This window comes from Bos grunniens, chromosome 4 (genome assembly GCF_055505025.1).
Source record: "Bos grunniens cultivar Pamir isolate PY7600 chromosome 4, Bosgru_T2T1.0, whole genome shotgun sequence".
Classification (NCBI taxonomy): domain Eukaryota; kingdom Metazoa; phylum Chordata; class Mammalia; order Artiodactyla; family Bovidae; genus Bos; species Bos grunniens.
The window spans coordinates 67,943,319-68,087,497 of NC_141168.1; the positions used below are offsets into that span (position 1 = coordinate 67,943,319).

The following is a 144,179-nucleotide window of genomic DNA, read 5'->3' on the forward strand; positions in this document are numbered from 1 at the left end:
AGCATCAGAGTCTTTTCCAATGAGTCAACTCTTCGCATGAGGTGGCCAAAGTACTGGAGTTTCAGCTTCAGCATCATTCCTTCCAAAGAAATCCCAGGGCTGATCTCCTTCAGAATGGACTGGTTGGATCTCCTTGCAGTCCAAGGGACTCTCAAGAGTCTTCTCCAACACCACAGTTCAAAAGCATCAATTCTTCGGCGCTCAGCTTTCTTCACAGTCCAACTCTCACATCCATACATGACCACTTTTTAAGGCCATGCAAATCTACTCAGAGTGTATTTAGAAGCTCTTGTGATGGTCTGCATCAACAGAATAACTGAAACTGGTTAGGAGGCTACTCATAAATTCACTTTCCCAGGAAATAACCTGTATGCCAATATACAAAAAAAATTTTTTGAACAAATTTGGTTTACAGTAATGAATTTTATTTTGATGCCTTCGGGTATTTTATAAGTATTTTTCATTTTAAAATATCATGAATAAAAATAGCTCAGTTAAAACCTATTATATGCCTAGTCAGTACACCTATTAGAAAAATGCCACACACTACTATTAAATGTAAAACTGCTACAAAACAAGGATAATTTGTAGTTTGAAAGATAATCCATCTTCTGTGGTCAAAATTCCATCTTTATATTTCACTAATGTATTTATTGATGTTCAAGCTGGTTTTAGAAAAGGCAGAGGAACCAGAGATCAAATTGCCAACATCCGCTGGATCATTGAAAAAGCAAGAGAGTTCTAGAAAAACATCTATTTCTGCTTTATTGACTATGCCAAAGCCTTTGACTGTGTGGATCACAATAAAATGTGGAAAATTCTGAAAGAGACGGGAATATCAGACCACCTGATCTGCCTCTTGAGAAATTTGTATGCAGGTCAGGAAGCAACAGTTAGAACTGGACATGGAACAGACTGGTTCCAAATAGGAAAGGGAGTACGTCAAGGCTGTATATTGTCATCCTGTTTATTTAACTTATATGCAGAGTACATCATGAGAAACGCTGGACTGGAAGAAACACAAGCTGGAATCAAGATTGCCGGGAGAAATATCAATAAACTCAGATATGCAGATGACACCACCCTTATGGCAGAAAGTGAAAAGGAACTAAAAAGCCTCTTGATCAAAGTGAAAGAGGAGAGTGAAAAAGTTGGCTTAAAGCTCAACATTCAGAAAACGAAGATCATGGTATCCGGTCCCATCACTTCATGGGAAATAGATGGGGAAACAGTGGAAACAGTGTCAGACTTTATTTTTCTGGGCTCCAAAATCACTACAGATGGTGACTGCAGCCATGAAATTAAAAGACGCTTACTCCTTGGAAGGAAAGTTATGACCAACCTAGATAGTATATTCAAAAGCAAAGACATTACTTTGCCAACAAAGGTTCATCTAGTCAAGGCTATGGTTTTTCCTGTGGTCATGTATGGATGTGAGAGTTGGACTGTGAGGAAAGCTGAGCACCGAAGAATTGATGCTTTTGAACTGTGGTGTTGGAGAAGACTCTTGAGAGTCCCTTGGACTGCAAGGAGATCCAACCAGTCCATTCTAAAGGAGATCAGCCCTGGGATTTCTTTGGAAGGAATGATGCTAAAGCTGAAACTCCAGTACTTTGGCCACCTCATGCGAAGAGTTGACTCATTGGAAAAGACTCTGATGCTGGGAGGGATTGGGGGCAGGAGGAGAAGGGGACGCCAGAGGATGAGATGGCTGGATGGCATCACTGACTCGATGGACATGGGTCTGGGTGAACTCCGGGAGTTGGTGATGGACAGGGAGGCCTGGCGTGTGTGGTTCATGGGGTGGCAAAGAGTCGGACATGACTCAGTGACTGATCTGATCTGATCTGATCTGAATGTATTTATAAGTAAAGTACTATTGTTGTTGTTTAGTTGCTAGTTCAGTTCAGTCGTTCAGTCATGTCCGACTCTTTGCGACCCCATGAATTGCAGCATGCCAGGCCTCCCGGTCTATCACCAACTCCCGGAGTTCACTCAAACTCACGTCCATCGAGTCGGTGATGCCATCCAGCCATCTCATCCTCTGTCATCCCCTTCTCCTCCTGTCCCCAATCCCTCCCAGCATCAGAGTCTTTTCCAATGAGTCAACTCTTCGCATCAGGTGGCCAAAGTACTGGAGTTTCAGCTTTAGCATCATTCCTTCCAAAGAACACCCAGGGCTGATCTCCTTTAGAATGGACTGGTTGGATCTCCTTGCAGTCCAAGGGACTCTCAAGAGTCTTCTCCAACATCACAGTTCAAAAGCATCAATTCTTCGGTGCTCAGCTTTCTTCACAGTCCAACTCTCACATCCATACATGACCACTGGAAAAACCATAGCCTTGACTAGACGAACCTTTGTTGGCAAAGTAATGTCTCTGCTTTTGAATATGAGTAAGCGTCTTTTAATTTCATGGCTGCAATCGCCATCTGCAGTGATTTTGGAGCCCAAAAAATAAAGTCTGACACTGTTTCCACTGTTTCCCCATCTATTTGCCGTGAAGAGATGGGACCAGATGCCATGATCTTTGTTTTCTGAATGTTGAGCTTTAAGCCAACTTTTTCACTCTCCTCTTTCACTTTTATCAAGAGGCTTTTGAGTTTCTCTTCACTTCCTGCCATAAGGGTGGTGTCATCTGCATATCTGAGGTTACCGATATTTCTCCTGGCAATCTTGATTCCAGCTTGTGCTTCTTCCAGCCCAGTGTTTCTCATGATGCACTCTGCATAGAAGTTAAATAAGCAGGGTGACAATATACAGCCTTGATGTACTCCTTTTCCTATTTGGAACCAGATTGTTGTTCCATGTCCAGTTCTAACTGTTGCTTCCCAACCTGCGTATAGGTTTCTCAAGAGGCAGGTCAGGTGGTCTGGTATTCCCATCTCTTTCAGAATTTCCCACAGTTTATTGTGATCCACACAGTCAAAGGTTTTGGCGTAGTCAACAAAGCAGAAGTAGATGTTTTTCTGGAACTCTCTTGCTTTTTCGATGATCCAGCAGATGTTGGCAATTTGATCTCTGGTTCCTCTGCCTTTTCTAAAACCAGCTTGCACATCTGGAATTTCACGGTTCATGTATTGCTGAAGCCTGGCTTGGAGAATTTTGAGCATTACTTTACTAGCGTGTGAGATGAAGACATGTCCAAATCTTTAACCACGCCATGGACTGTAGCCCATCAGGCTCCTCTGTCCATGGAATACTGGATACTGAATGGGTTGCCATTTCTGCCTCCAGAGGTTCTTCCCGACCCAGGGATCAAACTCACATCTCGCTCATATAAAGACATATTGCCTATATATTTTTAAAATTTTATTTTAAAAATAACAAAAAAGTATATTTTGGAGGTCCTATTAAATATTTAACCTCATTTGAGTCTCACAGGAAGCCTGTGAGGGAAAGATTCCTAGGGCAATTATATGAGGCATCAGGAGTGTGACTCATGGATATCATAAATATCATTCCTATCTTGTATCTGAGAGAGACAAACTGTGAGAAACAGAAGAATATGACTTATAAAAGACTACCTTAATTGGAACTTGAAAAATGGGACTAGCCACTTGGGAGGGGAATAAAAACCGAGAAAGTATCAAAATATTTTTGGGAACTTCTTGGCCAAGAAGATTCCCTTCTCTTTACTGGACTCTTAATTAATTAGTTTTTTATTTTATTTTATTTTATTTTTTGGTAGGATAGTGTGAAGAAAGTTCTAGAGCTCTAAGAGAGAAATATCAGTTAAAAGGGTTTGCTTATTTGTTTTCAACAAAATCTTACTTATTTTCTATTTTGATCGTAAGGGTCTATTTTGTTTCAGTTATAGGAAATTAAAAGCACCCCACCTCCCACCTCCCCACCCCACCTCACTCACTACTGGTTTTAAGAAAGGCAGACAAAAAGGAGAGATTCATCTTTTATGCTATAGAGAAGCAAGCATAAACTTTTTTTTTACCACGCAAAATAAGATTTAAAGATTTGATAAAATATCCCTTAATTTTGTTTTATCTATTAATCAAACTTAAATAAGTTATTTTTTGTGATTTGAATTGCCCCGGTGTTACAGAACTATATTAAAATAAAATTTTAAAAAACTATTGAATTTTTTCCCTGGGATTAACTAAATCCTACAGCAATGTGTGTAGGTATGAGTCATTTTTTTTCTTATATTCTGTTTTGAACTCTGTTTGATCTTTCTCCATACTTGTTTCTTTCTTCTTCTAATTTTAAATGTTTTCTTTTACGTCTTTGGTAATTTTCTTCCTGCCATATCTCTTCTTTGTTATAGGACTTCCATCATATACTGGGCCTGTTGGGTTTACCCTTTATATCTCACTTTTTCCTCTCTCATTTTTTACACAAATATCTTTCCAAAGAGTTTACTCCATGTCTCTTCAATAGCTAGTGATTATGCTGTTTCCCCTGCACATTTCAAAAGGCCCTGGGAAACTCCACTGTCAGCCACCCTGTGGACACTGGCTGGCACTTCCCAGTGCCATCTGGGATCCTGGAGCAGGGTCCCAACAGGCTGACACTCTTTCCAGTTTGGATCCTGAAAGACCATTCCCCTTACCCTTCATAAGAATTCACAGTACATCAGCCAAATATGAATGGCTGCTTCACTGGCAATCAGAGCAAGCTCAGAAAGAAATTACAAATTTAAATTCTAATAGCTTCCCTTAAATGTCACAAAGAAAGGATTTCCTACGGGTGCCCTGACTCCAACTTCTGACCAAGGTCACCTACCTTCAAGTTTGTAACCATGCGGGGAAAATGCAAAAGTAGACATACTTTAAAAGACAAACTGCTATTGTGCTAGGATGACAGGAATATGGAGGATTGTACTTAGTTTTTCCCCATCTTCCGGTATTTGGGTAAAGTATGCATATTAATTTTAAAATAAATAACAAATTCAAAGTAAATCTTATCAGTATGAAAAGCATATCAGTATTCATTGCTTGATAGTCAAATATTCATGACTTTGTATGTGCTCCTTGTTTTTTATGCATCAAATTCGGTGTCCTTTTACCATATTCCCTATTTTAAAGAGAAGATATCATTGCAAAGTATAGCAAAGCATGTAGAATATTGATGCTTTATGGTATTCCTCAGCTCCCGTAACTTTCCAGTTCTTGATGTAAGACTCATATGAGGCCCAAGAGCACCTCTTGTCCTTGGACCCTATGGTATTCCTGTACTCTCTATCATTTCTTCATGTTTAGAACAAATTAACCTACATGATTTCAGTTAATTAGAATGGAAAGTTCCCTTAGAAAGACACAGGGCAAAAACCTCCAGTGATGAAAAGCCACCACCTAGCTAATATGAAGGCTTTAAAAAATGTAATAGAGATATCTGCCACGTCTTAAACGGACAGTTTGGAAAGGCATTGCCAAAAGCCATTGCAACTGTGTCCTTGATTTGAGTTATAGGAGGAGAAATCAATTAGCAATAATTTTAGTTAGGAAGACAGCTAACTTTGGAAGTCTATTATTAAGAAGTTCACACTTCTTTTTTTCCCCCTATAAATAGCTCTTGGTTTACTTCTTTAAAGTAAAGCACATACCTTAAGGTTCAGAGTGGCAAGCAGTACTCTTCAAGTATAAAAGTTAATCAAAACAATTCATTTCTCAAATGCTGATATTTACTTTTTTTTAAAATACAGTTGACCCTTGAACAAAACAGGTATGAACTATGTGAGTCCATTTATACGAAATTTTTTTTTGTTCAGTATTAACTACTTCAGAACTACACCATCAGCACTTGGTTGAATCCACAGATGCAGAACTGGGGATGAAAAGAAGCCTTGTATATGATGTGTACGTGTGCTCAGTCGCTCAGTGGGCTACCAGGGCTTTCCAAGTGGCGCGAATGATAAAGAATCCATCTGCCAATGCAGGAGACACAAGAAGCATGAGTTCAATCCCTGGGTCAGGAAGATTCTCTGGAGGAAGAAATGGCAACCCACTCCAGTATTCTTGCTGGGGAAAATCCCACGGACAGAGGAGCCTGGCAGGCTACAGGCCATGGAGTCACAAAAGAGCCGGACGCAACTGTGCTACTGAACACCCACACGCCACAAAGGTCACATATATGGAAGACTGACTATAAATTATATGGTGGGAATAGGGACTCCTTGAGGGTTGGTGCCCCTAACCCCCATGTTGTGCAAAGGTCAACTGTAGATACTATTACCGACTTTTTACAAATGGGGAGATTGAAGCTCAGAGAGCTAACTATTTTGCTTGAGATTTCAAACCCAGTAAGTGCGAAAGCTACCCATAAAATCCTGATTCTAAGTCTATTGGGCTTCCCATCTTTCCAGAGCCACTATTTTTTACAATAAGACTATTAAAAAAAAGACTACTTTTTACAAAAATACAGTAAGACTATACAGGACATTGATCTCAATGGAAACCAGCCTTATGAATAATACAATCAGCTAAAGAATGTGTTGAGAAACCGTGAGCAAAATCCCCTTCTCCAAAGTATTTCACTCACTACCTAACAGATTTCCTCATCCTGGCACCCAGGTCAGGAGGAATTTACCTGAGATGAAAGCAGTAAGACCTCTGCCCTTACCAGTTAGTAATGGATATCAAAATAATATTGGTAGCCTTTTCATTGTACAGTACTTATTCCTAGAACCCTCTATCTCCTTCTCCCAAATCTGTATTTGGTGTGGGTAGGGACTAGCACATATGTATAATGACAATCCAGGGGATTCTCAGTTCAGTTCAGTCGCTCAGTCGTGTCCGACTCTTTGCCACCCCATGATCTGCAGCACACCATACCTCCCTGTCCAACACCAATTCACAGAGCCCACCCAAACTCATGTCCATTGAGTTGGTGATGCCATCTAACGATCTCATCCTCTGTCGTTCCCTTCTCCTCCTGCCCTCAATCTTTCCCAGCATCAGGGTCTTTTCAAATGATTCAGCTCTTCGCATCAGGTGGCCAAAGTATTGAAGTTTCAGCTTCAACATCAGTCCTTCCAATGAACACCCAGGACTGATCTCCTTTAGGATGGACTGATTAGATCTCCTTGCAGTCCAAGGGACTCTCAAGAGTCTTCTCCAACACCACAGTTCAAAAGCATCAATTCTTCGGTGCTCAGCCTTCTTCACAGTCCAACTCTCACATCCATACATGACCACAGGAAAAACCATAGCCTTGATTAGACGGACCTTTTTTGGCAAAGTAATGTCTCTGCTTTTGAATATGCTATCTAGGTTGGTCATAACTTTCCTTCCAAGGAGTAGGTGTCTTTTAATTTCATGGCTGCAGTCACCATCTGCAGTGATTTTGGAGCCCCAAAAAATAAAGTCTCTCACTGTTTTTGCTGTTTCCCCATCTATTTGCCATGAAGAGATGGGACCAGATGCCATCTGGGACCAGATGCTTAGTTTTCTGAATGTTGAGTTTTAAGCCAACTTTTTCACTCTCCTCTCTCACTTTCATCAAGAGGCTCTTTAGTTCTTCACTTTCTGCCATAAGGGTGGTGTCATCTGCATATCTGAGGTTATTGAGATTTCTCCCGGCAATCTTGATTCCAGCTTGTGCTTCTTCCAGTCCAGCGTTTCTCATGATGTACTCTGCATAGAAGTTAAATAAGCAGGGTGACAATATACAGCATTGACGTACTCCTTTTCCTATTGGAACCAGTCTGTTGTTCCATGTCCAGTTCTAACTGTTGCTTCCTGACCTACATACAGGTTTCTCAAGAGGCAGGTCAGGTGATTTGGTATTTCCATCTCTTTCAGAATTGTCCACAGTTTATTGTGATCCACACAGTCAAAGGCTTTGGCATAGTCAATAAAGCAGAAATAGATGTTTTCCTGGGACTCTCTTGCTTTTTTGATGATCCAACGGATGTTGGCAATTTGATCTCTGGTTCCTCTGCCTTTTCTAAAACCAGGGGATTCTAAAATACTCTAATTTAATAACTGTCTTATCGGGATTTGTTGATAGATGGCAGTGAGTAAACTAGTTTTCTTTTGTTGAGGTGGTTGTTGTTTAGTCACTGAGTCAAGTCAGACTCTTTTGTGATTCCATGGACTGCAGCCTTCCAGGTTCCTCTGTCCATGGGATTTTCCCAGGCAAGGACACTGGAGTGGGTTGCCATGCCCTCCCTCCATGGGCTTTTTGCAACCCAGAAATTGAACCTGCATGTCTGATGTCTCCTACTTTGGCAGGCAGGTTCTTCACCACTAGCACCACCTGGGAAGCTCCACACTGTTCTTCCATCTGTGTCCAAATTTCCTCTTTTTATAAGGACATGTCATATTGGATTGCTGCTATGTCACTTCAGTTGTGTCTGACTCTGTGTGACCCCAAAGACAGCAGCCCACCAGGCTCCCCCGTCTCTGGGATTCTCCAGGCAAGAACACTGGAGTGGGTTGCCATTTCCTTCTCCAGTGTATGAAAGTGAAAAGTGAAAGTGAAGTCATCAGTCATGTCCAACCCTCAGCGACCCCATTGACTGCAGCCTACCAGGCTCCTCCATCCATGGGATTTTCCAGGCAAGAGTACTGGAGTGGGGTGCCATTGCCTTCTCTGCATATTGGATTAGGGTCACCCTAATAACCTCATTTTAGCTTAATTATCTCTTTGAAGACTCTGTCTCCAAATATAATCACATTCTGAAGTACTGGAGGTTAGGACTTCACTTTGGGGCAGCAGGGAACAAAATTCAGCCCATAATACAAATTCTTACTGGGTACAATATATAGCTTGCTAGTAATTTCTTTAAGGAATCCTTCATCTTGATTCTGTTCATCTCAGGCTGGGTTAGGTTTCTTTCCTCGGAACTCCCAAAGCAGGATATACATTCCTCTATCACACGAAAGGGTCTGTTTTTTTTCACTCCACTCTAAGATATGTTTTTATTTTCTTCATTCCAGCACTTAACCCTGTTCTTGGAAGATGGCAAGTGTGCAAGACTCTTTGTATTTATTTGCTTTATTGAAGTATTAAGCCTTCTTGCTCGGCTGTATTATGACAGCATTTCTTGAAATAGGAAATATAGGATTAGCAAGTTTGCCCAAGGAGCTTTCTTTTGTATGCTGAGTTTAAGCTCTATCTATGGGAAATTCTTAAAGAGTTGGGAATACCAGACCACCTTACCCATCTCCCAAGAAACCTGTATGCACGTCAAGAAGCAACAATTAGAACCAGACATGGAACAACTGACTGGTTCAAAGCTGGGAAAGGAGTAGGACAAACCTTAGATATGCAGATGATACCACTCTAATGGCAGAAAGTGACAAGGAACTAAAGAGCCTCTTGATGAGGGTGAAAGAGGAGAGTGAAAAGGCTGCCCTAAAACTAAACATTAAAAACACTAAGATCATGGCCTCTGGTTCCATAACTTCATGGCAAATAGAAGGGGAAAAAGTGGACTGTGACAGATTTTATTTTCTTGGACTCCAAAATCACTGTGGATGGTGACTGCAGCCACAAAATTAAAAGACACTTACTTGCTCCTTGGAAGCAAAGTTAGACAAATGTAGACAGCATATTAAAAACCAGAGAAATCACTTTGCCATAAAGTTCTGTATAGACAAAGCTATGGTTTCTCCAACAGTCATGTATGGACATGAAAGCTGTCCCATAAAGAAGGCTGAGTGCCAAAGAATTGATGCTTTTGAAATGTGGTGCTAGAGGACTCTTGAGGATTCCTTTGACTGCAAGAAGATCAAACCTGTTAATCTCAAAGGAAATCAACGCTAAATATTCATTGGAAGGACTGATGTTGAAGCTGAAGCTCGAATACTTTGGCCACCTGATGCGAACAACCAACTCATCGGAAAAGACTTGATGAGAGAAAGATTGAAGGCAAGAGGAGAAGGGGGCAGCAGAGAATGCGATGGTTAGATAGCATCTCCAACTCAATGAATTCGAGCGAACTTTGGGAGATAGTGAAGGACAGGGAAGCCTGGAGTGCTGCAGTCCATGGGGTCGCACAGAGTTGAACGTGACTTAGCGACTGAACAGCAACAACAAAGCAGGGAGTAGGAAGTATGAGCACAAGCTCAACATTTGCTGAATGGGGTGTGATCATTTAGTGAGAATATAAAAATGAGAAGAGAGGCATGAAAAAAGCCTTTAAATAATGACAAAATTTTAAAGAGTGGGAAGAACAAAAATTAAATGGAAAGGTCAGAGACGTAAATGAGACTTAAAGAAGGTGATTTCAAATTGCATTTACTCTAATTTCCAAACTAGAATCTGGAGTTTTTTGGTGAGCTGTTTTCCCTTTATGTTGCCACCAGGGGTCTCCAGTAACCCCTGCAATATCTGTTAGGGGAGCCCTCAACAAGTATCCTTTTAATTCAGTTTAGTTCAGTCGATCAGTCGTGTCTGACTTTTTGCAGCCCCATGGACTGCAGCATGCCAGGCCTCCCTGTCCATCACCAGCTCCCAGAGCCTACTCAAATTCAGGTCCAAGGAGTTGGTGATGCCATCCAACCATCTCATCCTCTGTCATTCCCTTCTCCTCCTGCCTTCAATCTTTCCCAGCATCAGAGTCTTTTCAAATTAGTCAGTTCTTCACATCAGGTGGCCAAAGTATTGGAGTTTCAGCTTCAACATCAGTCCTTCCAATGAATATTCAGGACTGATTTCCTTTAGAATGGACTGATTGTGTCTCCTTGCAGTCCAAGGGACTCTCCAGGGTCTTCTCCAACACTGCAGTTCAAAAGCATCAATTTTTTGGCATTCAGTTCAACTCTCACATCCATGCATGACTACTGGAAAAACCATAGCTTTGACTAGATGGACCTTTGTTGGCAAAGTGATGTCTCTGATTTTTAATATGCTATCTAGTTTGGTCATAACTTTTCTTCCAAGAAGCAAGTGTCTTTTAATTTCATGGCTGCAGTCACCATCTGCAGTGATTTTGGAGCTCCAAAAAATAGTCTCTCACTGTTTCCATTATTTCCCTGTCTGTTTTCCCTGAAGTGATGGGACCCGATGCCATGATCTTTGTTTTTGAATGCTGAGTTTTAAGCCAACTTTTTCACTCTCCTCTCTCACCTTCATAAAGAGGCTCTTTAGTTATTCTTCACTTTCTGCCATAACGGTCCTCTCATCCACATATCTGAGGTTATTGATATTTCTCCCAGCAATCTTGATTCTAGTTTGTGCTTCATCCAGTCCAGCATTTCTCATGATGCACTCTGCATAGAAGTTAAATAAGCAGGGTGACAATATACAGCTTAGATGTACTCCTTTCCCAATTTGGAACCAGACTATTGTTTCATGTCCAGTTTTTTTTTTTTTTTCCATGTCCAGTTTTAACTGTTGCTTCCTGACCTGCATACAGATTTCTCAGGAAACAGGTCAGGTGGTCTGGGATTTCCATCTCTTGAAGAATTTTCCACAGTTTGTGGTGATCCACACAGTCAAAGGCTTTGGCATAGTCAATAAAGCAGAAGTAGATTTTTTTTTTTGGAACTCTCTTGCTTTCTCAATGATCCAATGGAAGTTGGCAATTTGATCTCTGGTTCCTCTGCCTTTTCTAAATCCAGCTTGAACATCTGGAAGTTCATGGCTCACGTACTGTTGAAGCCTGGCTTGGAGAATTTTGATCATTAATTTGCTAGCATGTGAGATGAGTGCAAATGTGCGATAGTTTGAGCATTCTTTGGTATTGCCTTTCTTTGGGATTGGAATAAAAACTGACCTTTTCCAGTCCTGTAGCCACTGCTGAGTTTTCCAAATTTGCTGGCATATTGAGTGCAGCACTTTCACAGCATCATCTTTTAGGATTGGTGGCTCAGGGGTAAAGAATCTGCCTGCAAATGCAGGAGACACAGGAGATGTGAGTTCAATCCCTGTGCTGAAAAGATTCCCTGGAGAAGGAAATGACAATCCACTCCATGAACAACTGAGCATAAACGTGGCATTAAGAAGAGGGCTTTTCCAGCTGTGTCATCCACACATCAAGAAGTCCAGGTACCTCACAACAGTAACAGTTTATTGGATGCCTGATACTCTTGACTGAAGTAAAGTTAGATGAGTCATTCAAGTGATCCATTGGTCTGTGGTCTATTGACTTCCCTGTAGTCACTTGTATTGGCAGTTTTATCACATGATAAATGAATGAAACATATTTTCCCATTTCAGAACTGGACTGATTATCTGCCTAGGACACACTAGTGCCCAACATACAGATTGTATAAGGTTTGGTGAGACCTCTAAGCATACTGGAAAAAAAAAAAAAAAACCTGATGTTCTAAAAAAAAATTCATCATGTTATAGTAACTCTAGAAAATATTTTTCTTTCTTTTAAAAAAAAAAAGATGAGAAGAAAAATAGGTCTGTCTCCTGGAATGATGAGAAAAGTGAAACTAGATAAAGCTGCCGCTGCTGCTGCTGCTAAGTCACTTCAGTCGTGTCCGACTCTGTGTGACCCCATAGACGGCAGCCCACCAGGCTCCCCCGTCCCTGGGATTCTCCAGGCAAGAACACTGGAGTGGGTTGCCATTTCCTTCTCCAATGCAAGAAAGTGAAAGGGAAGTCGCTTAGTCATGTCCGACTCTTCGAGACCCCATGGACTGCAGCCCACCAAGCTTCTCTGTCCATGGGATTTTCCAGGCAAGAGTACTGGAGTGGCGTGCCATTACGTTCTCTGAGATACAGCTGACAAGTGTTTATTTCTAAACTTTTCCCTTTTTCTCATTATTCCTACAGATGACACTATTTCTGTAATGACAACATCATTATCTCCAACAGGTTATAATGCAATTAAGTTATGTGCATATATACTTTTATATTGGATATTTAAAGTTTTACTAACATGAAGATGTTTATTAATACAGAAAAGTAGAAAAGTAAAATATCACCTAGAAATGTCCTATATCACTAACACTTTGCCATATTTGTTTGTTCTATATGTTTTTTCTCTTGAACCCTTATAAAATAAATTATATTCTGATGCTTCAACCTAACTGCTTTAGCATGCATTTTTAGAAAAATAAGAGCATTCTCCCAGCTATTGACAGTACTGTGCACGTGTGTGTGTGCTAAGTTACTTCAATCATATCTGACTCTGTGTGACCCTATGGACTGCAGCCCTCCAGGCTCCTCTGTCCATGGGATTCTCCAGGCAAGAATACTGGAGTGGATTGCCATGCCCTCCTCCAGGGGAGTCTTCCTGACCCAGGGATTGAACCTGTGTCTCTTACATGTCCTGCATTGGCAGGTAGCTTCTTTACCACTAGCGCCCCCTGGGCAGCCTGACAGTACAGTAATCACATCTAGTAAATTTGGAAAACATCTTAATGTCACCTATTTCCCAGTTTGTATTTAAATATTGTTACCTCTTTCCAAAGCACATTGTATAGCTTTTTACTTTCAAACCAAGAGCTAATCAAGAACCATGCATTGTCTTTAGTTGGTTTGTCTCGCTGAATCTAAAACAATTACAATTCCCTCTTCCTTTTTCCACTACAATACAGACTTGAGATAAGACAGACTGTCTTGCAAAATATCCCATATCCTTGATTTGTCTATTTCCTTGTCGTATCCTTTAAATTGGGCTTTCCTAGGAGAAGGCAATGGCAACCCGCTCCAGTACTCTTGCCTGGAAAATCCCATGGATGGAAGAGCCTGGTAGGCTGCAGTCCATGGGGTTGCACAGAGTCGGACACAACTGAAGTGACTTAACAGCAGCAGCAGCAGCAGCAGTGGCTCAGACCTGGAGGAGGAAATGGTAACCCATCCCAGTATTCTTGCCTGGAGAATCCTATGGACTGAGGAGCCTGGCATGCCACAATCCATAGGGTCGCAGAGTCTGACATGACTGAAGTGACTTAGCTAGCTAGCTAGTGGCTCAGACAGTAAAGAATCTGCCTGCAATGCAGGAGACCTGGGTTCAGTCTCTGGGTCAGGAAGATCCCCTGGAGAATTCCATGGATGGAGGAGCCTGGCAGGCTGCAGTCCATGCAGTTGCAAAGAGTCGGACATGACTGAGTGACTCACAAACACACACACACACACACACACATCCTTTAATCCTCTAGCTCCTATATTTCCTATATACTGGAGGTTAAAACTGGGCCTCCTGAATTATGTTCAAGTTTAAATTCTTAACAGGAATTCTTCCTAAGTGATACTGTGAACAACATTGTACATCACACTGAAAGGCACTGGCAGTGTGTCCCTGTCATGTCTGATGTCCCACTATTAGTGACAGTAAATGTGATTACTGGATTAAAGGCGACGAGCTAATCTCTTGGTTTTAAAATTAAGTTATTTTCCTTTGAGAGCTACATATAATCTGCATTCCCCATCAACCATTTACTTACTGGTTTTAGAATTCATTAACTTCCCCTACTGTGACAGGCACAATAAATCCCTCAAAGATGTTCATGTCATAGTCCCCAGAACCTATGAATATGTTACCTTACAAGAAACAAAGAAGTTTCAGGTGTGATTAAAGTCAAGGACCTTGAAATGGGAAAATACACTGGAATATTGAGATGAGTCCAATCTAATCACTTCTCCAAGTAGAGCAGAGAATCTTTTCCACATGTAGTCAGAGAAAGTGATATGATGATGAAGCAGGGTCAGAGAGATACTAAGTTGCTGGCTCTGGAGATGGAATAAGGGATCCATGAGTCAAGGAATTCAGGCAGCCTCTAGGAAGTGGAAGAGGCAAAGAAACAAATTCTCCCCTAGATCTTCCAGAATGGAGCACATCATGCTGACATCTTTTCAGTCCAGGGGGAACCCTCTAGGACTTCCAACCTACAGAATTGTAAAATAATACATTTGAATTTTTAAATAATATTTATTTATTTATTATTTCTGGTGGTGCTGGATCTTCTTTGCTGCAAGGGCTTTTCTCTAGTTGCTGTGAGTGAGGGCTATTTTCTCGTTGTGCTGTTAGGGCTTCTCATTTCGATGGCTTCTCTTGTTGGGAACACGGGCTGTAGGGCACACAGATTTCCGTAGTTGTGGCACATGGGCTGGGTGGTCATAGCTCCTGGCTCTAGAGCACAGGCTCGCTAGTTATGGCATATGGGCTTAGTTGCTCCATGGAATGTGGGATCTTCTCAGATCAGGGATAGAACTTGCGTCTCCTGCACTGGCAGGCAGATTCTTTACCACTGAGCCATCAAGGAAGCCTTATATATTTGTACTTTTTTAAGTCACTAAATCTGTGGTAATTTGTTATAGCAGCAATAGAAAACTAATGCAGATCTTCAACTTACAATGGGGTTGCTGCTGCTGTTGCTAAGTCACTTCCGTCGTGTCTGACTCTGTGCGACCCCACAGACGGCAGCCCACCAGGCTCCCCTGTCCCTGGGATTCTGGGTTACAACCCAGTAAATCCATCATGGGTTGAAAATATGATTAAGTCAAAAATACACTTAATACGCCAAACCTCCTGAACGTCATAGCCCAGCCTACCTTAAACATGCTCAGAACACTAACATTAACCTGCAGTTGGGAAAATCATCTAACACAAAGCCAATTTTATAAGAAAGTGTTGAATGTCTCAAGTAATTGTTGAATACTATGCTGAAAGTAAAAAACAGAATGGTTGTATGGATACAGAATACTTATAAGTGTACTGATTGTTTACTCTTGTGATTGCAAGGCTGACTGGAAGCCGCAGCGTGCCACTGCCCAGCATTTCAAGAGAAGATCAAATGTATGTCACTAACCAGGGAAAAGATGAAAATGCAAGATTCAAAGTATGGTTTGAAATGCATATCATTTTCATGCCATCATAAAGTTGAAAATCATAAGTTAATTGTAAGTCAGGGTCATACCTACATCAATTATTTATTGAGGGATATGAGTGAAAGTGTGTACACATTTTCTACATCAGTCATATTCCAAATCACGTGTTCCTCAAGGCTGTACCTGGTCTATTATGTTGAACTACAAACATAATCATGGCCCATCGGTATTTAAGTAGTTATGCAATTGAATGATTTTTACTAATTTTCATGTCATAGAATGAGATTTTTCTAGTTTTCAAATACTCTATACCTTCTCTATCAAAACTTAGGACTTTATTATATAGCAACAACATGGAGGCAAGCCAGAAAGTATCCATTCTTGGAAAGCATTATCATCATCAGTTAAAGAATACTGCTTATATGGGAATTTTCTTGCATAGTTCAGGAAGTTTTAGAAGCTTTATAAACATTAGTTTCCTCCTCTTCCTGTACACGACTTTGTCCCAGAAGACAAATGCCAACAGTAACTAAAAAGAGCTGGAGTACCTGTTACTATTGTCAGACAAAATGAACTTAAAAATAAGAACTGTTACTAGGACAAAAAGGGCATTTTATAATGGTAAAAAGGATCGTTTCATTAAGAAGGTAAAACAATGATAATATGTATGCACCTAAAAACAGAGCTCCAAAATGCATGAAGCATAAACTGACAGAATTAAAGGGGTAAATAGACAATAACAATAATTGTTGGACACTTCATAATCCTATTTTCAATAATGGATATAACAACTAGAGACATCAACAAGGAAATAAAAACTTGATCAAATTATAAACATAGCAACAGACAAAGAACATCTATAAAACACTCCCCCAATATCAGAATATATATTCTTTTCAAATGCACATGGACCCTTCTCCAGAAGAGATCATATATTAGGTCATAAAAACATGTCTCAAACTTAAAAGAATCAAAATCTTACAAAGTGTGTTCTCCAACTTCAATGGAATGAAGTTAGAAAATCACAATAAAATGACGGATGGAAATTTGAAAATTTCACAAACATACAGAAGTTAACCAACATACTCCTAAATAATCAATAGCTCTACCTGGCTCGGCAGCTGGATTGGGAGATGTTAGTACTGCAGTCCATGGGGTCGCTAAGAGACGGACACCTGAGCAACTTCACTTTCACTTTTCATTTTCACGCATTGGAGAAGGAAATGGCAACCCACTCCAGTGTTCTTGCCTGGAGAATCCCAGGGACGGGGGAGCCTGGTGAGCTGCGGTCTATGGGGTCACACAGAGTCGGACCCGACTGAAGCGACTTAGCAGCAGTACTATAGAAGATTGTGGTAAGCCTTAAGGCTTAAATCAATGTTGCTGCTGCTGCTGCTGCTAAGTCGCTTCAGTCGTGTCCGACTCTGTGCGACCGCACAGACGGCAGCCCACCAGGCTCCCCGGTCCCTGGGATTCTCCAGGCAAGAACACTGGGGTGGGTTGCCATTTCCTTCTCCAATGCATGAAAGTGAAAAGTGAAAGTGAAAGTGAAGTCGCTCAGTCGTGTCCGACTCTTCACGACCCCATGGACTTCAGCCCACCAGGCTCCTCCATCCATGGGATTTTCCAGGCAAGAGTACTGGAGTAGGGTGCCATCGCCTTCTCCAAAATCAATGTTAGGTAGGGCCTAAGGAGCACTGTTGTGTTCAACTCTCAAATATTTCTTGGATCTGTCTTTGTCTATAAGCAAACATACATTTAATGGCTTCTCAGATAAGCTCCCAATCCCATTTATAATCAAACTAATCTATTAAACTATTGCTCATTACTGCCAATTCAACTGCCCAGCTAGATTAATCCCTCAGGGTTTTGTAACTCAAGGAGCCTTCACATCCTCTGTGCCTTAGCTGTACTACTGAATGCCTGCTCTCCTCTCTGCTTCAGTATGACTCTCGATATGACATTGTGCTGTGTGCTGTGCTGTGCTTAGTCACTCAGTTGTGTCCAACTCTTTGTGACCCCATGGACTATAGCCTGCCAGGTTCCTCTGTCCCTGGGGATTCTCCAGGCAAGAATACTAGAGTGGGTTTCCATGCCCTCCTCCAGGGGATCTTCCCAACCCAGGGATTGAACCCAGGTCTCCCGAATTGCAGGCAGATTCTTTACCAGCTGAGCTACCAGGGAAGCCCCAATATGACATTATGTGTATGCATTGTTGTGTAAACTAGAACAATACATTGATGTAAACTACATTTACTTGCATTCACATCCTTCAAGAACCAGTTAAATTTCCTCTTCTTCCAAGAATCTTACTAACTCCTAGAGTCCTCATTGATCTCTTATTTCTTTTTCTTTTTTAGATTTTCCTCTCTCCCTTTCTTCCTTCCTTCTTTCCTTCCTTCCTATTTTCCTTCTAAAACTGTATTTTCCTTCTTCTATACCTCTATCCCCCACACACCTAGTAAAAATTATTTTGAATTGTGTATTTATTATTTCCTGGTTTATTTCACAGAATTTATCATTCATGTGTATTCCCTGAAATAAAACATTGCTACATTTTGTCTTTTTTAACTTCACATAAAAGCAATTATAATGTATTTGTTCTTCTGTACTTTGTTCCTTTTTATCATCATGGGTCTGTCAGTTAACTTGAGTAGGAATTATATACAAGGTTCAGACAGCAAAGCAACACAATACAAAATACTGAATAGCCTTACTCCACCCTCCCCCTCTCCGCGTTGCCGCCAACCTATGTCTCCCTCTACCTTCTTCCTATGCTTCTATTGAATCTTTCCAGGGTAAGCAAACACAACTGTATTCTTATCCCACCCTACCTTTTCAATTTAAAAAGGAGTTAACATCATGTATAAATCTTTTCATATAAATTTACACAGAGAACTTTCTTTTTTTTTTATAATATGCATCTGCCATAGTTTCATAACTAGTCTTCTTTAATGGACTCTTGGATACTCTCTAATCTTTTACTAATACAATGTTGCAGATAACAACATATTCCATTTTCTTCTATGTTCATGTATTTCTGTAGAATAAATTCCTATGCGTAGGACTCCTGGATGGAAGGGGAAAATACATTTATAATTTTGACAGGCATTACCAAATTGCCCTTCAGAAAAAGTGTGCTATTTTATACTTGTCCAACAATATGTGCCTGTTTTCCCTCTGTCTCATTAACCTTAGATTTTTGCTAATCTAATAGGTGAAAAATTCATCTACTGGATTTTAAGTTGTGTGTATTTTCTTATTTTTAAGACTATTTGTCTATCTTTTCTATGAGCTAACTTTTCATGTCTTTGGTACAGTTTTCTCTTAGATTACTGATACTTTTTTCAAATTAATTCCTAGCATGTCAATTCCTAGAATTACAGGAATGACAACTTTTTCTGATTTTTTATCTTTTACTTTGTGTATTATAGTTTTGCCACAAAGAAATTTTTATAAATGTTAGTTTTGTCTGTTTTAAAATAGCTCTGGGTTTTTAATCAAAGGTAGAAAGTGCATTCCTAATTTAATTTTGTCAAGATATTCTTCAATGTTTTCTTCTAGTACTTACGTGATTTTATTTAAATCTTTGAGTTTATATCCATGTAGAGTACAAGGACTGGCTCTGACTGTATCTTTTCCTAAGTGGAGTTACCTAGTGCTCCACCCCAACATCATGTATAAGATTCACCAGTGTTGATGCATATAGCTACTGCTCATTCATTCATTCTACATATTGAATTTCATTGTCTAAATATGAACAACTTATTTATTTTCTCCAGCAATCCAGTGATGTTGGTTATTTCCAAAATTTTGCAATTATAAGCAGAGCTTTGTAAATGTGCTTATAGTATCTTATTTCTAAAGTCTGTAGCACTTACTGTCTATCATGTATAACTTGCATTAACTGGATAAATGAATTGATATTTAACTATTTCCTATTATTTATTCACTCTTTTCACACTAGGACTTGAGAAAAAGAAGACAGTAATCTTACATCTTCTCCACTGACTAGAAGAGAGATGAGCTCTCAGTAGTAAATGAATTGAATTGAATTAAACTGAATAGAATTAGTAGCCTGCTATAGGCAGTGAAATGTAACATTATTTCCTGTTATTCACCAAAAGCAGAAGCAACAGGATAAAATTAACTGCACACATATTTTGAATATATATAGCTGTTTATTTTTTAAGGTTACAGAGAACATGAATCTTAACGAGAAGCCCATTGTTATTGTTCAGTCACTAAGTCATTTCTGAGTCTTCTGTGACCCCATGGACTATAACTCACCAGACTCATCTGTATATGAGATTTCCCAGGCAAGAATGCAACAGTGGACTGTCATTTTCTTATCCAGGGGATCTTCCAGACCCAGGGATCAAATCCACGTCTTCTGCATTAGCAGGTGGTTCTTCACAACTTCGGAGAAGGCAATGGCACCCCACTCTAGTACTCTTGCCTGGAAAATCCCGTGGACGCAGAAGCCTGGTAGGCTGCAGTCCATGGGGTGGCTAAGAGTTCGACACGACTGAGCGACTTCACTTTCACTCTTCACTTAGCCACATTGTTAGTCCACTCAATTAATTCATTCACCTTTGATGCTCTTGGAATATTTCATGTGCATATGAATACTGATATAGATTCTGTGTGTGCTGTGCTTAATTGCTCAGTCGTGTCTGACTCTGCAATACCATGGACTGTAGTCTGCCAGCTTCCTCTGTCCATGGGGATTTTCTAGGCAGGAATACCAGAGTGGATTGCCATGCCCTTCTCCAGGGGATCTTCCCTACCCAGGGACTGAACCCAGGTCTCCTGCATTGCAGGTGGATTCTTTACTGTCTGAGCCACCAGGGAAGGCCTTTTATGACCTATCAAAAACAGATGAGAAATGAGAAATGGTGGAAATTTTATTGCAGTTTCCTTTTCATGCATTCAAAAAGAACATGTTGGCCTTATTTGGTGTTATCTCTCACATCACTTTTGACTAATCCTTTTGTTTAAATGATAGGCGTCTAGGAGTGCCTACATCCTCTTATGGTAGAAGCAAATGCCTTTTAGAATTCATTCCAGGCTAGGTTTTTGCCCAGGGATTAGAAGTCTGAGTTTTAAGTGAACAAAATCTACATCTCTTTCAGAACTGTAATTGATTTTCCTCCTTACCCTGCTATTACTGCAAGTACTGCACTAAAATAGTCACCAATAAGCTGGAGTCATCCCTTTTTAGGACTGATTAAACTTATGAAAAATAAATTAATATCTTATGTTCACACTGAGGCTTACCAGAGGCTCATATTTATACTACAGTTAAGAGACAATCTTAAAAGTACATTTCCATTAGCAATAACATATTGAGCTCTCAGGAAATGTTTAAAAAATGAGATCTATGTACATTCTTAAGGTAAGAAAATTTATTAAACGACAATATAATAGATAGAAGGATGCTTTTCTATAAGGCAAAATCATGATTTTACTATTAAGTGATAATAGTCCATTAAGGCAAGGTGTTGTGTTATAATTTAAATATTGATAGAATTAAAATGCCTGTGAGCTTTGAGCCATTTAGGAATCGCACATAGTACTGTCTGACATACAAGCCAATTTGTCTTTTTCTGTGCTTAAACACTTTTCTAGAAAAGCTATAATTACATTATTTAGGAAATAAACTGCTAAAATAGTTAGAAAAATGTAAGACAATAGTATTTGTTTAATTTTTCGTGATACTTGTCTTAAAAAATACCATAACTTGGTGGCTTATACAGCACGTATTTATTTCTCATAGTTCCAGAGGCTGGGAAATTCAAGACCAAGGTACTAGCAGATTAGGTGTCTGGTGAGAACCTACTCCTCCCTGTGTCCTCACATTGCTCAAGGGCAAAGGAGCTCCCTTGGGTCTCTTCTATAACGAGTGTGTACTCAGTTATGTCCAACTCTTCGCGACCCTGTTAGCCTGCCAGGCTCTTCTGTCCATGGAATTTCCCAGGCAAGAATACTGGAGCGGGTTGCCATTTCCTCCTCCAGGGGCTCTTCTGACCCAGAGATCAAACCCGTGTTGCCTTTCTCTCTTGCACTGGCAGGCAGATTCTTTACCACTGTCATTTGAGAAACCCTCTTTTATAAGGACATTAATCCCATTTATGAGAGTTCTACCATCATGACCTAATCACTTCCCAAAGGTCCCACCTCTTACTATTACCACATTGGAGGTTAGATTTCAACATGAATTTTGGGGGGATGCAAGCATTTAGTCTATGGCAGTGCTCATGGTTTTTTGTTCCTGCTGATGAGCAAAACTTTAAAAAGCCCTCAGTACTTATTCCTAAAAGGTATCATTCTACCCAGGGAACATGCTGCCATAGACAATAATTCCACAAATACCAGTCAGTCCTCACTGCATTTGCCCACAAGGAAATATTTATTCTAAAAATGATGTAAAATTCTCCATTGCAAGAAACACAGGGATTCCTAGCCAATGACTTCAATAAACTCCAATGCTCTAATGTCTCATGCTTTTATTTTACACCCCTATCTTTTACATCACATTTTCCTTTTTTGCCTAGGAAAGTAGTGAGCATTTAGCATTATTATTAATGTTTAACACTGACTTGTGGAAGAAACAGATAATAGCTTTGCTTTCTGCTTTTTACATCATGTCTAAATTCATCCAGCAATTCAAGAGGGATTACTCAATGCTCTAGGTTTAGGTTAAAAGTAAATCTTACTAAATTTTGGTGAAATAGGGATGGAGTTCTTGCTATCAAAACAACAAAAAGAAAGAAAAAATTCCCTAGAATTGAAAAATGATTGTGCCAGTATTTCCCTTAAGATTATAAGGGACTTAAATAGATAATAACATCTTGTGACTCCTTAGTTTAATAAGAAAAAAAAAACTTGATTGGCCATAGATCATTTCCAGAATTTTTCAAAATTAAACTTGTAAAGAAGAGTCTTATTTTACTTGGTTATGAAAGATGTGAACTGGAATTATCTGTTGCTTTGTCACTGGTAACATGAAGAAGCTTTGTAAGCGACATTGAAGTCGCTCAGTCATGTCTGACTGTTTGCGACCCCATGGACTGTAGCCTACCAGGCTCCTCCATCCATGGAATTTTCCAGGCAAGAGTACTGGAGTGGGTTGCCATTTGTAAGGGAATGAATTTGAAATACTACAAGGGAGAGAAAGAATTCTAATGAAGTCAATAAACCCAATTGGGTTAAACTAGTTCAAATTATGTTTCTGTCCTATGCTACCTAGACAATGGCAAGACATTGAGAAACTACTATCTGGAAAATGGGGTATTGCAAAGGAAAGGCCTTAATATATGATTCTATTGGTGAAGGGAGACAATGGTGAGATACAATCCATTGAAAATGATATTAAGAAAGTTAGTTAAATTTCTTTCCAGTTTTCTATTAGGACACAGGCCATGCACACCAAGGCTGTTACTTAAAAGAATTCCAAAACAAATGTCAGGGTATTGGAGGGTGTGGGTGACATCTTGCAGTCTACATAAACTACAAGACAGAGATAAGCTAGGATCCAAAGCTGGAGCATCAGAAAGAAGAAAGGATCCCTTGGTACCAACCAACAGTGTCAGTGTTGTTAAGAGAAGTACTTTCTACCTGTTGCCAAAAATCCAAAGCAGCAGGTCAAAAAAGCACATATTCTGCTCATACAAAGATGAACACTCTGTCTCATACTGAACGTAGTGTGTTGGCTTAGAGAGGTGCTTTCAGGAGGAATCAGAGAAATGGGGAAGATTTTATCCCACGTGACTCACCAAATGATCTGTGTCCTCGCTGTTAGGCTCCTCTCCAAAAGCCTCATTTCAAGATGCAGTAACCTGGAATCAGTCCTGTGGCAAGCTGAAGCTTTCTATTATCTCTGGCTGTTTGAGGATAGTGGCCTAGAGCAGGCAATTAAATTGAGGTTAGAGGGGTAGACAGAAAACCAAACTTGTTGCTCAGAGATCAAATCTATGGCTTAAGGCTAGAGATGGAAAGATTTCACTTGAAAAGGGGGGCAGATTGTATCCAAAGATGACCATAATAATATTTTCCATGCCACATTCTTACTGTGTGATATTTACATCTTTCCTATTGCACAGTAAAGTCTATGACACCATGATCTTGAGGGGACCTTTGTAACTACATTGATCAACAGAATTTAGTGAAATTGATGCCATGAGACTTATGAGGCTAGTTTAGAAAAAATGTTAATCACTTCCACCTTGATCTTTTGGGATGTTTATTCTTGGAACCCAGCTACCACATGTGAAGAAGTTCAAATTAACCTATGCTGAAAGAACACATGGAGAGATCATTTGTAGATGTTTTTGCTGATAATCCTAATCACCAGCCATCATCAACTAGACAGTGAAGCACCTTCAGGTTATTCTAACCCTAACCATTGAGACAACCCCAGGTTTCAAGTCTTTCAGCAAAGAAGCCTTTCCTATGTGTGTGGTCCCCAAGACCACTCTCAGGTTCAATGATTTAGTAGAAAGACTCACGTAACTCAGAAAAACTGTTAAACTCATGTATGATTCATTACAGTGAAAAGATATAGATTAATTTCAGCAAAGGAAAAAGACACACAGGGCAGAATCCAGGAGAGACATGAGTTTCTAGTTTTCTTCTTTCAGTGGAGTTACAAGGACAGCACTTAATTCTCCCAGTAATGATGTGTGACAATATTCAGGAAATATTTCTAGCCAGAGAAACTCACCTGAACCTTGGTGTCTACTGTTCTACATAGGCATGGGTGTCTGTGTGACTGACCTTGGTTACTCAGTCTATAGCCACCCAAGAGGTCAAACTGATACAGCACAGCCCATGAGTCACATTTTTAAACTATCTAGTACATCTTAAGTCTCCAGATAGATAAATGCATTTTTCTGAGGCAGGATACTCCAAAAGTTTAGAGGTTATCTCCTAGGTGACAATTAAAGCCAATTTTATATTTGGAATTTGCAGGGTTTGAACAACTGATATCCATTGAGTTAACCCTCTACTGAGCGTGAGGCTAGTTCAGAAAGATGCCCAGCACTTCCACCTTGCTCTCGGGGACCTTGGAATTCAGCTACCATGCTGTAAGGAAGTTCAAACTAACCCAGGCCAAAAAAAAAAAAAGAAAGAAAGAAATCATAGAGAGGCCATATTCAGATGTTCTTGCTCTTAGTGCTGGTCAATATCTATCATTAATCATACATGTGAAGACATCTCCAGAGAATTTTGTTCCCCAAATGTTTTGTCATCCTTAGCTTTTAAGACTTCCAGCTTAAGTCCCAGAAATCATGGAACAAGACTTCCCCACTATGCTCTCTCCAAATTCTTGATCCACATAGTTTCTAACCCTACTAAAATGGCTTTTTTAGGCAGCCGACTTCAGGCACTGGAAGTAGGGTCCTGCCTCCTTCCCTGCCCTACCCCTCACACAAAAAAAAATCTAAAACATCTTACACTGGCTTTGGGAAGAAGTGAGAAGAAACTCAAGGGCCTAAGTATACTATTTGAAAGTCTAAAGGGATTCCAGGCAACAGTTATCTAAAGCTAAAGAAGGCCGTCAGTGAGTTTTTAAAGGAAAGTATGAAAGTGTTAATAGAAACTGGAGGAAAGAAAGCAGTTGTTACGTAGTGGTAGAAAATTTGCCAAGACTGTTGTCTCTAGTAATGTATAAAACAGAAAACAGCTAGAACTGGATAACTGGAGAATATTGAAAGTGCCACTTGGCTTCTTTTTACTCTCTATGGTAAAATGTGAGAAGAGAGATGAACTAAAGAATGAAATGCATTGTTAAATAAAAAAGGGACTGGTACTTTCTGGGTTCAAAAGTAAAACTGTTTCACATAACCAACATTTCCATATGTCTAACAATTTTTAAATTAAGTATTGAGAAATGGCTTCTTGGTAAATACCAAACCTGGGGTGGTATATAACAGTCTTTGTTAAGACAGCAAAGAGATTTAATAGATTGACTCATATATAGTCTTTAGACAGATGGAGGGCCCCCTGAGGTTCTTAAGGGTGTGCCTCAGATATCATCTGCATTTTAAAGTGTTTCTAAGAATACTAAATATAATATCTCATGGAAATTTCACACTGGAAGGACAAGATAAAGAAATGATACTATCAGAGAAGTCTGTGGATGTGGCTTTGGCTTAACAGAATATATTACACATTGGCACATAAGAAACACAAATGGTTTTTCAAATAATTATAAAAGCTTGAACTGAAAGGGAAAAGTCAGTACAAAATGCTAAAAGGCCTTTGGACTCCTATTTTTTGCATTCAGGAAGCAGGTTGAGAAAATGATTCGAATGCAAACATGATGTGCTCTTGGTAGAAAAAGAAGAATGCATCAGAAAGCAAAGCCAAGATTCCAGAGTGGAGTCAAGATCCATGAAGAACAATTGCCAAGGAACAGAAATGAGTGCCAATCAAGGAAGTCACAACATGGTCCTGGCCAGATTTCAGAATTGCTATGGAACAGTGGTTGTTATGTGCCGCCTGTTTTACACATTATTGAAGGGGGTCGTCTACAGCAGGTATTCCAGGACTCTCCCACTATACACTAAGTATGTGTGAGGCACAGGTATCTTGTTTCTTTAGTTCAGAGTTTTTCAGATCAAGAGGAATTGTACTCAAGGAGCTGTAACCAAATAGCTGCACTTGAGGAGTATCATCCACATCTGGACTTGGTGTGGATGACAGAGACCAGACTTTGTACTAAGGAGACCTGAAGATCTGAGAGAACGACATAGTTATATTTGGCATGTGAAGGAAGGTGAGTTTTTGTGACAAAGGGTAGATGGTAGAAGATTATATTTTCCAAAGAAGATTGCAACTATATCTCCTACTTTATATACTCTTCTTAAATTGTGATTTTTATACTCTTCTCATCAAGGTGGGGTCTATGTCTCTTTCCCTTAAAACTGAGAAGATGTTTATTATTATCTCAAACAACAGAGCATGATAGAAGTGGTACTACTATTATGACTTCCATAGCCAGAACATAAAAAAATGCCATGAATTCTGCCTAACTCTCTTGGAACACTTGCTTTTGAAACCCAGCCACCAAGCTGTAAAGAAGCCCAAGCAGCTCATAGAAGCCCTAGCTGGAGAGGAACCGAGGCCTTCCCCCACCCACAAACATCACTGAGGTCCCAGCTGAGAGCCAGCACTAACGTGCCTGTTGTGTAAAGCCATCTTGCAGCATGTCATGTAGCATTCAGTCATCTCAGCTGATCGTGCATGCGGTGGAGACGGGGGACTCTGGCCTTTCCTGCTCAAACTGCAGATTTGTGAGCAAAATAAAGTTGTTGTTCTTGTTGTTTAAAGCTATTAAGTTTTAGGGTGGTTTGTTACCCAAAAATAGATAGTAGACTTCTGGAATCTTTTAAAGCTGAGTGGTTCTTAACTGGGGATAATTTTGCTCCACAGAACACATCTGACAATGTCTGGAGATATTTTTGGTTGTCACAAGTGGGGAGGGATGCCACTGGCATCTAGTGGGTTAAAGCCAGGAATGGTATTTAACATTCTATAATACACAGGACAGCCCCCTGCAACAAGTAATTATCTGGCTCAAAATGTCATTGGTCTCATGGTTGAGAGACAGTCAGACATAACTAGCACTTTGACTTTTCTTAGCACACAGTACCTGAGACATGAAGTCTTCTCAATCTTCTTTCATCACAGGCCAACCTTCTGAAAGCCATCAACTGGAATTTATTTGGGTTTCCCAGGTGGCACTAGTGGTAAAGAAACTGTCTGCCAATGCAAGAGACACAGGAGGCTGGGGTTTGATCCTTGGGTCAGGAAAATCCCCTGGAGGAAGGCATGGCAATCCACTCCAGTATTCTTGCCTGGAGAATCCCATGGACTGAAGAGCCTGGCAGGCTACAGTCCGTAGGGTCACAGAGAGTCGGACACAACTGAAGCAACTTAGCACACACATAAAATGTCATTGGTTTAATGGTTGAGAGATGCCGATTTAAAGTTTCCCTGAAATAAAAATGGCAGGCATATTCTTAAGTCTCAAGCTTGGCAAAAGGTGTTGTTTTATCCCAAACATCTCAGTCCTCCAAAACTCTGCTCTTATGCTAGCACAGCTTTCCAGAAGGAAATCCTCAATCAATGCCTTTCTAGAATTCATTTTAGGGAACAATGGATAAGGAAGAGTTTTCCAGAAGTAATAATCCAGTGCCTCTAAAGTAGAAGACAAAGGAACTAACGCCACTGACAGTAAATTTAGTGCTTATATTCTCAATTCTGCAAGATATAGTGTTGAGTGTGGAAGAAAGGCCACTGATTGCTTCTGCTTTTTCCTAGTAACAGTTTTATTGTGACTATGTTGCTTTTGTTCTCCTACTGTAATGGGTTATATCATGTCCCCCCCCCAAAAAAAAATTCATATCCACCCAGAACCTCAGAATATAAACTTATTTGGAAATAGAGTTTTTAATAGACATAATTCATTAAGATGAAGTCATATCAGATTAGTGTGCATGCTAAGTTGCTTCAGTTGTGGCCAACTCTTTGCCATCCCATGGACTATAGCCCGCCAGGCTCCTCTGCTTATGGGATTTTCCAGGGAGGAATACTGGAGTGAGTTGCCATGCCCTCCTCCAGGGGATTTTCCCGACCCAGGGACCAAACCCACGTCTCTTAAGCCTCCTGCATTGGCAGGTGGGTTCTTTATCACTAGTGCCACCTGGGAAACCCCATACCTCATTGGGGTTGGCCTTAAATCCAACGACTGGCATCTTCATGAGAGAGAGATGAGAGATTTAGACAGAGATACAGAGAAAACAGCCAAGTGAAGATTCTTCAGGAAGGGCTCATAAGAACTGTATTTCCTAAATTCTATGTTTATAAAAGTCTTTGCCCTTTAACTTGAAAGTTACTTCATATAAAATCCTTGGTTTACATTGTCTTTCTTGAATAGCTTAAAATGTTACTCTATCCTCTTCTGATCTAGAGAATTGCTAAAGCAAAAGCGCACTGTTAATACAATTGTCTTCCCCTTTTAAGTCACATCCCTTCCTAAAGCTGAATACCCAAAGGATTTTCTTTCCTATTCTTCAAAGTCCAGTAACTTTACTAGACTATGTTTTGTGTTGGTTATTTTGAGTCAATATATTCTCAGGTAAGCAATATGATCTTTCAATATCTAGTTTCATATCATTTTTGTAATTTCAGAAAGTTTTCTTGAGTCACCATTTTTCAGCGTTTGTTCCTTTGGTTTTCATCTTCAGAGACTTCTATCATCCATGTACTTGATCTCATCACCTTTTTAATATTTGATACTTTCTCTAGAATACTTTATATTTGTCTTCATTACTTTTTAAATTTTTTATTTATGTTTAATTGAAGGATAATTGCTTTACAATATCGTTTTGGTTTTTCCCACACATCAGCATGAATCAGCATAGGTATACATATGTCATCACTTTTCGATTTTTTAGAAAGAAGAATTTTTACTATCCGTTGTTTGTAGGCATTATCGGTTTTTTGCCATAGTATCCTTTTTAGTTTAGCCTTCATCTATGTAATATTATTTTCTTCATTTCTAATTCTTTCCTGAATTCTATTACCTCAGTTATGAGTTTTTCTAATTCTGATTTGTATGATCCTTTCATGACATGCATTAACTTTTTGATGTCTTTAATTTGTTTTCAAGTAACACACTTTTGCTCTGTTTTGTGGACACATCTTTCTGTAGGGAAGTTATTCTGCTCCGTTTGCTCTCTTTTCTTATAAGTTTGTATTGGATTTGACCTTAATAACTTACTGTTACCCATTATTATGTGACATTAATTTTCCTAAACTTATACGATGATGCAGAGTTTAGAAAATTGTGTCCAACTTCAGAGAGCTCCATCCTCCCTTGTTTTTATGAAGCGCTAACAAATACAACAAGATTTTGGAGATTTCCTGACTCCATTTCCCTTTCCGGCTGTTGAGCACTTGAAATATGGCTAGTATGACTGAGAAGTCAAATTTTAAGTTTTAATGGATTTTAGTTAACCTAATTAATTAAATTTTAAATAACTACATGTGGTTACTGGCTACTACATTGGAGAGAGCTCCTCTAGCCTTTCACTTTCCACTGTCTCTTCTGCCCCAACCTACTTATTCTGATTTCCCTTGACAAAGTTTCTTATTGTGGGACCCTGTCTTAGAAAGAAGTCCTAGTGGGTGAGTCATGAGATATCACGGGGTGAGATTAATTCAGCTCCTTCAGTCACATTTCACTGTTTCAGCTGCTGTTTGAAATTTGGCCTGAAGTGTTTTAAAATGGATATCTGGAGGAGAACATCTTGAATTTTCCTGGTGTCTGTCAGACACCAACTTATTGCTTCTCTCCCTCCCCTGACAGAATTTTTTATACATGCATGTCTTGTGGCTTTTGTTGGCTTGTCCTTATCTGTTGTGTTTTTGGATTTATGGAGATACCTTGCCAATTTTATTGTAAAGGCTGTCCATGGCTTTTGGTTTTGCTAACCAGTTGATCAGTTTTTTGTTTTTTTTCTTTTTAATGTAGATTTTTCAGGCAGGTTGAAAAATTATACTGCCGCTGCCCCATCTTCCTAAAATGCTTTGAATAATATATTTTTAGATAAGGTTTTTCCATTAAGAAATATGCCATGATCATCATGGAATATTTTTTAAAGGAAAGAAGGAATCCCCATGGACCTATCAATCAGAGACAAACCTCTGCTAACATTTTATGAATTTTCCTCATGTTTCTTTTCTGTGCATGATATTTTTGCACAGTTGTGAGCACAATCTATATACCATTCTATTTTCTATTTTGTTCCTATAACATTGATTGTTTACTGTTAGAAAAAAATAATATAAACTTATCATGTGAATCATTCATTATTTCCCTAGCCAAACACCAGTGTTTGGTCAACTAAAAAAATTTTTACAGGTAATAATTTGCTCTGAAAAAATGTTTGTCTCCCCATAGAACAATGTGTAATCCATACAAGCTGCTAATGAGCAATAATAGCTAAGTCAGTAGCACAGGAGTTCCTCTAACAAGTGTTAATAAATTATGAACATTTGCTAAAGAGGCCACCTGGGACTACATTAATAATTGAGGAGACAGGTACAGTCATCTTTATCTTGGAAATTTACCTTACCTGGTGTAGAAAACTTTCCTATTGGTGTTTCATTTTCCTAGTGTTCTGGTATGCTGAGTGTGTGTGTGTTTATACGTACATGTGTATATGTAGATGTTTGTGCCTGTGTATTTATAACCAGTCATCTGTATCTCCATCCCAGATGTCTCTTTTGACTGCCAAACTCAGATCCAATTGGCCTTGCAAAATCATTACATACAAACGAAACTCATCTTAAGGTGGGAAAGGAGAGATTTACAGCCACCGTACAAGTCACCAAATTAGATCCCTAAGAGTGACTCCTAGGAATGCTCATCCTTCCTCCCTTCAAGTCAATCACTCAATTCCAGTATTTTCTACTTCCTTAAAATCACTGGTTACTCCTTTAACTCTCTACGTTGCTGCCTCAGTTTGTCCTATAGCCTATTTGACATGGGATACAGCTTTTACTCCCCAAGTTTACTTTCTGTTAAATTCAATGAGAATTTGACCCTTTTCTATAGCTGGACATTGTTGATGAATTCCTTCTTGAATTTCTTCTCTTAAGAGTTTGTTGGGAACTCTAATTTTTTTTTTCCTTACTAACTAACCTTTATTTCCTTTCTGTGCTTTTCTTGCTCAACTTTGCTCAATTGAGGTCATTGATATGCTCTCTTATTTTGCTATATCCCATGCTGATCATTTCCATCCATGGCTTTCAATTATTTATCTATGTAAGATATTGACACTTAATCACCATTCCACCCCAGTTCTCATCTCCAAGATTAATATTTGGATACTTCAGTATCCCAACCTCAAACCTAATGAATTAAAAACTGTACCCTTTGTCCTCATCCCACTCCCAGGAAAACACAACTAAACATAGCCTATATTTTCCTTTTTCCAGAACCACCTACAAAAATAAGCAAGCCAGCAACATGTGTGTTATCTTCTACTCATTTTTCTGTCATCAATTACATCTTGTCATCAAACAGTGCCAGTTCTAATTCCTTAGTATCTCTTTAACGTAACACTTGAACAGCTAATAAGAAATCGGAATCTAATCCTCCTAACCTAAAACTTATCTACCTCAATGTTACCTTGTATATAATTGGCACAGTAATGTTTCCAGGTAGATATCACTTAATTTCAACTAGCAAATGATACACAAAGTGATGCTAGAAGGTTTGGGAGGGAAGAGAGAGAGAAGGGCAGAATATGATGCTAAAAAATGTTTCCAAAGTGTTCTTGCCTGGAGAAACGCAGGGACGGGGGAGTCTGGTGGGCTGGGGTCACACAGAGACGGACACGACTGAAGCGACTTAGCAGCAGCAGCAGCAGCAGATATTTTCTTTAGTATTTGTTTCTCAAATTTCACAAAATAAGCCCAAAATTTATGTTACAACATTGTTTGATGCCTTATTTAAACTGTTTCACTGGACATTTTCCATCTGTTAAGCTCCCTGAAAGAGACCAAATTGCCTTGTCATAACTAAACCTCATATTCACTGGAGTTTACATTGGGTAAACTTTGCAGGAGCCCAAACATTGTAGCATGGTTTGGGAAAATGGCTTGGAAAAGTTTTAATTAAACTGAGTGAGAAGAAAAATTCATGACCATCTTGGTCATTCCATTTTTAGTTTATTAATAGAATAAGAAAAACATCACATCATAAATCAGTGCTCCGTTTGTTACTGAACTGAATTTGGGTCTGCCCATCCAATATGAGACAAAGCTAAGCTGCTGACACCAGGCTGTGGTGAAGCAAACTGTAGTGTTTATTGTGAAGGCATCAAGCAAGGAGGACAAGCAACTAATGCTCAAAACACTAAAACTCCCCAATGGTTTTTAGGGGAGGGTTTTTAAAGGCAGCATTTGGGGTATGGGTTGTAGGATGCCTGACCAGCTTGTGCACAATTCTCTGACTTGTCGGTGGTGAAGTAACAGCATGCTATTTCAGGAATCCCAATCATCAACCTTCTTAATTGCAACTGGTCTGGGGCCTACATGTTGGTGGTTCATCTGGTTGGGGTGGGGGCTGGTTTCTATAAAACCAGTACAAGGATATGGCTCAGGATACTATCTATAGCACTGAAGGAAGAAACTAAAGGCCCCTGGCTTTACTTTACAGCCAAACTATTATTATTTAGTTTCATTTGACTGTTTTCCTTTGTTTTTGCAATTTCTCATATAACTGATTAAATTTGCTTTTGGGGACTTGGAAAAAGCCTAGGAAGTTAATGTTCTTCTACAAACAAAAGGCAGGGGACACCAGGGGACTGTCCAGGGGAAGGTCCTAAGGGTTCAAAACGTTAGCTAAAATGAATTTGGGTTTTTTACAGTTACCATATTTCAAAAGGTAAAGGGGATAGAGGACTTCCCTTGTAGCTTGGTTGGTAAAGAATCTGCCTGCAGTGCAGGAAACCTGGGTTCGATTCCTGGGTCGCGAAGATCCTCTGGAGAAGGAAATGGCAACCCCCTCCAGTATTCTTACCTGGAGAATCCCATGGACAGAGGAGCCTGGCAGGCTACAGTCCATGGGGTTGCAAGAATCAAACATGACTGAGAGACTAAACCACCACCACCACCACCACCAAAGGGGAGAGAAATGTGAACCTAAATAGCTATATGATTTGGGACTTTTTCCCTTTTAAAAGTAGATGCAGATTAGGTGGTCACTTGCTATCTAATCATTATAATTTTCTATCATTACCATGAACAGAGGGGAAAAAAAAGACTCCTCTCTTTTAATTAGTCAAAAGGTTGTTTTTTTCCATCCCAAACAAGCTGAAGACACTGTTTAAAGACTCATGAGCTTTAGCTCTGTTCCCAAGAGACTAAGAAATTGGGCAGGTCCCTATACCTCTGGGGTCCTCAGTTTCCTGCAAAATGAGAAAGTTATACTCAATAATCCCTAGAATTCCTTTCAGGTCCACCAAGGCAATAGTATTCATTGCAGTTGCTCCTGAAGGAGGCCATGATATGGATCCAAATCTAGAGCTGAAGCGCTGCTTGTTATGCCTATGATACTGCTTCATCTAAGCATGAGCACATGAGGAGCCTCACATCTTTTCACACAACAGGGACAACGGGCAAGCCTCTTCTTCCAAAGGAATGGTGTAAGTTATCTCTTTAGTGGTTCACATTATCCTCATTTTTGAACTATCAAATCCTCAGACAACCCATATAACCATCTTCATTGGCTGTCTGAGATAAGGTTTCCTGCCAGTGCTTGGGATATTGGAGAAAAGTATTTAGCCAAGTGCCTTTTCCACAACTCAACAGTGAAATTATAGAGTGCAATTATAGAGTGCAATGCCCATCACGAAGATCCCTAACAATCCCCACAACTTGTCTTTTTCTTTGCTCTGAATTCATATTTAAAGTCCCAAGCAAAACAGGTACAAGCTGACTGAATGGAAAAGGCTCTTCCTCATTTCAGCTGGAGGCAGCCTGGGCTCCAATTCTTTGGGAGGAGGTAGTGAGGACGCCCAGCGGAGCCTCAGAGACGAACTCCCGGCTACCCAATTGAGCTCCGCAGGGTACCGCCCCGAACGCGGCCCCGCCCCTCACCTTGCTGGCGCTGCGCTCGGCAGCGAAGGTGCGTGCGGCGCTCAGTGATTGGCGGCTGCCCGGAGGGGCCCGGCTGTCATTGGCTGCTTGGCCCTCTTTGTTCCCGGTCCCCGCCGCAGGCCGGCTGCAGCCGACTGGGCGGCGGAAGTTTGACCGTGCCGGGCAAGTGGCTGCGGCGGTGGTGCCGGTGTCCCGGCACATCTCCTCCAGTACCCGCAGCGGTGCCAGACGCCAGGCGATCCTGGGCGTGATATCCCCGCCAGGAGGAGAAACCCCCTCTGACACATAGACATGGATTTGGAGGCCAAAGTGAAGAAGGTAGGGTGGCTGGCAGCAGCCGCTTCACCTGCGCGGGGCGCCGCCCCCTGGCTATCAGTGGCTGGTGGGGCGCAAGGGCCGTCAGGCTCGAGCGGTGTCGGGATCTCCGGCGCCCGGGGCCCCAGTACCCGGTCCTTCGGGTAGAGGGGTGTCCGCTGGCCCTACTAACTCCTGAAACCCAGGAGCGACTGAGAGTCGCGCGCGAGGGCGGGCGCGGGACATTTCTCCCTGTCTAATCAAGTCCAACGGTTGGAGGTGTTTGAAACTTTTTCTTAAGATGTTTTGGCTGGGCCTGTGCCTCCCTAGAAGAAAAGGATGAGCTTAGGGCGAGTTCGGGCGAAACCATGACACTACTTCTTCCTGTCTCAGGAAGCTGAACTTTATTAAGCCTTTGTGGTTTGGGGTCACTGATGAGACTTTTGACAGCTCAGACCTCCTCCCTTCCCAGCTTGGCAGTCAAGAGGCTGTCTAGAGTGAGCGTTGATTTAACGTCCTTCCTTCGCAGCAGCGGCTGGTGATGGCGTGAAAGGTGAAGTTTTGGGTTGGTTTTTTTTTTTTTTTGGTCTCTCTTTGGTCATTCATTACTTGACTTCCAAAGCACTGCATTCGTCTTCCAAAGAAAATGTTCTCCTTCTTTGGCAACTAGTCCCAAAGGACGATTGTCAGCGGTGGTTTAGCTCCAGGAGACGTTTCCTGACTGGCTGCCCTCCGGGCTTCAGGACCCATGGCCCTACCTGAGCCGCTCCGTGAGTTTAGGAGACTCAGGTTTCCTGGGAGAAAAGGGTGGGGACCAGACTGTGACTCAGAGGGAATGCTGATGTCACATTCCAGTGTAACGTTCTGTGTGAAAGGTCGTCTCATTCCAGGGAATTGATTAAGCTAGTTGCTCCTTGGAGAAGGAAATGTTGCTCCTTATCAAATAAGGAAGGAAGTTCTGCTGAGAGTAAAGGGGGGAAAAATAGAGAACCTAATTTTCTTCTCTTGCTCATTGTGGGTTATCAGCATTGCCATTACTTCATCTTCTAAAGACAAGGTTTCTGGCCTAAGCATGAGTTCTGTTTCATGCCCACAGTTGGATTTTTGAAAATATATGCAAGTGCAAAATATTAGGTTAGGTTAGGAGGCTGTTGAAAAATAAAAAGCCTGCAGTGGGGGAAAAAAAAATGTTTGCCCTTTGTGACTAGACTCAGCATCCAAAAGGGAATTCAAGAACAGGAAAACGTAAATTCTGAGAGTACAGTGATTGAATTCTGTTGTCTTATAGTTTGGTTTCTTATTCTTTTCTTTGCTTTTAGATGACACTAAAAGCAAATTGATTTTTTGTTAATCTTGCTTGCTACTAGGAAAGCATTTTGTTTGCCCCTTAATTAGCCTTCTGTTGATGAACGCTTTGCTTATTTTGTTTTTCTTGTGGGAAACAGTGGGTAATTTAGTACTTGTCTAAAATTTTTTGTGGGGGGATCTTGTCTATGATTAAACACAGTGCTTCAAAAAGGACTTTTTAAATGCCCAGATTCTTTGGAAAGGAGGGATGAGTGGGTGAAACCATTCTGTGTTACTGTAATTGTGAATACCTGTCATATATTTGTCAAAACCCACAGAATAAACACAAAGAGTGCACCCTAAAATAAACTATGGACTTTGGGGGATGATGATGTGCCAGTGTAAATTCATCAATTGTAGCAAATGTACCACTTTGATGTGGGATATTGATAAAGCGGTGGGGGTGGGGGGGTGGTCTGAAAGGGGATAGGAGATATATGGGAATGCTGTATCTTCTGCTAAATTTTGCTGTGAACCTAAAACTGCTCCAGGAAAAAAACAAAACAAAACACCCTCTATTTAAAAGGAGGAAAAAAAAAACACACACACAAGTAACATTCAAAAGTGATTTTGAAATTATTTGGGACGAGAAGTAATTCTGAGGGAGAAAGTCCAGAGTTAAGAATTATATGTGCTAGCAAGGGAAAAATCCAGACATTATTTATACACAGTTTCCTTAGTTTCAGAATGTGGATTATCGTAAATAATCATCTTGATATATGGATGCATCTTCCCTTTACTTTAAAAGGTTATCTTTTCAACCGAGAATCTTATCCTTCTCTCTAATCCTCCTCCCCCCCTCCCCCCACCCGAAGAAAAAGGATTCCATAAATTTAAAACTTTTACAGACAATACCATGACAGTAACAAATCCTGTTTCACTACCTTGTCATCACTGGTGATTCTCAGGGCAAAGTCCTCAACTAGTAAATTGGAAAGTAAAAGATCCCAAAGATGTCCAATCTGATTGCCAACATACCCTCTCTGTGTCTAGGTAGGATCCTTGACAGATTAATGTTCTGTGTATTTGACAGAGTGTTTCCCAGTACAAATAATTTAGAGGTCCCAGGAATACATTTCATAATTTCAAAAAGAAACTTGCATTCCCTTTAGAAATTGTTTTCTAACACATGAGAAGGAAACATTACAATATCATCTTTGATCTTATGAGTCTTCTTACCCTGTTTTGGTATCTAGGATACTTTTCAGGTCTCCCTTCTTTTTGACTTGGATATGCAAGAAAACTGATGGTTTGAATATACCTTTTAAAAATCATAGCTGAAAGTTGAAATAAAGGCACAGCCATTTAAGTAAAACTAAATTCGACTTCTGTTTTAAGATGCATGGCATTTTTTTCCTTTTAAAACCTTTTTACTGTTGTTTTCATAAGAAATTTTCTCCAGGCAGATGACAAATGTTACTTTCCCATTAACATTTCATGTAAAAAGAATTAGAGGGTTGTCTTCATTTCACATCCACCTAGGTGGATGATGTTATTATAAGATTCTTTGTTTTTAAAAGGAGAACTTGGGTGTCTATCATTGGCATAAATTTGGATTAATTACCGGTTAAAATACACCATCAGAAAGGCAAGGAATTTTTATAACTAGATTTTACTATATTGTATTTTGTTTGAGATAAGTGAGCTGTTGCTAGGAAGTGAGAGCTAGTTTGGTTATACAGAGTTTTGTTTTAATAATATTTTAGAGTAGAATTTGATTTTTACATCTTTGCCCTTTCTTTGGAGTTACTTGTCTAGATCTCTTCCTTATGTCTTGTGTCTCTTTATTATAATTGACTTCATGTAAGTAGAGCCTGTGTCTGCTTGGAAAAAACAATGACCTTTGAGAAACAGAAACAGAGTCTCATTTTATGGTGAATGCTAAATCATGGCCCACAGCCAGATGTTTTCCTCTTTCCTTTCTGTGTTACTCTCCCCTGAGAGGAGAAGGAAATGGCAACCCACTCCAGTGTTCTTGCCTGGAGAATCCCAGGGATGGGGGAGCCTGGTGGGCTGCCATCTATGGGATCGCACAGTTGGACACGACTAAAGGAACTTAGCAGCAGCTCCCCTGAGAATCACTTTTTTCTCTTTAAAAACATACCAGAGAGAAAGAGAACTATAGTAATTTCCCTTAGGCTGCCTGGAATTGCAAAAGAGCTTTTAATATTACACTTTATTCATTGTTTGCCTCCTTTCTAACCTCCATCTTTTGATCCTTCCTGATGTCTTGTGTATTTTTTCTGTAGGACCCTTTTCTTTGTTTCTTTAATTTTAAAAAGATGAGATTTTAAAGATTACAAAGTCACTAAAACATCTTGTTTCTCAGCATCCAAACATGTTCTGAAAGCTTCTGTCATTGCTGAAAAATCAAAGTGAAACCATGTGATTGCAGTTGGAAAGATAACTGAACCACAAAGATTATTTCCATTAGAAATTAGAATGAACCTTTTCTCTTAGGGTGGTCCCTGACTGAAGTGGAAAAGACAAGTAAATGGTGACCTGGAGGTTCAAATCTACACTTGAATTCTCTGCTTGAAGCCATTCTTGCCTGAGAATCATTGGCAAGACTTGGGGTAATGGGAGGGCTTCCAGGGCTTTACCTTAGAGGCAGTTACTCTCTCAGAACAAGTATAGAATAAAGTGTTCCTTAGCAGGGCTTTTATCTCTTTTAAGCCATAGTGTGAGTCATTACATTAATTAGATATGAAAAGTCACTTTTTCTAACTTGCTTTGAATATTGGTTTGAATAGAACTGTAGTAGGTTTTCTGTTGATTTTCTTCCTTAGTCCTGTCCTGTGAAGTTGAATTAGGGGTTTATGTCTCCACTGGCTGTCAAGCTGTGTACCATCACCTTTCTCCTTGACTTTGCTAGCTCACCTTCAATAATACTAAATATTACTAATCCAAGACACACTCCTCACCCTACATGCCCCCTTTTTCCCCCAACACACACATCACCCTCCTTTTTTTTTTTTTGAAACAAAATAATTTTTATTTCCTAACCATAGCAAACATATACATCCAATGTGTACTTCTTCTTGTTACCAGCTAGATGGAAAATCTCTTTCTTCTATATTCCCAAAGCATCTTATCATAACTCTTAGCAAACTCATTACTTTCTCCCTCTAGATTATAGTCTTTCTCTTAACTAGATTGCAAGCTTCTTGAGGGAAATTCATATCCTATTTATACTTGTATAGTTATTTTGTTTTCTGTTCAAAGCAATTTATGAAGCAGACTAGCTTCATTTTAAGGATAAGAAAACTCAGGCTTAGATAGGTTGATCTGAAACTGGCAGAACGTAACTGTGATCTTGCACCATGGTCTTCATAATCCACGTGACTTCCATTATGTCACCTAGCCTGAGTCCTCTGATACTTTTGCTCTGATCACTGCATATATGTTGAATGAAGTACCCTAATAGAAAAAAACCTAAGATGCATTTAAGCATTTTTATTTGTTTAAAGGAATTATATTGGAGAAATGGTTTCTGTTCCAATAAAATTACCACTCTACTGGTTTCCTGTAGTTAGTTTATACTTTACCCATGGTCATATGTATGCCTTTAGTGTAAGTTGCCTTTGACATTTTTTGCATGGAAACAAAGTCTAAATAAGTACAAATATCATGAAAAGTAACTTCTGGGAGATTTTACAGTCAAAGAAATTCCATAAGTTCCAATAACGTTCTGGACCATATCTTCTAGAATTCCCAGGTTTTGTTGGGAGCAGTTATAGTGCTGCCTTCTAGCTACTTAATATGGTTCTGAACAATAGCAACCCTGCTTTTGGCTCTTTGTCTTTCAACTAGTGACATCTGGAATTGTATACAGGTACTCATGGTTGGCCTGTAGAACAATCTGTTCTACCTGCTGAACCCCAGAGTTGATAGTACGCCTTACACATAACATGGTAGGCTACACCTCTTTTTCTCCTAGGCACAAAGTACTCTAAGTGCCACTGGAATGGCAGATCATGCAGCTTAGAATAGAGCAGTTAAAAACAAAAAGTTCAATGTTAGGAGAATTGTTCATACAATAAGATCTATTGAGAAGCAGTAGGAAACACCAAAATGAACTATTTAACGAGGCACTCACTGAACTCCAGTAGGGTACCAGTCTTGTGAGCCTGGAATTAACATCATGGACCACAGAATTAGTCTGAGGGGTCTATTTAGTAGAAAGAAAATGATAAATTGATGAAAGAGTATTACTTCCTATGTTCTTTTTCTGAAAGCCAGAAGTAGGGATATAGTTTGCCCCATGCTAATTTGAATATGTTTTTTTACACACCAAATCACTACAGTGTGTTCAGAAATTAGAAAAGATCAATAAGTACCCAGTATAGGTAAAGCGCAGTAGTATACAGAAAGATCTTCTGTGGTATATTAGCTTTCTCATGTCTGTTTATCAGTATGATGTTTTAAATTCGCTCTGGGCTGAGAATTAGCAGATCTGGGTCCACTGTAGTCTTTGTGATCTTGGCCACTCTGGATATCAATTTCCTTATCTATAAAAATCAATAGGGGAGCCAAGTGATTTCTAAGATTTCTTCAAACCCAGTTACTCTTTTTGACTTTGGAAAAATATCAGTAGTTTACCAAATATAATAATGTTCCACAGTGCTTAAAAATCATACAAGCCAAGAATATATAAATATATATGATTTTCAGTGAAATGGCCTGTATATAAATGTTATATATTCTTATGGAGTCCATGAGAAAATGAAAATTTTTTTCATAGATCTTAGCTGTTTTTTCAGCTTGTTTTTACTTAATTAGTTTGCCTTTTAAATATTTGTGGGGTATTTGAAAACATTAAGTTTAATTCATTTAACTCTTTAGTTTACAGCTTCAAAGGCATATAAATTGCTTTATTAGCATGAGGCAAATAAGCCTAGTCATGATGTATATCACTCTCGATGGTACTTAATTACAGGAAAATGAAAAATAATGGAGCTTTTATTGTCTTTAAAAGTTATCTCTCCTAAAATAAGATGATTCATTTAAAAACTATGTGAGTAGTTTATGTGCAAAACATTTTTCTAAACCCTGGGGGTATAGTATGAACAAAAAGACAAGATACCTTGTATTACAGAACTTACACTATTGAGAGAAAGGATAGAGAAAAAAAAAATGACAAAATAAATGATAGAAAGTAAGTACAAATGGGATTATATCCCTTAGTGAACTCTTTACAGGTCAAGAGTACACTAGATTTGTAACACAATGTCCTATTTTAGTGGTGATTCTTGGCATTTGTTCCTGGCTTTGCAAGCTTTGTACTTAGGAGTGATTATTTGTCTTAAGTAATGTCAAATGAAAAATGAGAAAGCAGCTTATATGTATTAGAATGTGAAGAAGCTTATAATCAGATAAAGCTAAAATATTTACAGTGTTACACCTATAGATACACAAACTGTCTTTTTCCTGATTACAAATGCGCTTCAAGGGTCATTCCTGTATTGCATTTCCTGTTTACAATCATTACTAATTTTTGTTTGGTAACTACTGTCATGGTACCTGAAAGAAGGACTTTTAAAAATCCATTTATTAGATCATTGATATATAATACATACAGGAAATTATTTTGCTTTTTACAAAGTAGTGATGTTTAGAGATTATTATATGAATTATGAAATAACTTTTTTAATGATAAGAAAATAGAGAAAAGACTAACCAAATTGAAAATGAGTTTTAGAACCTCAAATTTTCAAGATTTTAAGGAAAAATTAATTTGAAAATTGATAAATTTGTATTTGATCTTTGAGTAAAATCCGTGGATTAAAATGTGCCTTAAGCACTGTTATTAGAGGATTAAATTTAGAGGTTATGTTTTTCAGCTATCCAGCTCCAGTCTTTGATTCTCCTATAAAAAAGCTGTGGTCATATTTAAAATAGTTTCACTTATTTTTTTTCCAAGTACCTGATCTACCTAACTCCCTACTTAAATAATAGGAAATTAGAAGAATTAATATGCATGACTATAATTTTCTAATGCAAGTTCAAGCTGTGATTCTAAAATGACTTTTTAACTATTTTTCTTTCTTTTTTCTTCTCAACCATTATAATCACTGTTCATTGCCAGTTACAAAAACTATAAGAAAGAACAGAAGGTGATAGAAGAAAGAACCTACCTAAAGAAACTCACTAGGTATAATCTGGGGACTGCTATGGAAGTATTTCATGTTTCTGTAGTATTTAGCTATAAAAATTGGTTGATTGTAGGTATCACTGCTTTTATTTTGGTCATATTCAACAAAGGAGAAAAGCATTGTTTAGGATTGCCGGTTTCTCTTATCCTTGGCTAGTCAACAATGTTGGACTGCTTGGGTTTGAGTATGGCTTGAGGGAGGGACTGTAGGAGAAGCCAGGCAGTTTGAGGACTGCCAAGAGCACATCTGCCAAGCAACAGCCAGGCTACCACTATGTAAATATAATTAAACTCTGGATGAGGCCGGATCATCCTCAAATCACCTGTGCTTCAGTCTGTCTTTATTACAGTGACATTCTGACCACCATACAAATTTTAAGAAGGGGTTTCAGGGCATCTGTTGGTTACATAGCTTCGTATCTAAAACAGTGAGCCTAGCAAAAAAAGAGGCTGAAAGCCTAGCACAGATCCTTGGTGCTGAGTCCGTTAATGTCTATTGCCACCATGAACTTATTACCCCTGTTTTGTTTAAAGATAAAGTGATATCATGTTTCATTGCAAAATGACAATGCAAATATTAGGTGTATTTTTCTTTTTATGAGTGTAATATCATGGAAGTCTTGATAAAATGAGTCACAAAGTGAAGGTAAAGAATATATTTCCATTATGGGATACTGGCATACAATACAAATAATTGAGGGTTAAACAAAACAAAGTCACCATTTGTTTTTCATAGAGGATATTAAAATTTCAATTTAGATGTAAAACTACAGAATCTAAATTCCTTTTCTATCAGTATCATCTGTTGAGCTTGTATCCCCCAAAATTCCATGATGTCATCTGTGGTGGATCAAAGAAGGAAGGTAGGCAGGCTAGCTAGTGGGCAAGATGTGAATTAACTACAGTGCTGGATAGAATGACATCAGTGCTATAATGCAGTGTTGCTCAAAATATCTGTGTTGAGGAACCATTTTTTCAAAACTCCGAATCTGTCCCAGGCCAATACTTTTTAAAACACAATAAAAACGAGTTACTAAAAGAAAAAAAAAAGATAAAAATGAGGCCAGTTTAAGAAATATACTAGACATACTGTCAAAGTGCTTAACAATTCTAATTTCTTTCAGTTTCTTTGTATGTTCCATCACAAACTGGTAACCAAAAGTTTGCAGACTGCACACTTTGTAGCACTGCAATAGGAATACAGACAACTACGACTACCATTCTCTACCCTTATCAGTGGAGAATATGTTCCAAGACCCCCAGTGGATGCCTGAAACCCCAGATAGTACCAAACCCTATATATACGGTTTTTTCCTATATACACATGCCTATCACAATAAACTGGAAAATTCTGAAAGAGATGGGAATACCAGACCACCTGACCTGCCGCTTGAAAAACATTTATGCAGGTCAGGAAGCAACATTAGAACTGGACATGGAACAACAGAATGATTCCAAATAGGAAAAGGAGTAAATCAAGGCTGTATGTTGTCACCCTGCTTATTTAACTTCTATGCAGAGTACATCATGAGAAACATTGGGCTGGAAGAAGCACAAGCTGGAATCAAGATTGCCGGGAGAAATATCAATAACCTCAGATATGCAGACGACACCACCCTTATGGCAGAAAGTGAAGAGGAACTCAAAAGCCTCTTGATGAAAGTGAAAGAGGAGAGTGAAAAAGTTGGCTTAAAACTCAACATTCAGAAAACGAAGATCATGGCATCTGGTCCCATCACTTCATGGGAAATAGATGGGGAAACAGTGGAAACAGTGTCAGATTTTATTTTTCTGGGCTCCAAAATCACTGCAGATGGTGACTGCAGCCATGAAATTAAAAGACACTTACTCCTTGGAAGGAAAGTTATGACCAACCTAGATAGCATATTCAAAAGCAGAGACATTACTTTGCCAACAAAGGTCCGTCTAGTCAAGGCTATGGCTTTTCCTGTGGTCATGTATGGATGTGAGAGTTGGTCTATGAAGAAGGCTGAGCGCCGAAGAATTGATGCTTTGGAACCGTGGTGTTGGAGAAGACTCTTGAGAGTCCCTTGGACTGCAAGGAGATCCAAGCAGTCCATTCTGAAGGAGATCAGCCCTGGGATTTCTTTGGAAGGAATGATGCTAAAGCTGAAACTCCAGTACTCTGGCCACCTCATGCAAAGAGTTGACTCATTGGAAAAGAATCTGATGCTGGGAGGGATTGGGGGCAGGAGGAGAAGGGGACAACAGAGAATGAGATGGCTGGATGGCATCACTGACTCGATGGACGTGAGTTTGGGTAAACTCCTGGAGTTGGTGATGGACAGGGAGGCCTGGCGTGCTGCAATTCATGGGGTCACAAAGAGTCGGACATGACTGAGTGACTGAACTGAACTGATGATGAAATTTAATTTATAAATTAGGCACAGTAAGAGATTAACAACAAGAACTAAAAATAGAAAAATCATAACTATATACTATAGTAAAAGTTTTGTTGATATGATTTCTCTCCTTAATTAACTTCCTCATTGCTACCAGAAATGGAGCTGTGGCTTATTCAATGGCATACCCAGTCTCTGCAGTAATTTTTATATTTTTCTGTCCAAACCTATTCCCAAATATTTGTAACCATCCTTTGCATGTGTGCTTGCTAAGTTGCTTCAGTCGTATCCGACTCTTTGCAACCCTATGGACTGTAGGCTGCCAGGCTCCTCTGTCCATGGGATTCTCCACGCAAGAATACTGGAGTGGGTTGCCATGTCCTTCTTCAGGGGATCTTCCTGTCTCAGGGATCAAACCCGTGTCTCTTTGTCTCCTGCAGTGGCATGCAGGTTGTTTACCACTAGTGCCACCTGGGAAGCACTAAATGGTATAAGTCATTTTAGGGGATCCCTTGCTGAAGTCTTCATGTGGGCTTCATGTTTTCTGGTGCCACATGTTACCACCAACTAGAATATGTTTCTGCTTATGTCTCCCACCCATGAGTTTAATGCCTTTTCCATCTTAACTAGGCAATTAGCACGTACTGTGTGGCTATAATTTCTGCAGTTTGAGGTGCAACAGCAACACTAACATGAATTTGTTTTTCCTTCTTTACAATTTCATGAATAGAAGATTTCTTCCTACCATAGATCTTAGTAGCATCAGCATATAATTTTTTGCTGCTAAGTGGAGAAATATCCTTTCCTTTCACTTAAAGGAATGACCTTTCCTTTCACTTAAAGGAATCACTTTAAGTTTTCTCTTTGGCATATCTGAATTGCCAGCATCACTATTTCTGCAGTTTGGAGCCATTATTAAGTAAAAATAAGGGTTATTTGGAATGCAAGCACTGCAATGATACTGTAACAATCAGTCTGGTAATGAAATTGGCTACTAAGTGACTAACTAGCTGAATAAACTGGTCAAAGGATGATTTGTAACTAAAAGCAGGACAGAGCAGACTCCAGATTTCATCACACTACTCAGAATGCAGTTAAAATTTAGGAATTGTTTACTTCTGAAATTTTCCATTTAATATTTTTGGATCATAGTTAACCATAAGTAACTGAAACTGCAGAAAGCACAAGTGTGGATAAGGGGCAACTACTGTATTATGAGGTTTCAGAAGCAGAAGCAATATAATTGGGTGGATTGGGAACAACGTTATGGAGGAAACATCAGTCAAACTAACTCCTGTAGGATAAGTAGGCAAAGAAGGATTTCCAGGAAGAATAGATAATCTGAACTAAAGAAACATGGCTGCAAAACGTCAGTAAACCCTTGGCATTCTCACCATTAACATTTTCAGCATTGACTCTTCTAGAATAAAGCTAAGGTATATGATTTGTGATTTTCCTAGATTACACGTTTGAATTTTGAAGTGTGCCACTGAGCTTGTACGGGAACCTAATCTACTGCTGAGGATCTATGTCTCTCGCCTAATCATGATTCTTATTTAATGTCATCTCTTGACTTAGAGGAGAAAACATCACACTGGAGTCTAGCTGAGGTAGTCTGGGCTTGGCTGCAAGCTGTGGGTTAGACTATCCTGCTTTGAAGTAAAACTTTACTTTTGCTCTAAATACACCTGAATGCCAATCCTGGGCAAAGTGGAAAATAAAAAGATGGTCTTTTGACACCTTTTACCCCAGATTTTCTGTGCCTTCTCCTCATCGGGCTTTTCCTCTCCAGATTCCCTTGGATGCTTGTCCTTGCCTGGGCAGCGTGCTCTAACAGCTCTTTCAAGCCAGTGCCACAGGCCTTTCCCTTCATTCTGTCTCTGAGAACATGCCTGTACTGTTCTCTTTTCTGCATGTGCTCTGATTAGGTAGACAGTCAATGTCAAGACATCACTTAATTGTATAGTCATCCTTACTCCTCAATTATACTCCTAAAGAAATACTGTAGCCCTTAAGCCTGGTAAAAAATGATGGCAATATTCAAGTTTAGGTATGTGCAGTCTTTAAAAAGGCTTCTCAATAAATAGCAATATATGTGGAATCCACTCTTTGAGCCAGCTGTGGAGTTAGTGACACAAGACCAAATTAGAATTGTTTGTCATGATCTAGATTCTTTTAGGAGACTCTTACAGACGCCTTTTGGAATCACATTTTAAAAATACCTTTTATAGCTGATAATTGGGAGTTTCTGAGGCCTGTGTATAAAAGCACATGCATTACAAAGTCTTTCCACTGAGCCAGAGCTCAGCCAATCCTAATTAAAAAATCATTTCATCGGCAGCTGTAGCCTGTGACACTTTTATAGTCTGCATTGTCTTTCTCAAAGTAACAGAGTTAGGAGGAGGCTCTTTTTGAATAGAATTCACAGAAGAGAATTGGTGAACAGCTCAGGTGACTGCCTTTACATAAGAGTTTAGAAATAATTTGATAGTAGTCAATTTGAAAAATGTTTATAAGGAACCAGCTAAACTGAACAGATGCAATACATTTCTTTTTATAATTTACTTACCTAAAATAAGTGCAGTCTTAAAAAAAAAACAACTAAATTATTTTGTCTCCAATAATATTGTGAGGATATATTAGGTTTTGAATAAGTATACAGTACTGAAAAGTTAGTTATGAACTGCTGCCTATAAATATACCTAATTTGAATCAAGTAATTTACATTCTGATATCACAAAGAAGTACTATATATTTTTTCCTTTTCATCACCAGAAAAGTTATATAATAAAATAAGGTTTATATCAATCTTTTTCCAGTTTTATCCTCTGTTCATTAAGGAGGACTTTGACATATTATAAAAATTGTGAAATTTTTCTTTTGAATGTATTTCTAGAAATTTCTTGCTAGTCAAACCTGATCGTTTGTATTCTGGTTTGTGACTGTGTTCTAAAACATGTATGTATGTGTGTACACAAGTGTGTATATATGTTGAGATGGCTAGAGAATAAGATGAGAGACAAAATCATTATACTGTGTCTTCTGAAAGATTGTTCCCTGATCTTGACTGAGTGAACAGTTAAACTGAGGGGAATAAAATGAGAGCATTTATAAGGAAAGAGCAAAGTTTTGTTTACTCTGCCCATTGGGGTGGATAGAGACTTAAATATTTGAAGTGGAAAAAAATAAAGGCAAGGGTGGTAGATAAGCACATTTATATCCCCTCCCTTTGTAAAGTCTGTCATTACAGATCACTTAGTCTTAGCATTTAAAATCAAAACAGAATAGAGGCTGTCAAGATGGCCCCCGTTGATCCCACCTCCTAGAATTCATAATCCTTTGTGTTCCCCTTCCCTTGAGTGTGGGCTGGTCCTGGTCAGTAGCTGCCAAGGAATGTAACATGGCAGATGTGATGGTACATCCCTTCGAAGATTAAAGACTTCAGCCTCTATCTTGGGTACACTCACTCTCTGTGGTTTGCTTGGCCTGGGGAAAACTTGCTGCCATGTCATAGGTGCCAGTGTGAGAGAGCTTAAAAGTGGATCTTCCCCAGTCAAGCCTTGAGTGACTACAGCCTTGGTTGACCCCTGACTGCAACCTTGCAAGAGTCTCTGAGCCAGCCCACCTAGATAAGCCACTCCCACCTGCCTGACCCATAGAAAGCTATAAGATGATAAATGTTTGTTATTTCCAGCCCCCAAATTTTAGAGTAATTTGAAAGTAATACAGAGGTTTTCCACTAGGAATCTAGGAATTTAGTGATTTGGAAAAAAAAAAAAAAGAATTATTGCAGTTTTTGCTTCATTATATTACCCCTGGACACTGCATAAATATATGGAATCTTCTATATAATATAGTTAATAATTTTCAGTACTAGTGATAAACCTACTTGTTTTGAATAAAGATCTTTCTACTTTGAGAATTAACTTGTTCATTTGCATTTCGTTGTTTCTTTTAAAACATTTTTTTTCCTCTTCCTGAAACATTGTAAGAGAACTATTTTACATCAGGACCCTGGATGTTTCCTTGACTTATGCCCCATGCTTTTGAGGGTCCTCTTGTATGTGTGAATGATCACCTCAGGGCTTTCTGTGTAGTGCAGGTGGTTAGCAGACACTCGGGTTTTTATAATCAGTCTCAGGTTTGTCTAGGAAGGAGGAATTCCTGGCTGGTAACAAATAGACAGTCTTTCAGATGAAAATCTATTGTTCTACAGAAGTTACAGATGAGGAATATGACTCATTTAAATTATTACTTATCTTCAGAGTCTCATTTTAGAGGAAAAAATAGTGATTTTGTAGTTAAGCTCAGGATTTGGAGTTAGAAAGGCCAAGATTCAAATCAGCTCTGTCAGCTTTTGGCAGATTGCCCACAAGATAGTCTTAGACAAATTACTTAATCTCTCCAAGTCTCAGTGTCTTTATTTGTGAAATAGGAGTAATAACACTTTCCCATCAGTTGTCTTGAAAATTCAATCAGGTGATGTATGTATTGTGCTTGGTAAGTATTCGTGTCTTAACAAATGGTGTGCGTGCATACTAAGTCGCTTTAGTTGTGTCTGACTCTATTTTTGTGACCCTATGGACTTGTAGCCCACCAGGCTCCTCTGTCCATGGGATTCTCCAGGCAAGAATACTGGAGTGGGTTTCCATGTCCTACTCCAGGGGATCTTCCCGACCCAGGACTTGAACCTGGGTTCCTGTACTGCAGGCAGATGTCTTACCAGCTGAGCTACCAGGAAAGCCCCTAACAAATAGTAGTTGAGGTGTTTTTATTACCACTTCCACCTTCACAACTACCAGTGGTCATTAAGAAAAAGCATAATTAGAATTGCTTTAAGGTACCCTAACAAAACTACAATTCATTATTGTTTCCTAGAAAAAAGCAGCAGGATCTACTTCTGGTCTTCGTCAAAAATGTTACTGTATTTATTGAGGTTGTGTAGATGTTTTAAGTAACTTACGATTTGATTATATCCCAGACCAAAGTAGAGAAATTGCCTTGGTTACAGTCCTTATATCACTTAACCTAAGACTGGTACTGCCTTAAAGAATGTAGGGAAAGACTGAGTGGGAGTTATCTATTTAATTTGTTAAAGTTCCAGGAAGATTGACCCAGTACCTCCAGAACAGAATTTATTATGAACTGTTTAGACTGAAAGATCACTTGTTTTCTTTTCCTTCTTATCACAGTGATTTGTTAGTGATGATTTACTACTATATGTGAACAAAAAAGTGTCAGTTCATTTGTCTCACAGTGGATTTTGTGATATAGTTTCACGAAGGGCTCTGCCTTTGTACTTCATGCACTGAAAAGCTGAAAGGATGTGAAAATGAATTCTAGAATCTGTTATGAAGAGTTTTATTTCCACTTGCTTCTGAATAAGTGGTCCTGACAACTAAAGATCCTTACTTGATTATTTTATTCTTGGTATAATATTTTGATCTCAAATTAAAATTTATATTTCTTTCTATTTAAAAAGGATTAATATATTAAATATTTATCTGACCCGAGGTCTCTGCATGTTCCTGATCTGTGCGTAGGCACTAGTGGTTAAGAACAGGCATTCTGCGGTGCAGCTGACCTTAGACCTGTCAGCAGTTTTCTGCTTTAGTTTCTTCACCTGGATGAAAATGCAGAAATAATTAACAGGTTTCATAGCATTGTTATGAGTATAAAATGAGTATAAAATGAGATGACCCAAGTGAAAATTTACGGCCATGCCTGACAATATAATGGCTCAATAACTATTTGCCATTGCAGTTATTATCACCACCACCCCTGCCGGAGCCCTTTTAAAATCTTTATTTATTTTTTGTGAAAAGTAATGGAAATTCCTTGGTGCTATGTCATAAATGATTTGATTAAATTAAAGCAAGTATTAAAAAAGTAGATAATACTTTCTGGCATTTCTACAAATCTCAGGCTCTGCAGCAGGCATCAGGAATTCAAATATGAACTAGAAACTCAGTCCAGTGGAGTAAATGAGTATCATAGTATAGAAAAAAAGGGCTAAATAATAGAATTTGAACTAAGACCAGTGGAATTCAGAAGAACTCTGCTGAGGATGGTTCAGGAAGGATACAGAGTAACTGCTGTTTGAATTGGGTATATACAGATGAAGGAGAAGAGGAATGAGATCCAGGCAAGGGAAAAGCTCATCTAGAAGCAGAGCATGGCTGGAGGGAGAGGGCTTCGAGGAAGGGAGTTGTAGGATCGAGGGTGGTGCCAAGTTGAAAGGCCTTTCTCTGCCAGGCTACGACACGTGGAATTCATTGAACTCACTGAAAGTATCTAACAAGGGTAATATTACCATCACCTTTGGGTTTTATTAAAATAATTTGGGGAGCAGCGCTATGACCTTACATGAAGGGAGTGATCAGTTTGGAGAGTGTGAGCCCAGGTTGATGTGATAGAAATTTGGACATGAACAGGAAAGTGGAGATGTAAGAGCAAAGTGTAGTTTTTAACAGAACTTGGACATTAAAAGCCTGACTTTGACAAGGATAAAGAGGCCTGCATGCCCAAGTTTGGATAACTAGGTAAGTGTAATGACTTCTTCTTCATTCTTCTTCTCTTGTATTTCGGAATTAAGTGAGAGATGGAAAGTTTTTGTTCTTCTGAGCAAAGCAAAAAATAACCGCAATTTTACTAGGAATGATTAATCATACCTCTTAATCACAATAAGTTACTTCTTTGTATTCCCACCTAAAAAACTTGACAAACTATATGAAAGTTGAAGTCTTTATGTTTAAGTCTGGTTTTCTGTGTAATCTGACCTTTTTTTTTTTTTTGGTGGTGGGTGGTCACTGAGAATCTTAGTAGATATTGGGAAACAGGCATTGAGCTAAAAAACTAAAACAGTTTAAACTCTTATGTTAGATATTAATGAAAACATACCAATTTGAAGTTGGGTTGAGGGGAAACTTCAAAGATTATACCAGGTTTCTAGAAGAGCCATATGCTGAGAATTATTTATTTAGAAATTTAATTCCTTTGTCTGGAATATTCACTTCTGTGAACAAGATCTAAAATACCTGGGTGTAATATGAATATATGTGTGTATACATATATATATGTGGATGAATAGATGTGTACATGTACAGAGAAAGAACATATATGTATTTCATATAATCTACCTTGGTCAGCTTCATTCCAAGGTGATTAAAGAATTCTTAGTAACACTTGTGTGTTTAGTAACCACATAAGATTTTTTGCTCCAGAGGGAAATTTGGTTATGAAAACAGCATGAATCAGATGATCTCACTATGAATACTGAATAATATCTTCCAGACGTAAATTGTATCCAAATCAAGTCAGACTGTATTCAAAATACCAGATGTTCCCTACTTTGCTTTTTCTTTAAAGTATCTGATATGTAATACCCTTTCCTGGGTCAGAAGGGTCACCTGAAATATTGCCAACCTATGTGGTTGCCTGAAATTATAAATATGGAGAAATTGATCCCATTCTCATTTCTCTCTCTGAAATAAGCAGGAGATGAGGGATATTTTAGGCACAGATCACAGTGCTATATGTTCAGTATCTGGATCCTGTAGTTAAGGATATTTAAAAAGCTTATTTGTCTATGACTAGTATTTCAGGATAAATATTATACAGTCATTTTTATTTTTTCAAAGGACCTAGATAATTATTCCTAAAGCATTACTGTAGTTTTTCCAAATATAGTCAATCCAAAGGACCTGTTTTCTTGGACACTGAAGAAGAAAAATTAATCTGTCATGTCCTTGTATTGATGCTGGCCAGAATATGTTACTAAAATTATATGAAGTAGACAACTTTTGGACTTGTGTGCTTATGAAAAACACGTGTTTTCAGGCACCAAGTGTTGACTCTGCAGGGACTACTACATCCCATTTGCTGCTGAAATAATTATGTATAATAGAACTGCGTCTTACCCTCAGAACTTAAATTTTGTGTTTCCTATGTAGTTTTTAAACTACTCTTCCAAGCTGAATTCCAGATGATTCTGACCTGTTAGAGCCAATAATACATTAGCTTTCTCAAATAATTATTTGCTATTTAGTATTTAAATGTTAAGCTGGTGACCATGCTGAATAGCAACTGAGATGAAGTTAATCTGAAACACAATTTTCAGCCATAATTTTAGAATTGAAAAGTGTCTTAGAATTGATCTAGTTCAATTCCTTCATTACCTAGATGAAGCCTAGAGAAGAAGAGTAACCTCTAAAATCAATGGACTTGGTCGTAATTCCTTAGGACCACATCACAGTTTTCCTGACTCTCTTCCAGTGCTCTTTCTACATTTTCACCATTTAGTCATGTAATTCTTGATCATTAATACCTGATATAGTTAATTCTCATCCATATTACATGTAAGCACATATAAGCACATATGTATAAGCACATACATAAAACACCAACATGTATGACCTTCCTGTTCTAAACAGCCAGGCTGCCTTAGGTGAGGAACTAATACTTCCTCTACCATCCCCTCCCACACACTGTGGATATCATTAAATAACTTCCTTGTTCTCATCACTCACCAAAAATTCTCCAGCCCAGAAACCTGGGCAGAAACTAACCTATAAGATCTGAATGTCTAAGAGTAGTAGCCATAACTCTTGAGGAAAGGAGAAGGACCCTGACTGACCAAAGAACGCAGTCTGTACTGTGGGTAAAGGGAAGCATGAGGTATAGAGAGAAGAATTCTGGGTCCTGGACTTAAGGGAATCCTGAACACTAAGGAGGAAGAGAAGTTGGTTGAGCCCTTAGAACAGATGGTATTCCAGACCCGCAAACTGAGACTAAGAAAAGTTGGAGAATCCAAGCTCCTATGACCTCTGCCCAAAAGAGTCTTGGAATAGGTCTTGAGAATGTTCCTGGGGAAGCTCTGGCTCTGAAATTCATTTTACTACAAAGTAGACTTAGTACATTTTACTTCATTTTATATGTTTAACTTGTTAAAGGGAGAATAGCAGATGCCTAAATTGGTGCGGGAACAAAAGCAGAAGGAAGTTACCTCATACCAGTAGAGATATGTCTGCTGGGGTGCAATTTTATCATATAAATTGGGTTGAACAGGATTAGAGAACACATTATACTCTGGATTATTACTTAATCTGGAAGTAGGCAATCTATAAAACACTGTTTTCCACAGATCTTTGTTGTTTGAGTATGATACAGAGTTTGTGCTTTTGTATCCTAACAGAGTTTGATAAAGAGGGTAAGATTATGGAAGAAGTTCCCATCCCAGTAAGTGGCATAAGTTAGAGATCTTCAGTGCTGGGTGTTAAGGAGGTTGAGTTTATAGCTTCATTTATATCTATAAAATTTATCTTAATGAAATTCCTCTAAAGAAAGTAAGTTTATTGCCAGTCTGAAACTCTGATCACTTTAGCTGCTAAAATGGTTTTGAAACCTAGGTCCTTTTTTTCACTTGTGTGTTGTTTTTTAATTAGAAACATTGGGTTGTAACAGGAGAGTTTGTGTATCATATTGCTGTGACCTCATTCCGCTCTCTTTCATTTACTTGTCTCTTTGTGATATTTTGAGAGTCTCCTCACTCCTTATGTATGGACCCCAGGGGAAGAGGAATGTGTGTGTGTTTGGGAAGGTGGGAAGGGACACATTCTTCAGGTGGACACAAACCCAAACTGCAGGAAAGAAGATGAAGTTGATCTTCCAGGCAGGCCAGCGGGAGTAGAACAACACTGGAGCAGTGCTTTCTGAGCTTTCCAGGGCAGACTGCAGAACTGTTTTCTCAAATTACTGCTTCTCTCAGAGTTAGGTCTCCTAGTCTCCCTGAGGGTCTTCCTGAGGTTTGGCCAGCAGAACTTAAGAGGGGCTCTTGCTCCCCAATTCCCCATCCCACCCTATGCCTGCATGCCTTTTCTCTAGGACCGTCCTCTGTAGAGTCTCATCTTCTCTCGGGGATGTCTTCTTTTTTAAACCTGGTAACCTAAGACATGGTGCCAGATGCTTCAGGAGATTTATTTGTCCCTCAGGAAAAGAAAAAAAAGGATAGAAAGCCCCACTTGGCCGCTACAAGCCTGGCCTTATCACCTCTCATGTTCTCTAAGAGTTCCTCAACTCTAACCATCCTTCTTCTGTCACGGGCTTCAAATACGGTGTCCCTTCTGCTTTGAATGTACTTCCTCCTTCTCTTTACTGAGTTAGATGTTCATCCTTTCCAGCTTATTTCATGGATCACTTGTTCAAAAGATCTTTCCCATCCTCCCTGCCTGATTCATGGTGTCTCTTTATATAGGTTTCAAAGTCATCTCCCTTGAGAGGCATTGCAGGAGGCTTGGGGCTTGTAGTCCTTTTCCTTGAAGCAGAAATGAGCTAGGGAATCTCTTTGGAAAATGGAAGGGCTCCCACTGGACACCCTACAGAGTCTGCCCCAGCAGCACTGCTGCTGCTGCTGCTGCAAAGTCGCTTCAGTCGTGTCCGACTCTGTGCGACCCCAGAGACGGCAGCCCACCAGGCTCCCCCGTCCCTGGGATTCTCCAGGCAAGAACACTGGAGTGGGTTGCCATTTCCTTCTCCAGTGCATGAAAGTGAAAAGTGAAAGTGAAGACACTCAGTCTTATCCGACTCTTAGCAACCCCATGGACTGCAGCCCACCAGGCTCCTCCATCCATGGGACTCTCCAGGCAAGAGTACTGGAGTGGGGTGCCATTGTCTTCTCCGGCCCCAGCAGCACAGTAGAGCACAAGTCAGACACTGGGTTTTAGGTTAGTTTGCTGTTGACTGGCTGTGTAACCAGCAGCAAATCATCTCCTCTAAATTTTGGTTTCCTGATTTCTTATATCAAGGGAATGTCTAGGCTTCTCCAGCATGAAAAATATGTGGGCACTTTAAAAGAGTAGATGTTCATGGAACACCACCAGTTCTAATAGCTCTCATGAATAAATGGATAACAATTTTAAGAATATTAAAAAGCAGGTAGGAAAGAAACAAATTGCCCCTTTCCAAGGCTGACATCCCCAAGAAAAAGAAATGCAAAAAGGCCTTACAAATAGCTGAGAAAAGAAGAGAAGCTAAAGGCAAAGGAGAAAAGGAAAGATATACCGATTTCAGTGCAGAGTTCCAAAGAATAGCAAGGAGAGATAAGAAAGCCTTCCACAGCAATCAGTGCAAAGAAATAGAGGAAAACAATAGAATGGGAAAGTCTAGAGATCTATCTCCTCAAGAAAATTAGAGATACCAAGGGAACATTTCATGTAAAGATGAGCACAATAAAGGACAGAAATGGTATGGACCTAACAGAGCAGAAGCTATTAAGAGGTGGCAAGAATACACAGAAGAACTATACAAAAAAGATCTTCATGACCCAGATAACCATGATGGTGCGATCACTCACCTAGAGCCAGGTATTCTGGAATGCAAAGTCAAGTGAGCCTTAGGAAGCATCACTATGAACAAAACTAGTGGAGGTGATGGAATTCCAGTTGAACTATTTCAGATCCTTAAAGATGATGCTGTGAAAGTGCTGCACTCAATATGCCAGCAAATCTGGAAAGCTCAGCAGTGGCCACAGGACTGGAAAAGGTCAGTTTTCATTCCAGTCCCAAAGAAAGGCAATGCCAAAGAATGTTCAAACTACCACACAGTTGTACTTATCTCACATGCTAGTAAAGTAATGCTCAAAATTTTCCAAGCCAGGCTTCAGCAGTACGTGAACCGTGAACTCCCAGATGTTCAAGCTGGTTTTCGAAAAGGCAGAGGAACCAGAGATCAAATTGCCAACTTCCATTGGATCATCAAAAAAGCAAAAGAGTTCCAGAAAAACATCTACTTCTGCTTCATTGACTATGCCAAAGTCTTTGACTGGGTGGATCACCATAAACTGTGGAAAATTCGTTAAGAGATGGAAATACCAGACCACCTTACCTGCTTCCTGAGAAATCTGTATGCAAGTCAAGAAGCAACACTTAAAACTGGACATGGAACAATAGACTGGTTTCAAATTAGGAAAGGAGTATGTCAAGGCTACATATTGTCACCCTGCTTATTTAACTTAAATGCAGAGTACATCACGAGAAATGCTGGACTGGATGACGCTCAAGCTGGAATCGAGATTGCCAGGAGAAATACCAATACCCTCAGATATGCAGATGACACCACCCTTATGGCAGAAAGCAAAGAAGAACTAAAGAGCCTCTTAATGAAGGTGAAAGAGGTGAAAAAGTTGGCTTAAAACTCAACATTCAGTAACAACGATCATGGCATCCGGTCCCATCATTTCATGGCAAACAGATGGGGAAACAATGGAAACAGTGACAGACTTTATTTTGGGGGGCTCCAAAATTACTGCAGATGGTGACTGCAGCCATGAAATTAAAAGACACTTGGTCCTTGGAAGAAAAACTGTGACCACCTAGACAGCATATTAAAAAGCAGAGACATTAATTGACCAACACAGGTCTCCTTCTAGTCAAAGCTTTGGTTTTTCCAGTACTTATGTATGGATGTGTGAGTTGGACTATAAAGAAAGCTGAACGCTGAAGAATTGATGCTTTTGAACTGTGGTGTTGGAGAAGATTCTTGAGAGTCCCTTGGACTGCAAGGAGATACAACCAGGCTATCCTAAAGGAAATCAATCTGAATATTCATTGGAAGGACTGATGCTGAAGCTGAAACTCCAATATTTTGGCCACTTGATGCAAAGAACCAACTCATTTGAAAAGACCCTGATGGCGGGAAAGATTGAAGGTGGAAGGAGAAGGGGACAACAGAGGATGAGATAGTTGGATGACATCACCGACGTGATGGACATGAGTTTGAGTAGGCTCCAGGAGTTGGTGATGGACAAGGAAGCCTGGTGTGCTGCAGTCCATGGGATCGCAAAGAGTGGGACATGACTGAGCGACTGAACTGAACTGAACTGAACTGATGCCTTCAAGGCACTTGCAATCTAATGTGCTTTCCAGACTGGCACTGAATTCTCCCAGCATCCAAATATCAGCCACGTTTATTCAAAAAACTACTCTATGTAAAGTATCAAGGCCTTTGAGACACTTAGGAGAAACCCTCTTATATGGTCAGTACTCTCTGAAATTTACAATCAACAAATTACACAAGTACATAAACATAAGCATACCTGTTACATGCTAATTAATACTGCAGGGTAAGTAAGTGCTGCAGAAGTTTTTCCAGGAATTCACAGGAGGGGTATAGTAGTTAGTCATGATGCAGTGAGTAAAAGTAAAATTTAAAAGGCTAATTGTCATTTCCAAACTTAAATTACTTGAGTAATTTTAAATATCTGGAACTGTGAAAAGGGGCTGGACAGGATTGAGCAACTGAACTGACTGAAGGCTGACTTTGTAAATCAGCAATGAGTTCTTAGTATAAAACCTCTGCTAACTGATTGAGGTTCTAGTTATATTAGCTGAGCTTCCAAGTTTCATTCAGAAATACAGAATGAGGTGGCATTGGTCTAGTATGTTTCTGATATTTTAGATCAGTATTGCTCAAACCAGATGATTCAGATTTGAAGGCAGGCAAGAACTTGTTTAGGTGGCCATTTAACTTAGAGGCAGAATCATACTTAGTTCTCCATATTATATAAGCCAGTAAACCTTTGTTTCAGGATTTTATACACAGCTACAAACATATAAGTTTGTATGTGTGTGCATATTCTCTTTCCTGAGATAAAATGTATTTCTTTTTTTTTTTTAATTTATTTAATTGGAGGCTAATTACAATATTGTATTGGTTTTGCCATACATTGACATGAATCTGCCATGGGTGTACATGTGTTCCCTATCCTGAACCCCCCTCCTACCTCCTTCCCCATCCCATCCCTTTGGGTCATCCCAGTGCACCAGCCCAGAGCACCATCTCATTCATCGAACCTGGACTGGCGATTCATTTCACATATGATAATATACATGTTTCAATGCCGTTCTCCCAAATCATCCCACCCTCGCCCTCTCCCCACAGAGTCCAAAAGACTATTCTATACATCTGTGTCTCTTTTGCTGTCTTGCATACAGGGTTATTGTTACCATCTTTCTAAATTCCATATGTATGTGTTATTATACTGTATTGGTGTTTTTCTTTCTGGCTTACTTCACTCTGTTATAATAGGCTCCAGTTTCATCCACCTCATTAGAACTGATTCAAATGCATTCTTTTTAATGGCTGAGTAATACTCCACTGTGTATATGTACCTCAGCTTTCTTATCCATTCGTCTGCTGATGGACATCTAGGTTTCTTCCATGTCCTGGCTATTATAAACAGTGCTGCAGCGAACATTGGGGTACACGTGTCTCTTTCAATTCTGATTTCCTCGGTGTGTATGCCCAGCAGTGGGATTGCTGGGTCATATGGCAGTTCTATTTCCAGTTTTTTAAGGAATATCCACACTGTTCTCCATAGTGGCTGTACTAGTTTGCATTCCCACCAACAGTGTAAGAGGGTTCCCTTTTCTCCACACCCTCTCCAGCATTTATTGCTTGTAGACTTTTGGATCGCAGCCATTCTGACTGGTGTGAAATGGTACCTCATAGTGGTTTTGATTTACATTTCTCTGATAATGAGTGATGTTGAGCATCTTTTCATGTGTTTGTTAGCCATCTGTATGTCTTCTTTAGAGAAATGTCTATTTAGTTCTTTGGCCCATTTTTTGATTGGGTCATTTATTTATCTGGAATTGAGCTGCAGAAGTTGCTTGTATATTTTTGAGATTAATTCTTTGTAAGTTGCTTCATTTGCTATTATTTTCTCCCATTCTGAAGGCTGTCTTTTCACCTTGCTTAGAGTTTCCTTTGTTGTGCAGAAGCTTTTAATTTTAATTAGGTCCCATTTGTTTATTTTTGCTTTTACTTCCAATATTCTGGGAAGTGGATCATAGAAGATCCTGCTGTGATTTATGTTGGAGAGTGTTTTGCCTATATTCTCCTCTAGGAGTTTTATAGTTTCTGGTCTTACATTTAGATCTTTAATCCATTTTGAGTTTATTTTTGTGTATGGTGTTAGAAAGTGTTCTAGTTTCATTCTTTTACAAGTGGTTGACCAGTTTTCCCAGTACCATTTGTTAAAGAGATTGTCTTTTCTCCATTGTAGATTCTTGCCTCCTTTGTCAAAGATAAGGTGTCCACAGGTGCGTGGATTTATCTCTGGGCTTTCTATTTTGTTCCATTGCTCTAAATTTCTGTCTTTGTGCCAGTACCATACTGTCTTGATGACTCTGGCTTTGTAGTAGAGCCTGAAGTCAGGCAGGTTGATACCTCCAGTTCCATTCTTCTTTCTCAAGATTGCTTTGGCTATTCGAGGTTTTTGGTATTTCCATAAAAATTGTGAAATTATTTGTTCTGGCTCTGTGAAAAATACCGTTGGTAGCTTGTTAGGGATTGCATTGAATCTATAGATTGCTTTGGGTAGTATATGCATTTTCACTATATTGATTCTTCCAATCCATGAACATGGTATATTTCTCCATCTGTTAGTGTCCTCTTTGATTTCTTTCACCAGTGTTTTGTAGTTTTCTATATATAGGTTTTTTGTTTCTTTAGGTAGATATATTCCTAAGTATTTTATTCTTTTCATTTCAGTGGTGAATGGAATTGTTTCCTTAATTTCTCTTTCTATTTTCTCATTATTAGTGTATAGGAATGCATTTCTGTGTATTAATTTTATATCCTGCAACTTTACTATATTCATTGATTAGCTCTACTAATTTTCTGGTGGAGTCTTTAGGGTTTTCTATGTAGAAGATCATGTCATCTGCAAACAGTGAGAGTTTTACTTCTTCTTTTCCAGTTTTGATTCCTTTTCTTTGTTTTTCTGCTCTGATTGCTGTGGCCAGAACTCCAAAACTATGTTGAATAGTAGTGGTGAGAGTGGGCACCCTTGTCTTATTCCTGACTTTAGGGTAATTGTTTCAATTTTTCACCATTGAGGATAATGTTTGCTGTGGGTTTGTCATATATAGCTTTTATTATGTTGAGGTATGTTCCTTCTATTCCTGATTTCTGGAGGGTTTTTATCATAAATGGATGTTGAATTTTGTCAGAGGCTTTCTTTGCATCTATTGAGATAATCATATGGTTTTTATTTTTCAATTTGTTAATGTGGTATATTACATTGATTGATTTATGGATATTGAAGAATCCTTGCATCCCTGGGATAAAGCCTACTTGGTCATCTTTTTAATGTGTTGTTGGATTCTGATTGCTAGAATTTTGTTAAGGATTTTTGCATCTATGTTCATCAGTGATATTGGCCTGTAGTTTTCTTTTTTTGTGGGATCTTTGTCAGGTTTTGGTATTAGGGTGATGGTGACCTCATAGAATGAGTTTGGAAGTTTACCTTCCTCTGCAGTTTTCTGGAAGAGTTTGAGTAGGATAAGTGTTAGCTCTTCTCTAAATTTTTGGTAGAATTCGGCTGTGAAGCCATCTGGTCCTGGGCTTTTGTTTGCTGGAAGATTTCTGATTACAGTTTCAATTTCCATACTTATGATGGGTCTGTTAAGATTTTCTATTTCTTCCTGGTTCAGTTTTGGAAAGTTGTGCTTTTCTAAAAATTTGTCCATTTCTTCCCCATTGTCCATTTTATTGGCATATAGTTGCTGATAGTAGTCTCTTATGATCCTTTGTATTTCTGTGTTGTCTGTTGTGATCTCTCCATTTTCATTTCTAATTGTATTGATTTGATTTTTCTCCCTTTGTTTCTTGATGAGTCTGGCTAATGGTTTGTCAGTTTTATTTATCCTTTCAAAGAACCAGCTTTTGGCTTTGTTGATTTTTGCTATGGTCTCTTTTGTTTCTTTTGCATTTATTTCTGCCCTAATTTTTAAGATTTCTTTCCTTCTACTAACCCTGGGGTTCTTCATTTCTTCCTTTTCTAGTTGCTTTAGGTGCAGAGTTAGGTTATTTATTTGACTTTTTTCCTGTTTCTTGAGGTATGCCTGTATTGCTATGCACCTTCCCCTTAGCACTGCTTTTACAGTGTCCTACAGGTTTTGGGTTGTGTTTTCATTGTCATTCGTTTCTATGCATATTTTGATTTTGTTTTTGATTTCTTCTGTGATTTGTTGGTTATTCATCAGCGTGTTGTTCAGCCTCCATATGTTGGAATTTTTAATAGTTTTTCTCCTGTAATTGAGATCTAATCTTACTGCATTGTGGTCAGAAAAGATGTTTGGAATGATTTCAATTTTTTTGAATTTACCAAGGCTAGATTTATGGCCCAGGATGTGATCTGTCCTGGAGAAGGTTACATGTGTGCTTGAGAAAAAGGTGAAATTCATATATTGTTATATCTTCTTCTTCCATTGATCCTTTGATCATTATGTAGTGTCCTTCTTTGTCTCGTTTCACAGCCTTTGTTTTAAAGTCTATTTTATCTGATATGAGTATTGCTACTCCTGCTTTCTTTTGGTCTCTATTTGCATGGAAAATCTTTTTCCAGCCCTTCATTTTCAGTCTGTTTGTGTCCCTTGTTTTGAGGTGGGTCTCTTGTAGACAGCATATATAGGCATCTTGGTTTATATCCATTCAGCCAGTCTTTGTCTTTTGGTTGGGGCATTCAACCCATCTACGTTTAAGGTAACTATTGTTAAGTATGATCCCGTTGCCATTTACTTTATTGTTTTCGGTTGGAGTTTATACACCCTTTCTGTGTTTCCTGTCTAGAGAAGATCCTTTAGCATTTGTTAGAGAGCTGGTTTGGTGGTGCTGAATTCTCTCAGCTTTTGCTTGTCTGTAAAGCTTTTGATTTCTCCTTCATATTTGAATGAGATCCTTGCTGGGTATAGTAATCTGGGCTGTAGGTTATTTTCTTTCATCACTTTAAGTATGTCCTGCCATTCCCTCCCGGCCTGAAGAGTTTCTATTGAAAGATCAGCTGTTATCCTTATGGGAATTCCCTTGTGTGTTATTTGTTGTTTTTCCTTGCTGCTTTTAATATTTGTTCTTTGTGTTTGATCTTTGTTAATTTGATTAGTATGTGTCTTGGGGTGTTTCACCTTGGGTTTATCCTGTTTGGGACTCTCTGGGTTTCTTGGACGTGAGTGATTATTTCCTTCCCCATTTTAGGGAAGTTTTCAACTATTATCTTCTCAAGTATTTTCTCATGGTCTTTCTTTTTGTCTTCTTCTTCTGGGACTCCTATGATTTCAATGTTGGGGCATTTAACATTGTCCCAGAGGTCTCTGAGATTGTCCTCATTTCTTTTAATTCGTTTTTCTTTTTTCCTCTTTGATTCATTTATTTCTACCATTCTATCTTCTACCTCAGTTACCCTATCTTCTGCCTCCATTATTCTACTGTTGGTTCCTTCCAGAGTGTTTTTGATCTCATTTATTGCATTATTCATTATATACTGACTCTTTTTTATTTCTTCTAGGTCCTTGTTAAAGCTTTCTTACATTTTTTCAATCCTTGTCTCCAGGCTATGTATCTGTAACTCCATTTTGTTTTCAAGATTTTGGATCATTTTCACTATCATTATTCAGAATTCTTTATCAGGTAGATTCCCTATCTCTTCCTCTTTTGTTTGGTTTGGTGGGCATTTATCCTGTTTCTTTGCCTTCTGGGTATTCCTCTGTCTCTTCATCTTGTTTATACTGCTGTGTTTGGGGTGGCCTTTCCATATTCTTGCAGTTTGTGGAGTTCTCTTTATTGTGGAGTTTCCTTGCTGTGGGTGGGGTTGAACGGGTGGCTTCTGTTTAGGGAAGCTTGTGTCGGTGTTCTGGTGGGTGGAGCTGGATTTCTTCTCTCTGGAGTGCAGTGAAGTGTCCAGTAATGCGTTATGAGATGTCAGTGGGTTTGGTGTGACTTTGGGCAGCCTGTATATTGAAGCTCAGGGCTATGTTCTGGTGTTGCTGGAGAATTTGTGGGGTATGTCTTGCTCTGGAACTTGTTGGCCTTTGGGTGGTGCTTGGTTTCAGTGTAGGTATGGAGGCATTTGATGAGCTCCTATCGATTAATGTTCCCTGGAGTCAGGAGTTCTCTGGTGTTCTCAGGATTTGAACTTGAGCCTCCTGCCTCTGGTTTTCAGTCTTATTCTTACAGTAGCCTCAGGACTTGTCCAACTATATAGCACCAATGATAAAACATCTAGGTTAAAGATGAGAAGTTTCTCTACAGTGATGGACACTCAGAAAGGTTCACAGAGTTACATGGAGAAGAGGGAAGAAGGAGATAGAGGTGACCAGGAGGATAAGAGGGGGAACCAAAAGAGGAGAGAGCAAGCTAGCCAGTAATCACTTCCTTATGTGCACTCCACAGTCTGGACCGCTCAGAGATGTTCACGGAGTTACACAGAGAAGAGAAGAGGGAGGAAGGAGACAGAGGTGGCCAGGAGGATAAAGGAGGAAATCAAAAGAAGAGAGACAGATTCAGCCAGTAATCAGTTCCCTAAGTGTGCGCCACCATCCAGAACACAAAGAAATTCACAGAGTTAGGTAGAGAAGAAAAGTGGATGAGGAGATAGAGGCAACCTGGTGGAGAAAAATGAGAATCAAAAGGGGGAGAGAGCAATCAGGCCAGTGATCTCATTCCCTCGTAAAAATGGGTATGAAGATCGGGTTCTTAAAGGTACAAAGTTGATAACAAATACCAAAAAAGCAAAAATTAAAAATCTAGAGTAGAAGTTAGATTCTCAAAAATACAATATTAAAGAAAAAAACAAAGTCACAAAAATTATAAAATATATATATATGAAGTTTGCTTTAAAAAATAGGGTCTTTTTTTTTGCAAAGTAATAGGTTATAAAATGAAAATTAAAGGAGTAATAGAGGACTTAAAAATAAATTTTTTTTTTAAATTTAAAAAATGATAATAGTAAAAATATATCTTGGACTTTCTCTGGTGTTGTGGACAGTGTGGGGTCAGTTCATTCTCAAATAGTTCCTTAATCTGGCTTATACTTCCCAAGATCTATAGGCCCCTTCCTATGTAGTCGGTGCTAACTACAGAGTTTTAACCTATTGCACCTGTCTCTTCCAAGGCAGTTCCCTCTGTTTGTTTTAGCTTCTTTTGTTTGCTGGTCTCTTCAGTGTCTAATTTCTACTCTGACACAAGGGGGCGGTGGTGGGCACCTTTTTTAGACTCACTTGTTCAGTCATGCTGTGGGGAGGGAGGGACGCTGCAAACAACACTGGCGTGTGCTCGCAGTGTCTTGGCCACACTGGGTTTGCCCCCACTCACAGCCTTATGGCAGAAAGTGAAGAGGAACTAAAAAGCCTCTTGATAAAAGTGAAAGAGGAGAGTGAAAAAGTTGGCTTAAAACTCAACATTCAGAAAATGAAGATCATGGCATCTGGTCCCATTACTTCATGGCAAATAGATGGGGAAACAGTGGAAACAGTGTCAGACTTTATTTTTTGGGGCTCCAAAATCACTGCAAATGGTGATTGCAGCCATGAAATTAAAAGACGCTTACTCATATTAAAAAGCAGAGACATTACTTTGCCAACAAAGGTCCATCTAGTCAAGGCTATGGTTTTTCCAGTGGTCATGTATGGATGTGAGAGTTGGACTGTGAAGAAAGCTGAGCACCGAAGAATTGATACTTTTGAACTGTGGTGTTGGAGAAGACTCTTGAGAGTCCCTTGGACTGCAAGGAGATCCAACCAGTCCATCCTAAAGGAGATCAGTCCTGGGTGTTCTTTGGAAGGACTGATGCTAAAGCTGAAACTCCAATACTTTGGCCACCTCTTGCAAAGAGTTGACTCATTGGAAAAGACCCTGATTCTGGGAGGGATTGGGGGCAGGAGGAGAAGGGGATGACAGAGGATGAAATGGTTGGATGGCATCACTGACTCGATGGACATGAGTTTGAGTGAACCCTAGGAGTTGGTGATGGACAGGGAGGCCTGGCATGCTGCAGTTCATGGGGTCGCAAAGAGCTGGACACGAATGAGCGACTGAACTGAACTGAACTGAACGGCGTGTGTGCTTTCTCTGTCTACACTGTTTAGGCTCTAGGTTGCTCTGCCAGGAACTGTCTGAGGCTGGCCCTGGGTTGTATGCACTTCCCAGGTCTAAGCCACTCAGTTCAGGTACTTGGATACTCCACAAAGGCACAGACTTCGTTGGGCCTGTGTTTGTGCCCTTCCTAGGTCTGAGCAGCTCAAGTGACCAGGTGCTTGGCGAGAACGACTGCGACTTATGGCCTCCCCCTGTCCCTGCCGCTCGGTTTTCTGGGTGTACAACCAGTGCACCTTCTCAGGTATGCCATGTGTCTCTTCTGAGGAGCTGATCTCTGGTTGCGACCCTCCCGGCGGATGTCGACCATCCAGAATCTCAAGAAGTCTTGGTTAGCAATGAAGCCTGCTTGCAGTTTGGTAGATGATGCCTCTCTGGGGCCGCGATTGCCCCCTTCCGGCTCTGGCTGCCCTCGCCTGCCTCTCCGGCGGGGGATGGGCCAGTCCGCAGCCGGCTAGTTCTGCTCAGTCCTTTGTTCTGTGAGCAGGCCTGGTGGTGTCTTAGGTTAAGGCTTTTCTCTGGATAGCTATCCCACAGTCTGGTTTGCTATCTAAAGTTAGTTGCCTCAGATTGCCCTTGGGGCATTCAGTCCTGGTCCTTACTGTAAGCAATGCAGCCCGCACCTCCCTGCCCAGACCCTGCTTGCTAGTGGCAGATGTGGGCATCTGCGGGTGTCTGCGGCTGCTTCTCCGCTGGGAGTTACCATTGGGCACGTAATCTGTGGGTTTTAATTATTTATTTATTTTTCCTCCCGGTTATGTTGCCCTCTGAGGTTCCAAGGCTCGCCACAGACTCGCCAGTGAGAGTGTTTCCTGGTGTTTGGAAACTTCTCTCTTTTTTAAGACTCTCTTCCCCGGACTACCTCTTTTGTCTCTCTTTTTATCTTTTATATTTTTTCCTACATCCTTTCAAAGACAATGGGCTGCTTTTCTGGGTGCCTGATGTCCTCTGCCAGCATTCAGAAATTGTTTTGTGAAATTTACTCAGCGTTCAAATGTTTTTTCAATGAATTTGTGGGAGAGAAAGTGGTCTCCCCATCCTATTCCTCCGCCATCTTAGGACCGCCTCAAAATGTATTTCTTACTGTGAGTTTAGAACCAGCTGATTTAAGCTGAGCTATGTGATTAAGCCTTAATAATATAATCTTAATATTCATCTGAGATTCAGTTTAGCAGGAGATACATGGAACATAGTATGAGGCAAATCCATATACCAGACAGATTCAGGATTGTTACCTCTCTTGTAATGGAAAACTAGAAAGGGCTGGAAAAATAATTGACCTTTTTAGATTTGCTGTTCATTTTACTATGAGTCTTGTAGTGGAGAAAAAAACTCTTTAATTATGTTCATCGCAAAAGACCAGTAAACTAAAATAGCTAGAATCTGTCTTTTGGTAATCCATTTTATTTCTGTACTGTGAACTGTAATGATAAGTGACAGAAAATAATTTGATTCTTTCCAAAAAAAAACAAGTGGCTAGTGTTAAAATGTACAATTTAGAGAATTTTTAATCTTTTGAAAATGGTAATGGAGATATGGCAAAGGTAATAAAGTGTAGTTAATGCTGGACAGATTTTTATCACGTTTAGCAAATATTCTTGAAATGGTCTAACTTTAAAAATCATAGGTTCTCCTCAGCAGTTGGGTAGACCAGCTGGTTTTGAATATGCCCTTAGTTATGTAAAAGGATGTGGTAAAATTCTTAAGAAAAAAGGAAGGGCTTCATTTAAACTTCATGGACTGATCAAGCTGATCTCTCATGGAACAAGTTACAATGTGTTTTGTTTTGTTTTAAATTTTTTAATCGAAGGATAGTTGCTTTACAGAATTTTGTGGTTTTGATTGCAGTGACAAACACAACTTGGTAAAGCTACAAAAGGGAGCCACTGAAAAAAATCTCTTGTCTGACTTGTAACACTCTCTCCAGACACTAAACAGTAACAAATCTGTCAGCAGTCAGTGATATGAATAATCGAAGCACTGGTGATTTGTTGATGTGCTGAAGCAAAGCTAGTTGATCTTTTTCACTCTAATACCAATAGTTGGGTACAGAGCTTACATTGCCTTCTGGTGTCCTTCCCTCATCTGCACCCCTCCTCTTTTGCTTATTAAGTCATGTCTCAGCAGTTCCTGAGAATTACTGTTAATATGGTAGAAGGAAAAAAAATGGTTTGCTATATAAGGGCAATAGTACAATCCCTGCACCCCTATCTAGGGCCTAAGAGCACAGACCTTGGAATCAGACCTGGAGTCAGATCTCTTGTACACCATTTATAACACATTGATCTTAAGTAAGCTCTGTGGCCTCTCAGAGTTTCAGTTGTCATCTCTTAAGATGGAGAATAGAATTGCCTACTTTATAAGTATTTTATGAGGTCTGTAAAATTTCAGTAAGTGCTCATCTCTATCCCTGTCATTCAGTATCTTTGTTGTTGCTATTATTATTATATTTATCAAAAATAAAATAATAAATCAAATATTTAAATAATTAAAACAATATTTCCCCAAATCATTTGCATATTCCTTCTTTGCCAAAAAATATGTCATTTGGGGCCAGGCTTGCTTTCCAAGCTCTGGCTCTTCTGACTGTTCCCTGTACCTATTATATACAGGGCATGTAGTGGCCAAAAAGATAAATTCATTACTTTTTGTGACTTTTGCAATATGTGTAATCTGATATATAGTTGTATTCTAATGCTTTTTTATTCATGAAAGAAGCAATAAGAATACAGGGTATGTTATGTATGCATTTGGAATCGCCATATAGCATACCTGGGTGTCATGACTGATTAAACAATGTGATACTCATGAAAGATTTGTTTGAAAGTTATATCAAGAGGAGTGGTAAATGGAATTAAAGTTGTGGTCTATTGATTTTTTTTAAAGATTTTTTAAAAACATAATAGTAAATCCATGTTGTTTTCTGTTTAACAGATGGGTCTAGGTCATGAGCAAGGATTTGGAGCCCCCTGTTTAAAATGCAAAGAAAAATGTGAGGGATTCGAACTGCACTTCTGGAGGTAATGTTTTGAAAACTAAAACCACATTAGTAATTTCTGCTTTTTGGCACTGCTTCCTCAGACAGTGGAGACTGCTTACAAGTTATCCATCATGGTTGATAAGTTGTGATCTATTGTATTATTTTCTAAGAAATAAGAAATAAAGCTATTCTGACTTCTTATCATTATTTGAGCTTATTGGGCTATAGTGACTGTATTTATTTGCTTGATCTATTTGCTGGTTTTCAGTTTTCCTGTGAGACTAAGATATTGAATATGTCTCTTCTCTGAGTGGCAAATAAGTTTATGGTAATCCTGAAAGACTGTTTATTAATTGTTATTCTTTTATTAAGAATGGACAACTATATTCTTTTATTAAAATGGGCAACTATGCACATCTCATCTGTATATTTGTGATTAAACAATAAATACAATGAATTGAGCATTCATGTCCTAGTTGTCAGGAAATGGACTTGAATCTAGTTTGTTTTTTTTTTCCCCCAAATTTTCAGCTGTAAATTTACTACTGAAAACCTTTGAAAAGCTTGAGTTAAAAAAAATGATAATCCGTTGCCATTGTCTTGATTTGAATCAAGTGCCTACATATGGAAGACAAATGTTAGTGGATCAAAAATGTGAATTTCTTATAGCTCTTATTTGCATGTTTTTTTTTTAAATCATTATTCTCTGTCATATAACCTAAAATTGGCATTTTAAATCCATTCTTTTAAAGAACATAAATGTCGTTCATCAGTGGCTGCCAAGACCATAATGTTAGTTTATAAGTGTTCACAGTTAGAATTAGCATATTATTGCTAGAAGAAAAAAATTAAAGTGATCAACCATACATCATTAGGATGGCAGCTGACTGTTAGAATGAATCTCATTTGAGGACCCCTCTTGCACTGCATATTTCCATAGGAAACATTGTAGAATAAAAAATGTCATCAGCTATAGGGTTGTATACAGTATAAGTTAAAGAAGAATGTAAAATAAAATTTGGGGTATTAAGTTTCTTTAAAAGCTCATTTACATAATAAGTTTTAGGAAACAAGGACAGTTGTTTTAAATAGTGAAGGCAAAGGAAACCTTAGCCCTCCGCCAAATGATGATACAGTTCTTTATGTGTAAGGAACTTAAAATGGCCCAGGGAATTTTAAAATTACAAGACTTTACTGCCTCTTCTTTGTGCTGCCTCTTCAAGGGACATAGCAGTTTGTGAATATGTCTGTAATATTTTGGAAAGGTAAAGTCAGCAGACACAAAATAGTTGTCATGCATTAGAATATTTCAGCTCCTAATGAGAACACAGCTCTTTGTGCTCCGTGGGTTTTATGGAGAGCTGCACTGCCCTCTGCTGGGCACAGTTCTTGCTTTGCCGTCTCAAATCATGCTCTTTTTAGTTTGACTATGCATTTGCCAAAACTGCTAATGAGATTTTTATTTAAAGCTCTTTCCTCAGTGATGGTATCTTTTCTCTAAAGCAGGTTAGTTTATAGTAGTTCTTATTTGCTCTATATTATTTTTGTATTGTAGATAACTATCATCTGATATTTTCAGATAAAAATGTCAAATAAGAGCAGTGACATGAAAATCACTTTATTATCATTTTTCCATGTAGTCTTATCTCCTTATCCTCAGTATTTTCTGAGAATCTGTTAAGAACCATAAAAGACTACATCTTCTTCTGGTTGGGCTTCCCTGGTGGCTCAGAGTATAAAACATCTGCCTGCAATGCGGGAGACCTGGGTTTGATCCCTGGGTGGGGTAGATCCCCTGGAGAAGGAAATGGCAACCCACTCCAGTATTCTTGCCTGGAAAACCCCATGGATGGAGAAGCCTGGTGGGCTACAGTCCATGGAGTCGCAGAATCGGACACGACTGAGGGACCTCAGTTTCACTTTTCTTCTGGTTACTGACCACAGTGTTGGTATGTGATGTAAGCTGACCCAGTCGTGGTACGTCATTTCCTTGTTCACACTGATTTGTCCATTTATCCATTTATGGGCACTTGACAAAAGTCAGATCAGTTGAAACTCTTCCTAGAGGTGGTAGTTGTTGAATAATTTTACCCTCTAGGGACCTGCAAACGTCTTGTGTTTCTGATTGCCTCAGGTTGCTTATGAGAAACCATATGCAAGTAAAAAGAAACAAACTCTGACTATTGCCTAGTAGTATTTGCATTAGCATGTTGCTGCCTGATCTCCCAGGGTCTCAGAACTCAGGCTGAGTTATTTGCTGTTCCACACACATTCACCAAGCATCTGTTATGATTTAGATATTTTGCCATGTGCTAACTCCAATACTTTGGCCACCTGATGCGAAGAGCTGACTCATTTGAAAGGACCCTGATACTGGGAGAGATTGAGGGCAGGAGGAGAAGGGGACGATAGAGGATGAGATGGTTGGATTGCGTCACTGACTCAATGGACATCGGTTTGGGTGGACTCTGGGAGTCGGTGATGGACAGGGAGGCCTGGCATGCTGCAGTTCATGGAGTCGCAAAGAGTCGGACACGACTGAGTGACTGAACTGAAGAAAGATAAAAGTCCCTGATCTTACCCAAAGTGTAGGTATTCCTATGATTTACTAGTTTCTCTATGTTCCCTGAAGTATTTGAGAAGTTATTTATCCCCCATAATCCAGTTTTTTCCCCCTACATTTTCCCTTACATAGTCTGCACAAATGATATTGGCCTCTTTATGCTGTTGGGTAGCTGCTCAAGCCTCAGATCATGGCTTAAATGTTACCTCTTCAGATAAGTTTTTTGTTTTCTTTTATTCCCCATTTACATGGATTTATTCTGTTGTTGCTCTGTATTAATGTACCATGTTTCTTTCCTTCCTGATACACATTGTTCTAGGACTTCCCAGCTGGCTCAGTGGTAAAGAATCCACCTACCAATCCAGGAGACACAAGAGACGAGGGTCTAATCTCTGAGTCAGGAAGCTCCTGGAGTAGAAAATGGCAACCCACTCCAGCATTCTCGCCTGGAGAATCCCATGGACAGAGGAGCCTGGTGGGCTACAGTCCATGGGGTCACAAAGAGTCAGATGCAACTGAACATACATACATGTTCACACATGTTCATAAAAGACTAGGGCTTTGCCACAGCTTCCAGTTCAACTTGGATTTATATAGTCAGTACAAATGGTGTTATTTAGTAGTTCTGTCTTCTTCCTGGCATCAGTCCAGACACATTTCTCAGAATTTTTAATAATTCCTTGACCTTTTCACCGCAGCTGGAAAGCTTGAGGGTAAGTCCCTTTGACCTCCAGATGAGCCATTTTCGGTACAGTCTTTGAAGACTTTTACAGACTTTCTAAGGCTGGTTGTCCTGAGTGTAACAAAGATTCCAGATTTGGTCCAGGGCCACAGAACTGCTGTGATTGAAATAGACATGGGGTCTCAAGTTCCTGCCCACTTAACCTCCTCCTCCATCTTCATGGTGACCCTTGACTTCTAAGACGCTTAGGGCTTCTTGGAGCACATTGTGAAAATCAGAGCCTAGTTATTCTTCACTTTTATCAGTCTGACCTTCTATGCAGCCACAAGAATGGTCTTTTGAAAATGGATACTATTGTGTACTTACCAATAGCTTAAGAATCTTAATGCTTTCCCACTGGACTTGATCCTTTGAACAAAGTCTTTGGCCTTTGATGTTAAACCTCAATATCTGTCCTCTGCTTACTCGTCCAACCTTCCTTCCATTTCAAGTACCCTGTGCTTCAATTACTTAGACACATGCTGTTTCCTAAAATTTCTGTGCCTTATCTCATGTTCCCTTTGCCTGGAAAGACCCTGTATGGTCCAACTAAAAAGAAATCTCACCACATGGAAACAAAAAGTCCTTCCTGTTCTCTTCACGTATTGGCCCAGGCAGTGTCTCTGAGAAGTTGTCTTTGTCTCTATATGAGTCAGCTCAGCTTCTGTAGTAAAATACCATAGACTGGTTTCTTAATAGCAGAAATGTATTGTCTTACACTTCTGGAGGCTAGAAGCCCAAGACTAAAACATGAGCATGGTTGGGTTCTGGTGAGGAACCACTTTCTAGTTTGTAGATGGCCACCTCCTGGCCGTATCCTCACATTCCCTTTTCTCCGTGTGTACATGCAGAGAGAGGAATATAAAAGATTGCGGATACCTGATATTAATACTTATCATATAGAAACTACTATCTTCTGGGCACACTTATAAGTAATGTTTAGAAATAACATATTTATGAAATGCAAGACAGAAACCCAGGATATCAAGTTTATAGCCAATTATTTTATATTGAAAGTAATATCATTGGAACCATAGATCATTTATTATATAAGTAATAGAATAAGTAATAAAATTATTATTTTATTTAATCCTCGATAAATGGTTTCAATAAAACAGTTGCATTTTACAAGAAAAGTGTTATTTGAATGAATATAGCATACATCTCTCCAGAGAATTTCTGATTGGGTGAGAGCTGGCTGAAAACTGAAAATTCCCCACCATAAATGGATTAATGCTTGTGTTGAATTCTATAACAGAGGCCCACTCTTAAGTCCATATATGTATATCCCTGTTATAAAAGGGCAGCTTCCAACCCTTTTAAATTATTCGTTTATAGCAGTGTCATGACCGTTCCGTTAAATCACTATGACTGCTGGCGGTATGTCAGAGCACTCCAGTTGCTACTACTTGCCTTGGAAAAATAATAATTTTTACAAATAGTGCTACAAAAATAACTTCTCTTTTGAGAAGCTATGAGGGATAGTTTCTTGACTGCTTTCAGCTTGAAACTATAAATCTATCTACTTTTCTGAGCAGTGCTTTTGGTAAGTTTTGTACTCTCTTGAACTTAAGAACTCTGAAGTTGTAATATAAAATTGTGAGTTAACAGTTCTGATTTGTCATGCATATTAATCTTTGCATGTGTATGTGTTAACAGCTTTAAACTTTTTAGGACAAATAGCTCTCCTCACCCTACATCATAGAGCTTCCCGGTCTACCAGTCTACCCTCACATCTTTTTTAGAAAGTCATATAAAAAAGACTGTTTTAAACTAACTTAATTCAGAGTCTCCCCTACATTTCCCTTTGCACAACTTTAATTAACCTCCCATGGAAAATTTGGGCAGAAATGCTATAGGGCAGTTTAGAAGATTTAGAGATATGATGGCTGTGCTAAGTACGGGAGCTGATTTAAATACTCCCCTCAAACGAATAGCTCAAATAAATTTAATAAAAATAAACTTTTTAAGCCTTACACATATCATCAAAAGTTACATGTGAATCATCTGAAGAAACATACTGTACACACCTTATAACATAGCCCCTTGCACATGGATACTCTGGTCATCTATGCCGTTTTCATTTTATTTCAGGTTGGTCTAAAACAAATTTTTAAAAGTTCCTTATTTTCTTAAATGTCTTACTCATCCTCACACTTTCTCTTAGATAAAAAATAACGGTATCTCTCTCTTCTCTAATTTCTCAACAGAATTTTCTGTTTAATAAATTTATTGACTATTTTCCAAATGACTTGAAATTTCCTAAAAGATATTTCTAAAAATTAAAAGAAATTAATTTAAATATGGGAGATTAGAATATAAAACACTGTAGACTAAAACCCCCCCCAAATATTTTTTAAAACCTAGATAAGTAGTGGATAGTGCACCTTTCCACAAGGATAGCTCTTGGCACCTGGCCCAGAATTTATGGGTTTCTTTCTTGCCTTTTTATAGCTGTAGCTGCCCCTTTTTATTGCAGAAATGGAACGATAGTTTTCAGAGTCTGGAACGAATGTGGTCATTCCAGCTACTACATTGATGACAACTCTCTGGCTAAAAGAAACATCCTACCCTTCTTGAGTCACATTCTTGCCAGTTCTGTTATTGCAGGTCACAGTTTTGGAGTAAGGATTCAGATGAGCTTATATGTAAGTAAGGAAGCAGATGAGGCTTATATATATTGGGATTTTAAAAATGATCATGAGTCAGTCATAGGTTTTCCCCACTTAGGAAACTGCTAATCAGGCGTAGGCTGACTCCTTTAACTACTACTTCTTCCCTCATCACTGCGCTATCAGTGTGGTGTCTTAACCTGAATTTACTTGCTTAATAAAGTTATATTGGATAGGTAAACGGGTAGACAGGGAATATAGATTTTCTCAGAATGTAAATCTTCTAAGAATAACCAAGACTAATAAGAAGAAGCAGTATAGAGACGGCTAGTATGTCATTGATTAATATACTTTTTTTATATAACATTTTCATAGTAAATATAATTTATTTAACCATGCTACAGCTTGTCATAGTATAGTTCATGCTTTAGAAAGTCCACAGGCTTTGTTTCACTTACTCTTTTACTGTTAATCCTTCAGATTTTAGAATCTTACTCTCTTTATTTCATGGCATACATGTTATACTGGTGTACACCTGGATAATAAACATTTTTAAAGGAACTCCAATATTTATCACTATCCTTGTAACATTATTACTTCCTTATTTAGTCAGTCACTTTACTAATACCAGGATGCATGCCATAGTTCACAGCCATATAAGGAACTATTTATTTATATAAGAACTAAATTCCCAGCCCACCTTTCCCCTCAGGAAGGTGTCATTTTAAACTTGATCCAAAAGCACTGTGATAGTTTTATGAATAATTATATTATTTTTGTTAACTGAAGAACAAGAATGAAGAACATACTGTAGTAGGATAGTATGCTCCTTTCCAGTAGATGAAAGTATGAGATAACCAGATGTAAGTCTTTTATAGCTGAACTAGAATATGCAAACTATTCAGTAAGTTATTACCAAATAAAGAATTCTGACCGATGTGTACACAAGGGAAGTATTTTGCCTCCCTACCCCACATCTCTTGACACACTATCTTTCTCTCTCTTTCTGGGACTGTATAAGTCCAATGTAATATTTTCAGTTTGCATACCTCACCTTAAGAAAAACAACATAAAAGTAAATAATTATTTAATAATTTGTTATTTGGCAAAGTGTTTAGTTTGGGGTGGTTTTTTTTTTTTTTTTGGTAATTTTCTGATGTAGAGAAATCCAATGATTTATATTAATTTTAAATACGAAAGACTTATTAATAAGCTTTTAATGATGCTAATACATTTTTATATGATCAATTTGAGCATGTGTAATTAACAGTTTAGTTTCTCCCTTTCTGATGAATCCTTACCACTTGTATTTCTTTGAACTTTCTCATTGCTCTGATTAGTACCCAAGGAAAAATGAATGAAGTGGCAATGGCAAGGTTGCTTTCTTGCTTCAGATCCTAAAATGAATGTACTAAGTATGATGGATCCTGAGTGCTTGCTGACTTTTTTCCCCCAGAAACCCTTTCTAAAGTCCTACTTTCTTTCTACAACTAAAATTACTTTAAATGTAATCAGAAGAAATGTTGATATGTATTGAATGTTTTCTGTATCCAATGAGAAGCAAACCTTTATCAGTTTCTGTTATTGTCCTTATTTTCCTTTTTACTTTAGGTTTTGTCTGAATATTTCCTAACCTCCTGAGTTAAACCCTTAGCTTATTAATTTTTATTCTTCTTTCTAATTTGAGCATACCTTAACTATAATTTTCCTCCTCAGCATCTCTTTAGTTGTATTTCACAAGTTTCAGGAAGTAATAGTTTTGCTTTCTTTTTTCCTAAAAATATTGTAATTCTTTTCTTTCAACATTTAATTTTTTAAGACTCTTGTTTTAAAAGTACTTTGTAATGTTTTTGTTGATGATTTTTAACATAACTGCATTCTGTTCAGCTTATCTGGTTGATGATCTGTCCTTGAGACTTGCTCTATGGCATAGTAGATGTTCGGTTTTTCAAAATGTTTCAAATAGTTGTAAGAAGAATGTATATTCTCCAGTCACTGGATATAATGCTTTCATGTGTGTCTTAGGTCAGGCTTGATACTTGTGTTATTCAAATCTTTATCTCTAATTTTTTAAAATCTCACCATAGTGATGGCTTTGTCCATTTGCTTCTTATAATGTATGAAAGTGAAAAGTGAAAGTGAAGTCGCTCAGTCGTGTCTGACCCTCAGCGACCCCATGGACTGCAGCCTTCCAGGCTCCTCCATCCATGGGATTTTCCAGGCAAGAGTACTGGAGTGGCATGCCATTGCCTTCTCCGATAGTTCTGTTACTTTTGCTTATATATGTTGAAGTTAGGTTATTAGGTGGTGTTAAGTTAATTGTTACAGCAGAGAAGTGTTTTTTTAAATATTTGTTACTGTGAAGTGACTCTGATACTCATTAAGGGAAAAAGCCTTAATTGTGTTCCCTAATATCATGGCTCAGTTGGTCAAGAATCTGCCTGCAATGTGGGAGACCTGAGTTCGATCCTTGGGTTGGGATGATCCCCTATAGAAGGGAAAGGCTACCCACTCCAGTATTCTGGCCTGGAGAATTCCATGGACTTAGTCCATGGGGTCACAAAGAGTTGGACACAACTGAGCGACTTTCACTTTCAATATACGTAACAACGTTTTGCTGGTATTTGCCAGGTTAATCTTTTTGCATCATCATACTTTTCATCCTTTCTATGTGGTTAAAATTAAGTGTTTCTTAAACAGCATATAACTGTTTAAATATAACTACTTTGTTATATTATCCTTCTGAAAGCCTTCATCTTTTAACTGGAGAAATGAGTCCATTTATTGTGACTGTTGATATGCTTGGGTTATATCAACCATCTAATTTGTGCTTTCTACATGTCCTAAGTTCCCAAGTTTATTTTTCTCCAATCTTGTTTGACTAATTACATTTTCATATTTTCATCCCTTTTTGTCATAGTTAGAAATTACATTTCTTTCTTTAGTTATCTAGATATTTTAACATACATAGTTAACAACATCCAATGTTAATCTATATCTTCAGTATCTTCCTGAACAGTGTAAGGATATTAAAATGTTTTTTTAACTCTCAGATTTCTCCCTCTAACTTATATGCTATCATTGTCCTATATTTTAGTTCCAGCTTATATTTTTAATCCCCAAAATTCTTTCTACTCTCTGTTTTCCTCTGTCATCTTTGCCAGCTTCTGCTCCTGTACCAGGCTCCCTCCTGAGCCCTCATCTCCCTCTGCTCTTCCCTCAGGAGGTGAAAGTGCTCTGTTCAACTTATTCCCTGGCTTCTGAATTTATATTTTCCGCCAGGCTACAGTTTCTAATAATAGATCTATATATCCTATAATCTACTTGATATCTTTACCCTGTTTTATAGGCATTTCAAACTTATTATTTCAGTTTGGATAGATTTCACCAACGTTTTCATCCCATACCTCAGTTCTATTCTTATTTTGCTTTTATGATCTAATAAATTACATTCCTTTTACAATCTTATTCATCCCAGAAACCTGGGTTCATTTTTTAACTGATTCTGTCTTCCCTTCATCAATGTATTCACAAGGCTTAATTCGTTTCACATTATTTGTTTAGTCACTCAGTCTTGTCCAACTCTTTGCACCCCATGGACTGTAGCCTGCCAGGTTCCTCTGTCCATGGGTTTCCCAGGCAAGAATACTGGAGTTGGTTGTCATTTCCTTCTCCAGGGGATCTTCATGACCCAGAGATCCAATCCAGGTTTCCTGAGAGTCACCTCCATTGCAGGCAGATTGTTTTACCACTGAGCCACAAGGGAAGACCAGTTTCACTTTAAGGATATCTTAAATTTGTCCCTTTCTTTTTATCTCCACTATCAGATACTTCAGTGCAAGCTATTACACATCTTAGCCAGGCCAAAACAGTAACCATCCAAGATGTAAATTCCACTTTTGAAATAGCAGTAGAATCCCTGTTCCTTAGGACCTTGCAGACTGGATGCACCATTGACATGTTAACTGGTCTTCCTGCTTTAAGTTACATCTATCCCTAAGTCCTTCTCCTTACAGTTTTTGAAAATGATAGATCTAATCATGTTATTCCATGACTTAAAAGCCTTTAGAGCCTCCTGATTGCTCTTACAGTGAAAGCCAGACTTCTTAATATGCCTTACAGTAGTCCCTGCATGATCTCAGGCTTGCCTACCTTTCCAGCCTTGTCACTACCCAAGTTACTTAGCTCATTGTAGTCATACATACCAGACATCTCTGATCATAGGGCCTAAGGGCGCAGTCTCCTAATACAGGACGATCATACATACTCTTTCTACCCAAAATGTCTGGAGGCTTTTCTTCTCCTGTCTTTACCTCTTCTCAAACACACACACAGAGTTCACATTCATTTTACACATCCTTCAGATTTCAACCTAAATGTCACTTTCTTAGGATTAATGTTCTTATGGAGTCCTTTGCTCACCAGTTCCAAGTCAAAATTATATCCTCTCAAAGTAGTCTGTGATTATCACAAATGCATTTATAGGTGTGTGTGTGTGTGTGTGTGTGTATTTGTTTAGTGTCTGTCTCCTCACCAGGTGGTAAGCATAAGTTCTAGACTGTCAGAGACTGGGCCTAATTATTTTCATCATTATATCCTAGTATCAGGTACATTGCTTGGCATGTGGACACTCATATATGTTGCATAAATGAAAGATTACATGCCATACCAGATTGGGGAAGGGAAATTGTGTCTTTCAACTATAAGAAGGGAAGAGACTTCATCTGTCTTATACATAAGGGAGCACAGGTTAGGTGGTCACTAAATGTTTTGAAGAAATAAAAGAAGGGGAAAGGAAAGGGAAAGGAAGAGAAAGGAAATGGAACATGAGAAAAGAGAGAAAAGGAAATTGGAAAGGGGGACAGGAAAGAAAATGAAAAAAACTAATAAATCTTGGGTTACTGTCCTTGATGAGAAAAGTTATATCAACTTCTTTATCTCTCACTTAGTGGAAAAAAAATAGGTAATGGCTGCTACCATGCAATAAAATATGAAAATGCTTTCTGTGATAGTTTTTGGTGATTTTGTTTTATATGCATATCTGGTTGAGAGAATGAGGAGTATCACATGGGGTTACCCTCAGCCATATTCCCTTGAGCATGCACTTTCTAATCAAAACCTTTTTCAAAGTCTTATAAAGCAAAGATGCATTTTTATGTTTCCTTACTTAAACTTATGTATAGCTACTTGTAATCCCCTCACCCCCACCTGTCATAAGACTTGACTTTGCATAACTTTATAAGGAATATTTGTAAAAATATATTATGAACTATATATGTATGATTGATTAAGTATAATTAATCATTGCCTGCTTATTTCCAAAATTATAGAAAAATATGTCGTAACTGCAAGTGTGGCCAAGAAGAGCATGATGTCCTTTTGAGCAATGAAGAGGATCGAAAAGTGGGGAAACTTTTTGAAGACACCAAGTACACCACCCTGATTGCAAAGCTAAAATCAGATGGAATTCCCATGTATAAACGCAATGTTATGATACTGACCAATCCAGTTGCTGCCAAGAAGAATGTCTCCATCAATACAGTTACCTACGAATGGGCTCCTCCTGTCCAGAATCAGGCATTGGTAAATAATAAGGGGGAGGGAAGTCCCTTTATTAAAGTTCCTAGGCTACTTATTTAGGGCAGTTCCTTTAGTGACCTAATTGACCTCAGGTCTATTATTTTTTGGGGTTCCCATTACCTTGACTTCCAACTCCTATTGGACTTTTGGAAGTAAGATTAGATATCTCATAGAATTTTTCTCACTACATAGATAATCGGTGTTAACCTTTTCAAAGAAATGGCATGACATTTTCAGTAATTAAATGAAAAACATGTTTTGTATAAAGCTAGTAACTTCTTTGTTACTTTTGGGAAGATTTTTCTTAAGATGGTTAAAAAAATCTAAAGAATAGAATTTCTTTCAATTTTTTGTAACTCAAAAGGTGGTCAACACTATATTTCTTTTACTATATAAGGCAAAAAAAAAGCAATTTTGTGTCAAGCTCCTTCCACTAATATAATAACTAGATGAGACATTTGGAAATCTTTTAAGAGGGTTAGTTAAATCATGAGAATGAATCTTGTGATATCATTTTCTTATAGGATACTGATGATCCTTAGGCCATTCTGAACATGTAGCTTAAAAAATTGTTTTCTTTTGCAGTTATACAGTAGTATTTTTGTTTGTTTGGGGGACTTTGTTTTTTTATGAATTTTATTGGAGTATAGTTGATTTACAATGTTGTGTTAGTTTCAGGTGTATAGCAAAGTAATTTTAGCACAAATAAGCATTAGTAACCCAAGTCTTTACAAAGTGAAAAAAAAACTTTGCTTTCATGAAAAAATGTGTTCATATTTACTGACTAAATCTATTTATTGCTCCATTTTTAATGTTTTTTAATATATTAACATCTCAAGATAACTTGTATTATGAAGATCAATTGTTATTAATGGATAAAACTGAATTATTCAGTAATTTGATTCCAATGAGTGTTATATAGTATCATTTGTCTGATGGCCAAGGCATCTCCCAGTTAACACTGGTCTCCTTTGTGGTCTAGGCCAGGCAGTACATGCAAATGCTGCCCAAAGAGAAGCAGCCGGTGGCAGGCTCAGAGGGAGCACAGTACCGGAAGAAGCAGTTGGCAAAGCAACTCCCTGCCCATGACCAGGACCCTTCAAAATGCCACGAGTTATCTCCCAAAGAGGTGAAGGAGATGGAGCAGTTTGTGAAGAAATACAAGAATGAGGCTCTGGGAGTAGGAGATGTCAAACTCCCCCGTGACATGAACACTCAAGGCCCCAACAAAATGTACATTCCCGGAGGGGACAGAAGCACCACGACAGCAGTAGGGGCCATGGAGGACAAATCAGCGGAACACAAAAGAACTCAGTATGTAAGTAAAGCAGTCATGACGTTAGCCCATTTGGTATATTTTACAGGTTCATTCCATTTCTTTGAATTGTGGGAGACTGGTGGGGGAAGTTGCATTCCTCTGTTTCCAGAAGGGAGTAGATGAAGGAAGTAAATTGAGTTATAATTTCAGTTTAGGCTTATTTTAGAGAATTATCATGTATCATGTTTGAAACCTTGGTCTAAAGCCAAGTTTTCTGATTATCTGTTGCCAAAGATAATTACAAGTGTTATGTGTACACAGCAGTTAACATGGTGTCATGCTGGAATAAAACATACAATCTAGAATCTGTTTCTAAACATAATTTTGGTGTTAATTGTTTCTCTCTTCCCATAAATAAGAATAATATATGCTTAGGTTAATTCGGTTTTGCTCGTGTGAACATGCATAAAATTCAAACTTAAACATGTGGATATATAGTCAATCATACTTTTTAAAAATGTCTCCTAAGACAGGGAAATTGAAGTCATTTTTATGCCTTGAAAGTAGAAGAAAATTGTAACACAGATGAACCAAAAATAAGAACTAAACTTACTGTTATGTATTTCTCATAGATCCTGTTAGCATGTCAACCAACCAGGCTTAGTCCTGTATTAAAACAAAACAGAAAAAAAAAAATGATAGAATAAGTTTTAAGGTAATCATTTTTGAGAGAACTACTTAAAACTGAAGTGAAAATTACTATTAGCCTTTTTCCATAAGCAACTTTGATTCAGTAAACAGTGCTCTGTTACATACTGGATGCAAGAATTACATTTGGAGAACCTAGAGAAAGCCAAGAGATTCCTTTTCACATACACTAACACCATACTGCCTATATGGACAAATTACTAATTTCAGTAGAAATTATTTCTCTTGGAAGTGGTTTCTGTGAATTCCTTCTGGAACTGTTGATGAGAAGCACCGGTTTTGGATGACTAGATTGTTTTGGCTGGTTTCCCTTTCAGTCCTGCTACTGCTGCAAACTGAGTATGAAGGAGGGAGACCCAGCCATCTATGCTGAAAGGGCCGGATACGATAAACTGTGGCACCCAGCTTGTTTCGTCTGCAGTACCTGCCATGAACTCCTGGTCGACATGATTTATTTCTGGAAGAATGGCAAGCTGTACTGTGGCAGACATTACTGTGACAGTGAGAAACCCCGGTGTGCTGGCTGTGATGAGGTATGTTCTTTAGGGCCACCCGCATACAGGCTCCCTTTTGCGTCTTCCTATGGTTCCCTCACCATGCTAACCAGGCCTCCCTTAGCGAGAGAGCAGAATGAATTAAGCCAGTATCATGTGCTTTATTTACATCCAACGAAGTTGAATGAAAAAAACATTTCAGTCATTCTGAATGCCCATGTTTATTGTGTTGACAAATGAAGACTGTCCAGATACCTAAAACATTGATTTGAACTAAACCAAGTAATCATCCAAGTTCAAACTTTAGGTTATCCTCAGACTTCAAGCCCCTGAAAGTAGACTGATGTTCCTTGTGGATCTAAATCTGTTGTCTAAAGAACCTAGCTTGGTCATTTGAAGCAAAAAGGAAAAAACACGATTGATCTTATTTTTATCCTCTTCCTAGCTGATATTCAGTAACGAGTATACCCAGGCAGAAAACCAAAACTGGCATCTGAAACACTTCTGCTGCTTTGACTGTGACAACATCCTAGCTGGGGAAATATACGTGATGGTCAATGACAAGCCTGTGTGCAAACCCTGTTATGTGAAGAACCATGCTGAGGTAAGAGACACCTTGGAATTCAGTAGCCTTGACCTGCTTTATTTAGGTCTCTTACAAAGGAGAAACAGAAAGTACTACTCTCAAATAGGAAACAGGTGAACTCTACCATACGGTGTTAAAATCCAGTAATTCAAAAACAGTACATGCGTTGACTAGGATGAACCACCTCAAGACTCTATATATGCAGTTTATACTATAAAGTGCTACTTGATAACCAAATCTCCACCAAAAAAATTCCTTAATGGGAGTAAGATTGATTAATTCTCATCATACAGATGAGCTTTCACTTAAATTAAGGTTTTTAGAGACTGTTCATATGCCTTAGCTCTATTTGAATGTTTATAAATTTCTGTTCATGTTACCAGATCATGCACTGTGGCTTTGTTTTTGCTACCTGGAGATTGTACAGTGCCCTTTCTTAAACCCTCACTGAATTAATATATATGTGAAACAAAATTTCAGAACAAAATTTGACTTGCGTGTTTATTTGCATAAGCCAAACATTCAAATATTTCATGTGGAAGTACATATATGTATGTGTATACACACACAGAGACACACACATATGTGTATATGTATAAAATCGACCATGCTTACACAGAGCTTCTATTGCATGATGGCCCAGAGATAGATAAAGAGTTGACCATATATGGTAAAACTTATAATCCAGGAATATTAAAAGGATAGATGTTCACTTTATATACAGGTAAATAAGTACTAAAGATCTCCCTGAACTATCAACTAGAGGAGACTCCTGGCTGAGGAATATAATGACATAGTTATATAGTTCTAGAAGTATGATATTACTAATATGAAAATAAGGTTAAGAAGTTTTGGTGTCAGTGCCAATTTTCAACATTTACCCATTGCCCTCAGATATAATCCATCAGCCATCATTTTCTATCAACTCTGTCTCATCAATGTATCTCAGGTTCTCACAGTTACAACTATTCCACTTCAGAGCTTTATTTTTTGTCATATTGATTATTATAGCGACCTCAAATTTGGCCTCCCCACTAACATTCTTCTTGTTCAAAGCTACCTTCCATAATGATGGAAGATAATCCTTCTAAAATGAAAACCTGATCATTAAGCCTTTACTTGATAGATCCAGCCCCTTCTTACCTATCCAGCCACTTTTACTAGTTGTTCAGTCGAATCCAACTCTTTGTGATCCTGTGGACTGCAGCAGGCCAGGCTTCCCTACTAGTTATCTAACCCAAATCATATAATTTCCCAAGCTACCTGCATTTCGTAGTTTATACTGTTCTTTGTCTTCTGCTAACACTCATTCCTTTGTCTGATATATCTTCCTATTCTGTTTTTATTTATTTTTGGCTGTGCCACGTGGCTTGTGGGATCTTAGTTCCCTGACCAGGGATCAAACCCAGGCCCCTGGCAGTAAAATCACCAGGTATTAACCACTGGGTTGCCAGAGGATCCCCTTTCTGTTTTACCTGATTATGCATGCACACTCCTCCAGACTCAGTTTAAGCTTAACTTTTTCAGAACACCTTTCCTGATTCCCTACCCTTGTTCTACCCCTTTCTCTCTGGCTAGGCAGGATGTCTCTGTTCCCTTGGGGTTCTTTGTGTACTTACCCACATGTGTGATTGTCAATATCACACCTCTGTCTCTTCCACCAGACTATAAATAGCTGGAGCATAGAGCTTCCCTCTATTTCCATACCCTCAATGTCTGCACTTAGGAAATATTTGAGTGACTGACTTGTGTTTTAACATTTCTCATTTTCTGTGAGGGTCAGCATGGACCCTCCTTATATCTGAGGATAAGATGTTGAATCACTATGCAGTCTAATAGATCATTTAGCTTCTTTGAATGTAGTTGCAACAGTTTCTCTACGGAAGAGGGTTATCATAATAAGCAGTTCACTGTATTGTGTGTTACCTTGGCCTCAAGGACTAGAATGTAAACTCCATGAGGGCAGGGATTTTGTCTGCTGCTTTTCTGTACTATTTTCAACACTAGAACAACACAGGAGGCACTCATGTTTGTAGAATAAAGCTTTTAACAGATGAAACTACTTTGTTATTAATACAAGCTTCTCTCCATTCCGTTGCAGTAGTTATTGGAGAGGAATAACTACAGAGAGAATGCAGGAAACTCTAAATTATTTAGCTTTATAATATAGCATGATTTATTTTAGAAGGTGTACTTTCTCAATAAGATACACTGTTGCCATGTGCTTAATACTACAATGAATATTTATCGCCTGAACAAAACTTAGGTGATAGCAGCATGCTAAAGGATATAAAAATTGGAAGATTGTCTAGTTCTGGGCATTGATCTGCTTAGATCTTTTAATTTTAAAAAGAGAAAAAAAGGAGTGAGAATATAAATTCTTTTTAGACCTAAAGTGAAAACCTCAACTCAAAAAAGGACTTTTCTGAAGAAAAAATTAACCTGGAAGAATGGGAAATACACTTAGTTTGTCTCTGCATGGTCTCTGGAATTCCAGTCTCAAATGGCCACCCCAAGATTTCACATCTCTGAGATTTCACAGGACCCTCCTGCTAGAGAGCAAGCGTCATTATCAATTTTTTAATTTTATAATGTATATACAAATAAAATAAGTAGGAATTGAAGGAAATAATAACATATTGGATTATTAGCTTTAATTAAGAATTCAGGATAATCAAATATCAAGCATAAAGTGGTGAATGAAGTCCATCAACTCCCTGACCAGTCCTGGAGTCTCCAGACCCTTAGTTGAGATCAGGGCAGCTTTCAGATTTACGAAGAATTAGGGATAGGGATCCGGAGAAGGCAATGGCAACCCACTCCAGTGTTCTTGCCTAGAGAAACCCAGGGACGGGGGAGCCTGGTGGGCTGCCATCTATGGGGTTGCAGAGAGTTGGACACAACTGAAGCGATTTAGGAGCAGCAGCAGGGATAGGGATTGGTAGTTTTTACCTGGGGACACGTCAGATTTAGGGATGAATGGCAATCAAATTATTAATAAACACAAATTTTCTGAAGCCCACAAACCCTACATTCTATGCTATTTCAGTTCAGTCACTCAGTCATGTCCGACTCTTTGTGACTCCATGAACTGCAGCACGCCAGGCCTCCCTGTCCATCACCAACTCCCGGAGTTTACCCAAACTCATGTCCATTGAGTCAGTGATGCCATCCAACCATCTCATCCTCTGTCATCCCCTTCTCCTCCTGCCTTCAGTCTTTCCCAGCATCAGGGTCTTTTCATATGAGTCAGCTCTTCGCATCAGGTGGCCAAAGTATTGGAGTTTCAGCTTCAGCATCACTCCTTCCAATGAACACCCAGGACTGATCTCCTATAGGATGGACTGGTTGGATCTCCTTGCAGTCCAAGGGACTCTCAAGAGTCTTCTCCAACACCACAGTTCAAAAGCATCCGTTCTTCAACTCTCAGCTTTCTTTATACTCCAACTCTCACATCCATACATGACCACTGGAAAAATCATAGCCTTGATTAGACGAACTTTTGTTGGCAAAGTAATGTCTCTGCTTTTTAATATGCTGCCTCGGTTGGTCATAACTTTCCTTCCAAGGAGTAAGCGTCTTTTAATTTCATGGCTGCAGTCACCATCTGCAGTGATTTTGGAGCCCCCCAAAATAAAGTCAGCTACTGTTTCCACTCTTTCCCCATCTATTTCCCATGAAGTGATGGGACCAAATGCCATGATCTTCGTTTTCTGAATGTTGAACTTTAAGCCAACTTTTTCACTCTCCTCTTTCACTTTCATCAAGAGGTGCTTTAGTTCTTCACTTTCTGCTATAACGGTGGTATCATCTGCATATCTGAGGTTATTGATATTTCTCCCAGTAATCTTGATTCCAGCTTGTGCTTCTTCCAGCCTAGCATTTCTCATGATGTACTCTGCATAGAAGTTAAATAAGCAGGGTGACAATATACAGCCTTGACGGACTCCTTTGCCTATTTGGAACCAGTCTGTTGTTCCATGTCCAGTTCTAACTCGTGCTTCCTGACCTGCATACAGGTTTCTCAAGAGGCAGGTCAGGTGGTCTGGTATTCCCTTCTCTTTCAGAATTTTCCACAGTTTCTTGTGATCCACACAGTCAAAGACTTTGGCATAGTCAATAAAGCAGAAATAGATGTTTTTCTGAAACTCTCTTGCCTTTTCCATGATCCAGTGGATGTTGGCAATTTGATCTCTGGTTCCTCTGCCTTTTTTAAAACCAGCTTGAACATCTGGAAGTTCACGGTTCACATATTGCCGAAGCCTGGCTTGGAGAATTTTGAGCATTACTTTACTAGCATGTGAGATGAGTGCAATTGTGCGGTAGTTTGAGCATTCTTTGGCATTGCCTTTCTTTGGGATTGGAATGAAAACTGGCCTTTTCCAGTCCCGTGGCCACTCTGAGTTTTCCCAATTTGCTGGCATATTGAGTGCAGCACTTTCACAGCATCATTCAGGATTTGAAATAGCTCAACTGGAATTCCATCACCTCCACTAGCTTTGTTTGTAGTGATGCTTCCTAAGGCCCACTTGGCTTCACATTCCAGGATGTCTGGCTCTAGTTGAGTGTGAGTGATCACACCATTATGATTATCTGGGTCATGAAGATCTTTTTTGTATAGTTCTGTGTATTCTTGCCACCTCTTCTTAATATCTTCTGCTTCTGTTAGGTCCATACCTTTTCTGTCCTTTATTGAACCCATCTTTGCAGGCTTCTCTGGTGGTTCAGATGGTAAGGCATCTGCCTACAATGTGGGAGACCCAGATTTGATCCCTGGGTCGGGAAGATCCTCTGAAGAAGGAAATGGCAACCGACCCCAGTACTCTTGCCTAGAAAATCCCATGGACAGAGGAGCGTGGTAGGCTATACTCCATGGGGTCACAAAGAGTTGGACACGACTGAGCTACTTCAGTTTCACTTTGCATGAAATGTTCCCTTGGTATCTCTAATTTTCTTGAAGAGATCTCTAGTCTTTCCCATTCTATTGTTTTCCTCTGTTTCTTTGCATTGATCACTGAGGAGCTATTTGTAAGGCCTCCTCAGACAGCCATTTTGCTTTTTTGCATTTCTTTTTCTTGGGAATGGTCTTGATTCCTGTCTCCTGTACAATGTCACGAACCTCCATCCATAGTTCATCAGGCACTCTGTCTATCAGATCTAGTCCCTTAAATCTATTTCTCACTTCCACTGTATAGTCATAAGGGATTTAAATTAGGTCATACCTGAATGGTCTAGTGGTTTTCCCCACTTTCTACAATTTAAGTCTGAATTTGGCAACAAGGAGTTCATGATCCGAGCCACAGTCAGTTCCCAGTCTTGTTTTTGCTGACTGTATAGAGCTTCTCCATCTTTGGCTGCAAAGAATATAATCCATCTGATTTTGGTGTTGACCATCTGGTGATGTCCATGTGTAGAGTCTTCTTTTGTGTTGTTGGAAGAGGGTGTTTGCTATGACCAGTGTGTTCTCTTGGCAGAACTCTATTAACCTTTGCCCTGGTTCATTCTGTACTCCAAGGCCAAATTTGCCTGTTACTGCTGTTTAGTATGTTAAATCTTTTTGCCAAAACAGTTTCCTTAATTGTACATAGAACAGTAGTTATCACTTTTTTAAAATTGCAGTGAATACGTGAGTTTTGAAAGATTATAAAATGATCTAAAAATATTATTAAAGGGCTGAGATACAGAGGGTAGATCATGATCTAAAATCAGGGGAATAAAAAATTGAGTGTGAAAACAACAAAGAGCTACATTCTAAATGAATTACAAAGCTATAAAAATGAATTTATACAAAAGCAATTGCTTGCATGGTGCAGCTTCAGATTAGGAGTCATTGTAATCAAAACAGTCATTTTTGTTGTATTTAGGATTGATCATGCAAAGATCTCCCCTGCCTCTCAGGGAAGACTGGGTTGACATAAACTGTGAAATAAGGAGTTACAGTCTCTGTAATTAGAAACCTTGCAGTTATCTAAAAATATAGAAAGCATTACTATATTGCAGGTCTGAAATGGATATCTGTACCAAGGCCTCGCACCACATGCTAAATCAATTCACCCAGTGAGTGGCAGTCACACACCTGTGACCCTCCTCATCCCATCCACCTTCATCACACAGGAATTCCTGACAATCACATTAAGAGACCAAGAGTGCAGAAGATTAGCCACTTTTATGTAATGCTGGACAATCTTACTGGTTTCTTCATTTGTTATGAAATATTTAAAAGAAAAATATTAATCAGTTTCATTCATAACACATATAAACAAGAAGGCATATGAACTATCTAATGTTTTGGAGCTCTCAGTTGGGTAGTTTTGTCTTCTGCTGTAATAATGCCAGTTATTCATTTATTTTCTCGCTAAACATGTTCAGCTAAAGAAGAAAATTATGTGTGTTTGCGGGTGTGAATGTGTGTATCTCATATTTATCTGTACATAACATACATATATACTGAATGGCATATTGAATATAAATGCTAATATTCCATGATATTTGATTTTACATAAATTATAACATGACAGAAGAGATATTTTTAGTGCACACTAATTATTCTCAAACACTGTCAGTATTTTTGATTGAGTCCTGAATTACTTTGAACATAGTTTTCACTTGTGTGTGCTAAGTCACTTCAGTCGTGTCCGACTCTTTGCGACCCCGTGGACCATAGCCCGCCAGGCTCATCTGTCCATGGGATTCTCCAGGCACGAATACTGGAGTGGGTTGCCATTCCCTTCTCCAGATTTTCACTTACTGCTGTCTAGAAATTAGTAGTGTTAATCATCTCACATGTCATAGGTAAGACTGGTAAAATTATCACTTCAGAGCTTTAGTGAATGAGGAAAAAATCTTTTTTAAAAAGACTATTTTTTAGAGCAGTTTTAGGTTTATAACAAAATTAAGAGGGAACTACAGAGATTTTTCCCATATATTCCCTTCTCCCACACATGCATTGCCTTATGCATTATCAACATCACTCACAAGAGTGGTGCGTTTTTTAACAAGGATGAATCTACATGGATATATCATAATCACCCAAAGTCCATAGTTTAGCTTAGAGTTCACTCTTGTTGTGTATTCTCTGGTTTGGACAAATGGCATATATCCATCATTGTAATATCATACAGAATATTTTTACTGGCCTATACGCCCTCTGTGCTCTGCCTGTTCATCTCTTCAAGCTGCCTGTCTCCTACTCCATACCCCTAGCAACCAGTGATCTTTTTATTTTCTCCCTAGTTTTGCCTTTGCTAGAATGTCAAATAGTTGCAAGCATATAGCATATAGCTTTTCCACATTAGCTTCTTTCACTTAGTAATGTGCATTTAAGTTTCCTCCATGGCTTGATAGCTCATGTCTTTTTAGCTCTGAGTAGTATGAATGTGGAGACTTCCCTGGTGGCTCAGACAGTAAAAGCATCTGCCTACAATGCGGGAGACCCAGGTTCGATCCCTGGGTTGGGAAGATCCCCTGGAGAAGGAAATGGCAACCCACTCCAGTATTCTTGCCTGGAAAATCCCATGGACAGAGGAGCCTGGCAGGCTACAGTCCATGGGGTCGCAAAGAGTCAGACATGACTGAGTGACTTCACTTGAGTATGAATGTATTATAGTTTCTTTATCCATTTACCCACTGATGGACATCCTGGTTGCTTCCAGATTTTGGCAATTACAATTAAAGCATCATGTGCAGGTTTCTTTGTGGACATAAGTTTTCAAGTCATTTAGATAAATACCAAAGAGCATGACTGCTGGAGTATATAATTAAAGTACGCTTAGTTTTCTTATAAGAAACTGCCAAACTGCCTTCCACACGAGTTGAAACATTTTGCATTCCCACCAGCAATGGGTGAGAGTTCCTATTGTTCCTGCCAGCATTTGTGATATAGGAAAAATCATAAAACTTAAAAAAAACAACTGCTAATATACAATCTAATAGATACAGTGGAACCCAACACACTGCTTTGGAACTTCAAGACTTTCTGCCTTGAACACCCATGGCTTATCTTAGAAGCATCAAGTGCTGTTTGGACTTCACCTGTTATTTCTCACATGCTCCGCATATAACTATGAAGGTTAACTAGAAGGTCATTCTCAGTTGTGTATCTTTAAGATTGTCATTCTTGGTTTATTTTGCCATCTAAAGAAATGCGTTGTTTGTTCTAACGTGAAAATGTTATCATCACAGTTTGATCTCTCATCCTCTTCTCTTCTTTGTATAACTGCCTTAACAGGTATGTCAAGGATGCCACAATGCCATTGATCCCGAAGTGCAGCGAGTGACCTATAACAACTTTAGCTGGCACGCGTCCACAGAGTGCTTTCTGTGCTCCTGCTGCAGCAAGTGTCTCATTGGGCAGAAGTTCATGCCCGTAGAAGGGATGGTTTTCTGCTCCGTGGAGTGTAAGAAGATGATGTCCTAAGAGGAGAGCACCAAGCAATATTGAGCCCTAGCTATCCAGAGTGGTCTGCATTTCTACTGTAAAATGCAATTTGGAAAAATAAAAGGAAAAAAAAAAAACTATAATGGAAACCAGGAAATTTTGTTCAGTATCTTTCTTTGATGTTTTTCCTAACCAAATTTTTGCATCTCGATTTTTAAAACCTGCTTTAAGCATTTAATTTTTAAAATGGTAAAGAATTTTACCTTTCTTTGGCTTTCCAGATGTAAAATCTTCTGAGTTGAAAGCTTGAGTTTAATGTCTTCATATTCCTACCTTCTTCATGCCAAACACAATATATATGAAACACTTAAAAGTTAGTGTTTGAATGGAAAGATGAGCATTTCATGTTCTATATTCTGTTTCCCTTCTTGTATAAAATGAAAAGGAAATTAAACTTGCCCTAATGCCAAGGCTGTACTTTTATTGCCTCATCTTATTCGCTGAATTTTGTAGTGATACACAGTGAATTCTTTTGACAGAGAAAATAGAAATGCAGCATAGTATGAAGAACCGTTATCATTTTAATGTCTATGCATTTGCTATTTCCTAACTTAGGCAGAAATGGCTTTACTGCATATCTCTATTTTTTTTTTAATCTGCTCTACCTCTCACTATCCTCTTTGTAAGCTGATGACCTCCATTTGTGGCCTTGAATATTTTATTGTCACGTGTGGCTTCCACACTTTTTACTTCTATAGATGATTTTTGGCAAGCCACTCATTTATGTTATATTTTCAATCCAAAGAACATGTATACTTTTTTGTATCCAAGAAACTATAACTTGTACTCTTTGCACTTGGCTGTGTGGTTTGAATAGACTTTTTGCACGGTTTCCATTCTTTTCTAATGGATACTGTCCTATGATATGATGACTGTTTGTGGATATATAACAAATGTCTTCTTTGCCTGTGTACTTCCTTCCTTAGGTATTTCTAATGTTTATTTTTCCTTTTCTACTTCCATACAAAGCTATGCACTATGAAAATTAAATGGAATGAATGATATATGTATTACTATTCAAAATAAAGTCTCTTTCACTTTAATAATTATACCTTTATTTTTTGTATCTTTTTCATTTGAGAGCCAAAAAGTCCTTCTGCAATTAAGCATTTGTTACAGCAGGGGGCAGTGTTTCCAAGGATAAAAAATAACCTGACAAATAAGGGCTACTTCCTGACAGAACAGAAACTAGACTTTTCATTATGATGAAGGGATAAGTTTTATGAAACTTCATAATAAGTGAAAGCATTTAAATAGTTGGTTTTCAAGTCATGCACGAGTTTTTTCTTTCAGAAAAAAGAGTGTCATTTTAATTGACATCAGGAAAGCTACATTCTTTGCAGGTAAGTCTAACGAAGTATTAACTCTTATACTCAAACTGCAACTCTGGATTTCTATGAATTTTTTTTCACAGCAGCCTATTGTGAAAAAGGAAGCAAATGTGGAATAGTTGCAGCTTTGTTCTTCCTAATATTAGCAGGTTATGAGGGTTTTTTTTTTTTTCCCCTCAGTCTAAAGTATTTGTCACAGTAGAAGTAGCACTTTTCTCTGACACACACCCAGGATAATTTGATTATTTTTGAGCTCATATTTGTTTGGCTAATAGTGTTTCTCCTAAATTTTATACCCCACACCCCCACCCATCCTAACTCCACACTCACTAACATACCAACGTCCACATCTGTTCCCTCTCTGCATTAGGCTTTCCTCAGCCATGAAGAAGTGAGTTGAACACGTCACCTTATCCAAGAAGTAATCTAATCCTACATATAATTTTAAATGCTAATGTCACAGATATCCATCATTGTCTGTATGTATCACTTTATGCTTTCTCTCGTTTACCTTTGTCTCAAATGGCAAAAGATGTATTTCCACTGCATTTTTTCTGTGAGGTTTAACAGCTTAATTTTCCCAAACATGGCTAAGTGAGAATAAACTGAAACAATTTCTCTGCGTGTTAACAGAACTACTCTTCACAGGTCTGCCTGCACAGCCTCTTCTCTCCTGGAGCTGAGATTGAAGCAGGCTGTTTTGGAGATGGAGAGGCTCAAGAAATTTGGTTAAATCCATCTCTCACTACCTGAGATACTGATTGCATGAATATTAGGTATTTCTGGAAAGAAGAAACTACTTTGCCTGAGGAATACAGAACCTTTGTTTTGATTCATTCCCCTGACTTAGTTTTACTTTGGCCTTGTAATACAATAGAATGAACTGTAATGAAATGTAATGCAAGAGAATGTGCACCATTTTCATTGTTCATCACACTTTTTTTTTTTTTAAGGGTTTTCAAATACTTTGCCCTTTAAGTACTTAACAAGAGAGTAAGATGGTTACTAGATTCTATAAGATTTTCTTTTTCTCTAGCACTTAGGATATGGTCACCCCATTTTATATAGTCATGACTTTATATTCTGCATTGACTTCAATTCTAAATAATGGCTTACTTGATACAGGTGCCAGCAGTAAATCCTTCCCTTGCAATGGGGAAAATATAAGAAAGTAATATTTCTATCTGAATGTGTGTATATTTTCCTTCAAAAATAGATATGAAGAATAACCTTTTGGCCTGCTTACTTCCTATGGGGTCAATAAGTGGAAATTTCTATCATCCAAATCCCATTTAAATTATATTTTTCAAATATATAGCTTATCCCCTTTTTGAGAAGGCAGTGGCACCCCACTCCAGTACTCTTGCCTGGAAGAGCCCATGGACAGAGGAGTCTGCTAGGCTGCAGTCCATGGGGTCACTAAGAGTCAGACACGACTGAGCGCCTTCACTTTCACTTTTCACTTTCATGAATTGGAGGAGGAAATGGCAACCCACGCCAGTGTTCTTACCTGGAGAATCCCAGGGACGGTGGGGCCTGGTGGGCTGCTGTCTATGGGGTCGCACAGAGTCGGACACGACTGAAGTGACTTAGCAGCAGCAGCAGCATAGCAGGCATTTGACTAACATGTCTGTGTATTGATAATTAGCAGTTGAGAGACCCTTAACCTGAAAGGGACTAGATCAGGAGGGACAGGATACTGGAATATGAACCACACAATAAAGGTACCACAGACAGTAAGAAAATAAATGTCTTTTCCCCTCTTATTCACCTGTTCAGCAGTGAGTACTTGAGAACAGCAATGTTAGATGCAGAAAGAGAAGGGAGATATTTCTTTCCTGAGACCCAGGAAGTTCGAAATATTTTGACACATCAGTTGGTGGAGTATATTGAAGTAATACATTTATCATCCTTATTGGAAGAATCAGACATATTAGAATGACTAATCATGAACTCATTCACAGAATTTGCATATCCTGTTCATCTTTTAAGGGCTTCCCAGGTGGCTCAGTGGTAAAGAATCCTCCTACCAATGCAGGAGATGCAGGTTTGATCCCTGGGTTGAGAAGATTCCCTGGAGTAGAAAATGGCAACCCACTCCCATAATCTTGCCTGGAGAATCCCATGGACAGAGGAGCCTGGCAGGCTGCAGTCCAGATTGCTTCAAAGGGTTGGACACGACTGAGCACACATGTATTCATCTCTAAACAGAAGGATTTTGCTCTTAACTTTTGAATACAATTGTAATTTTAAGAAATCAGTGTATTTTTGTTATCCAGTCCCTTTAAGAAATACAAGTTGTTTAAGAGACTAGTCATCATACTTTTTGGTATGGTGTCTTATTTATTTATTTATTTATTTATTTATTTATTTTTGAAATGAGGGGCTGAAGTTGTTTTTCCTTTAATCAACTCTAGCTGAAACTTCTGTGACTCTGAAGTCTTCAAGCACAGATTTCCAAATCTGACTTTGAAGTATTTCAGCCCAATTTCACCAAAGTCAAGAGATTCATTACTGACTCATTCTTAAGGAATTTTCAACACACAGTGTTTAAGCTCATCCAACTTCACCATGGTTACCAAAGAGACACCACAGCCCAAGATGAGCATTAAGCCTTTGTCTTAAGATGCCCTGGCATATCTGAACTTGTCTTCTGGCTGTTCACTTAATTCCTCAGAAAACTTATGACTCCATCAGTGTCTCCATAAAATAGCACTTTACCACACATTCTTGCTAGATATGTCCTGCCCCTCCCAGACCTCTCCCAATTTGAGTGCTCAGTGAGAACTCTTAACATTGAACTGGATATTCATGTACATGAACGGACTCACTGGGGTACATGGGTGTGTTTTGAGCAAACAACCTAAAACACATTCTTGCTTGATTAATGAGATTTTTTTTTCATGTATTTACTAGATGTTTAAATAGCTTTAGCTAAGTATTTTGTCTCTTCATGGGCTGACAACATGGCATTGTAGCTTCTATTTAATCTGATAATGTATTTTGAAACCCTCAAGACATCATTAACCTTTCATATTGTTTTGAATGGCATTTTATGCTGACATTTTTAAAGGAGACTATTGATTTTTCTTCAGTGATACTTTTCCCCAGGATATCTTGACCTTCAGACAATAACACAAACAATTTGTACCCAGGTATCTTTACTAGAGCCAGCTATTGAATGCAGAAACATTTGAATTGACATTCCCAAGTAGTGACTAACTTTGAAAGCATCATGGCATGGTTCAAAGGAGGGCTGGGGTTAGAAGTCTAGAGACCTGGCTAAGTCCCACTGATCCTCTCTCTCCTCACAGTTTTACTGAGTAGAACAGAGGAAAGATTGTTGGATTTGAGGAGTCTGGGAAATAACAGGCCTGAGTGTGGGTTGGACATCTACAAATATATTGAAGTCACCAAGAACGGTAACTTCAAAATTGGGAAGGAATACATCAAGGCTGTATATTGTCACTGTTTATTTAACTTACATGCAGAGTACATCATGTGAAATGCCAGGCTGGATGAATCACAAGCTGGAATCCCAGATCGCTGGGAGAGAGAACAAACCGAGGCATGCAGATGATATCACCCTAATAGCAGAAAATGAAGAGGAACTAAACAGCCTCTTGATTAGGGTGAAAGAGGAAAGTGAAAAAGCTGGCTTAAAACAACATTGAAAAAACATTTGAATGGCATCTGATCCTATCACTTCATGGCAAATAGATGGGGAAAAAGTAAAAACAGTGGCAGATTTTATTTTCTTGAGCTCTAAAATCACTGTGGATGGTGGCTTGGCAGCTACAAAATTAAAAGACACTTGCTCCTTAGAAGAAAAGCAGTGACAACCTTAGACAGCATAGTAAAAAGCAGAGACATCACTTTGCTGACAAAGGTCCGTATACTTAAAGGTATGGGCTTCCCCTGGTGGCTCAGTGGTAAAAATCTGCCTGCAAAGCAGGGGTGGCAGGAGATGCAGTTCAATCCCTGGGTTGGGAAGATGCTCTGGAGGAGGAAATGGCAACCCATTCCAGTATTCTTGCCTGGAGAATCCCATGGACAGAGGAGCCTGGCAGTCCATAGGGTTGCAAAGAGTCAGACACAACTGAAGCGCTTCAGTAGTCATGTACAGATGTGAGAGTTTGACCATAGAGAAGGCTGCAAACAAAAGAATTGATGCTTTGGAACTGTGGTGTTGGAGAAGACTCTTGAGAGTTCCTTGGACTGCAAGGAGATCAAACCAGTCCATCCTAAAGGAAATCAACCCAGAATATTCTTTGGAAGGACTGATGGTGAAGCTGAAACTCCAGTAGTTTGGCCAGATGTGAAGAGATGACTCACTGGAAAAGACCCTGTTGCTGGGAAAGATTGAGGGCAGGAGGAGAAGAGGGCAACAGAAGATGAGATGGTTGGATGGTATCACCAACTCAATGGACATGAGTTTGAGTAAACTCTGGGAAAGAGTGAAGGACAGGAAGCCTGGCATGCTGCCGTCCATGGGATTGCAAAGAGTCGGATGAGCCTTAGCAACTAAACACCACCACCACCAAGAATAACAATAGGGGAATTAGCAGAGAGAAGAATGAGCCAGAGGCTAAAGTCATGTTAAAAAATGAAGGAATGTGCTGGATTTGATAGAACATGGCATCTAAGGATAGAAATAGGCGGTACAGTCTGTAGCCATGTACTAGATACATTTTAAAGAGCTGTGACTGAGGAAACAAAAAGGAATTGACATGAAACCAAGAAGAATCTTGAGGGGCTCCTGGGCACAGAAGTCTTTTTATGCCCCATTTGTTGTAGGCAAGACTCCAGTCTTCGCAGTTCCAAAAGGCAGATTCGGACAGTTGCTAATCAGAGGAGAAGCAGCCAAGAAACCACGTGAGGCAACCTTAAAGGGACCAGAGAAGCTCTTAAAGATTAGGAGACCAACCGTCTGAGGCCCTGCAAACACCCTAGTCTTGTCAGCTGCTGCAGCTGCTAAATTGCTTCAGTCATGTCTGACTCTGTGCGACACCATAGACAGCAGCCCACCAGGCTCCCCCATCCCTGACAACCCCATATAAACCCCATTTTTGCTATAAAACTCCATCAGATTCCCCAAAGTTGTGATACCTAGCTTTTGAAGGCAGGAGCTCACTTGTCCCCCTTTGCATGGCCAAACAATAAAGCTATTCTTTACCCAAAACTCTATCTCTGAGATTCAGTTTTGCATTGGTGTGCAAACAGGCTGAGCTTTTGGCATCAGAAATAACAATGAGGAATGATGAGGATACCTACTCCACTGGCATTGCAGAACTCCCATATGGGAGAAAAAGTAGCTGGCCTCTGCTTGAAAGACTTTGAGGGATAACCAGGGATCAGCTGGAGCAAGATGAAGCTCTTGAGAGTACAAGGGAGGCTGCAGTTCATAGAAGTTGAATTTCACAGAACCCAGAGGTAAAGTTAAGGAGTGTAGGAAGGAAAAGAGCCAAATTAGGAAATTCACAAAGAAGAATGGATATCGAGTTTCTAAATGAGGCCAGAAAAATCTAGATATCTGGGGTAAACAGGACTGAGGGGCATACCAAGTTTAGATTGCTAATGAAGGATGAGCTTTTGGCTGTAAATAACTAAAAACACAGCAAGATTAACTTAAAGACCAGACATAGGCTAGTCCAAATTTGGCTCAGAACAAGCTCTTTTTAATCTCTGTGCTCTGCTATCCTCTATGTGTTGCATTCCATTCTCAGGTTTGTCCTTCCATTCAAGAACCACTCCCTCACATAATAGCATCCAAGATACAGAGCAGAGAGAGGGCAGAAGGTTATTTTACTTTCTTAATAAGGAGAAAAATCTTTCCCCAGAGGCCCCAGCAGACCTACCTACCCTTCCATTTCATTAGCTAGAACTAATTCACATGCTCCTTCACGTGAGAAGAAAAATACAGTAGCTAGAGTTGACTTATCTGATCATAATTCATACTCTGAGTACTAGGCACATGACCATCCAGAGAAAAATCAATGTTCTGATATAGGAAGAAAAGAAATGACCATTGAGTTGTTGAATGACAAAGACCACATAAATGAATAGTCGTTTAGAGCTCAGAGTCTTTTAGCTGGAAGGTATGGGATAGCCGGGCAATTGTTTATTCTGAAACTTGGGGTTTCTGTTGGCCTGTGAGATGAGACAGGGGCATCATTTGGGAGCGTCTTTCTTAGGCAGGATGTCACTTACTTACATGACCAGAGGTTATGTGGAGTCAGAGCAAGAGACACTGTGAAGTCCTTAGGGTGACATTACCAGATTTTGCTTGGCTTGCCTCACCACCACCACCATCTCATTCTGTCTGTCTAATTTGTGCCTCAAAATGGTGAATAACAAAATAAATTAAGTGAGATCTCTATAAACCATGAAAATTAAGTGAGAATGTTACTAAGTTTGATGGAATTCATTTGGTCATTTCTAAAAAATACAACAGTAGAAGAAACAGCTCAGGAGCTATAAGCTAAAAAAAATCAAAGTTTACTTAAATATTTTAAAAATATACTGCTACAAGGATCAAAGTACATTGCTCCAGCAATACTTATTTTAAAAATTCCCTCTTCTGTCCTGCCTGTTTTCCTCAGACCTCCATCTGCTCTGTCCACAAGTCCCCCAAACCCCAGTCTTGTCCAACCTCTCCTCTCTTGACCTCTGCCATTTCCATTTCTCTCCAGTGCTTCATCCATTCACTCACTCAATTAATGTTTATTGAGCATCTGCTATACGTCTGGAATGGCTGCAGTTTGCAAAATAGCAAATGAGACAAGATCCCTACTGTAATGGTGCTTTATGTTCTAGACAGAACAGAAGTAAAGAATTCTAACACAAAAAAAGGAAATGTGGCCAACTGGGGAAAATAAGATTCAAAATCAGAATATATACAAATAACAAATGGAGGTCAAAGCCATTAAAATATTAGAGAATAAGGACCTACCTAGTAGCTACAAATAGAGGTCCACATTATTCTATGATTCTAAGCATTGCCTTTTATCTTTACATGTGAGAATTGGGAACCTCTTTGACACTCTGAGTGGACTGAGGGAAGGCTGTGAACTCTCTCACGTGGATTATTTACCCCATGGCCTAAGAAAATTACTATTAGATGTCAGTACTAATAGAGCTTCACTCTCCAAAGGAAGGCATTCATTTCCACATTTCTGAAATTTAGAGTGAAAAAAATAAATGTAATTTCCCTTTCATTTTACTTCCAGGAAATTTTGAAACAAAATCTGACCCTCCACTAACATAGCAACTATGACTCAAGTATCTCTCTTATTTTTCCAGACTATATTATTATATGAGTTCCCCCTTTGACCTGCTTCAAATTCTTTGTGGAACTAGGTAGCATATATTTTTGGTTAGCATTTTTGTTTCTTTTCCAAATGGCCAAAAAGGTTATTCATCATAAAGGTACAGGCAGGAAGTCATTGGCCTAAAGAAAGAACAGAAATAGTCTGAGCAGCCATCAGATCTCTTCCCATCTTTCTCTCATTCCAGGTCTCCTGTGCACATCTGCTCCATTTTTCTTTTTGCTGTAGACACATTCTCTCCAGTCCTCAGTCCAGTGAAAGAGGGCTGCCCTAGCATTTCTGGGTTCAGTCACAATGAGAGACTGATGGGCTGTCTCTGGTTCTGATTCCAAATTTCCCCCAAAGAAAATCTAATTAATACTAGTTCTTTCATACCGGACAAAATAGTTTAATTCCAAAGGGTAGACTCATGCAATGTAGGTAAACAGTTGAAAATCTGCCTAAATGAGATTTGAGGGGGAAAGAGTGAGAATAAGTGGGGGGGTGGGGTCAGCTATTTAGGGAGCCATTGTGAGCAGAAAGATATTCCTCAAGATGACTATTGTAATTGCAAACATGTAGATAGAATGATAGTGTGATGTTGTTTAGTCACTAAGTTGCATCTGATCCTTTCAACCCATGTACCAGGCTCCTCTGTCTATGGGATTTCCCAGGTAAGAATACTGGAGTGGGTTGCCATTTCCTTCTCCAGGGGATCTTCCTGACCCAGAGACTGAACCCACATGTCCTGCATCGGCAGGTGGATTCTTTACCACTGAGCCATGAGGGAAGCCCAAAAATGTGATAAACATTGCCTATTTCCAGTGGGACTATATTTCCCAGCATCCATTACAGTTGTGTGGGGCTTTGTGATTTTGTTCAATAGAATATGAACAAAAATAAGTAGTTTCCTTCTAGGCTTGGCCTTTAAAAAATCAGAATCCCCCAGAAGATGGTGGAGCCAAGAAATAAACTGTTTCACATTGGAACATATGTGAGCCAGAAACAAGCTTTTACTGTTGTAAGCACTGAGATTAGGTTTGTTTGTCATAGGAATTAACCTTTCCTAACTAATACCGATAAATAAAGCAGACCTTTTTCTCATTCTACAAACATCCCTTGACTTGGTCATGTGTTATATTGGGATGCTGGGGAATTGGGGGTGAACAAGGCAAGGCTTCTATTCTTGCCTTCTCTCCCTCTCTTCTCCATAGTCTCATGTAGGAGACAAGTAAATTGGAAATTAAAATAATGAAGACCTGTCCCCTAGAGAAGACAACGAAAATGATACCAGAGTGACTGTGATACTGAAATGTCTTCTCTAATAGCAGAGGTTATATTTAATTTTCTTAGGTGAGTGGATGGATAAATAGAAAAAACGCTGCAAAAACATAGTCTTAAAAGACCTATCACAGTGGGATAGAAGGACAGGAAGGAATCAAGGACAACTCTGAAGGCCCAGCCCTGCCAATTGAAAGGATGACAGTAAAATCCAGAGAAATGGGAGAGCTGCTTATGGAGGAGCTAGGTTGAGAGGAAAATGATGAGCTTGCTTTGGAACATGATGGGTTTGAGGCAGGTGGAAAGACAAGTTAGAACCTGAAATCTGATGCTGAAGAAACACCTCTGGCTGCAGATGTAGATAAAGAAACCAATGGATGAAAGTTATATTAGTATCTCATATTAACTTACAAAAAGGGGCCCAAGTTTTCTTATGAAGTGTGACTATATGTCAAAAATACTCTTGAAATGATTTTCACATTACTTTTCCAGGATATAATTAAGACAAGTTTAGTCTATTTCCTCTTTTTTGAGAAAATGAAAAGTATACTAACAGTTTTGGTACTTCCACAATATACATTGTAAGCTCTGAACAACCATAACCTTTCTGTGTCTCAGTTTCTCATCTATAAAATGAAAATATCAATCCCTATGCGGCAGATTGCATTTTGAAAAATAGCTGTAGTAATACTTCTGGTCCTATATGTTCTTCCAGAACCTTGCCACTCACCATCTGGAGTCTGTCTTCCCTCCCCTTGGACCTGAGCAGGACTTTGTAACTACCTGGATGAAGAGAATGTGACATGCATGCCTTCCTAGGCTAGGTCGTAACAAGTGATATGACCTCTCCAGGCTCTCTGCCTCAAGGATTGTACCTAGTCACCATACTGTAAGGAAGACAAAAATAGCCCACTTAGTCCATGTGGAGAGGAACTAAGGCTCCCAGTCCAATACCAACATCAACTGCCAGAAACGTGAGTGAATGATTCTTCAAATAATTCCAATCCAGAGCCTTGAATCTTCCAGTTGAAACCCTGAGATCGGCAGAGACAAGCTAAACCCACATGTCCTGTCCAACTTCTGGAACCATAGAATCCATGAGCATAATGAATGGCTACTTAGTGCTGCAAAATTTGGGGTAATCTGCTATGCAGTCATGATATCTATAACACCTATTGAACAGAATTATTACATACGTGTTTTACAGGAATCTTCTGTATTACTATACATAATATATATATATATATACACATATGTATGTATTATCATAATATATACACACTATATACATAAAGGAGCATTCCTGCAAAATATGTAGATTTGCTACAGATACTACAAAATTTTTATGTTTATAAATATAGGATTTTATATTTATATAAATTTATATTCATTTTATATTTAAGCAAAATTTATATATAAATTTATTTATAATTATAATCAAATATTAATTATATATATATAAATATATATTTATGCTTTTATATAGAGAGAGTAAACACTACAGGCAAAGCTGTTGACATAAAGGGTTTCATCCCCGAGGGAGAGTTCCTCAGTCCTATCGAAGGCTGAGAATATTTCTTGCTTTTTCACTTATAAAATGAACATGTGAATTTCCATTACTTATCTCCAGCCAAAAAAATGTTTGGGGGATAATCACAAAGCCTTTATCAAAGTACTTAATGTGGATTTTACTAAAGGAAGAGTTAACAGCTTTAGAATGATCTTTATTACTTGTGTGTGTTGGGACAAGCATTATTAAACAAGAGAAAATTTGGGCTGAAACATTTTCTTTAAACAAAATTCATTCTTAGTCACTCTCCCCTTTTTGTAATTCCCTTTAGATTCTTTTGAACAACTGAATTAGTCACTGTTCTAAATGTTTTATGCATATACACTCACTTAATCCTTATAACAACACTTACAGGTAGGTATTTTTATGAAATCTTTTGACAGATAAGAAAACTGAGGACAGTGGAATAATGTAATTTGGCCCAAGTCACAGACCTAGGAAGGGGAAGAACTGAAATTCACATTCTGGCAATCCGGCCCAAAAGTCTGAATTCTTATTCACCTCACTATACTGCCATAGTGAGTATATGTAACTTCCCTTTCATATAAACTATGTCAAGACCACATAAAATTTTTTTTTTACTTTTTTGGCTTTGCACAGGGATTTCTTATATGCACCTTTGCATCTTCCGAAAGATTTAGCTCATCCTTTAGAGGAAGTTTTTCTCTCCTTAAGGAGTTGCTCCACATCACATTGATCATGGGCCACACAGCCAGCCGCAGCCCTGTGTCAGCCTGCTAAAGACAAAATCCTTTCTGTTTCTCAACCAAATCCCTCATATTTTGAGCTGAAAACAAGAACTGCCCTGCTGAGGTGCCAAGGGAAACATACTTACGTTATGAACTGTTTCTAACAAATGTTTTGGAGATTTTAAAGGGACAGCTTTCTAAATATCTGAGACATTTGCAAACAACCCCAGAAACAGGCCAGCTTTGCAGCCCAAGCATTGCTTCTGGTTGTATAATCTTCTTTCTGAAAACAGCTGTTGCAATGCCCGGTTATCTATTGTCAGATGATAACAACAGATGTTTTCTAGGATTAAAGTAACCAAAATAATCTAGGTCTTTGGTTTTTAAATGTGCATTGTTAATATAATTTTGGCATTCTTTAACAGATTTCAAAGTGGAATCAAAGGTTTATGTTTATAGAGTTTATATTCATTCCACAAAGTTCAAGATATTTGGCAGTGCTAGGGAAAACTTGAAAAGAGTAACAAAAGATTACCATGAGGAATTCAAAGCTGCCTTGTATGGTAACACCGATTCAAACCACCACATTGCTCAGCATTATAAACTTAGCTGTAGTTTTAAGGAATGATCAGTGCGTAGCTGCAGAGATTGCTTAGTATAACACGGTAGTTTGCCCATTAACAATGAATAACGGACTTTGGAAAATTTATAATTAATGTCTCAGTTTTGAAAACATTGAAGAAATGAGAGAGAAATAGAGAGAGAACTGTTCATTTTATTAGTTTCTTTGACTTCCTCAGCACCAGCAGCTCCGCCTCGCTTTGTAATTGTAAACTGCACACTTTTGCCAACCTGGAATGCACACTGTGTTCCTGCCCAGCCCCAGCTCACTCTGAATCTGAGCACTCTCAAACCCTGCTCTCCCAAGCTCTTGATTTGTTGGCAGTCAGTAAAAGGGGTTTCCTTATGAATCATAGTGCGTGGGGAGACTGAGTGGTATACCCCTCACTTGTGCCATAATCTGTATGGAATGCATTTGAAATAGAAGACAAATCTAGAGTTCAGTTCAACATCTGACTTCAAGCACACGATCAAAAAAATTGGAGTGCAATATGGAAAAAGCACTGTGTCTCTATTGCTTTGGAAAAGTTTATTCCCATTAACATTGTCTCCAAAGGGACAGGAACTAAGTTGCACATTTTGGGGTCTGAGCTCTGATTAGGAAGGAGTCCATTTCTTGACCCTTTTAGATGACCCAGCTTTCCTCGTCTGTTAATGTGGTTTTATCCCATCCTTTGGTGTGCTGAAGTGGAAAGGCATGTGTTTGAGAAAACTGAGTTGCCATAAATAATTGTTTTCATCAGTCCTATTGAACAAATGTGAAGTCTGATGGCTCACATCATTAACTGCAAGAAGACTAAGAATATTGTAAGATAGGTATGTTTATAAAAGTCAGAATAGATGTGGGAACACTTTCCCACCACTTGTCGTCACCTGTTTATATTACATAAAGAAAATGGATTTACTTATCAGCAATATGCACGTATCTGGAAAAATGAATTGCAACTAGCTATCAAGTTCTAAATTTCATTTTAAAGAAACTAGATACACTGTACGAACCAAATCTTTTTTTCTTCTTAGACTGCATTAATCACTCAAATATCTTAAATGGAAAAAAAAAAAAAAACTAGTAAAAGTACCCTGAATACTCATCAGAAGGGTTGATACTGAATCTCCAATACTTTGGCCACCGGATGTGATGAGCCAACTTATTGGAAAAGACCCTGATGCTTGGAAAGATTGAAGGCAAAAGGAGAAGAGGGAGGCAGAGGATGAGGTGGTTGGGTAGCACCACTGATTCAATGGATAAGAACTTGAACCAACTCCAGGAGATAGTGAGGGACAGGCAGGCCTGGCGTGAGGCAGTCCATGGAGTTGCAAAGAGTCAGACACAGCTTAGCAACTGAACAACAACAAAGGCATTTTGAATGAACAGAAAAACTGGAAAATATGTGGCTACAAGCTTAGAATTTGCCCTAAAAGCTCATATCAAGCTCACATATTCTCTCAAACTATAGAGGATAAATCATGTTTCAGAAGTATAAAATTCACATATGTCACAAAGTTTCCTCTGATTACTAGGCAATAAAATGATTATACCTTCTTACTTCATGAATCTTTAATTACTATTCAGAGAAATAAGTAAAGTTATTTTACTCATATTCCTTGCAACATGTATTTCCTGGTAAAGGTGAATGATGTGAGCAAAGAGGAATGAATAATAAGTAATCCTTTTTTGGATACTCATAATTTTGACTTGATACAAAAGTCCCTTCCATATCAATCATCTGATACAGTCACTGGATATGGCTGATGTTAGCAATCTCATAAGTATGTAGAAAATAACAAGTGTGTGTTCACTCATTTATTCAACAATCAACCTCTCAAGGCTTACCAAATTTTGAGATGTTTACAAGGTGTTTAAGAGGTCTATAAGCTCAAGAAGCTCACCATGGGAGAGGAAGCAGACATGCCCACAACTAATTAGTATACTGCATATAAGGCAATGGCACCCCACTCCAGTACTCTTGCCTGGAAAATCCCATGGACGGAGGAGCCTGGTAGGCTGCAGTCCATGGAGTTGCTAAGTCGGACACGACTGAGCAACTTCACTTTCACTTTTCACTTTCACGTGTTGGAGAAGGAAATGGCAACCCACTCCAGTGTTCTTGCCTGGAGAATCCCAGGGACGGGGGAACCTGGTGGGCTTCCGTCTATGGGGTCACACAGAGTCGGACACGACTGAAGCGACTTAGCAGCAGTACTATAGCAGCAGCAGCAAGCCATCAATAGAAGAGAGCATGAAGGAAGCAGAGAGGAGAAGAGCAGAGCAGACTTCAGGAATAAAGGCAATAGCTGAACTGGGTCATTAACAGCAGTGCAAGTGACCCAGGAAAAGGGTGAGAGGTTATGATATCATGATTTAAGAAATATATATTTGAATAAGCAATATATGTTTGGCCTTTGTCCAGTTCCTGTCACAGGGCTCCCAAAACCCTTGGAATTTCATAAGTGATAATAGAGACAAAGATGTGTTTAGCTGTTCATAACAAGTCCCTTTCAACCACACTTGAGTTTGCCAGGGGAACCAATCATGTGATTAAAGGGTTAGAACTTTCAGCCCCACTCTCTGATCTTTGGGGAGGGCAGAGGGATCAGAGATTGAGATCTGTCAACAATGGCCAATGATTTAATCAATCATGCCTAGGTAATGAAGCCTCTAGAGAAACCCAAAGGGATGGAGTTCTGAGAGTTTCCATTTGGTGAGCATGTGGAAGGGTAAGTGGTGTGTCAAAGAGAGAACAGAGAAGCTCTCTGCCCCTCCCCACATAACTTCCCCATTCTTCTCATCCATCTGGCTGTTCTTGAGTTATACCTTTTATAATAAACTGGTATTCCTGTAAGTCAACTATGTTCCCAAGTTTTATGAGCCTCCCTAGAAAATTAATTGACCCGAGGAGTAGGCTCCAGGGACCCCCAACTTACAGCCAGTGGCCAGATCCCAGGTAACAACCTGGACTTGTGACTGGCATCTGAAGTAGAGGGGAAGCAGTTTTGTGGGGCTGGGCCCTTAACTTGTGGGATCTGATGCCATCTTCAGATAGATAGTATCAGAATTAACTTAAACTGTAGAATACCCAATTGCTGTCACAAAATCGTCTGGTGTGGGAAAAGTACCACATATTTGGTGATCAGAAATGCCAGAAGTAAAGTAGTGCAGTGTGATTGCAAGGAAACACAGATCTGGCCACTGAAGTGTTCTCTGTGAGCAAGAAAAGGAACACACAGGAATGTAGTCTGTTTTTCTTTCTTTTTTTTTTTTTTTCAGAAGAGAGATGGAGCAGTAAAGGGCAATTCGTATAATGCCATTTGCAGCTACATAGTGGACCCAGAGATTGCCAAACTGAATGAAGTCAGACAAAAAAAGATAAATGTCATGATACTGCTTACATGTGGAATCTAAATTTTAAAAAATGGTAAAAATGAACTTACCTACAAAACATAAATAGACTTACAGATGTAGAAAACAAACTTATGGTTACCAGGAGATAAGGGGGAGAGGGATAAATTGGGAGACTGATATTGACATATACATACTATTATTTTATATACAATAATAACTAAGAAGGACCTACTCTATAGCACAGGGAACTCTACTCTGTAATAGCATATATGGGAAAAGAATCTAAAAAGAGTGAATATATGTATATGTATGACTGATTCACTTTGCTCTTCACCTGAAATTAACACAATGTTGCAAATCAACTATACTCCAGTAACTTTTTTTAAAAAAGACATTGTGCAGGAACAAGACATGAGTATGGGATGAAATGAGGTTGTAGTAATTTTTGATTATAAAGAGAGGGAATATTGGTGGAGACACTGACAGACTTCGGGCTGGCAAAGAATAAAGGCAAGGTGTGAGTCTTACTGCAAGGGTTGCAAAGGAATATGGCAAGCTCTGGGAGTTGGTGATGAACTGGGAAGCCTGGCGTGCTGCAGTCCTGCTGCTGCTGCTAAGTCGCTTCAGTCGTGTCCGACTCTGTGCGACCCCATAGACGGAAGCCCACCAGGCTCCACCATCCCTGGGATTCTCCAGGCAAGAACACTGGAGTGGGTTGCCATTTCCTTCTCCAATGCGTGAAAGTGAAAAGTGAAAGTGAAGTCGCTCAGTCGTGTCCGACTCTTCATGACCCCGTGGACTGCAGCCCACCAGGCTCCTCCATCCATGGGATTTTCCAGGCAAGAGTACTGGAGTGGGGTGCCATTGCTTTCTCCCATGCTTCAGTCCATGGAGTCGCAAAGAGTGAGACATGACTGAGCAACTGAACTGAACTGAAGGAATATGGACTACACAGCAGTATTTTCCAAAAGGTGTTTTATGAACTATTAATTTCATAGACCACTTGTTTCTTGGGTTATTTATAGTAAACGGAAAGCTTCTTATTCAAATAAGTTTGAGGAATGCTGGATTTCTTTTCTGCAGAAGTTCTCGGAGTCTTCAGTATGCTAATCCATATGGCTATACAAGAAAGGGTAAAAAAGAGAATTTCCCACATTTATTTGACCAAAGAACCTTATTTTCACAGGTTACTTTGAAGAACCAGTGTTCCACATAAGGTAATTAGGAAAGGATACTATAAAGAGTTGAGTGGAATTGAAAGTCTTAATTGTTAAAGGTCATAGAGTTTTGTGGCCAAATCTGCATTTCAGAAATGCAACTTTGGCAAGATTAGGGAAAATGGATTGGAAGTGAAACAGAGTTGGAAGATGAGGGAGTAAGCTAAAAGGAAAAAATCTAAGCAAAGGCCATGAAAAAGAAGGGAAAAGTCTGAATTGGGGAAATTTTCAGAATTGACAGCACCAAAGGACTAGTTGGACATGGAGAGTAAAGAAGTGAATGAGAAGGGAAAAGCAAATAATAACTTAACCAAGTAGTCCAAGGTAACATCATCCATAATGAGACAGATTGACACCATGTTCTTACTGATATGTTAAGAAGGATACAGTGTCATCTACATTATATCCCAAATAATATATAACCTGAAAATAACTTTCTTAAGTCTTTATTGAATTTGTTACTATATTGCTTCTGTTTTATGTTTTGTTTTTTAGCTACAAGGCATTTTAGCTCCCGGACCAGGATTTCAAAAGTCTTAACCATTGGACCTCTAGGCAAGTCCATGAAACTAATCTTAAAAAATATCAGATAACCCAAGTTGATAGACATAAAATCAATGGAATGTTCTCTCTAAAAATGTCAATATCACAAAAGACAAAGAAAAGCTGAAGAACCTTATCAGATCAAGGGAGACTAAAGAGAGATGAAAACTTTGTGCAATTCTTCCTGGACCAGCAAAAAATATGTTATAATAGACATTAAAAAGGCACTTGGAGTGACTTGAGTAGGTCTGGTTTTAGAAAAGGCAGAGGAACCAGAGATCAAATTGCCAACATCCACTGGATCATGGAAAAAGCAAGAGAGTTCCAGAAAAACATCTATTTCTGCTTTATTGACTATGCCAAAGCCTTTGACTGTGTGGATCACAATAAACTCTGGAAAATTCTGAAAGAGATGGGAATACCAGACCACCTGACCCGCCTCTTGAGAAACCTATATGCAGGTCAGGAAGCAACAGTTAGAACTGGACATGGAACAACAGACTGCTTCCAAATAGGCAAAGGAGTCCGTCAAGGCTCTATATTGTCACCCTGCTTATTTAACTTCTATGCAGAGTACATCATGAGAAATGCTAGGCTGGAAGAAGCACAAGCTGGAATCAAGATTGCCAGGAGAAATCTCAATAACCTCAGATATGCAGATGACACCACCCTTATGGCAGAAAGTGAAGAGGGACTAAAAAGACTCTTGATGAAAGTGAAAGAGGAGAATGGAAAAGTTGGCTTAAAGCTCAACATTCAGAAAACGAAGATCATGGCATCTGGTCCCATCACTTCATGGGAAATAGTTGGGGAAATAGTGGAAACAGTGTCAGACTTTATCTTTTTGGGCTCTAAAATCACTACAGATGGTGACTGCAGCCATGAAATTAAAAGACGCTTACTCCTTGGAAGGAAAGTTATGACCAACCTAGACAGCATATTAAAAAACAGAGACATTACTTTGTCAACAAAGGTCCATCTAGTCAAGGCTATGGTTTTTCCAATGGTCATGTATGGATATGAGAGTTGGACTGTGAAGAAAGCTGAGCACCGAAGAATTGATGCTTTTGAACTGTGGTGTTGGAGAAGACTCTTGAGAGTCCCTTGGACTGCAAGGAGATCCAACCAGTCCATTCTGAAGGAGATCAGCCCTGGGATTTCTTTGGAAGGAATGATGCGAAAGCTGAAACTCCAGTACTTTGGCCACCTCATGTGAAGAGTTGACTCATTGGAAAAGACTCTGATGCTGGGAGGGATTGGGGGCAGGAGGAGAAGGGGACGACAGAGGATGAGATGGCTGGATGGCATCACCGACTCAATGGGCATGAGTTTGAGTGAACTCGGGAGTTGCTGATGGACAGGGAGGCCTGGCGTGCTGCGATTCATGGGGTCACAAACCTGACACGACTGAGGAATGAACTGAACTGAACTGAAACTTCATTCTACAGATCTTGTGTTTCAGAAGCAACTTGGATATTGGTTTGGTTAAGTTAAACAACATTACAGTGAAAACATTTACTTTAATAAAGACTTCCCTCTAACCTGAACCTCTAACTTCATTAGAAATTGGGAACACTAATGCTAAAGTAGATTAAACTAACCAGGCTAAGAAAATGTCAGCTTTTCCAAACCTTGGGGTATAAAAGTGAACAGGCTCAAAGTATTTTACCGAAATAAATATTATCTCAATTTTGTGTACATAAGGCAGTTTCAACTTTTCCGGGACTAAATGCAAGATATCCTTGATGACTTTTTCCTGTTGTAAAATGCCAGAAATATCTACCCATCACACTGGGACACCAACTCACCCAAACATGTAAATAGCTCGTGCAATATTTCCTTCTGTATCTTGGAGCAATCATTTGAATAGCAGCAAAGTAATCCTTCCACTCTCTTTACTGGATGTAAATGCTGTTTAAAGCATATCAGACAGAATATCTAGCCAGACTGCCTGGGTTTAATTCTGTCTTTGCCTCTATTTACTGTCATCTAAACAGGATGTTGAATCTCTGGAGCAATGGCAGTACTTAGAGCTTTGGTCATTGTATTGTTGCTGTTGTTATTTAGCAGCTGAGTTGTGTCTGACTCTTTTGCGACCCCATGGACTGTAGCCTGCCAGGTTCCTTGTCTGTGGGATTTCCTAGATTAGAATACTGGACTGGGTTGTCATTTCCTTCTCCAGGGGATTTTCCCAGCCCAGGCGTTGGATCTGTATCTTCTGCATTAGCAGGTGGATTCTTTACCAGAGCCATCTGCAAAGCCCTGGTCATACTATATATCATTTAAATGACAAAAGTAAAAGTAATCCCACCTACCTGGATGAATGGACTTCCCTGGTGGTTCAGATGGTAAAGAATCTTCCTGCAATGCAGGAGACCTGGGTTTGATCCCTAGGTTGGGAAGATCCCCTGGACAAGGGAATAACAACCCACTCCAGTATTCTTGCCTGTGGAATTCCATGGACAGAGGAGCCTGGTGAGCTACAGTCCATGGGGCCGCAAAGAGTCAGACATGACTGAGTGACTAACACACACACACACATACACAGCTAGATGAATAGGGCTTCCCTGGTGGCTTAGCAGTAAATAATCTACCTGCAGTGCAGGAGATGTGGGTTCAATTCCTGGGTTGGGAAGGTCCCGTGGAGAAGAAAATGGCTACCCACTCTAATATGTTTGTGTGGGAAATCCCAGGGATAGAGGAGCCTGGTAGGCTACAGTCTGCTGCTGCTGCTGCTCAGTCGCTTCAGTCGTGTCTGACCCTGTGCGACCCCACAGATGGCAGCCAACCAGGCTCCCCCATCCCTGGGATTCTCCAGGCAAATACACTGGAGTGGGTTGCCATTTCCTTCTCCAATGCATGAAAGTGAAGAGTGAAAGTGAAGTCGCTCAGTCGTGTCCGACTCTTAGCGACCCCATGGACTGCAGCCCACCAGGCTCCTCCGTACATGGGATTTTCCAGGCAAGAGTACTGGAGTGGGGTGCCATTGCCGTCTACAGTCTAAGGGGTCACAAAGAGTTGGGCATGACTTAGGGACTAAACAACAAACAAAAACCAACCTAGATGAATAGAGGTTCCAGCTTCCTCTAGGGTCTCATCCCTAGCATCATCAAGAAGCTACAGAGGTGCTCACTTACATCCAAAGGGGGAGTCTTAGTATTTCTCAACTACAATTTAGACAGTTTTCTTGGGACACGAGGACTGCACCAACACTATTTATATGACGGCAATTCCAGAAACAAATGCCCTCTGTGCTGCTGTTGTGATTGCTGTCACTCCTGTCCTGATCTGAAGATGCTTCTAGAAGTGACTGTGGCTGCTGCTCATGCTCTGCCTGTGTTTGTTGAACATTCCCATGCTCTGATCTAGAAGAGAAACCAACGTTCCTCTTTACCTCTCTGCCCCAAGAACTCTAATTCTATAAGTCTATCACTGCTGTTTAAAAATTCCAAAAACTAACCAATCACTAATTTTAAATTATCTAGCACTCTATCCTGTTTTTTGTTTTTTTGGGTTTTTTTTTTAGAATAAAATTCTTAAATAAATTGTACTCATTGGCTATCCTGGGAAAATATCCTTATCCCAATGCAATGTTCAGGAGAGGCAATACAAAGGCCATTGGAAGAGGCAGGGGAATTACTACTTGAGGAGGGCAGACTAAAGGTCTAGGTACAGGAACTAAAAAGAGAAAATTGCAACCTGAAGTGAGTTAAAGAAAATTTCTCAAAGCATTTTTCCCTTTCAAAAAGCAATATGTCAGAGAGTTAACAAAAATGAAGTGCAAATAGATGAACATACGAATTTAGGATAATTCTAAACCCAAATATAGAAGGCAGCAAAGCATTTCTACCACTGTCTACCAGTTTGTCAGTGTCTATTGTATTGCACTCAAGGAATGCCTTAATGAAAATCACAATAAAAATTGGAAATGTTTTCTGATGGGTTATTTTCCTGGTACTGATTAACCATGACCTCATATTTTTTTTCTCCTAAAAATTATGAATATTTTGGTAGAAGATAATTTGCTTTTCCACTGCAGAGAGTCAGTAACCTGAGTGAGAAGATACCGCATCATAACCAGAGGATGAGTTAAATGAGTTAGCAACCCGGTGTGACAGCCCCCAGGACAGTGTGTCAAGAGGGGCTGAGTGGCCATGCCACAATATCCTGCCTACCTGAGTCCTGATATCTGGGGCAGCTGGCAGGGGTGGCTAGCATGGCTCATCTAGAGCTCCTCAGAAGGCAGCTCAAGTCTTGCTGTGGTCCATGCAAGGGGCAAGTGCAACAGCCGTTCTCGCCGCTCAACACAGATAGGATATGGCAGTCAGTGAACTTCACTTCAGCAGCCAGCTACCAAGTGCCTACTGCCTCCAGGGAGCAAGGGCCCTGTTTTAGTTGCCTGTGGCTGGGGTACATAGTACCACAAACGTGGTGGCTTACAACAACAGAAAACTATTCTGTTGAGGTTCTGCAGGCCAGAAGTCTAAAATCAAGGTGACACGTTTACATTTCTTCTGGAAGCTCTAGGGGAAAATTTTCTTTTGTCTCTTCTGTTCTTTGACCCTGCCATTAGCATTCCTTGACTTGTGGCCTTATGGCGGCATCACTCCCGTATCTGCCTCTGTGGTCATATCACCTCCTCCTCTTCTGTCTGTCAAATCTCCCCTGTGTATTTCCTATAGCGATGTGTGACATTGGCTTTAGTAGACTGTGTGGATATTCCAGGACGATCTCTTCATCTCAAGATTCTTAATGAAACTACATCTGTAAAGATCCCTTTTTCTGAATAAAGGTTCTAGGTTCCAGGAATTAGGACATAAATGTATCTTTCTGTGGGCCACCATTCAACCTACCATGGAGCCCATGAGGCTACTGGAGGAGTTAGTATTGGATCCACATTTGGATCCATTGTGGATTGGATTGGACCCACATTGGATCCATTTGGATTGGAGTTCGCATTTGTACACCAAATTAAATTGGAGTTAGCCTTTGTACACATGGTAAAGGGTCAGGACATGACTTAGTGACTGAACAACAAGAAGAAGCTCTGAACCACTGGCCCCACATTTCTGGCTTCCCATAAATTGATTTTTTTTTTTTTGGTTTTCAGTTGATGTGCTGGCTGCACAGTAGCTATTTTGATGTGTAGAAGACCTGTCCCAAAATAGACCTTTGGTATTATCTCAAGACACATGATCTGGAAAAAAAAAATCTATTGGATTAAAAAAAATCTGTCCTATTTAACAAAGGAAATTTCAATGTTATAATTGTCAGTGAGAGAAAAGGAAGAGGTTGCTAAAATGTTCAAATATAATTTTAACTTTGAATATTTTAATGGTTTTAATTTATCATGTATGCAAAAAAAGTGTCTAATCAATGATGATATCAAAAGTTTGATCATTATTGTTGTTGTTTGTTTAGTCACTAAGTCATGTCCAACTCTTTGTGACCTCATAGACTGCGGCATACCAGGCTCCTCTGTCTTCCACTATCTCCCAGAGTTTACTCAAATTCATAGCCATTGAGTCAGTGATGCCATCCAACCATCTCATCCTCTGCTGCCAGATACTTCTTTTGCCTTCAATCTTTCACAGCATCAGGGTTTTTCCAATGAGTTGGTTCTTCACATCAGGTGGCCAAAGTATTGGAGCATCAGCTTTAGCATCCAGTCCTTCCAATGAATACTCAGGACTGATTTCCTTTAGGATTGACTGGTTTGATCTCCTTGCAGTTCAAGGGACTCTCAAGAGTTTTCTCCAGCACCACAGTCCGAAAGCATCAATTCTTTGGCACTCAGCCTTCTTTATGGTATAACTCACATCTGTAGTGACTACTGGAAAAACCATAGCCTTGACTATAGAGGCTACAGATGCTGTTAAACCTCCTGCAATGTGCTTACCGCAACAAATTGTAAACTGTAAAATAAATGTTTCTCCTAACTTTATTTCTGACTCTTACTTCTATTTATTTATTTTTTGGTGGAAATGTTATTCATTGGAATATAATGCCATTGCTCTCAATGAAAATCAAAACAATAAACCAAGGACATATATGTTCTTCAGTAACAAGTGTCTATTTAAAGGCCAGGTGAGCCTTCCCTCATGGCTCATTGGTAAAGAATCCGCCTGCCAATGCAGGAGAAGCAGTCTGATCCCTGAGTTGGGAAGATCCCCTGGAGAAGGAAAAGGTAATGCACTACAGTGTTCCTGTCTGGGCAATCCCATGGACAGAGGAACCTGGCAGGCTACAGATCATGGGATCCCAAAAGAGTCTGATACAACTTAGCAACTAAAAAACAACAGTGTAGCAGCATGACTATACATATGACTGGAAATATGGAGAAGTAGAGTATGCTTTCCAAAAAGGCAATGGCACCCCACTCCAGTACTCTTGCCTCGAAAATCCCATGGACGGAGGAGCCTGGTAGGCTGAAGTCCATGGGGTTGCTAAGAGTCAAATACGACTGAGCGACTTCACTTTCACTTTTCACTTTCCTGCATTGGAGAAGGAAATGGAAACCCACTCCAGTGTTCTTGCCTGGAGAATCCCAGGGACGGGGGAGCCTGGTGGGCTGCCGTCTATGGGATCGCACAGAGTCGGACACGACTGAAGCGACTTAGCAGCAGCAGCAGAGTATGCTTTTTGATCAAAGAAGAGTCTATCTCCTCTGTTGAATTAGAGGTAGACTGGAATCCAGATTTTCTGGATTCCAAGACCCATAAGTTTTCAACTAGCTCAGGGGTGGCAGAAGCAGCTGACTGTTTCTCCATCCCCCAGCCTGTCTTAGAGTTCCAGCGGGACCACATGACCAGTTATAACAGATGGGTAGGAGTGGGAATGGCACATGTCACTTTGAAACCATCCTGACTCTTCTACCTCTCTTTCTAGCACATGAGGAAACAAGACTTTACGAAACAGAAACTGAGTATGGGGTAGGAATAAATTTAGGGAAATCACTTATTATTCACATTAAAATTTAACTGGGAAGGTCAGTACAAACAAAAATCATTATTATATAGAGTAGTTATATGATTTTAAAATTTATTTTCATTATCTTTTGCTATTTTCTTCAAATTCCATATAAGTATTTCACAGCTTTGATCTTGCTAATGTCCTTTATGCTTTATTTTGTTTCTAATATAGACAAATACTATAAAATAACAGTCTTTTGAAACCTCTCTGTTTCTGCCCCTTTCTATCGATGTCTGTCTGTCTCCCTGTGTCTTTCTGATTCTCTCTCTCACAAATATATACACATGCCCATTTCCCCACATTTACTCTGAATATTACAAAAATCTACCACCATGAGTAAATTTGCACAAAAAGTCAAAATAGAATTTAGACCTAAATGTCGCTTATGGCTTGTTAACTAATAGCAACCCACTACCACTATGAATCAATGATTAAAATTGCTCTTTCATTTGAATGGTTAAAGAAGAAAGTGTGGGCAATGGGGAGAAGAAGGGGAAGGAGAGAAAGAACAGGGTGTGACTATGTTTAAGAGGAGGCGTGAGTGTTAGAAATGCAGAAGTACAAGTAGTTAGAGAAAAGAATATATTTGAAGAAAGTTATATGGCAGAAAGGAGCCCATTACTGAAGCTTTGAGTTTATAGTTTAATGCCTATTCTTCTATATACTTATTTGTTAATTTCTTTAATTTATTTTGCTGGCTCACAAATTGCACCACCCTTTTTAGATAGGAAAATAAAGTACAGGCAGAAAGAAAACTAGGAAACTGTCTGGGACTTTATGCTGCTTGATGCAGCCGTGCCCCTCCCCCGCTTTTAAAAAGAAATATGTAGGCCAGTGGTTTGTTTAGAAGAAAGCTATCTTCATACTCTAGAAACTCAGCGGGAGGTCACTGAAAAGAACAAGCAGTCCGCACAGAAACACGCCCAGAAGAAACAGTCATTCCCTGAGCTGGAATGTTAGATCTGCTTTGAAGTAGCTGAGGTGATGCTGCTCTCCCTGGAAAAAAAGTGGGAGTAAAACCCAGCAAGGTCATTCACCTTGGGAGCCTGGGTAAGAGCAGATTTGGCCAATCAGCCCATGGCTATATATATACATATATATATGCAATGCACTATTAAACATGTTTTTAATTGGAGGATGATTGCTTTACAATGTTGTGTTGGTTTCTGCTGTACAGCAACATTAATCAGTCATAAGTACACATACATCCACTCACTCCTGAATCTCCTCCCTTACTTCCCTCATCCCACCCCTCTGGGTTGTTACAGAGTACCAAGTTGAGCTCCCTGTGTATACAATAACCTCCCACTAGCTGTTTGGTATGGTTTTACGTATGGTAATGTATATGTTTCAGTGCTTCTCTCTCATTTTCTCCCACCCTCTTCTTCCCCTGCTGAGTCCCTGTGGCCATATTTTTATTCAATGTAGTTGACTTCTCAGTGGATGGGGTTTAGGATTCCATAACTAAGGAATCAACAGATGAAGAAACAAATTTAAAAAGGTGGGCAAAAAGAAACCTTGACTACTAGGAGCAAATGGAAGATGCGTTTGTGTGCAAACAGGAAGCTAGGGCATGAGGTGGTGACAGTTGACTAGATTTGGAGACCAGAATCCTGGACTCTTATCTAGTTTGGACTACATGTGAGTAGCTTTTTATGTCTGGTTTTAATTTTCCTCATCAGTAAAATGAACAGATTTTTATTAGATGATCCAATAAGACTTTCTGTCATACCATAAACATTTTATGCATAGCTTTCTGACTGGCTGAAAATTCTGACTCAATATGACTCATAGAGTGTAACTTTGTTCTGGCTTGTCCTTGATCCTGGAGCACCTCGAAGTCTCAGTGAACTCCTCCTCTGAGGCTCTCCTTGTATAATAGTGAGACTCCCCACAACACAGGAGCCATCCCCCACCTCTGTCCTTATTGTTAGGGATTTGGTTCTCACTTTGGCCAATTTTATGGTGATCTTATCCTCTGAAGATCTGCCTAACCAAGTTTGCTACAGAAAACTGAACCCTGATGCTAAACTGGGATTTAGATGCTCAGTTTTGCTTTCTGTTCCTTAAAAATTGAGAGCAAAGTAGTTCTGAATTAGAATGAAATGATTAATATAATGTATTAAAGTTTGCTTCTAGGGCCATTATTCCAGTAATTAAAGAATCATATGGATGCTCCAAAATAGCAATTGCTAATTAAGATGCCATCAAAAACTACTAGAGCTCATCAATGAATTCAACAAAGTTGCAGGCTACAAAATTAATATACAGAAATCAAACCTATAGGTATACAAACCTATACCCTAACAATCAACTATCAGGAAGAACCATTAAGGAAACAATCCCATTTACAATCACATCAAAAATAATAGAACATCTAGGAATAAATCTAACTATGGAGGTAGAAGACCTGTATTCGGAAAACTACAAAACACTGATAAAATAAATTGAAGACTACATAAACAGATAGAAAGATATACTGTATTCACGGGTAGGAAGAATTGAGATCCTTAAAATGACAATAATACTCAAGGGAATCTACAGATTCAATGCGATTCCTATCAAAACACCAAAGGCATTTTCACAGAACTAGAACAAATACATTTAAATTTGTATGGAAATACAAAAGATCCCAAATAGCCAAAACAATTTCGAGAAAGAACAGAGTTGGAGGTATCATGCTCCCTGACTTTAAACTATATTCCAAAGTTACAGTCATCCAAATGCTACAGGACTGTTTCAAAAAACAGACACAGAATAAGAAGCCCACAAATAAACCCACATACTTATGGTCAGTTCAAGAAGGCAAGAATATACAATAGGGAAAAGACAGTCTCTTCAATACATGGTGCTGGGAACTAGACAGCTATATGTTAAAAAAAAAAATGACATTTACAAAAATAAACTCAAAATGGATTAAAGACATAAATGTGAAACCTGAAAGCACAAAACTCCTAGAAGAAAGCAGGCAGAACATTCTGACATAAATCACAGCAATTTTTTTTTTTTCCTGGATTTGTCTCCAAAGGCAAAGAAAACAAAAACAAACAAATGGGACTTCATTAAACACAAAAGCTTTTAGACAACTTACTGAATGGGAGAAAATTGTTGCAAATGATATGACCAATAAGGTGTTAATAGCCAAAATAAACAGCTCATGCAATTCAATATCAAAAAAAAAAACACAAAAAACTACTTAATTAAAACAAATGGGCAAGACACCTAAAACAGACATTTTCCAAAGAAGACATACAGATGGCCAACAATCAAATGAAAATATGCTCAACATTATTAATTATCAGAAAAATGAAAATCAAAACCACAAGGAGATATTTCTTCATGCCTGTCAGAATGACTGTTATCAAAAGGACCACAGATAACAAATGTTGACAAGGATATGGAGAAAGGGAATCCTTGTACACTGTTGATGGTAATATAAGTTGGTGCTGCCACGATGGAAACCAATGGAGGTTTCTCTAGAAACAGAACTACAATATGATGCAGCAATTCCACTCCTGGGTATATATATTCAAAGAAAACAAAAATATTAATTTGAAAATGTACATGTATCCCAATGTTTATAGCAGCAACATATATAGAGGAGCCAAGATATGGAAGCAACATAAGTGTCCATCAACAGATGAATGGATAAAGAAGATGTGGTACACACACACACACACACACACACACAATGAAATAGTACTCAGAAATAAAGAATGAAATTTTGCCATTTGCAACAACATGGATGGGCCTGGAAGGTATTATGCTTAATGAAGTAAGTCAGACAAAGACAAATACTGTATGCTATCATTTATATATGGAATCTAAAAAATAAATGAGTGAATATTACAAAACAGAAAGAGACTCATGTAGAGAACAAACTAATGGTTACCAGTGGGGAGAGGGAAGGGAGGAGGAAGGGGCAGGATAGGGGCAGGGGATTAACAGGTACAAACAACTATGTACAAAATAAATAAGCTGCAAAGATATATTGTATAGTACAGGGAATATGGCAAATATAATAACTTTAAATGAAGTATAATCTATAAAAATTTTGAATCACTATGTTGTACTCTGAAACTAATACTATAAATCATCTATACCCCAATTAAAAAATATAAAACAATAAAGTTACCTAAACAAAGTTAGCAAAAGCAAAACAATAAAAATGTCCATTGATAGACAAGTGGATAAAGAAGATGTGGTTTATACACACATTTTATTGAAAAATGAAAAGCAATTAATGTTACATGAGGAATATTAATGATGTTTTAAACTTTCTTTATTCTTCAAAATCTTAGAATTACTATATTAAAATTTTGTTCCAGCTATATTAAATCACTGATTTGATATCAGCCCACCAACTTCTTACATGTTCTTTACTTACTAAGATATGCTGCCTCAGGCATTTAGGAAAAATAAGAATTTCTAAATTATATGTTATTCTTTATGATACACAATTTATATTTTTCTAAATGCCTACTCAGTAATATGTTCTTCTCATGCTTTGCCTTGTCAGATGGTTTTAAATAAAATCTTTTTTGGTTTGGTTTATATTCCTTAACTCCTTTGAACGCTGCAGACATATGATAAAAAACTCACTAGACCAGAAAAACCAATCTTGTAGCCACTCAGTACAATCAATAAAAATCTACAATAAATAATACAATAAAATCTACTGTTTAACAAATTATTTTTTCTTTTGGTGGAGTTTCAGTGGGAAATTTAATCCACTCAGATGATCTAAAATGGTTCCTTCCATGGCATTAAATCAACCACTGGGCTGATGAGTTTGTGCCCAATCATTGGAAGAGAGACTAGGAACTTTAACAGCTCTATATAAATAAAGACATTTCAACTCAAGGCACAGTTTAAGATCCAGTCCCAGACACAAGGAGGCTGAAGGCAAGAGGACTTGAAGGAGATTCCTGAATAAATAGTCAATCTATTATTAAGGAAAACCAGGGCAAATCCCTTTTGATAGATCTCAATTAGGCACCAGTTCTAGAAGACTTTGCTCAGAGTCATATTGGAAAATTCTCCAGTAAATATAGCCACAGACCAGACATTTTCATGGGGTCACAGAAAACCCCAAGACAGCCCTGGATCAGAGTCGCCAGTGTCTGTACTATCCCAAGGAACACATTGAAAAGCAAGACTACAACTTTGAGACTTGGCACGTTAGATTCAGAACTTTTACCACTTTATTGGAATTCAATCCCTTCAAGGATCTGAGGAGACTCTCTGAGCTCTGTCATCTGTGGCTGAGGCCAGGTTTACAAACCAACAAGAAGATTGTAGATAAGTTGGTGATGGAGCAGTTTAGGATCTCCACATTGCAGGAGTTCCAGGTCTTAGTCAAGGAAAGTGGTTTGGAAAATTGCAAAGACCCAAAGGACATGCTAAGAAATAAAAAGAAACCCAATAAATAGACCACAGTCACCTTACAAGGAGAAAAGTTTCTTCTGCAAATTTGAATGTTCAGATGGTGGAAGTTGAAGTCAGTGACATGGGTAATGGGAGAAACTTATTCAGGAAGCCCAAACCCTCTATGAGTGAGATACATCAGATGACAGAAGGAACAGAATATTCTCCTGTCAGAGACCATTCCTGAAAAAAAGGTACACTGGAGGGTCTGAGACTCGACCAGAAATTGGAGAAGGGCCTGATGGGAGACGGGGAAGAAGCAAGAATACTTAAATTTCAGGATTGTGAAAGGGAAGTTTTGACTCAGAGTGGACACAAAAGAGGCTCTCAAAAGAGTTCCAAAAGAAAAATGGGACAACAGTTCCATTTCCCAAGAAGTACCTCAAGAAGGAGCCACATATTTGTCCTGAGCTGCTCAGAACAACATGGGCCAAATTCAATTCCTTCACTGAACACTGTAGGTCATCCTACTGGAAAAGAAGCCACAGACACTGAATGAAAGTAGGGTATGCAAAGAAAAGCTTTCATTACAAGCCTGTTTGCCAGCACACACACACATGAGAGAGATGCTTTAAATGCAATATCTGCCCCAAAGTTTTCATGCAGTCTTCAGATCTCCAAGCTCACCAGCAAATCCATGCAGGCAAGAAGCCATACCATTATGAACTCTGCACTAAGGAATTTACCCACTACTCCACCCTGTGACTCACCTGAAGATCCACAGAAAGAAGAAACCGTGCCAACATGAAGACTTGAAGAAATCTTTCAGTCACAAAGAGAACCCCAACATTCACCAACAAACTCATTCTGGACTAAAACAGCACCCTCTGTCAGTCGGGGACTTTTAAACACCATCTAAAAACACAATTAAAAATTATTTCCCAATGATTCCACCATCAGGTCCAAATCTCTTCTCCTCCAAGAAAGAAATTAATCTGTTACAAAAATAATGTATGATATGTTGAGCAATTAATGAGATTTCTGGAACATAATGGGGGTTTCATAAATATTAATTTCAAGAATCTTTGAATAATTACACATCTTCCCTATTGGTTTGTGTTTTCTACTTCATTATATCCCTTTGTTTTACTATCAGATTTTGGTTTGTGCCACCATTCTTCTTCAGTGAATGCAAGTTTCATGAGTTTTCAGTATTTCATAATCAAACTGAAGCTGCTTAAAACAAATAAATAAAATATGTTTTTTTACTGTAGAAGAATTCAGATCTCCAGTTTATATACTGCATTTGCCATTTTACTCCAGTAGTGTTCCAGTTTGCTTACTTCGCATAATAATCTCCCTCTTAATGTCATCTCACTTTTTTATTACTTTAATGCCATCTTACATATTTATTTTTGACTTCATAATTTTAAGTTTTGGGTTTTTTTTTTTTAATAAACTCAAGGCACTCACATAAATTGTCTTCCGTTCTTTGGTATTTTCCTCCAGACTGAGTTCATCATTTTGTCTTTCATATACCGTATTTCTCACCTGATTATCCAACTATTGATTGATGGATCACACTTTTACATCTCATTCTTTTATAATATGACTGTGGACACTGTATGGTAAAATCTACTTGATAGTCTCTCCTCATGTCTTGGTATGACATTTAAAGATCTGAATTTTGAGATTTTAAAATCTCTTGTTCTATTTCCTGTATACTGAAGCTACCAAGGAAGAATGCTTAAATGAAGTCACAAACATGGTTTTCCTTCTGAAACACTGTTACTAAATACATTTTAGCAGGACCCCTGCACCCAGCCGGGGATACATTCACTTCTGCAACCTTCTCCTGCTCTATCCACTTAGTACACATTCCTGGAAAGGCACAACTTTTTGCCTTTGCTGAGATCCTACAGTGAGAGCTCATGCAGTCAAGTGTTTCCTGTATTTCTCTCCTGACTTTCCAAGGATGCCTCCTCAACCCACTTCCCTCCTTATGGAAGATGTTGGTGAGAATGTCATAATGTTGTGGAATTCACAACATTAACAGAGTTGTTTCTGCTGAATAGAAACAGAGTGGCACATCAGAATTCACTTCTATATTCAACATGTATTTTTCTGTGTCATCTCTGTGGTGAGCACCATTCTAGGTTTACATCAGTTTAAAAAAAAATAGACGTGTTTATTAGCCTTCTATATGTCTTCTTTGGAGAAATGTCTGTTTAGCTCTTTTGCCCACTTTTTGAATGGGTTGTTCATTTTTCTGGTATTGAGCTGCATGAGCTGCTTGTATATTTTGACGATTCTTTGAAATAATAGTGGAGAGGATGTAGAGAAAAGGGAACCCTCTTACACTGTTGGTGGGAATGCAAACCGGTACAGCCACTATGGAGAAGAGTGTGGAGATTCCTCAAAAAACTAGGAATAGAACTGCCTTAAACTCAGCAATCCCACTGCGGGCATACACCCCGAGGAAACCAGAATTGAAAGAGACACATGTACCCCAGTGTTCATTGCAGCACTGTTTACAATAGCTAGGACATGGAAGCAACATAGATGTCCAACGGCAGATGAGTGGATAAGGAAGTTGTGGTACATACACACAATGGAATATTACTCAGTTATACAAAAGAAATGCATTTGAGTCAGTCCTAATGAAGTGGATGAAACTGGAGCCTATTATACGAGTGAAGTAACTCAGAAAGAGAAAGACAAATGTTGTATATTAACGCATATATATGGAATTTAGAAAGACGATAACGATGATCCTACATTTAGGGCAGCAAAGGACACAGATGTAAAGAACAGACTTTTGGACTCAGTGGGAGAAGATGAGGGTAGGATGATTTGAGATAATAGCACTGAAACATGTATATTACCATAGATAACCAATGCAAGTTTGATGCATGAAATGGGGCACACAAAGCCAGTGCTCTGGGACAATCCAGAGGGATAGGGTGGGTAAGGAGATGGGGTGGGGGGCTGTTCAGGATGAGGGGGACACATGTAAACCTGTGGCTGATTCATGCTGATGTATTGCAAAAACCATCACAACATTGAAAAGCAATTATCTTCCAATTAAAATAAATAATTTTTTAAAAAATAGACAAAGTTTCTGCCTCATGAAGATTACTTTCTGGTGGGAATGAGATAACAATGAATAAATAACAAAATATACATAAATCAGGTAATAAATGTGATTTAATAAAATGAAGCATAATAGTTATAAGGCTTGCTGTTTTGGATAGGGCGGTCAAAAAGAACCTCTGATACGGTGACAGAGCATGAACCAGAAGAAAGTTAGTAAGTGAGCCAGATAACTATGAGGGGGAAAATTCTCCAGGCAGAAAAAATATAAATGCAAAAGCCGGGGACTGGAAAGGTGATTGGCACATCTGAGTAACAGTGAGGAGAACAAGGGCTTCCCTGGTGGCTCAGATGGTAAAGAATCCTCCTGCAACATGGGAGAACTGGGTTTGATCCCTGGATTGGGAAGATGCCCTGAAGGAGGGCATGGCAATCCTGACAAGGTGACTGGTAAGCTGTGAGATCAGATAGGTGGTGGGAGCCCAGGAAGGCACTTGCACTTTTACTATGAGGAAGATGGGAAGCCATCGGCAGGTTCTGCATAAAGGAATGACATATTCTGGAAGGATTCCTCATTCTGTCTACTCTCTCTCTCTTAGCTTGCCACTTTCCAAATTTATGGAGAGAAGATTGCCCTTTTCTTGTTAAGCTGCTGTTAATTTTCTAACTTGGTTTTTTTTTTTTTTTTTTAGTTAAAAGAAATTGAAGCTGTAAATCCTCTTCATTGAGCCATCTCTACCTCTGTCATTCAGTTGGAAGTTTCATTCCCACTGTGCTCTGGCGGCTTGTAGGCATGGTCCACCCACACTCACCCTCCAGCCCAGGTCAGGAAGGTCGGGTCCTGAGCTCTCTGGAAACCGCACAGCCAGCACATTCACCTACCCCAGCCTTTAATCAGCTTTGCCTACAATCCAGGCAGTGTGTGCTTGCCTAGTAGTGCTTTAGTTCCTTTTTTCTTTTTATTAAATATATGATTCAAAACAGTATTGTTCTTTGTTTAGCTTTCATCTTTCTGAGTTTGAAGTGTCTGTAAGAAACAGTTGTAGATTTATTTTTCAAGATTGCTACCCTTAAATCAAGACTTTTTAAGAACATAAGTATGCCCTCTGATTTTTTTTCTTATAAAAGAAAGGATGCTAAATTTACCACACAAAAAAATAATGTTATAATTGCATTAAGAATAATCAATGAGGCGGAGGGCTGGGCCGCGGTTACGGCGGCTGAAGGGAGACAGCCGGGGCGGGTGGGGGGGGGGGAAATTTATTTAAAAAAAAAAAAAGAATAATCAATGAATATAGGAAAATTCTTGAATATCTGAAAAAGAGGATTTTTGATAAAAAATCTACCAAACTCTGCTGATTTTTTCCTGGAGTACTTAAAATTTAAAGAGACTCCAAATGTTCTTCATGGAAAAGTCTAGGTCTTGTGTCTAAAGTTTACTTCCTTTGAAAAATTTCAAAGGATTAGTTGAGCACAGTAGAAACAATGGCATGGGATTTATTAAGATGTGGTTTAAAATGTAAAGAATATATAATTTTTATGAATTATGTATCTACTAGTGTGCAAAACTAAAGAAGTTTAATGAAATAAGAAGTGAACCTTGAACTTACAGATATATGAAATAAAATTTTTGACTATTGTAAAGGCAACCTGAATTTTTGAAAGATAAACATTGAAAAAAGCCTAAACTTAAGGTTACCTATAAAATATATTGTGTATCATATCAATAAGCTTCTCATGTTGTACATGTATCCTTATTGTGGTTATTTTTGTCAAAGAATTCTATTCAAATGTGTTCCATATTTCGGTGGAGAAATCCTGGCAACTACACAAAGGTTGTACCAATTTTCACTTCCACCAACTATGTACGAGAACTTTCCAAGGCCCATGAAGCACTATTTTCTGGTTTGGCTGAAGTTAGGGGGGTATTGTTAAATAATCTAATATTTGCATAACGCTTTTTCTGAACACAATTATTTCAGTGTTTTCACAATGTGTCTAAATTTAAAAGAAAGTGTCATCATTATTGAAAACATGTTTGTGATGAGCTAACCAAGTTTCCCAAATTACAATAAATCATACTAGTGAGAGGACTACAGTAGACATTTTCACTCTGAGCAAACGAACACATCCAACACCTTTGTGTAACATTATAAAACAATAAGAAAGCATGTAAAAACACATGCAAAGCAAAAAGAAAAACAAAATATAGCCAACATGTCTGCTTCTATCTTTGCATTTTTCAGTTATCTAGTCATGTCTGACTCTTTGCGACTGCAGCACACCAGGCCTCCCTGTCCCTCACCATTTCCCAAAGTGTGCCCAAGTTCGTGTCCATCCCACCAGTGATGCCATCCAGCCTCATCCTCTGATACCCTCTTCTCCTTCTGCCTTCAATCTTTCACATCATCAAGAACTTTTCCAATGAGTCAGCTGTTCACATCAGGTGACCAAAATACTGGAGCTTCAACTTCAGCATCAGTCCTTCCAGTGAGTATTCAGGATTGATTTCCCTTAAGACTGACTGGTTTGATCTCCTGGCAGTCCAAGGGACTCTCAGGAGTCTTCTCCAGTACCACAGTTTAAAGGCATAAATTCTTTGACGTTCTGCCTTCTTTACAGTCCAGCTCTTACAACCATACATGACCAGTGGGAAGACTGTAGCCTTGACTACACTGACCTTTGTCAGCAGAATAATGTCTCTGCTTTTCAAAACACTGTCTCAGTTCAGTTCAATCTCAGTCGTGATCGACTCTTTGTGACCCCATGGACTGCAGCATGCCAAGCTTCCCTGTCCATCACCAACTCTTGGAGTTTACTCAAACTCATGCCCATTGAGTCATTTATGCCATCCAACCATCTCATCCTCTGTCATCCCCCTCTCCTCCCATCTTCAATCTTTCCCAGCACCAGGGTCTTTTCAAGTGAGTCGGTTCTTTGCATCAGGTGACCAAAGTATTGGAGTTTCAGCTTCAATATCAGTCCTTCCAGTGAATCTTCAGGACTGATTTCCTTTAGGATGGACTGGTTGGATCTCCTTGCAGTCCAAGGGACTCTCAAGAGTCTTCTCTGTCTAGGTTTGTCATGACTTTCCTGCCAAGAAGCAATCATCTTCTGATTTCATGACTGCAGTCACCATCTGCAGTGATTTTAGAGCCCAAGAAGAGGTAATCTGTCACTACTTCCATTTTTTCCCCTTCTAGTTGCCATGAAGTAATGGGGCCAGATGCCATGACCTTAGTTTCTTTTTTATATTTAAGCTTTAAGCTCTCTTTCACGCTCCTCTTTCACCCTCATCAAGAGGCTCTTTAGTTCCTCTTCGCTTTCTGCCATTAGAGTGGTATATCATCCACATATCTGGGGTTGTTGATGTTTCTCCCACCTATTTTAATTCCTGCTTGTAACTCACACAGCCTGGTATTTCTCATGATGTTCTCAGTATATAGATTAAACAAACAGGGTGACAATAGACAGCCTTGTCATACTCCTTTCTCAATCTTGAACCAATCAGTTGTTCCATACAGGGTTCTAACTGTTGCTTCTTGACCTGCATACAGATTTCTCAGAGACAGATAAGATGGTTTGGTACTCTGTTGAAGAGCTTTCCACAGTTTTCTATGACACAGTTAAAGGCTTTATCTATCTTTAGATGACAGAAGAAATTCTCCTTTTTGATTCTCTTTCACTCAGTCATTTCTAACTCTTTGCGACCCCATGGACTGTAGCCTACCACGCTCCTCTATCCATGGGATTTTAAAGGCAAGAGTACTGGAGTGGGTTGCCATTTCCTTCTCCAGAGGATCTTTGCAACCCAGGGATCGAAGTCGGGTCTCCCACATTGTAGGCAGATGCTTTACCATCTGAGCCACCAGGCTTATCTAAAACTATCTTATCTCTATCTTATCTATCTTATCTCTCATTTAAATTAAAACCCAGAAAGAAAAAGTATCATAACCACAGGATATCAGTATTCTCATACTGTAATATTTCTTGAAGTTTCCATCAAGAAGTATTATAAACATTTTTCATGGGAAGTTTTATATCATGTTTCCAAGGGCCCACACATTTCCTTCTCTAATTGTATACTCCCCAATTCCATACATATTTAAGTTAACCTAAGCCAAGCATAATAAAGTTATGAATGTATTGTATAAGTTGTCAATAGCACAAGCTGGAATCAAGATTGCCAGGAGAAATATCATTAACCTCAAACATGCAGATGACAACACCCTTATGGCAGAAAGCAAAGAGGGACTAAAGAGCCTCTTGATGAAAGTGAAAGAGAGTGAAAAACTGGCTTAAAACTCAGCATTCAAAAAGCCAAGATCATGGCATCCAGTCCTTTGACTTCGTGCCAAATAGATGGGGAAACAATGGAAATAGTGATAGACTTTATTTCCTTTATTTTGGGCTTCAAAATCACTGCAGATGCTAACTGCAGCCATGAAATTAAAAGACATCCGCTCCTTGGAAGAAACCTAGACAGCCTATTAAAAAGCAGAGACATTACTTTGCTGATAAAGGTCTGTATGGTCAAAGCTATGGTTTTTCCATTAGTCATGTTTGAATGTGAGAGTTGGACCATAAAGAAGGCTGAGTGCCAAAGAATTGATGCTTTTGAACTGTGGTGTTGGAGAAGACTCTTGAGAGTCCTTTGGACTGCAAGGAGATCAAACCAGCCCATCCTAAAGGAAATCAACCCTGAATATTCATTGGAAGGACTGATGCTGACGCTGAAGCTCCAATACTTTGGCCACCTGATGCAAAGATCTGACTCATTAGAAAAGACTGATGCTGGGAAAAATTGAAGGCAGGAGGAGAAGTGGATGACAGAGGACGAGATAGTTTGATGGCCTCATCAATTCAATGGACATGAGTTTGAGCAAGCTCCGGGAGTTGATGAAGGACAGGAAAGCCTGGCGTGCTGCAGTCCATGGGGTCACAAAGAGTCATACATGACTGAGCAACTGCAACAATAACAATAGACAATTGTGTACCAGGTTCACCAAGTCATGAACAAGAGATGTCCAATAAAATAAGTTCAAAATACAAACACTTCCCCTAATAGTTTTTCCTAACTTTCTGTTCAATCCTCTTGTCTAAACAAGTTTTTCCATGTAAACAGGCTAATGCATGCTTGATCACATTATTTCTTAAAGTGCCTAGACATCAAAGTTTATGTGTATTTAGAAGACAAAGCTTCCCTGGTGAAGGAGTCTTTGGGCCTAGAAAAGAAAACAACAGTCTCAAAGAATCATCTAACTTTGGAGAAAACAAAATCGAACTTTAGGTCCCACCCTGATGCTCCAGGCCCATTGTATCTATCTGGGACTTATCACCCCCTGTCCAGAAACCTTCCACCCCCTACATTTGCCAGAGACTTATCACCCACTGCCCAGAAGACTTATCACCCCCTGCCCAACTACAAATGCCATCTCAACTAAAGAATACCCAAAACATCCCGCCTGATGTTTCCCTTATCTCTTCTACAAACCTCCCTTTAAATATGGAGCCTCCCTGATCCCTCTTGCACTCAGCCTGGTAGTTAGGCCGACTGTCGCCCCTCCTTGCCTGAATAAAGGTAATCTACTTCCATTGAGGTCATCTCTCCTTCTTTTCTGCCTTGGCCCAAACTATACCTTACACCTGGTGGCTTAAATGGTAAAGAATCTACCTGCATTGCAGCCAGACTGGAGTTCAGTTCCTGGGTTCAGATCCCCTGGAGAAGGAAATGGCAAACCACTCCAATACTCTTGCCTGGAGAATTCCATGGACAGAGGAGCCTGCAGGGCTACAGTCCATGAGATTGCAAAGAGTTGAACACGACTGAACAACTACTGAAAGACTGTTGCTGAACCATGAAAGATGCCAGGATTCTTGGCCTCTGGAGGAGAAGAATTCAATCTGGGATCAGCGATGAGGCTTGATGGCTCAGAGGTTTTGTGTAATAAAGTTTTATTAAAGTATAAAAGAGATAGAGAAAACTTCTGACATAGACATCAGAGGCGGAGCAGAAAGAGTGCCCCGCTGCTAATCTTTGCTGCTGCTGCTGCTAAGTCACTTCAGACGTGTCCAACTCTGTGAGACCCCAGAGACGGCAGCCCACCAGGCTCTCCCATCCCTGGGATTCTCCAGGCAAGAACACTGGAGAATGTGTGGAGTGGCTTGCCATTTCCTTCTCCAATGCATGAAAGTGAAAAGTGAAAGTGAAGTCGCTCAGTCGTGTCCGACTCCTAGTTACCCCATGGACTGCAGCCTACCAGGCTCCTCCATCCATGGGATTTTCCAGGCAAAAGTACTGGAGTGGGGTGCCATTGCCTTCTCCAGCTGCTAGTCTTTAGCCAGATGTTATATAGCTACTAGCAGTCTGCTAATTAGAGAAAGGAAATGTCTCAAAACTCAGAGAATGGCACCAGGCCCCTCACCTACAACATGCATTTTGAGATAACATTGGCACCAGGTGAGTCATCACACATGGACATCACCAGATGGTCAACACCGAAATCAGATGGATTATATTCTTTGCAGCCAAAGATGGAGAGCTCTATACAGTCAACAAAAACAAGACCAGGAGCTGACTCTGGCTCAGATCATGAACTCCTTATTGCCAAATTCAGACTTAAATTGAAGAAAGTAGGGAAAACCACTAGACCATTCAAATATGACGTAAGTCAAATCCCTTATGATTATACAGTGGAGATGAGAAATAGATTTAAGGGCCTAGATCTGATAGATAGAGTGCCTGATGAACTATGGAATGAGGTTCATGACATTGCACAGGAGACAGGGATCAAGACCATCCCCATGGAAAAGAAATGCAAAAAAAGCAAAATGGCTGTCTGGGGAGGCCTTACAAATAGCTGTGAAAAGAAGAGAAGCGAAAAGCAAAAGAGAAAAGGAAAGATATAAGCATCTGAATGCAGAGTTCCAAAGAATAGCAAGAAGAGATAAGAAAGCCTTCCTCAGTGATCAATGCAAAGAAATAGAGGAAAACAACAGAATGGGAAAGACTAGAGATCTCCTCAAGAAAATTAGCGATATCAAGGGAACATTTCATGTAAAGATGGACTTGATAAAGGACAGAAATGGTATGGACCTAACAGAAGCAGAAGATATTAAGAAGAGGTGGCAAGAATACACAGAACTGTACAAAAAAGACCTATCTTCATGACCCAGATAATCACGATGGTGTGATCACTTACCTAGAGCCAGACATCCTGGAATGTGAAGTCAAGTGGGCCTTAGAAAGCATCACTACGAATAAAGCTAGTGGAGGTGATGGAATTCCAGTTGAGCTATTTCAAATCCTAAAAGATGATGCTGTGAAAGTGCTGTGTTCAATATGCCAGCAAATTTGGAAAACTCAGCAGTGGCCACAGGACTGGAAAAGGTCCGTTTTCATTCCAACCCCAAAGAAAGGCAATGCCAAAGAATGCTCAAACTACCGCACAATTGCACTCATCTCACATGCTAGTAAAGTAATGCTCAAAATTCTCCAAGCCAGGCTTCAGCAATATGTGAACCATGAACTTCCACATGTTCAAGCTGGTTTTAGAAAAGGCAGAGGAACCAGAGATCAACTTGCCAACATCCGCTGGATCATGGAAAAAGCAAGAGAGTTCCAGAAAAACATCTATTTCTGCTTTATTGACTATGCCAAAGCCTTTGACTCTGTGGATCACAATAAACTGTGGAAAGTTCTGAAAGAGATGGGAATACCAGACCACCTGACCTGCCTCTTGAGAAATCTGTATGCAGGTCAGGAAGCACCAGTTAGAACTGGACATGGAACAACAGACTGGTTCCACATAGGAAAACGAGTCCGTCAAGGCTGTATATTGTCACCCTGCTTATTTAACTTCTATGCAGAGTACATCATGAGAAACGTTGGGCTGGAAGAAGCACAAGCTGGAATCAAGATTGCCAGGAGAAATCTCAATAACCTCAGATATGCAGATGACACCACCCTTATGGCAGAAAGTGAAGAGGAACTCAAAAGCCTCTTGATGAAAGTGAAAGTGGAGAGTGAAAAAGTTGGCTTAAAGCTCAACATTCAGAAAACGAAGATCATGGCATCTGGTCCCATCACTTTGTCACACGAGTATATGTTCTATCTTCTATAGATGTCACGCGAGTGTATGTTTCTCGGTTCTTTGTCTCGTCACAACAAAGATTTGGAGCAACGGATATTAAAGCCCTCGGCACATCACAGCTCTCGGGTCTTGGACAAACCATGTTACAGCTCTTAGGCAAATCAGTGTTACAGCTCCATTTTATTTAGAAGATAGCAGGAGAATCCAAGACTCGAAGAGAAGAGAGTGGAGGAGTGCGTGGGGAGAGAGAGAGAGAGAGAGAGAGCACGTGCATTCATGTGGGAGAGAAAGTCCGTGAGAAAGCGCTTTGGCTCCTCCTCTTATATGTTTTTTCCTCCATCTGGGCCTGCCCTATGCAAATTTGGCTTAGCCAGGAGTGCTGTTTGTTCTGTTTGTTCTGCCTGAAGTCTTCACTCTGGTCCTCGGACCTTCCTTTGACCTTCCTTGTCTTTTAGCCACCGTCATTTTGGAGTCCTTTTCCCTATTCTACCTACCTAACATTCCCCCCTCAAGAGGTGGGAGGCCCAATTCTTTGGGAATATGGGCGTCGAGGTCTTTCTGGCTACTTCCTGCTTAACTGGGATGGCAAGGGGTATTGGGCCTCCCCCTCTTGCTAGTCTCAAGCCTCAGAGTCCTTATAGCTGTGTCCAAGGGTGTGTGATATTTTCCGTGGTCGGCTGTAGTTTTATATCTTTGTTGAACTGGCACTGCATGTTGTAGCTGGTTGACCTGGGCAGAGACAAAACAGGTTAGCCAATTGACAGTACATGGAATAATCATAAGCATCATCAATATAGCATAACAAGGACTAGTAGGGACATTAGTCAATTTTAAATTCACATGGCCAGGATGGCTCAAGTCCCTTCTTGTTCAGGGATCAGAAGATCTATCTCCTGTCTGTCTTGGAGTACAATCTCTGTCAAGCTGTGTTGGCTCCTTAGAGTTATCCTGAGAAATCTTATCCCCAGAAACCAGATTTTAGATGTGTTTATTAGAATGGCACTCATTGGTAGTTCTGAATAGGTATCTGAGATCTCCCAGGGGCTCACAGGTGTATTGAGTGTCCTCTTCTGTTTTCTTCCATGGCTTGACTTGTGAGTAGTGAATCCAGGAGTCATGTCCTGGTACCTTGACTGCTGTGGGGGTAGAAAGTATTACAGGGTAGGGGCCCTTCCATGTGGGCTGGAGTTGAGCCTTTGGGGACCCATCTTTCCAGACTTTAATTAGGAATTGAGTCCCTGGAGCATACAGTGGTGACTCTTTAGAATCTTTTGGGTCCTGGTTCATACCCCACAAGCGTATATCCTGTTGGAATTGCCCAATGGCCATGGTATAAGACTGGAGGGTCTGAACCTCTGGATCTAGGAAGAGGTCATTGACATAAACAAAAGGTCTCCCATATAGCATCTCATAAGGACTAAGACCAACCTGTTCCTTAGGGGCAATGAGGGTGCGGAGGAAAGCTACTGGTAAAGCCTCCTTCCATCCCAGGGAGGTCTCCTGGGTTATCTTTTTTATCGCTGATTTTAAGAATTGATTGGCTCTTTCTACTTTTCCTGAAGATTGAGGCCTCCAGGCACAATGGAGATAATAAGTAATGCCCAATGCTTTCGAGACTCCTTGGGTGACCTTAGAAGTAAATGATGTCCCATTGTCACTTTGTAATGACCTGGGCAGACCAAATCTTGGAATGATTTCATGGAGCAGTTTTTTTACCACCTCCTCAGCCTTCTCCGTCCAGGTGGGAAAGCCTTCAATCCATCCTGTGAATGTATCTATCATGACTAATAGGTATTTATACCCTTGAGAAACTGGCATCTGGGTGAAGTCCATCTGCCAGTCCTCTCCTGGGTAGGCCCCATGTCGTTGGATGGGCTGGGCCAGCTGGGGTCTTCGAGCTCCTTGGGGGTTGTTTAATTGGCAAATGGGACAAGAGGAGACCACCTGTCTTATAGTTGTTTGGAGGCCTGTTCCTCTGAAGGACCTTTCTAGTAATCCTTGGAGGGCCTTTTCTCCTAAATGAGTGGTGGCATGTAAGGAGTTAACCAACTTCCATTGGAGGTTTCCAGGAAGAAAAAGGAGTCCCTCCTTTTGGAACCACCCCATATGATCTTCTGGAAAGCCCTCGCTCTTAGCTTTAAGAGTCTCACCTTCAGTATATGAAGGAGTTTCTGGCAAAGTAGTCTGTGGAACTAAGGTGGCAATCCCTATTAGGTCATGGTTCTGTAATGCTGCTCTCCTAGCTGCCTGATCAGCTGCTTGGTTCCCTCATGCCATTTCCGTGTTCCCTTTTTGGTGTCCTTTACAGTGGGAGACTGAAACCTCAGTGGGCAGATGGACTGCCTCCAAGAGTCGAAGAATCTGATCACCATATTTGATTGGGGACCCTCGGGTGGTCAAGTGGCCCCTTTCTTTCCAAATAGCCACATGTGCATGTAGCACCAGAAAGGCATACTTGGAGTCAGTGTAAATGGCTATTCTTTTTCCTTTTCCCAGCTCTAAAGCTCAAGTCAGGGCTACGAGCTCAGCTAATTGGGTGGAAGTACCTGGTGGCAGAGGCTTAGCCTCTATGGTCTCAAAATTGGGGACTACTGCATACCCGGCTCTTCTTTTTCCATCCAGGACAAAGCTGCTTCCATCAGTGTGCTAGATTTCCTCAGGATTGGTCAGAGGATCTTCTGACAATCCCTCTCAGGGTTTTGTCCAGTGGTCCAAGGTTTCTAGACAAGAGTGAAATGGGAGAGAGCCCTCGGGGGTAGGTAGGAGGGTGGCTGGGTTAAGAACCTCACAAGGGGATATAGTGAGGCCTGGATTTTCCATCAGCATTACTTGATATCTGAGGATTCTTTGATCAGACATCCATAAATGGCCTCTCCCATTTAGGAGTTGTTTTACTTGGTGGCTGGTAAAAATAGTTAATTTGCCCTCAAAGGAGAGTTTTAAAGCATCTTCTATCATGATTGCAATAGCTGCAAGATTTCGAAGGCAGGGGGGCCAACCTCGGGAAGTTGGATCGAGCCTCTTGGATAAGTAAGCTACAGGCTGGGGCTCAGATCCCAACCTTTGAGTTAACACTCCCAAGGCTATTCCCTCTCTTTCATGGACATAAAGTTGGAATGCTTTTTCTGGGTCTGGCAACCTCAAGGCAGGTGCCTGAGTTAAGGCCTGTTTTAGTGTAGCCTCTGCCTCCTTTTGAGGAGTTTCCCACATTAGTAGGATTGAATCATCTCGTTCCTTTAAGCTTTCATATAAGGGCTGGGCAATTAGACCATAGTTGGGTATCCAGATTCTACAATAACCAGTTAGCCCCAGGAAAGCTCGCAATTGTTTTCGAGTCGTGGGGGAGGGCAACTGGAGGATTCCTTGTACCCGATCAGAGGACAGCCTCCTGGACCCATGTGTAATCTGAACTCCCAGGTAAGTGACCTTTGTCTCGACCATCTGTGCCTTAGCACGGGAGACTTTATATCCCTTTTCTGCCAAGAAGTTTAGAACCTGAATTGCATGTTGTTGGGCACTTTTCTCATCTGGAGAGCAGATTAGTAGGTCATCTACATATTGTAATATTTTCCCATTAGGTCCCAGGTCCAGATCTAGGAGATCCCGGCTAAGGGCCTGTCCAAACAGGTGGGGGCTATCTCTGAACCCCTGAGGTAATACTGTCCAAGTCATCTGTTGGTGTTTTTCTCCTGGTGCCTCCCACTCAAAAGCAAAAAGGTATTGGGATTCTTTAGCCAGTGGTATGCAAAAAAATGCATCTTTGAGATCCAAGACTGTAAACCATTTGGCACTGGGTGGGATTTCTCCCAAGATTACATAGGGATTGGGTACTGTGGGATGGAGGGGGACTACAGCTTCATTTATAATCCGGAGATCTTGAACCATTCGCCAGGTTCTGTCTTTTTTTCTTTACTGAGAGGATTGGGGTGTTACATGGCGAACTGGTGGGGGTCAATAGCCCACAAGCAAGGAATTTATTTATTAAAGGCTGTAGTCCCTCCGAGCCTCTCTTTTGAGAGGATATTGTTTCCGGTTAGGAAACCGAGTGGGATCTTGGAGGACAATGATGACCGGTTCAGCTTGGTGGGCTCGTCCCGGAATCCCCTGGTCCCACACCTGGGGGTTAATTTTGTCTTCCCATAGTCTTTGGTCCCTCTCTATTGAAGTGTAATGGGTTCTTCTGTAGTAACCAGGAGCTGTAGAGCTCTAGAGGCTGAAAAATTTCCCATCACAAGGGCGGTCTCCAGTTTAGTGAGTATATCTCTTCCCAATAAGGGGATAGGACACTCAGGGACCACCAGAAACTGGTGGGAAAATATTTGTCCATCCCAGCAACAAAGAAGTGCTCGGGTGAATCTTTTAGTAGTTGCTTTTCCTGTCGCACCCAAAATGATACAGGTTTGGGAGGAGAAGGCTCCAGAGTAGGAGGTCAAGACAGAGTAGGTAGCCCCTGTGTCAACCAAGAAATTCTTGGACCTACCTGCCACATCCAGTTGCACCCTTGGCTTCAGCCTCGTGATGGTTATCTGTGACAGGCAGGCTGGCTGGAGCGGGCCGCTTCAGTCCTCTTGAACCATCGTGAGGGTAGGTTTGGTGCTTGACCTTGAGGCTCTTGCGTCCAGTGAGGGCAGAGTGCCGCCCAATGTCCCAGTTGATGGCATTTGTGGCAAGCCATTCTAGGAGACTTGTCACGGTTTGGACACTCTTTGGCCCAGTGCCCCGCCTGTCTACAGATCAGGCATCTGTCTCGTGCCTTGTCCCTCAAGGACTCAGGGTTTGCCATAGGGCTTTTCTGGAGGGATTGGGGGCAGGAGGAGAAGGGGATGACAGAGGATGGGATGGCTGGATGGCATCACTGACACGATGGATGTGAGTCTGAGTGAACTCCGGGAGTTGGTGATGGACAGGGAGGCCTGGCGTGCTGTGATTCATGGGGTCACAAAGAGTCGAACACGACTGAGCGACTGAACTGAACTGAACTGAACTGAGTCATCTCGGGCCATAAAACAATTGACATGTGTCTTGAAGAAAGGCAGATTCCCAAGCAAATACATAGTTTCATTAACATAGATTAGGAGAACAATGTATGAGTGAAGTATACTGGTTTGTCAAGTTGGTTCTGAGTCTTTAGGCAAAGGGACTTGAAGGTAGAGTCTAGGGTAAATACACAGTATATTAACATAGCTTAAGACAAACATTTGCATAAGAAAAACGCATTGATTATCTCAAGGTTTGAGAAAAGTTAAGTTCAGGTGGAGCCAGGTGTCCATTATGGCAACACAGAATTTTAAGAGAAACCTCTTTAAATCTGAGAAGAGGGGGAAAAAATCTAACATTGTTTGTTTCCTCCTGCAGCTTAAGAGAGAGAGAAAAAATGTCTGACAGTTGCAGCTCATTTCCTCCCTTTGGAGACCCCTGGCCTTCCTGCCTGTTACACTCTCACTATCTTTCACCTTTCTTTCAGAAAATAAAGCAATTCTTGTGAGAGATAGTCACTACTGCTTAATTCATTAATTCATGTATAGTTTATTTTGATCCTTCTTATTTAATAAGATGGAGAAGGCAATGGCACCCCATTCCAGTACCTCTTGCCTGGACAATCCCATGGACGGAGGAGCCTGTTAGGCTGCAGTCCATGGGGTCTCGAAGAGTCGGACATGACTGAGTGACTTCACTTTGACTTTTCACTTTCATGCACTGGAGAAGGAAATGGCAACCCACTCCAGTGTTCTTGCCTGGAGAATCCCAGAGACAGGGGAGCCTGGTGGGCTGCCGTCTATGGGGTCGCACAGAGTCGGACACGACTGAAGTGACTTAGCATAGCATAGCATTTAATAAGAAATATAAATATTTTCAATTTGCTTTTAGTTACAATAGACCTTTATACTTAGTAACTTCAATAATACCATCATTATTTCCTGAGAATTATAAATTTTTATTCTCTTCATGGCCTTAAACTTATTGAGAAAAATAGTTTCAGTGTATAAATTGAGGATCTTTTCTAATATCACTATATAATGAATTTCTAAGTTTATTGCCTTATTGGCAGAGACTATAACCCTTATTATAAAGTCATATAAGTTCCATGTTTGAAAGGTGAGATATTTATTATCTGTCTGTAGATTGCAGAGATTGATTTAGTCTTTTAAACTAACATAATCCTCTTATTCAGATCCTATACATTGTTATGTCACACATTTTTGTAGCCACGCGTTCTGGGAAACAAATTCACTCAGAAAGACAATACAGATAGTGGAGTCAGTTTATTAAACAGCGGGCCCAAGGCAGAGTCTCCTCTTAGCCAAAGACCCTGACCAGTTTTTGTGAACATGCCCAAACCCACCTCCCCAAATTCCCTGAAACTAGTCTGAACAAAGGAAAAGAAAGATACAATCAAAGTTAACTCATGATTCATATGCCTTAAGCGTAGGTAGTTAACAGTGGACAACTATCAATAGGCCTGTGGTCATACCTCAAATAGCATAGTAGAATTTATGAGTCTATTCAATTACACAGATAATTAGGGTATTCTTTTAGGCAATGGAGAGTCTAGGTATGAACCGTGGGGCTCTTCCATCAGGGAGTCTGGTTTTCCAGTTGGTATGTCGTTTCCATATATACTGGGCATATGGCTCAAAGTCCACAGTCTGGCCCAAGATGGAGTCCTGCTTTCAAGATGGGGCCTGTTCTGCTTCCTCCTTCAACATTATTAGGTAGTACCACTTCAAGTCTCTATTTCAATTGAGTTCTTAAAGGCTAAAAACAATAGATTAGGTGCTCAGAATTCTTATATCTGAAATCAAAGGGTTGGATGACCTAGATGATACAAGCCAAATCAGTTCTTCCAACATTAGCAGGTCATGGTGGATTTACTGCAAATGGGGAAACAGTGGAAACAGTGTCAGACTTTATTTTTGGGGGCTCCAAAATCACTGCAGATGGTGATTGCAGCCATGAAATTAAAAGACGCTTACTCCTTGGAAGAAAAGTTATGACCAACCTAGATAGCATATTCAAAAGCAGAGACATTACTTTGCCAACAAATGTCTGTCTAGTCAAGGCTATGGTTTTTCCAGTCATCATGTATGGATGTGAGAGTTAGACTGTGAAGAAAGCTGAGCGCTGAAGAATTGATGCTTTTGAACTGTGGTGTTGGAGAAGACTCTTGAGAGTCCCTTGGACAGCAAAGAGATCCAACCAGTCCATCCTAAAGGAGATCAGCCCTGGGATTTCTTTGGAAGGAATGATGCTAAAGCTGAAACTCCAGTACTTTGGCCACGTGATGCGAAGAGTTGACTCATTGGAAAAGACTCTGATCCTGGGAGGGATTGGGGGCAGGAGAAGAAGAGGGACAACATAGGATGAGATGGATGGATGGCATCACTGACTCGATGGACATGAGTTTGAGTGATCTCCGGGAGATGGTGATGAACAGGGAGGCCTGGCGTGCTGTGATTCATGGGGTCGCAAAGAGTCGGACATGACTGAGTGACTGAACTGAACTTAACTGAATGAAGATTAAGCTTCTGGGGCTCCTCACATGCACAAGCCTTTCTCCTTTACTGCATTATTAATGAATAATACCTGTTTAAAAAAGTATTTAATATTAATTGCTACACCAGAATACTGGAAACACCCTGAAATCTTATAGCTCATGTGCGCAAGAAATTTTATAGTGGTTTTCCCAGTGTTTCAAGAATTTCAAAAATTCACATGGCAGTTCCAATAAAACACTGTAAAGGTGGAAGAAACTTTAAAAATCATAACAAAAAATAAATTTAATTAACCATGCTGAGAAAGAACTGAAATGACTTTCTAATATATCTATTGAAATGAATCTATTTCCAAATATCTACTGCCAACGGAGATTGAAGAATATGCAGTCAAAAATGTTAACAAAAAAGGTATTTTAGAGATGTGTCAGGCAGCTAGTCAATAAAAATGTTACTGTTTATTTTGTGAGGTTGAAGGTATTTGTAAACTTAAAAAATGGTAATAAGTTATGATTTCTTTTCACTTTATTGAACATTCACATTACTTCTTAATTTTGCATTGTTTGCATTTGTTTGTATCCTTTTTCTTAACTTCACTGAAAAACTGTAGCAGTTTCAGACCCCACAGAAGGTGAATACTCCCTGGTGACCATACACCTTTAGCAACAAATGTCAAATGAAGTGTCAAAGGATTTAAAGAGAAGGTTCATTTTTATCCCCTCGCCTTACACCAAATAACCACAAATTTGATAAATAAAGAAGCTGAAGAAGTATTTAAATCTCTGTGTCCCCACAACACTTCCCCATTCCCTCCCCCAACTACGAAGAAGAGTTTTACCATCACCTCAGTCTGGTGAGAAGGGCTCTGAGGGAATTGTCACAAGTCTTAGTTAGTATGTCCTTTAGATGCAATCGTGTCTGAGGATTCCTTATAGATTATTAATGGCTGGAGCTGTCTTTTTTTTTTTCTTTCAGAGCCCTGGGAACAGCTATCCTTGGCAAAGAAAGGATGCCTGAGTTTCTCAAAAGGCAAGTAGTTTTCGGGGGCGGGGGGTGGAGGGGCCGGGCAGCTACTACTTGGGAAGTTTTAAAAGGCTCAAGACAGAGGCCTGGAAATGCAAAGGAAGCCCAAAGAGAAAGGCTGTGAAAGGCAGACCATTCCTCCCAACATAACATCCAGCCCTCCAGCACCTTCCCTTCCCCGTGTCTGGAGAAAGGGAGAGAGCTTTACTTTCAGTGAAATTTGGAGTTCTGGTTACTTCATTGGACTGGACATTTTAATTATTAAATTGCAATTTTCATTGTGGCTGAGTGACCTACCTACGTGATGCACCTGAGATGTCATTCATTCAGTTCAGTTCAGTTCAGTCGCTCAGTCGTGTCTGATTCTTTGTAACCCCATGAATCGCAGCACGCCAGGCCTCACTGTCCATCATCAACTCCTGGAGTTCACTCAAACTCATGTCCATCGAGTCAGTGATGCCATCCAGTCATCTCATCCTCTGTCATCCCCTTCTCCTCCTGCCCCAATCCGTCCCATCATCAGAGTCTTTTCGAATGAGTCAACTCTTCATATCAGGCGGCCAAAGTATTGGAGTTTCAGCTTTAGCATCAGTCCTTTCAGTGAACACCCAGGACTGATCTCCTTTAGGATGGATTGGTTGGATCTCCTTGCAGTCCAAGGAGACTCTCAAGAGTCTTCTCCAACATCACAGTTCAAAACCATCAATTTTTCAGCGCTCAGCCTTCTTTATGGTCCAACTCTCAGATCCATACATGACTAATGGAAAAACCAGAGCTTTCACTAGACGGACCTTTGTCCACAAAATAACGTCTCTGCTTTTTAATATGTCTAGGTTCGTCATAGCTTTTCTTCCAAGGAGAAAGTGTCTTTTAATTTCATGGCTGCAGTCACCATATCTACAGTGATTTTGGAACCCAAAAGAAAATAAAGTCTCTCACGGTTTCCATTGTTTTCCCATCTATTTGACATGGAGTGATGAGACCAGATGCTGGGAGGGATTGGGGGCAGAAGGAGAAGGAGAAGGGGACGACAGAGGATGAGATGGCTGGATGGCATCACTGACTCGACGGACGTGAGTCTGAGTGAACTCCAGGAGTTGGTGATGGACAGGGAGGCCTGGCGTGCTGTGATTCATGGGGTCACAAAGAGTCAGACAGAACTGAGCGACTGAACTGAACTGAACTGATGAGACCAGATGCCATGATCTTCATTTTTTGAATGTTGAGTTTTAAGCCAGCTTTTTCACTCTCCTCTTTCACTTTCATCAACAGGCTCTTTAGTTTCTCTTTGCTTTCTGCCATAAGGGTGATGCCATCTGCATATCTGAGACTATTGATGCTTCTCCTGGCAATCTTGATTCCAGCTTGTGCTTCATCCAGTATTTGACATGATGTCCTCTGCATATAAGTTAAATAAGCAGGATGACAATATATAGCTTTCGTGTCCTCCTTTACCAATTTGGAACCAGTCCATTGTTCCATGTCCAGTTCTAACTGTTGCTTCTTGACCTGCATGCTGGTTTCTCAGGAGGCAGGTAAGGTGCTACATAGTGAATAAAGTTTATTATTTTTAAGTTCAACAAACATGTCAATATAAATAATGGCTACTGTTCTCTTTTTATTTTAGTATTATTTAACTAAATTTAGCTTTCAAAGAAGAGGATATAGCCTGAGTAATTTCTGTCCTTCAGAATATTTGATTTTCCTTTGTTATCTTAAACATGATTGTAGACATTTTTATAAATGCTATTTGAAAGAAAAAATCCATATTCTATGTTTATGTAAGGTAAGCTTTTCTACATTTCTGTATTCATTTCTTAAGTTAAAAATTTAAAAAAAATAATTTTCCCTTTGAAATTATTAATCAGAAAAGAGAAAGTAACCTTTCTTATATGTGAAACCCATAGCAAGTTGCAAGAGGAGTAGAAGAAATTGTATGAAATTCTTTGCACTTAGCAATGAAAAAAGTACATCTGGTTTTTTCCAGGTCTTATTAACCTGTCTATGTATGCAACAAATGGATGCATGGCAGAGTTGTTCCATGTGGTTGACTTGACCTTAGGTGCCCTCCCCTGAGCCCTGGTACCTTTGCTAAATCCATGTTATTCTAGAAATTTGGGAAGAGATCAGGCATTATTGCAAGTATATGAGAACTAGAAGTGTTAGGGGAAGCACACTGATTGAAACTGCCCACCTTGGCCAGGCACTGTAGTAACCATTTGCATGAGTTGTTTTATGACAGGAGATCCTGATAAGGAGTACGGAACTAATAAGCCACCACCAACCGGAAGAGTTCGGGAAAGGTCGAAAGGAGACACCAACACTGCGTGTCCATCCACTTCCCAGAACCCCTCTCCCTAGCATCCATCTTGGCTGAGTGATGCGTGCACCACCAGGAAAGACTCTGAATTAGAGTGATTGGCCAAAGACCACCCGGAAACTAATCCCATTCCCATGAAACCTGAGACTGCGAGCCATGTGGCAGAGCTGTTCTCCTGGGTTCCCTTACCCTACTGCTCTCCACCCGGGTGCCCTTTCCCAATAAAATCTCTTGCTTTGTCAGCAGATATGTCTCCTCAGACAATTCATTTCCGAGTGTTAGACAAGAGCCCAGTTTCGGGCCCTGGAAGGGGTCCCCCTTCCTGCAAGAGAAGTGGAAATGTAAAAAAGGGGTTCCCAAACTGGCAGTGTGTATGCAAATTAAAAATATATATATCCTTTGGGCCAGCAGTTCCGCTTGTGAATACATCAATCCTAGAAAAATATTTGGACAATATTTTTGTGAATAATGAAAATAAGTGAACACTGCAAAGAAATAGAGAAAAACAATAGAGTGGGAAAG

The 144,179-nt window shown here is 39.5% G+C and overlaps 1 protein-coding gene across 3 annotated transcripts; it reads left to right on the forward strand.

The window, feature by feature from the left end:
- Positions 1–34,495: 34,495 nt before the first annotated feature.
- On the forward strand, positions 34,496–92,437 carry TES (testin LIM domain protein). Of its 3 annotated transcripts, none has more exons than XM_086396728.1 (7): positions 34,496–35,216; positions 68,390–68,475; positions 79,662–79,914; positions 80,894–81,229; positions 82,195–82,410; positions 82,817–82,975; positions 91,185–92,437. In XM_086396728.1, exons 2-7 carry the CDS (start codon positions 68,390–68,392, stop codon positions 91,371–91,373), a joined length of 1,239 nt encoding a protein of 412 aa, XP_086252854.1. In that variant the 5' UTR covers positions 34,496–35,216; the 3' UTR covers positions 91,374–92,437. The 3 variants fall into 3 exon arrangements, with proteins under 3 accessions (XP_086252854.1, XP_086252853.1, XP_086252855.1); XM_086396727.1 differs by having other exon boundaries at positions 34,496–34,687; XM_086396729.1 differs by having other exon boundaries at positions 35,201–35,433.
- The last annotated feature ends 51,742 nt before the right edge of the window (positions 92,438–144,179 follow it).

Coding starts and splice junctions, on each gene's coding strand:
- TES (XM_086396727.1), top strand. CDS start 34,661: ATGGATTTGGAGGCCAAAGTGAAGAAG. Junction 68,476..79,661: donor TTCGAACTGCACTTCTGGAG/GTAATGTTTTGA, acceptor CCAAAATTATAG/AAAAATATGTCGTAACTGCA. Junction 81,230..82,194: donor AACACAAAAGAACTCAGTAT/GTAAGTAAAGCA, acceptor TTTCCCTTTCAG/TCCTGCTACTGCTGCAAACT.